The sequence below is a fragment of the Eucalyptus grandis genome, chromosome 2, assembly GCF_016545825.1.
Source record: "Eucalyptus grandis isolate ANBG69807.140 chromosome 2, ASM1654582v1, whole genome shotgun sequence".
Taxonomy (NCBI): domain Eukaryota; kingdom Viridiplantae; phylum Streptophyta; class Magnoliopsida; order Myrtales; family Myrtaceae; genus Eucalyptus; species Eucalyptus grandis.
In genome coordinates, this window is record NC_052613.1 from 1299394 (window position 1) to 1425047 (window position 125654).

The following is a 125654-nucleotide window of genomic DNA, read 5'->3' on the forward strand; positions in this document are numbered from 1 at the left end:
TAAAATATGTGGTGAATAGATTGGCCACATCTAGTATTCTCTATTAATATCTAGAATCTAAGAAGATATATTCTTTAGAAATATGTAGATAATAGATTGGCTAGCTTTCCCTAAAAATATAAATATTTAGGAGGTAATCATACCTCCTTGTTGGCTTATAAAGACGTGCATGATAACTATTCCGTTTTTCTATTTCTCTCTGTTTATCTATTCTCTAAAACAAATTTAAAACAGAAATTCGTTTGGTAATACTGTTTCGTTTTTTTTTACGGAACATAATTCTACTCTAGAAATAGATTTTGATCGAAATTAGAAGTTAATTTTTTTTTATAGAATAAAGTGAGAAATGAAAACTCTTCTCATTGTTCACTCTTCTTATCGCTGATCGCCCAACCATCGCCTAAGGTATGCTGGATGCTCGTCACCTGCTGCAGATTGCCACTCGCCCATGGGACGCAGGATGTTAGATGCTTGCCATCGATTGTCGGCAGTTGATCAGCAATCGTTGGCCGCCGTCCCTCGCTCGCCGCTGCCCACCCTCTTGCCATTGGCCTTCGGTTGCTAGACGTTGCCCGCCCGTTGGCCACCGGTTGTCGGACGTCACCCGCCTGGCTCTTGCCACCAATCGCCAGTTGCCGAACGCTAGACGTCGGCCTTTGGACGTCAATTGCCTGCCTATTGCCGGACGCTGGATGCTTCCTACCACCACTCGGGAGGGAGAAATTTTGTATTGTTATTAAACGAATTTTTATTTCAAGAAAAAAATTTTGTAAGGTTATTAAACACAGAATTTTGCTTAGAAACTTGTCCAAGAATTAGAAATAAAAAAATCAATTTCTAGTAAGAAATTAATTTTTGGAACATAATATTTATCACGCGCACCCTAAATAACCAAAAAATGCTCTTATTTGGGTGTGCTCTTAGCTTCTAAGGGCTTATTTGGTAACTATTATGTTTTCTAGATTAATTTTTGGGAAAAATATATATTTATTTTTTTGATTTTGTTCATTTTCTAAGCATTTGAAGGTGTTTGGTAATTACACAAAAATTTTATTCCAAGAATAGAAAAAATATAAATGCATTTAGTATGATACTCATTTTTTTTTTTTGTAATGTAGAATCTCTTTTAAGTTTTTAATAATTTTAGGAGATTTTTCTTTTTTTCTTGTTTCCTTCTCTTCTTCTTCATTCTTTAGCCAGTTGTTGGCCTCGGCGATGGCTAGCGACCAGCTTGACGAGAGTCTGTAACCTTGCCAGCCCTTGGCAAGATCAAACATCATTGGTGGCTGGGCGAGGCTCCGATGAGGTCGTTGGACCTTGTCTTTGGTTAGTCATCGGCCATCATCAAGCCTGGCGATCAGAGGAAGAAGTTGAAAAGAAAAGGAATAAAAAAGAAAGGAAAAAAATTGACTTGATTTTAGAATTGTTTTTGGGAACAAAGAATTAACTTTTTTCTATTTCTTGATTTAGTGGAACAAATCTATTTTCGGGAATAGAAAAAAATAGCTGATGTTACCAAACAGATTTTAGTTCTTTTAATGTTCCAAGTAATAAAATAGTAGAAATAGTTAAGAATTGGTTGATTACCACATAGGTCCTTTGGGAGTGTATAAGAATTTCTCCAAACTAATATTGTAGAAAGTGTCTCTAATAAAAGGAGTGGTTTTTTTTTTTAAATGAGCTTTGTGTCTTTTTCAACATAATCGCCTTAGAAAGGTATCGGATTGAGTTGAAATCGCCTAAAACACGCCAAGAAAAAGAAAGCCCGAAATGGATGATGAGGCGGCCTTTATGACAAAATGATGCCGCATCTTCAAAACGTTATCTCTCTCTATCATTCACTTTAAGTGGTCTCTTTCTAACGAGTGACGAATCAAGCGACTAGAGAGTTTCAAGTGTCAGAAATTAGGGGCAGAAATAGTTCGGTTTCGATTTTTCAAAAAAACCAAACCAATAAGGAAGTTTATTGAACTGAACCTAAATTTGATCTGAGTCGAAATTAAACAGAATCGAAATCTGGATTTGGTTTTGTTTTTCAGTTTTTAATTTAATTTTTTTGTTTTGTTTTCTTCCTTACATGCATTCCTTTCTATAAATTTTTTATTTTTTAAAATTAATTTTAAAATTAATTTTATTCTTTTTCTTTTCTTTCTTTTTTTCTTTCTTCTTCTTCATTGTCCAGCCGTCGACCGGACAATGAAGAAGAAGAAAAAAAAAAAAGAAAAAGAAAAAGAAAAAAAAACAATTTAAAAAAATATTTTAGGTTTTATCGGTTTGGTTCGGGTAACTAAACCGATAAAAATTGAACTGGTTAAAAAGTTTTGGTTTTTAATGAAAACCGAACCGAACTAAAAAAATCAAACTTTTTGGTTTGGATCGGTTCGATTTTCGGTTCGGTTCGGTTCGGTTTTTGACACTCCTTGGAAATGGCTCATTAGTGTAGTTCAATTGCGAAAGAGTTGCTGTTATTATCCTCTGTGTTGCTATTGTTATCTTGGGTTCCTTCGTTTTCTTCTTTGCGAGTGCTGGCTCAGAGACTCAGATTCAGAACATGCAGTTTATGTGTAGTGATTGACAAGTATTGATAGAGGCTCAAGAAGTGGAAGATATGAAATAGTTGTACCCAAAAAGAAAGCCAAACAACCGCACTCACCACCCGGTACTGTTTAACAAACCAAACTAAGTGCGCTAAATTCGATCTCTCCACCAAAAACCAGGCCAAGTGGTCAAAACAACCCTATCCTCCAAGAACCAAACCAAGTGTCTCAAACCCACAAATTCCACCAAGAAAAGCATTACGTCGGCCATTCTTGATAAGTCCGAGCTCAAGAAGTTCAATCCCACCTTGAAAATCAAAGGGCTAAACACGACCTCGAAAGTCTCCAGTTCCACCAATTTTGGGTTTGAAGAAGAAGGGAAATGGCTCGATTTGTCCCAAATTCAAATTTGGGACAAACAAGTTTAGCAAGGTTGTTTAGGGCATTTATGCTGACTTAGAGCACTGGCGAGCCACGTTAGTGGCAGATTTCTGACATCCCAACTAGGCAATGATACTTAAAAGATTGTTTTTTTAATTATCAAAGTGGCACTTCATCAAAAAGTTTTGATATTGAATTGAACAAGTTGCTAGAGTTAAGGCAACTCTAGTGTCTTTTTTTTCCCCCAAAAGTAGGCATATGTATTACATCCCCAATAACTGAACAACAATTATATGCTGAGCAGAAGCAGATAAAGCTTGAGCCTTGATAGTGTCATCATACAACTCCCATATCCATTTTAGATGATTAAATGGATAATTGCTAAAAACATGCCCAATAGGAAAATAAGATCTCATTATATGCTTTATCTTTACTTCGCCAACTTTGGTTTCAGATAAGCCAAAAAGTTGTTTGTCATTCGTCGTAATTAAGGACTTAAACTCACTGTCCTTTCAAGGTTCATTAAAGCCTCAAATCTTCCGGAAAAAGACATCCATGGCATTAAACAAGAGCTGGAATGACCAGCTTTTTGCTGCAAAATGTTGACCATGATACCAGAAATTTGCTTATGTGTAGATCTAGTCCTCCTTGGTGAAATAGAAGGAATAGACTTGGCTTCTTTTCCGAAGGATCAAACCAGAGTTGTATTTACTGAATCATCCATGACAGGGTCGTCAATCAATTCAGGCATATCAGCCAAATCCTCATTAAAGCATTGTTCTTTGCCGGAGCAGAAAATTTATTACCCATATCCAAATTCACCAGAGGTTGCTTCACCAGAGAATTATTGTCGACAGTATTTTCTTGAATTGAATCAGAAATCTCAGGGTCTTTATAAATTGTTGCTTACCCATAGGATTACTCTTTTCCTTGGAAATCCATTGTTTCACCAAAGGTTTCCTCAGACGACAAGAAGAAGCAACAAGACCAAGTTTACGGCAAGCAGAACTTGAAGTCGCGATCCAAATAGGCTTCATTGTAGCATTACTCCCTAACTCTGAATATCATATTGCCAAGGACGAAAAATAAGAGGGATATCTCTCTTCCCCATAAAGGATTCAAAGTTGCGAAGACAAACCAAAAGGAAGTTTTTTCCTAAGATTTGTCCAGTCAATGCAGAAGCCCATTTCTTTAAGCCCTCATCAACCATAGCTCAAGGTACACAAACCCTTCTACTTCCATTAATCGATTGTGGTCCATAGAATTTGATCAATTGATTAGGGTTATCCTCCTGAACAAGGATCTGCTTCCACAAACGAGAATCAGAAGTACCTTGTTGCACCCCCAAATCAATCGAATGAGGACTTTGCTTTTCATTCACAAAACTCAAAACTTTGCTTTTTGAGACAGAGAATGCCAAATCCCCATTATCTTGAAGGGATCTCCCAAGAAAATTAAATCATGCAGAAGAGATAGATTTCCATGCAATGCATTGTTAAGCTGAATGCAACAGCTTTTCTAAGGAGAACTCTCAGGATGACTTTCTCTCTCCTCAGCAAATGAGAGAGAAGCCATAAAAATGTGCCATATCTACACTTTCCTCTACTTCTTTTCCAACAAGAGACTGTCGTCTCCATGAATTTCATTGTGAACCTGCCGAAGTCAGAAGGGTGTCGGTAGTGGATCTATTTCCCAAGTATGCGATGTTCGTGCCCGCATATAAAGATTGTCCAATTGAGGAGGTGGCCAAGCTATTCATGAAGCACGTCATTAAGAATTGGGGAGTGTTGTGAATGGTCATGAATGATCGCGAGCCTCAATTCACAGGATGATTCTAGATCGAGCTCTTCAAGTTGCAAGGGTTGAACAGTAACTTTTCCATGAGTTTGCATTCCCAAACCGATGGTCAAATGGAGAGGGTGAATGCAACCATAGAGATATACCTCCAACACTATGTGAGCACCACCCAAGTGAATTGGTCAAGGCTGATCGACGTGGCTCAGTTCTTATATAATTCGCAATAGAATGAGTCCACAAACTATAGCTTGTTTGAGATTGTGATGAGGCAACAACTGCTCACTTCAAGTGCGGTTGCCTCGGGCTACCGAGGGAGTAGCTTACCAGTGTACAAGTTCGCAAAGGAATGGAGGAACCGGTGTACTTGGCGCGAGTGTGTCTACATAAGATCTTGAAGCGCATGAAGAAGTGGGCCGATAAGAAGTGATGGCATGTGGAGTTTCAAGTTGGGGGACCTACTGTTGGCCAAGTTGCACTTGGTCCTTCAGTAATGGAACATGCATAAGTGGTGCCCGTTGTGATTTCTCTTGGTTCGAGTCTTCCTCGTCTACATGGAAAGGTTTAAGCATACTCTCGTGGAACATTGGATGTACCATGAGCTTTGGCGGCAAATCCAGCTTGTATGCGACCTTCTCGACCCGTTGCAACTCTCGAAAGGGCGGAACAAGTCATATGGAAACAATATCGCACATCTAAGCGAGAGTACTTGGTCCGATGGTGAAGTCTTCCGAAGAGTGAAGCAAGTTAGGAACCGTTCAAGACTCTTCAGTAGTTCAAGAAGCACATTGACGTGTTCCATGCCAAAGACTCAATGAGGGCATCGCACATATAGGTGGGAGAGATTGACACGACCCGATAGATGCACATGATAAAGAGATTCCAAGTGCCGAGCCATGGTCCATGTGAGAACAAGCCCACAACTCATGAGCTACCGATCCATCCATGGGTGGGCGACCTTTCGATTCCCTTTGACGAACAACCCTTGGCTTCTTCAGGCCCTAGAAGCCTCTTGAGTATTTTATTGTATAGACTATGTAATGATTATGGGATTAAAACCCCACCAATAGATCGGATCGACGGTTGAGATTAGTTCCGCCCTTGTATAAATAGAGATCCTTCTCCCTCAATTGTACTATATTGTTAACAAGTTAATATACTTTTGTGCTTCATTCTCTATACACTTCTTGTGAGTCCAGTATGCGTGTGTGTAAAGCTGACTTGGGAAAAATCCTAAGGCTGCTCGATGCTAGGGAATGTGAGATTGATCGACCCATGACACAAGCATATTTTTTTCACAGGAAAAAAACTGCCAAAGTCAAATATTTCTTCAGTCTCTATCCATATAATATGTCCAAGAATAATTGATACCAGGCAAATTTGAAATCATATCTTTCTTCGAAGGTGGTAAGTAAAGAAAGTAAAGATTCGCGCGTTAAAATGAGCTTTATTTTGGGTTAGTTTTAGTCATCAATGCTGCTGAGCTGTGGAAGATCTATTGGTCCACACGAATATATTACCGTACCATGTGACTGTCCCAGATCTTTATTAATCTGTCTGAAGTAAAGACAAATAACTTGTCGCAAAAATAGTTCTTTATTGTTACTTCCCTGACTTGAGTGCACAAGTTGCTTAGCACAGCTGCCTTTGACAATTTAAAAGTTGTTTGGAGCATCTGGAAATTCATTGTGGTTCTTTAATGTTTTTGTGGAGCTAGATCGATTAATTTCCAAAAATTGCTTCAAAAGATGAACATCTTCATCAAATGATGTCTTTAAGTTGTCTGCACAATAAAAGTATAGTAAAGATACGGGTTGTCAAGCTATACAAACACTATCGTTCTAGTTTTGATTCTTAACTGAAACTGGAGCTCAAAACTACCAAATGACAGAAAACTTGTGCCGAAACCTTTTATCGCCTCTTTTCCTTGGTGGAAGTCCATGAAACCAAAATGATACAATGAAGTTCACTAAGAAAAATGAGTATATCACCCCAACAAAGAAAGCATCTATTTGTTACTAAGATCTTTGTTTTTCCCAAGTTTTTGAATAATTCAGGCTACAAGATCTAGGAACAGCAACTACCACAAACCTTACCAAAAAAAACAGCAACTACCACAAAGTCAAACAGGAAAACTTGTAGTGGGCATACAACACAAGAAACATGCCAAGACAGAAGAAAGTCTCCGTTATTACGGAGTGAATCAAGCAAACTTTTCTATTGGTAGCGTCGGAACATAGCGTCAACCACTCACGGGGGTTGCTATCAGGCAAAGAGGAGTCCTCTTGCGAGTCGTAAGGCCATAAGCTTCTTCCATGTTGACATCTTCGATACTCATCCCTTCAGGCAGTTTCCAATCAAACTGATGAAGAAGATTTGCCAATGCAAGCTCAACTATCACGACACCGAAGTTAATGCCAGGGCATCCCCGCCTGCCAGAACCAAATGGCAGAAACTCATAGTTCTGTCCCTTAAAATCGATGGAGCTGTTCAAGAACCTCTCGGGCCTGAACTCTTCTGGGTTTTCCCAAGATTTTGGGTCTGTGGAGATTGCTGTCACATTAATGAATACAGTAGTTCCTCTAGGAACTTCGTATCCCCTTATCTTGCAATCCTCAATCGTCTCTCTTGGTACTAAAAGAGGGAGCGGTGGATGGAGTCTTAATGCCTCTTTGATGACTGATCTAAGGTAGATGAGTCCTAGAAGGTCAGTCTCTTCAACCTGTGACTTTCCTTTTGCTGCTTCTCGAACCTCTTCTTGTGCTTTTCTCATCATAGCTGGATTGCGGACGAGTTCTGTCATTGTCCAGAGTAAAGTGGTTGCAGAGGTATCTGTTCCTGCATTGAACATGTCCTGAAACAAAATCCCAAGCAATTAGTCCCAATTTTTTATTTTTATTTATCTAGTTTGTAACAGAGTGATAAGAAAGTGAACAGAAGGAAATATATGCTGACTAAATGAGGCAAAGAGGAACATACAGTTAATACTCCTTTAATTTGCTCCCCAGTGAGGGCAATCATTTGATTTGGATCCCTTTGTAACCGAAGCAACACGTCAACAAGATCTTCATGATCGGGGTTAGGCCTTTCAGGGTCTTGGTGCTCCTCGATCACTTCATCGTACAACTTGTCTAACTCCCTGAAGTTCTTTTCGACCTTTGCCTTGAAGCCATTGAGCCAGTTAAACCAAGCTATCTGTGGAAACAGATCCGCAACACAAAAGCCCCCTAAAATGCTCTGTATTTCGTGGGCTGTCTCGTGAAATTTGCTCTTTCGACCACCACCTTCAGCCTGCCATTTCTTACCAAAAGTCACTCGGCACACAACATTGTTAGCCAATAAAAGTGCCATTTCACCAATATTGACGGGACCTGGAAAAGAAGTGATTGCGTCTAGCATAAGCTTAACCTCTTCCTTCCTCACAGATTCGAACAACTGGACTCTCTTACTGCTCAGGAGTTCTAGGATCACTAATTTCCTGAGCCCTCTCCAGTAATCGCCATAGGCAGCGAAACTTACATCAGAACAATTGTATGTCAACTTCTTCACTGCATAAAAGACAGGTCTGCCGGAGAAAGCGCGGTTGTGGGCCTTGAATACTTCTCTGGCGACATCTTCGGACGAGATGACTAATGTGGGAACAGACCCGAGCTGGAGTAACATGATCTGGCCATACTGTTTTGAGATGCGCGTGAGCGATCGGTGAGGCAAGGAGCCGAGCTGGTGCAAATTCCCGATGATCGGCAACTTCCTAGGACCAGGAGGGAGATTCCTAGATGCTCTTGTCTTCTTTTTCGTGTCAATCAAAAAGACTAGTAACAGCGGTATCACAAGAGCGCATATGAGGGCCACAACAAGCTGAACACCCATGGCGTGATCTCCTAGGAAAAAAATCATGAGTGATGAAACCAACGCGTGAAAAGGTTTCGTAGGAGGTCTGGTGCATGAGTGAGTCTAAAGTAGATGGAAGTGGGAGGTTTACATGAGCCAATGGGAAGGTTCGGGCGTGTCCTGTCCACCACTCTATTGTAATTACTGTAATGAAAGGACTTTTTTGTTAGATCGATATAACAAAATTCTAACACAATCAACTGAATCCATCTTCACTTAAAACTTAAATCAATGAATTATGCATTAATCATGATATATTTCGTACTCCACACTACATTACATCACATTTCATCATTGGATTTTTTCCACCTATAACACATTATATATACGCCTCTAACACTTATTGTGGAAGTATTTTATGGTACATAAATCATTAAACTAGCTTACCTAGAACAAGGAGATGGTGACATTGCCTATGCACATGAAGAATTAGTATAATATGGGGCCGTTTTTCAATCATGGTACTCACATGCAGATAAGTACGAAACGCATTGTTTAACTTTTATTGCATTAATGATCGATCATACCAACGCCTTTGTTGTAATTTATTGATGCCGAAGCTGATTGTGTCATAACCTAGCTCCATCCCCAAGGTCTTGAATGGGGTTATTTTCGTGACGTGGCTCATTGCTATCCCGATTCTTTTTATCTTATTATTATACACATGCAGCAACGTGAATAACCAACTCTCTGGATAAACAACAGTCAGAAGATTGGAATATATATCACACATAGTATACTAATTTATATTATAACAATACTTTTACAAGCCCTTTTTCTACGGGCCATATTTTCTTTTATATCATCAAGTTTCCACATAGGCTAGAGGAATTTCCTATCTTTCTAGCATGATTGTAGCTCCCAAAACTGACGTGGGACTTCATGCCTACAAGATTGAAAGATGAGGGAGTGAGTCTTGAGAATTCAATAAATAAAATTCCTAACCCTCTACTAGGAAAACATCTCATCATCAAAGCCTAACAAATACAACACTCGCAAATAGTGTTGATGGCAGATTAATAGCAAACTTATTGCTACATTTTGACTATATGCAGATGCCCATCACAACATGCTTCAACGCATGCTTACTTTCGGCTTAATAATGAACACATTAACATATCATGCTTATACATAACCGGCACTCATGCAAATTCATTTTTCATCGTACTAGCTCGACTAGGCCCTCTTGGCTCGATCGGGACTTCCAGCTTCTTGCTGGGTTTCTGACTCAACCAAGGTATCTCGGCTTGATCGAGGCTTCTTGGGGCTAGCTTCCCATGACTTTGAGTTCAAGACCCAAGCATCTTGGCTCAACCAGAGTATCCCGGCTCAATCGAGGCATCTTGTTCAATGAATGAGGCATTGCTGTTAGCACTATGTAGTGACAAATGCTTTTTCTTCTTTAAGTGTACACATATGTGGATCATACAAACTAGTTTTTATCTTTTCTTCTTAGCCAACTCATGCATGGCCTAAAGGCGTGCTCATTCGTTTGTGAATTCTTGTACTACACTAATAAATATGTCAGGAATGATATTTGGTCCCTAACTTGAATCAATCACTTAGCACCGGTCCTTGCACGGATAAGGCTTGGAAACGAGATGCCTCAATGCTGATCCAAGACCTTGAAGTTTGAGTACACCTTACTTTGATCCATAATTAGCATATGACTGAATCTTGGAACGATCCATGACCTATTCCTATCACTGGCGCACCATATTCACAACCATTTCTCATAGGTTGAAACCGGGATGTTACAGACCGGTTCCTAACAAATGAATCTAAGAGTGATAGAAAATGATAGAGATATAGATTAAGGAATGACAAAGAAGATGAGAGATTTGCATAATTGCATCCGAATGTCGATACCTACTTCGACGGATGAGCTAGTTTTAAATAATCCACTAATCAATTAGAGAATTACACGACTATAATCACTCATACACGCTAGAATTTTCCGATCGCTTGTAGAAGAAAGCACAAGAATCTGGGGAACCGTTAATGCTTGTGGGCCCTCTCCATCCCATTTGTCTTCAACGGCCGACAGCAAATATCTCACATATGAAGAACAAATCCCCCCTCGTGCGGCCATTTTTTTTTGTCGGTCTGCCAAACTTAAGCGAAACTCATGCGCAACTTGTGGGCGCCTGAGAAATTGAAGCACGCGGGCTGCTTTCTTTGGGTTTCTTCTCCACATGAAGATAGAATTAAGAAAAATTACACTAAAAATCTTAAAACCTGTCATAAAAATATAACTTAATTTTAAAACTTTCAAAACATGCAATTAAGTTCTAAACTTGTTATGAAAGTGCAATTGAGTCTTAAAACTTTCAAAAAATGCAATCAAGTCCTAAAATTTGTCAAATTAGTCTAATCAAGTCATTTCCTTGATTAAAATTTTTAAATGTTTTATGACTCGATTGTATTTTTGTGAAAAAATTTAAGATTTGATTGGACTTTTTGAAAGTTTTAGGACTAGATTACACTTTCATGAAAGTTTTAGGACTTGATTACATTTTTTGAAATTTTTAGAACTTAATTGCATTTTTATGACAAGTTTTAGAACTTCTTCTACACTTATCCTTAGAATTAATGTTGGAAGAGAAACAATATCTAGGGCCTCTCAAAAGTCCGACCTAGACTTCATTTATTTGCAAGCTTTAGATTGTGTTTATTTGACGGGCTCAAATTCTAAACATAATTTAACAATTCCCAATAAAATCTAATTAATGTGATGCCCCCAAACGTTATGCATGGTTCGATCATTTGTTTAAACTATTATTATTAAGCATGTGGAAGCACAAAATCATAATGTACGAGAAATGAAATTGGCAAATTCTAATAATTTACACATACAAATTTTCTCATTATCTACCCTCAACCAAGCATTAATACAAGTACCAAAAAGAACACAAAGCATTAACTTTGGGAAGATAGTCGGATTTTGTTGATGCTACCCATACTGTTGCATCCAAAAGCTTGCTTATACAAAATATTAGATTACGGATCAATAAATTTCGCCCATCATCTCAAAGGACGTCACACAAATTGTGAAAAACAGGATATTAATACATTCATTCATAGAGAATACATGATCTGGACTTCTTTATTAGAAAAGACGTGATCAGCAAACGCGATGCGTGCTCTAATGTATTAGTTAACATGATCAGTTTATGCCTAACAAACACATCAATGGCTACCGACTTGCAATTCAGTACAACAACATTATTAAATGATTTTGCCAACCTCAAAGTCATATCAAAATTGAGATCCTTGGAAATCAATTCTAAAGTGATTAACGAATGGATTTATCTAGCCTATTTACTTTGCACAACAAACACAAACAAAGGAGCCAATCTTGATCAAATTTGAAGCTTTATTCACATTGATATGATTCAATCATTTATCGAACAGATATAAAGCGTCTTGGCCAGGGCGTTTGAATAATGTATGTAAAGTAGGTGTGTGCAAAAGAACGGGACTCGCATGGACCGGAACCGCCCGAAACCGGTGGTTATTGAGGGAACCGGTCCGGTTCCTAGTTCCAATTTATGGGAACTAGGTAGTCCGGTTCCCGGTTCCATGGGCGGATTCGTCCATCCTCCCACCTGGACCGGACCATTTATATTAAAATAATATATTAATTTTTAATATTAAAAAAATGAAATTACAAATTAACAAACCCAAATCAAATAATTAAAAAATTAATTAAAGTGTGAAAAAAAGTCCAAAGCGCACCAAATGGACAAACCAAATGGAGAGGTGTTGAAGCTAAAAAGTCCAAAGTGCACCTTGACAAAATGTCGAGCAATTGGTGGGCAAAAAGCAAGCATGTAAAGAAGCAAGGCTGTAGGAGGAGGAGAAGGTGGGCAAAAAGCAAGCACGTGAAGAAGTAGGGCTGCAGGAGGAGGAGAAGGTGGGCAAAAAGCAAGCACGTGAAGAAGCAGGGCTGCAGGAGGAGGAGAAGAAGAATAGGTTAGGTGACGAAGAACCATCAATTTTGGTAAAAAACCAAAATTGTTTCCTGTCAAGATCGGAGCTTTCAAGAAAATGATATTATTATTATTGTGAGATTGGTTCTATGGATCCACCGAGGAACCGGACTAGACCGGCGATCCGGTTCCTGGGTGGATCCATGCAACTAATGAGTGGATCCGGTTTCAATTTTTTGGAACCGGTCCTTAACGGGCGGTTCCCGTTTCTAGGTTGGGAACCGCCCGCCTGGACCATGCACACCCCTAATGTAATGTAAATTTTCCAAAATTGGAGTAAATTTATAAACGATTTGGAATAAATTGGGAAATCTGTACCTTTTAATCTCTCTCTCTCTCTCAATTTCCAAGCAAAGAAACGAAAACCCTAAGCTGAGTAGAAAACTTGAAAGAGAGATGAGCGGCGATTTGGAAATATTAAGTGTAGTTGATAGTAGAGGCAACGGACGAGGCGACCACGTGGTTTGTCGGACGAGAGAGAGCAAATTCGTTATTGTGAAGGAAAAAAAAAAATACCCTTCAAAATATATCCCCAGCTTTATAAATGAATGCAAAAACTACACACATTTATGAGTAAATTGGAAAATATGTACCTTTCGAGGCAGAGGTGGCGACATGATAGAGAGTAGAGCGTCGTTGCATGAGTCGGAAGGGGAAGAGAAAGAGCAAAACGTTGTCCAAGAAGATTTTAGAGAGAGAGAGAGAGAGAGAGAGAGAGAGAGAGAGATGGAGAAGGAGAGATGAGCGATAATTTGCGATGATGGAGTAACAGAGATGGAGGCAGTGGTGGTGGCATGGTTCGTTGGACGAGTGAAGAGTGAAGAGAGAGAGAGAGAGAGAGACTGGGGGGGTGGAGAGAGATGCACGTGAGAATTTGAAATTCAGTAGGCCCGTGTGACACGTGTCACATAAGTAAGTGGACTAGTATTTTGTTGACACGGCATCATTGTGGTATGCAATATTTTCTCCTGTCCATGCCATGTTGATTTATGCGCTCCGAACCATCAAATGCATGAGCTTGTCATGTACGTGACTTGTCATGTACGTGACTTGTCATGTACGTGTGCTTAGTGCACTCACTCCACCATGCATCAAATGTAGTTCACCTAAACAAAAACCCATCATACCCGATTGCTCATCAAACTCGCCCCCACCCCACCATGCAAAACCCGTCATACTTGATTGCTCGTTACCCTCATTCATCATGCTTTGAATGTAGAAAGGTTTTTCACTTCAGTATAAAAAAAGATTTATCATAAGAATATCGCACAAAACAGCAAATCAAATCAATCACATATGCGAAAACAACACTGTATCTCGTGAGAAAATGCAAACTTTTAGGAGATTTTTGCAATGTGATTGTCTATAAACCGAGCTTATCTAAGATTTTTCCACTTCTGATGGTTGAGTGTTGGAAGATGACCAGGCGAGTTTTTTGAAGAAATGAAACTGCCCCTAATAATTGGCGGGCTTGCTAAAATGAGCCGAATCCGGGCCCACGACAGCACAAGAGCAAAACCTGACAGAACATGTTAGGCCCTGCATGGTAACACTTCTCATTTATGTTCCTGGAACAAAATTTTTGTTTTCTGTTCCCAGGGAACAAAAAAAGAACAAAATTTGCGTTTCTGTTCTTTTTTTGTTTTTTTGTTCCCCGACAAAATTGGAGCAAAAAAGAAACACAAAAAGTTGCTTCTCGTTCGAAACAATTTTAAAGAAACGCTTCTTCTCTCTCTTCTCTTTTCTTCTTCTTTTCTTCTTCTTTTTTTTCTTCTTTTTTCTTTGGCCGGTCGCCGGCCTCGGCCATGGCCGGTGACCGGCCGTCGAGGGCCGGCGATGCCGTCGAGGGTCGGCGACCTCGCCGGAGCGTCATCGGCCCCCGGCGAGGCCGAGCCTCGCCCGCGCCGGCGACACCGTCGAGGTCGGGCGACCTCGCCGGAGCGTCGCCGGCCCCGGCGAGGCCGAGCCTCGCCCCGCCGGCGAGCCTCGCCATGGCTAGGCGAGGCTGTCGGCCCGGTCGGCCGATCGCCGAGGCCGGTGACCGGCCGAAAAAAAAAAAATAAAAAGAAAGGAAAAATTGAAAAATAAAATAAAAATATTTAAAAAATTAAAAGAAATAAAAAAAAAATAAAATTTACCAAATGTGTTTCTATTCATTTTTTATTCCCGGAACAAACGTTACCAAATGCGTTCTTTTGTTCAAAAATTGTTCCTTGGAACAGAAACATTTTTTTTTATTTATTTCTGTTCCCCTGGAATAAAAAAAAGAACATAAACGTTACCATTCGCACCCTTAGCGACCTGACACAGCATTGTCTCCGAATGATGTGGATAAGCGATCAATTTGTCGAACAAATGATCAAGACAATACACAATTTAAGCATATTCCTACCTATTAGAAAGAAGACAATGGTGTTCATTTGACATGGAAAGCTACCTCCACAGTCACAGATATAATAAGATAAAAGCACTGAAAGCAAAAAGTAGATATCCATCCAAGCATATCTTGTGCACGACACAAACTACCGAAGTCAAATATTTCTTCAGTCTTTAACCGTATAATATGTCCAAGAATAGCTGATATGATGCAAATACGGAAGCATATCTTTCTTCAAAGGTGGTAAGCAAAGAAAGTAAAGCTTTGCGCTTTGAAATGAGCTTTGTTTTGGGTAATCATTAACAGTGATAAGCAGCAGAAGATCTATTGGTTCGAGCAAATATATATATATATATATATATATATATATATATATATATATATATATATATATATATATATATAACTGAACTATGTCATCGTCACCAATCTTTATTAATCTCTCTGACGTAAAGACCAAATAATCGGTAGCGAAAATAGTGCTTTGTTGTCCATTCCCGGGCTTGAGTAGACAAAGCATAGCTGCCTTTGACTATTTAAAAGGTGTTTTGGAGCATCTGGAAATTCATTGTGGTTCTTTAATTATCTTATGGAGCTAGATCGATTAGTTTCCTAGGATTGCTTCAAAAGATGAACATCTTCATCAAATGATGTCTTTTAGTTGTCTGTACAATAGAAGTCTGGTAAACATATGGGTTATCAAGCTATACAAAGACTAGCGTTCTAGTTTTGATGCCTAACTGAAACTAGAGCTCAAAACTACCACATGACATGAAACTTGTGCTGCAACTCTCTATTGCCTGTTTGCCACGGTGGAAGTCCTTAAACCGAAATGATTCAATGAAGTTCGCTAAGAAAAATGAATACACCACCCAAACAAAGAAAGCATCAATTTGTTACAAAGATCTTTGTTTTTCAAAAGTTTTTTGATTATTTCAGGTTACAAGATCTAGGAACAGCAATTGCCACAAAGTCCAACCGGAGAACTTGTGGTAGGATTACAACACAGTAAACATGCTGAAACAGAAGAAAGTCCATGTTTTTACAGAGTGAATCAGGCGTACTTTTCTATCAGTAGCATCCAAACGCAACGTCAACCAGTCACAGGGGTTGCTATCAGCCAAAGAGAAGTTCTCTTGAAAGTCGTGACGCCGTAAGCTTCTTCCATGTGAATATCTTCAACACTCATCCCTTCAGGCAGTTTCCAGTCGAACTGATGAAGGAGATTAGCCAATGCAAGCTTCACTATCATGATACCGAAGTTTATGCCAGGGCATCCCCGCCTGCCAGAACCAAATGGCAGAAACTCATAGTTCTGTCCATTGAAATCAATGGAGCTGCTCAAGAACCTCTTGGCCTAAACTCTTCTGGGTTTTCCCAACTTTTCGGGTCTGTTGATATTGCTGTCACATTGATGAATACAGTTGTTCCTCTAGGAATTTTGTATTCCCTCATCTAGCAATCCTCGACCGTTACTCTTGGAACTAGAAGAGGGAGTGGTGGATGGAGTCTTAATGCCACTTTGATGACTGATGTTAGGCAAGTGAGTCCTAGAAGGTCACTCTCTTCAACGTGTAACTTTCTTTTTGCTGCTTCTCGAACCTCTGCTTGTGCTTTTCTCATCATAGATGGATGGCGGGTGCGTTCTGTCATTGTCCAAACTAGAGTGGCTGCCGTGGAATCTTTACCTGCATTGAATGTGTCCTGAAATAAAATCCCAGGCACTTTGTCCCAATCTTTTTCTGTTTTGATCTAGTTTGTAACAGAGTGATAAGGAAGTGAACAGAAGGAAACATATGCTGGACAAATAGCGCAAAGAGGAACATACAGTTAATACACCTTTTATCTGTTCGCCTGTGAGGGCAATCATTTGATTTGGATCCTTTGCAACCGAAGCAACACGTCAACAAGATCTTCGTAATCGGATATAGGCTTCTAGGGTCTCAGTGCTCTTCAATTACTTCATTGTACAACTTGTCTAACTCACTGAAGTACTTTCCAAGAACAGTATGACAACAAATTAGGCAAGATATCATCTATGTCCATTTAATTTTGAAAAACAAATTGACGAATTGTATCTCAAGTATGAGATCGGATCGACCAATTTTTTATGAAATCGCGAATCATATCTCGGGCTTGAGATTAGACTGACGATTTTTTGTGCGATTGCGAGTAATTTTGGGCATGAAATTAGACTATCAATACGTTGAGAAATTAGAGGATAATCTCTAATTCAAAAGGCTTTTTGGGAATCTTTAGATAAGATAAATCATTCAAAGTTTTGAATTTGATCACAATATGGACGGATTAAGTAAGGAACTGACCAAAATAAATTTGGAAAACATCTCTACTTATTTTGCGGATGTCATTCGCGAATTCGGACTGGTTGGATGGTGGCATTGGCGATGGCTTATTGCTCCATGGTCTCGATGGAAACGGGTTAGAACGTCAATGGCGGTGGGCTCCGGAACTCGCTGGGATGCTGAGGAGCAATGGTGATCGTGGACGAAGAACCAGGCTAGTGTGGAAAATCTGCAGAAAATAATTAGATTACAGGGACAAGGCGCACGACATGACAGGTGCCGATGGAGGGGTGGAGGGGACGTGAGAGCAAAAACCAGCGGGAAGTGAAAAATGATCTCTCTGTACATTGCCGCCTGCCTCTCTAGTCTTCTCTGTTTTGTCTTGTGGCTTTCAAGAATTTTTGCTTCTGTTGCATTTGACCGTGAGTGGATGATTGACCAAATTGTCTAACTGCACTGACGAACAACACCACTGGATCACCATCTTCAATCTTCGAGGGCACTGCAATATTTATTTTTTCTGGCTCGCGCTCACGATTTCTCTGTTTCTTCTCGTGTCGCTCACGTATCACACCTCCAACAACCAAGACAACATGGAGTAATATCTAGCCACAGAACAACAGGATCACGGGACGGCAGGGAGAGGCAGCTCGTTGCCGTGAGGGATCTCGGTGAGATGAAGCAGCGACAAGCGACGGCGGCAAAGATTGATGACGCTGAAGACGTCGCAGGCTGGGAAGCTTGGCTGAACACCTTTTTCTCGCCCTTTCACTATCACTAGTGTGTCTCTCTATGTGCTGGCTGAATCGAATTTCGGCCCCAGAAGCGTCTATAGTGACCCTGCTTTAATAGTAGGGATGAGATGGCTTTTTTAAAAGGGAAAATAATAAATCTCTCTCCCCCCCCTTAGAATATATTATATTATGATCCTTTCGTATTCTTGTAGTTCTTTCTTCTGCTCAGCCAAATTCCACTTTCCTTTCTTAGATTAAACGTGCATGAAGATTACTTTTGCTTGCTTGTAGGCTTCCGATGGGATAAATATACTAGAAATGCCAAAAGTTATGTACGGCGCTTATTTTAGTGTCAAAAGTTTTCACCAGCTTATTATTTTTATTATTTTTATTTTTTTTCCAGCTTATTTAAGTGCTAAATAAGAGGAAAAATGATCATTTTAGTGTCAATAGTGAAAAATTCAAACCAAATTGATTACGTGTCATTTATAATTAAAATTATAATATGACTTGGCAAAATTTTTAAAAAGTTCAGTTCCATGTGGCATGTTTGGCATTGAAGTGATCGTTTTTAACGACGACTGACAGTAAAGTGATCACTTTAAATAAAATTTGGCACTCAAATGATCATTTTTAATTAAATTTGACACTTAAATGATCACTATTTACAACTTTTGGATGATATTGTTCAAGAGTTATATGCTGACTAGGCATGCCAGTGAGCCACATAGAACTAAGAAATTAATAAAATATAACCATGTCAGATTTTCAACAATTCGGACCGGAGCAAGCACTTAAATGGTCGTTTTATTTAAAAAGTAGGACTTAAGAGCTTGCACGGTAACATTTCTGTTTCTCCCAATTTCTATTCTTTTGTTCCTCAAAATAAAAAAAAGAACAGAAATTCATTTGGTAACGCCAATTTATTTTTCAATTCTCTAGAATAGAAAAGTAGCTAAGGAATAGATTTCAAACAGAAACAAGAAACAAAAAAGAAAGTAGCTTCTTATTCCCGGAAATAATTTCTAGAAATAAGCCATTTTTTTTAATTTTTAATTTTTCTTTTGTTCTTCTTCCTTGCTACGGCCATCGTCGACCGTCTCGCCAACCGTTGCCCACCTTTGGCGCCAGCGGCCACCGTTGACCAACCGTCGGCTACCCACCACTGCCGCCATCGACCGACCACCGGTGATCGTTGTTGTCGCCGCCGCCGCGACCACCGTGATTGTCGTCGCCGCTGCTGCCCGATCATCGGTTGTCGTTACCGTTGTCATCGCATAGCCATCGCCCATAGCCCAACAGCCATCACTACGGCTGATGATTGCCACCAACTGTTGTTGCCGTTGCCCAACCGTTGACAGCCTATCGCCGCATGTCACCGCACAACCATCGCCCGTCGTTGCACGATCGCCGCCCGTTGTGTGGCGGCGGGTGGCGATCGGCTGTCTGTGAGCAAGAAGAAAAAATGAATAAATACAAAAATTTATAAATCGTAGCAAACACATTTTTATTCTTTTTCTATTATGAGAATAAAAATTTTATGTAGTTATCAAATGCGTTATTTTACTTAGAAATTATTCTCCGGAGTAGAAATAGTGAAAAAAATTGTTCACCGGAGTAGAAGCATTACCACTTGTGTCCTAAGTGATTTGAAAGAAACTTTTTGTCACGACCCCGACTCTATCTCCAGGGTCACGAGCGACAAGAATTATTTTCGCGACGTCCCAAGCTCGTCGCCGTCCCAATTCTTTTTATCTTATTATCATGCACATGCAGAAACATGAATAAACAACTCCTTGGACAAACAACAGTTGGAAGACTGGGACATACATAAAAAATAACACTGATTAGTATTATAATAAGACTTTTACAAGCCCTTTCTCTATGGGCTCTCTTTTCTTTTTACATCACGATACAAGTTTTTCACATAGGCCAATGGAAATCCTATCTCTTTTAGCGTGACTACATCTTCCAAAATTGACGTGAGACTTCCACGCCTACAAGACCGAAAGATGAGGGGTGAGTTTTGGGGAAACTCAGTAAGTAAAATTCTTAGTTCTTTACTAGGAAAGCATCTCATCTCTAAAGTCTAACAAGTACAATACTTGCAAACGGTGTCAATGGCAGATTAATCGCAAGTTCATTGCCACCTCTTAACTATCTGTATGTGATTCACTTTCAACTTATCAAATAAGTTATTTCACCAACAAGCTTATCAACATCACCTAGTAACATATTCAATAAGTTCAATAACCGTATAAATAGTTCTTCTCATACTTTTAGAGGCTTCTAGCCACAGGCTGAGCATCCGGCCTCGGGCCAAGCATCCTATACTCTCAAGGGCTTCCCATACTTTCATGGGCTTCTTGGCTCAATCAGGGCATCCGGCCATCAAGTCGGGCATCCCATACTTTTATGGGCTTTCCATACTTTCAGGGGCTTCCTGGCTTAACTAGGGCATCCAGCCATCAAGCCAGGCATCCCATACTTTTAGGGGTTTCCTTGGCTCAACTAGGGCTTTTTGGCTTAACTAGGGCATCCGGCCATCACACTAGACATCCTATACTTTCAGAGGCTTCCTAGCTCAACCAAGGTATCATGTTCAATGAACGAGGCATCGCTACCAACATTGTGTGACAATGTGTGCTTTTTCCTCTTTAAGTGCACACATACGAGTGCATCACACAAGTCGGTTATTATCTTTTCTCTTAGCTGACACATGTATGGCCTAAAGGTGTGCTCATTCGTTCGTGTGCCATGAGTTCTTGCGCTGCACTATTTATGCCGATTCAAGGCCTTATGATTTGGACGGCGTTGCTTTGTGATGAACTCAATTCGAGCGAACCTTGGCTTCATTTCCGAACGTACATGACACAAGCATACGGCCAAACACAATTACAAGTAAAACCAAACAAAAAACATCACACACCACCCACGGCTTGACATGTGAGCACTTAACTAACCTCAATAATGAAATCTACCTTCCAATGGGAGAAAAAAAAAACCTTACTTACCTCAACAAAATTGAAAACCAACCTAGAGAAAGGAAAATGGCATGCAAGAAAGGAGGAGAAGGAAAAGTGAGCCAAAGGTCAGAGACAAGGGAGGGGGTTGTTCCTTATTTATAGGCCAAGCTTCATTTATGGCGCGTTTGATAACGATTCTATTCTTGGGAACAGATTCTGATTAGAAATAATTCTTTTTTATTCTATTCGCGGGAACAATTTCTAAGCATTTTAAGCCATTTGGTAACTGTCCAAAATTTTTGATTCTGGAATAGAATTGCGTTTGGTACCATGTTCATTGATTCTTCCAAATTAATTTCTTTTAATTTTTAAATAATTTTTTTACCTTTTTACTTTTTTTTTTTCCATTTTTTTCCATTTTTTTTTCCATTTTCTTTCTTCTTCTTCTTCTTGTGGTCGGTGACCTCACCGGAGTCTCGCCGGCCCTCGGTGGCTGAGCCTCTCCGAGGTGGGCAAGGCCCGCCACTGGCCACCCGGCGGGGTTGGGCGTCGCGAGGCTTGCCCAGCCTCACCGGTGGCCAAGCGGGCCTCGCCGGGGTTGGGTTAGGCTCGCCGGAACTCGCCCTAGCTTGGTGAGCCTTCGGCGAGCTCGCCAGACTGGTTGCCGGCGATCGGTGGTGGCGGGCGGCGGATGGTGGTGGATGGCGGTCGTGGGATGGCGGTCGATGAAGAAGAAGAAAAGAGAAGAAGAATAGTTGGTTTTGATTCTCATATTTGTTCTTGGAACAAGAATCAACTTTTTTTTTTTTTTTATTCTTGATTATACTCGAATTCTGTTCTTGGGAGTAAAATTTTATCAAACGTGATTCTGTTCCAAAACTACTCTCGAGAACAAAAAATCAAAATCAGGTACTATTTGGCACGTTACCAAACAGCCCCTTAATGGCCCTAACAAATGGTCTAATGAGCTTTCTTGGAGTGGCACGACTAGTTTGATGGTGTGGCATGCTAAGGTTCTAGGGGAATGATTAAGGACAAGGCATTCTTCTCATTGGTCCATTTGTACTAATGAGTCATCTAGTATTTATGAATTGGCTAACTTGCATTTCCAAGGCTCATATTAGGGTCATGATGACCTAAGTTTGTAGGGACACCTAAGATGTTGAGCCACCCTCTTTCATTAATGATTAGCTTCCAAGGAACACATGCTACTTATTCTCCAAACTACTTCTAATTTGTCCACCTAAGCTTATGAGTCACCCTTTCATTATTATTTAGCTAACTTAATCTAAAAGGGAAATTTTATGCAATGATGATCAAATCCTCAAATTACCACATAAACTAATGATTCATCATTTCATTTAATGCTTAAGATATGGCCATCATAAGTCTTGGATTTTTTGGCACATTTTTCATGGTTTTTCTTGCTCATGAAGCCAAACATTCTAGAATCTTCCACGGTATGGTTTATTTAAGCCAACTTGCTATCCAAGTTTCTTCTCTTTGACACACTAAGATCCAAAAGCATTTAATGCATTTCTATCTTCAAGCCAAGAAGTCTCTAGATTAGCTTGCTCCCCAAGTTGGGCGTGTAGCTATCTTCCCTTCCAAGTTGGGCGTGTGACCCTCTTATCCCGTGGTGAAAGATAGTTCGAGTAATTTCAGAAATCAGCATCGTTACCTTATTTAACAGGCTTGAAAATTATAAAATCTTGATATGTTGTAGAAAAGACCTCAAAAAATATTTTTTTGTGAAGGAAACTTAGCCAAATTTGTGCCGTGAAAAGAGCAACAATTCAATGAACACAACCCAAAAATTCGTCTGTCGAGCAGATTCAACGGTCAAAGAGAGAGACTCATTTCGAAATTCAAATCTTCACAAAACTCTTTAAAATTTTAAGATATGGTAGATATGGATGTCATTTTAAACTTTTGTGAAGAAAGTATATTTAAATTCGAAAGGGAAGATTTTATAAAAATTCGAGAAAGCAACTTGATTACCGTTTTCACTATACTGGACAAGTTCTGTATGATAATTGATTCGGCCTTTGTCCCAATCATTTTACCTTTGAAAAATATAAAATTTAAGTATGTTATATATTAAGATGTTTTGAACAACTTTCATGAGGAAATTTCTCCTCAAAGCACAAAGAGCTTTATAAAATTGGAAAGCAGGAAATGTCCAGCAGTTTCAAAAAACTGGGAAGTCAAAATCTATAAAACTCAAGGTGGCAAGTCTATGGGGAAGAGATGGCGCCCTACTTGGTTGGCAAGATCACTTGTCATCATTCATTTATGGCATAAGTCATCCCCTTTCATTAATTACTTGGGATATATAAGCATCCACACCCATCACACTCATTATCTCATTTAATGTATTTGACTATTGTTCTTTAAGAAGATTGCCCAATCTAGCTTAACCTCCTAGTTGGAAACCAAAATAAGGGTCACAATCGAGGATGCTATACTTTTAGTACTAAAATAAGAACCATACACAAGTTTTGGCATTTTTAATGTACTTACCCTGCTCCCAAAAATATATTGCCGGAATATATGCCCCTATGTGCATTGTTTCTTCTTATTTTCCAAATCTCTTTTTGCCTTCGCACGCTTGTATCTTTCCACATTGGATCGTGCAAGATGAATATTCTCCACTGATTTTATTTTTTAGACCAAATATCAGCCCACAGATTAAATCGAACATTGCCAAAAATTCAAGATCGTAATAGAATTTTCCCAAATTATGAATCTTGCAAAGATGAGCTCGCAATATCCTCTTCCTATGCTTGCCTTCACTAAGGATATATGAATAGATTGCATGAATATACGAAAAATCCCCCGTCATATCATCGAATATTAGAAGAATAATACGAATCTTTTCCGAAATATACCTATCTTCCAAATCGTAAAATTAAAGCTCATCCGTTGCCGGTCTAATGCAAACACAATAAAAAATAAATGTTCTTAAACTATATGCTATGCAGTTTAGTATTATTTTTGTTTAGGGGTTAATTTTAACCCCTAATTTTCTATACTATAAATGAATGACCGGGTCATTAAACTTTAGGTGTCCACAAACCCACATTAGGAAAACCCTCACAGAAAGGAGATGGAACCGAGAGATTTACCAGAGAGAATTGGAAGATCCGAACGTGTTCGCCATTTTCAGAAATAGAATAAGCCTGATACATTCATTTCGATCGCGGTTGAAAACTTCTCGACCGTTACGCACCTCTAACGCTTTCTGTGGAGTTATCACACGGTACGTGGATCCATTTAATTAGCTTGCCTACATCATGGAAGATGGTGACATTGGGATTTGAAGATGGCACCCAGTGAACAAATAAGCATGTTGACTAATTGGCTGTAAATCAAGTTAATCACACAGGAAGATAAGTACCCCTCGCATTGTTTAGTTGGAAACAATTTCTCAAGTGATGCTCCAAAGACCCCTTTTTTTTTTTTTTTTTTAAATTGCACTCCTGGTTGAAATACCTACGTCTCTGTTGTTATGTATTGACACGGAAGCCTGACCGGCTCTTTACATTTGAATCACGAGCAAGATAAATCAATGGAGGATTAAAATGAGGAATGATAAAGGATGCAAGAGATTTACGTGATTCGGTTCGAGTGGTGGTACCTGCGTCTATGGGAGAGAGTTAGTTGCAAATAATCTACTAATCAATTGAAAAATTACATGGTTATAATCCATACACTCTATGTTTTCTGTCCTAAAAGTTACACCTAATACCCTCATTGTTATCAGTACAAATCTAACCGATTTGCCAAAGAGGGAGTCCCTCTAGTTGGATAAGATAACAAAAGGGTCATAGGAGTCATGAGTATGTCTTTAAATTGCTTCGTTTGAACTCTGGGAGTCAAAATTCGGGAGTATTCCTATTTGGGTGGGGAATACAAATATTCACTAGGAACCCTGGGGGTGGGGGGTGTCAGTGGGGAAGACAAATATCCACCAAAGAGGGAGTCCTTTCTGGTTGGATAGGATAATGGAAGGACCATAGGACCACTCAGAAAACACGAAAGGGCCATATGAGAAAGTATAAGATAACAAAAGGGACCACGCACCACTCATAAGACACAATGATTTTGCTCTTTTATTTATTTATTTATTTTCTTTTACTTTGTTTGGCTTTTCTCTTCGTGTCTTCTCTTGTGAGAGTTGCTTCTCCTTTTATAACACTAAAGACTAAAAAATTATCGAAAAAGTATTAAACATATTATACTTTTACTAATTCAGTTCTAAATTTTTCAATTTTACCAATTAAATTCTAAAATTTTTTCACCTTTTGCCAATTGAATTTATCTGGCTAATTTTGATTGAAAATCATAGATATGAATGTTGATCGTCCTACCCGACACCTTGATGCCACGACGGACGTGACGCAAAAATTTTAATAATATTTTAATATTTTTGAAATTGTTGTTATTTTGAATTTTTTTTTATTTTCTTTTTGTTGACGCCTAAATTTTATAATTTTATTTAAGACTTAATCGCGTAAAAAATTAGGGATTAATTTTCAAACCCTAACAAAAAAAAAAAAAGAAAACAACAATTTTCACTAAATTGCATCGCATTTTAGCATTAGGAATATTTGCATCACTAATGATAATTTTTATTTTTTCCAAAAAGTTTGCTATCAAAAGGAAAAGAAAAAAAAAAAAAGAAAAACAGAAAAAAATTATTATTATTGAAAATTATGATCATAAAAGAAAAGAAAAAAAAGAAGAAAATCGAATGGGGCCGGTCCACCTCTCTTCTTCCTTTTATTCTTCTTTTTCTGTGCAGATTGGCCCAGCTCCTTTCATTTCGGCCCAGCCCACGCGTGAAACTTCTTCCTCCCTCGTCACCCTCGCGCTGGTTTGGCTTTTGCAGAAAAAAGACGTACAAACCAAGGCAGGCAGATGATCGCGAGGGCAAATGACAGCGCGATCCCAGGGCCGGAGATCAAGCGGCCGCGACAGGCTGGCGATGGCAGAAGTCATGCGCGCCTGTCGTTGGCCGGGCTTAAAGGAAAGAGAGCAAAGAGAAGAGGGGGTCTCAGTTGTTTTGTTTGGGGCCGAGAGAGAGTAATAGAGAAAAGGAGAGGGCGAGCTGAAGGGAGAGAGGGAGCTCGAAGGGCAGCTTTTCCGTGGCCATTCGTCCGCCAGAGAGCCGCCGTCCGCCGCAGTGCTCCCCTCCGAATCAGGTAGGTCATTCCCGAGTACATCTGCCCTTTTTTTGGCGGGGCGTCGGGCCGGAGCTCGTGGTCGACCAGTTCGCACGAGCTTCGGTCTCGGTCCTCGCCTGAAATTCCGTCGTGCTCGTGTTCATTCCTCACACAGCGTATGTGGGCTTATTGTAGTGCTTTATGCCAATATTTGTTTGTGTTTGGTGTTATGGCCGAGACTTGTTATTTTTGTTCAAACTCAAGTTAAATGCTGATAAACTTGTCCCTGAGCCAATCTGGAATAGTGCTTGTGTATCGCGTGATGATCTTGGCCTGAACCCGAGCCCCAAATGAGCCTATGCTTACTCCTTTAGTTAGTGCGTCTTATGTGTTCGATGAAATGCCTTAATAAAAAACCGAAGAGCAGCGTATGTTTTAACGCAAGACCAACTCGTTTTTGCTCCCATGCCTGCTGAGTCCTGCTTGTTTTGCTCTATTTATGGTGTTTTTGTAGTGTTCGTGGGAAATATTCATACGTATTCGAGTCGATGAGGTTTTTTTTTTGCACTGAAAAATGGGTTAGTGGTCACCGGAATAGGTGGCCAACAGTGGTCATCGTCGATCGGAACGAATGACCGGCGCCAAATGGTAGCTTGGCAATCCCCCAAACACTGGTGAGGGTTCGCGTGGTGTTGATTTTACTTCGGTTAGGATGGCGCAAAATGAGGAAGAAGCGTCGGGGAAGAGAAGACGCACGAAGGAGAAGGCACGTGAAGAAGAACGCCAAAGGGCAAATGAAAAAATTAGAAAGTTAAAGAAAAATTTAAAAAAAGAAGAAGAAGAGGAAAACCCAAACAAAAAAGAGGAAGAAAGGACAGTAGATGGGAGTGTTCGGGAGAAAATATTCAGTAATTTGTGACCAACACGTCATCAGCTTGCATGGCATGCGTGAGTCTAGTTGGCTCGATTGAATATTCGACATGTGTTTCTGATATGGAATATTTGGAAAATGAAAAGTTAAAATAGAAAGTGTGCTTTTTTTCTCTCCCCACTGGCAAACGACCGACAAAAGCGACTATTAATGTTTGTCTCCCGCTTAAATCTCTCTCTCATCTTTTCAATTTTCAAGGCTTCTTTACCAGCGCACTCTCTCTCCCCTCTTCTTTCCAAATAGGGGTGATCGGTTCCCGGTTCGGTCCGGTTCCAAGGTGGAACTGGGAATCGGATCGAGAGAATCGGTTCCCAATTTTGGGAACCGTGGACCGGACCGTTTGGTCCTAGGACCGGAACCGGACCGGACCATCGGTTCCGGTCCGGTCCAACATAATCGACACTTTCTTTTTCACTAAAGAACGGCAATTTATTAAAGAATGATCATGCTTCGGACCGATCAATCCAATTTGGTTCATGGGCAATCTAATAAAACTACTCACACATGTTTTTACATGCAAAATATTCAAATTTCACTTGTGTGAATATCAATCATAGTTTATGTGTTTCACGTTTAATTTTAAGCATAAAAGCCATGAACAACGTGATTAAAGGTTGTGCTTGGCTTAGATTTTATAGACAATCTTTATAAAACTAACAAGTAAGTTTTCTTTATAAATAAAGAGTAACAACAAGAGCAATTTCAATTGCAATAAGTTTCATATATAATATTCATATATTATATGTGTTTATATGTTATATTTATATAAATTATATATAAAAATTTGTTCCGTCCGATCGGTCCGGTCGGTCCTGTTCCCATCTTGGAACCGGGAACCGGACCAACCAGCCGCCGGTTCCAAGATTAGGAACCGGGAACTGCATCGGGACCGTGGGAACCGCCCAAAACCGGCGGGTCCGGTTCGGTCCCGGTTCGGCGGTTTCCGTTGCACACTCCTATTTCCAAGGGCTTCATATGCTCTCTCTCTCTCCATAGAAAATATTAGCTGGTTTCTCACTCGATCAACAAAAAAGACGAGTTTTTTCTCCGTCCATCTTCTCCATCTTCTCCGAAAAGTGAACGTTGAAGCGATTTCCACCAACGCAGATCAAGCAATAGGCGAAACCTTGGAGTCTCGGATGACCAAGGCGTGGAGCGATTTCCATCATACACAAGGCTTCCATTCTCTCTTCCTCGAGGCCATTTCTCTATCCCTCACTCACCTCAAGCCCTCCCCTCCTCTTTCTTGGCCATCGTCCTCGTCGCGTTTCCATCTCTGGCTTCAGAAACCGCCATCGTCCTCGTCGCGTTTCCATCTTGGGTACGTCGTCAACCATTTTGAAGCATAACAGGCCCGCAAGGCTGGATATGCAAGGGTGGCTTTGACTTTCAGGGTTCCGGTGACAGCCACGAGGGATTTTGTGGCGGAAGAGAGAGAGGAGTGATTTTTCTTTATATCCTTTGCATTTTCTGTTTATTTCTTGGCTTAAGTGGATGAGCTCACTTGAGATGTTATTTTATTGAAGTAGTTCGATTGATTTGATTAGAAAAGGAGATTCTGATCTGCCGCCGTTTACGAAGTCCTCTTTTTTGTGTGGTGTATATGGTCCTTCTCACGGATCTATGTTGGTATGTTGGGAATGCTCTTTCTTTTTACGTTATTTCTTGCTTATAGCATCGGGAAATGTTGATCGTTGGAGTATTGGGTCATCTAGCTAAACTCCATAACCCATTTATCAATCTTTCAATTTGAAGGCACTTCTTTTGCTAAAGCACTTTCAAGTAAAAATGAAAGGGACGATTTTGCCTTGATTTAACTCTATAAACATGAGACTTGCTATGACTTGATTCCAATAAAAAAACATGAGAAACGTTTGAGAGAGAGAGAGAGGGAGCCAGTCCTTTGCAATGGCACCTCAAACTAGCATGACGTTGAATAGCGATGTAAATCATCAAAACCATCCATGTTCTTGATATCCAGATCTCGCTCTTAATATCCAGATGTTGCAACTTATTTGTCGCAAACTCTAGGACAAGAAGGGAAGCTATTGTATGATTATATTGAATGAATGAACAAAGACACGCATAACAGCATTTTCACAGCCCTGACAATGGTGAAATTAGAAGGGGCAATTACTTCGTGTTTAAAGCTGGAGATTGTTTATTTGTAGAGCTGGCATTGCAGAGGCTCACATTTGATCATAGGCCTTGTAGGGAAGATGAAAAGGAATGCATCGAGGCACCACAACATTCTATTCATTGTTTACATGTACAAACATATTGCGTTGCATGTTTACACAGCATAAGCCGCTCGTGATTTTGGGCTAGTTGCAGGCGGCGGTAGGTTGAGCGGCCATTAATTGCTCCTCTCTCTCTCTCGTTGCATAGGTCTTTTCACGTTTGAACATGGATCTCTTTGTCTTCCTTCTCGGTCCTCACTCACCTCAAGCCCTCACGCCCTCGCCCTCGCCCTCTTGCTCTCGCACTCCTTCCATTTCGACTTCGTTTGTCGCCGTTGTCGCCTTTCGGGCTTTGATGATAGAAACCATGAGTGGCTCGGTTTTGATTTTGGGTTAGGCACGTTGTCACCAAAGCGGAAGAAATTTGTAGCTACTGGGTCACGAGCCCTCTCGGCCCTCACACGCCGCTCGCTTTGTTTGTTGCCATCATTGCCTTTCTGGTTTCGGCGATATAATATGCAAGTGGGTCAGTTTCATTTTCGGGCTCGGCCGCGTTGGCACCAATTTCAAGTGCTGGGTCCCAAGCCCTCTTCGCCTTCACATGTCGCTCGCTTCGTTTGTCGGGGTTGTTGCTTTTCTGGCTCGAGCAATAGAAACCGTGAGTGGGTCATTCTTGATTTCGAGCTCAGGCACGACGCCATCGATTTTGAAGCCAAAGCAAAAGAAGCTTGCGACTGCTGGGTCTCGAGCCTCTCTGCCTTCACAGGTGGCTCGCGTGTCTTCACTAGACAGATTAGCATATTTCCTTGCCATCGCTATTGGATTCTCTCCCACAAAAGATAAGAATCGCCGTGCTACTCCTGTTCACTTAAGGATGAAACCTGTGAAGTATGGAGGCAGTCCCAAGAGATTAGCGTGAGCGTGGGTGGGAGAGAGGAGTGAGCTAACGAATCGTAGCCGCCGATGAGACTCTAGAGGTGATGGTGGAGGCGAAGGGCGCTCGGGATCCAGCAGCTGTGATCTAGCATGGCGAGGCGGAGGCAGTCGGGTGTGCCAGAGAAGGAGAGAGAAGGTATTTGCGTTTTCTCTTGTCAACTTGAGGAAGGAGAAGGCAAAAAGTGCTTGAAAATTTAAACAAATAGAGGTTTTTAAGCAGCAACAACATTAATTAATGCTTCTGATGAGTCTCTTTTTAGCCGCAGCAAAGGAGAGAGAAAAAGAAATCCTTCAACTTTTGAGTCCAAGGACACATGTTGACCTGTTAGTGGAGCCACCTAGAATTGCGCGCACCACGTAGGACGCTGACGTGGTGATTGACAACCACCGAATATTTTCTCAGTGTTTGGTGAAAAAGGCCAGAAGGGAGGAGAGAAAGAATAAAAAAATAAAGAAAAAGAAAAACCAAAAAAAAAAGAAGAGAGAAAAGAAGATAAAAGTGGCTTTGAGAAGGAGGAATCGAAGGGGGAGTGCAGCAGAAAAAGACAAAATAGGGATAAGACAAAAAGAGAAAAAAGAAAAAAAGAAAAAATATATATATTTAAAAGAAAACTAAAAAAAAAAAAAATCTTTTTTTTATCTAACGTGAGTTGGACCTGGCGCTCGGATCGGATCAGCGGGTCGGATCGGTCCTATCTGGTCTAAACCCTTTTTCGAATAAAATAATATTAAATACTAAAAATGTATCAATTTTTTTTAAAATAAAAAAATTAAAAAAATCGAAAATAATAAAAATTCAAAAAAATTTCTGTAAATTCAAGAGCTTTTAGAGAACATTAAAACTTACAGAAAATATTGAAAATTCGAATTTTTAAAATAATAATAATTAAGAAAATTTTTAAAAAATTGAAAAATTAGAAAATTAAAAAAAAAATGTTAGAAAATTCAAAATTTCATTTGAACAATTTTAAAAACAAACTTCCTAAGCTATTTTCTTAAAAATGGAGGTTTCTTAACTCTAAAGCGTGCTAAAAAATTGAGTAAGCTCATATGGCTCTACCTTAGGGCTTTAATTGTCTTCAAGACAATTATTCTTGTTTGCATGCTTTTGCTGTTTTGATCCCTTTAGTCCAGTTAAGATTAGCATTTATCTTTTCCTTAATGTTAAATATTTGCTCTCTCATGCAATTTATTTAAACGCTTTCCTTAGCTGCTAATTGTTATTTTAATGATTGCGTATTCGCATGATCACCTCGCGTGTTAGTGGATTAGTCTAAAATTAATCCAAATTGCTTGACAAAATTTCTTTCTAAAATGAACAAGATTAGGTATTTAAAGGGCACTCATTAGTTAATTAGTGTAATCAAATCCCTGACCTTAGATTCTTTAGTTGCGTAGAAAGTAAGGTACACTCTCATATCTCTCTTGGTTTATAGCCGACTCTAATAGGCTAGTGGTGACTCATTATTACAAAATTCTTATGAATATTTCAATATCACACAAGGTATGGGCTTGAGAGGGCTCGTGTTTATTCATGGACCGTAGGCCCGATCTTTAGGCAATACCCCTAAACCTATTTGCTCCCCTCGAAGGATAGGTAGCGACACCTTTGTTTTCTTTTTTTTTGCTTTTTTTTTTCCATGTTGGTGACAATCACCGACAGCCCTTGCCAGTCATGAAGGCCTTGCCCATGGTTGGTGAGGCCACAATGGCCTCACTTATGGCCTTCGCACCCTCATCGGATCTAGTTGAGGGCCTTTGTCGACCCCATCAGTTGCAGGCTAGGGCATGAAGGCCCTTGTTGGATTTGTGGCCTTGCTAGCATGGGTGAGGCGGTCCTTGCCCAGGTCTGGTGAGGGCCTTTGAGCCCTCGCCCATAACCTACGAGGGTTGCCGGTGGCTCTCACTGGCATAGAAAAAAATCAAAGCAAAAGGAAAATAAAAATAGAAATATAATAAAAAATTTGAAAAAATATTATTAAAAATTGTTAACATTAGCATTGAAAATGTCACATAGGATAGCCTGTGTTTACATTATAGATTTTTGAACAAAATTGATTGGATAGACTTAATTGACGAAACATGAAAATGTTTAGGATTCAATTGATAAAATTAAAATACTTAGAACTGAAATGGTAAAAATGCAATAACTTTAGAATTTTTTGACTAATTTTTTTCGAGAGACAAGATGTCTCCATTATTGCTTGTTCAAGGTCTACTGCGCGTGAAGGGAATTGAAGTCTCCGCTGCCTCTAGTAAAAAATATACCATTCCATTTGTCTTCAATAGCAAACAACAAATCTCTCACATGATCTGCGGCTGAAAAATAAATCTCTTCGCTGCGGCCAAACTTAAATGAAACCCATGTGCAGCTTGAGAGATTCAAAGAAATTAAGCGTGCTGCTTTCTTCCACGCATGAAGATAGAATTAACGTTGGAAGAAAAACAATATCTAAGACCTTACAAAAGTCCAACTTAGACTTCATTTATTCACAAGCTTTGGACCATGTTTATATGACAGATTCAAACTCGAGACATAATTTAATAATTTTCTATTTTGACTTGACTTCATAGTGTTCATTATCCATGCCGGCTATACCAATGCCCCAATGGGCATTCACTCTCTACATATGCCAATTAAACCCCATCGAAGCTCGAGCTTTGCCAAAAGAAGGGGTTCATCATCATGTCTATTAGGTTCTCCACTATTGCAATTTTCTTCATAAAAACCTTGCCCCTTGCTATGACATCTTAGACAAAATGGTCACTAATGTTGATATGTTTTGTTTGCTCGTGATAAATCATATTATAAGTTACATATATTGCACCTTGGTTGTCACAGTGTATAATGATGCTTTTCTACTCCAATCAAAGGTCTGAGAGAAAACCATATGCCTCCTTTGCTATAAAGTCATTGCTATGTACTCTACCTCAATCAAAGACAATGCAACATCTTTTTGAGAGGAGGCTTTCCAAAACTCATTGCACCACCTATCGGCGTAAACATATGCCCCGCTAAAGATGTGTGGTCATCAAGTTATTGACATGATTTGAATTCACATAACCTATGGTCTCGCTGCCATTATCGACCTTATGATACACTATATTAATGTTTGTTATCCCCTTTAAATATCTAGAATTTGCTTCACAACTTCCTAATAAAATCTTGCTTTGGCACTTCATGTAACGCTAACAACTCTCACAGCTTGTGAAATGTCAAAACTATGCAGACCATAGCATTCATTATACTACCCATCACACTAGTATATAGAACATGTGAGATATGCTCATAGTCCTCATCCTCTTCTTTGCAGAGACAAATTATCATAAGGTTTAAAGTGCTTGGTTAGATGTGTACTTATAGATATTGTCGACTATACACTAGAACATGAAATGATCTTCTTAGCTTATTTCTATTAAGATTGACAACAAAGAGAAATATTGACATGATCTTTGACAAAACTACTATGCTTCGAAAGGAGAATCTTGAGAGTCAACTAGTAGAACAAATAGATTATGATGTTTGCTGAGGAAAATTCCCTACATAATTTTGAAGATTGATAAAACTTTTCTTAATTGTCTTTTCATTCTGATGACAAGTTTTTTCTAGTGGAAACTCTGAGTGTATCATAAAATGTTACTTATTAGACTCAAGATCATAGTAAAGATCTTATCCTTAATATTCAATCTCAACAGAATAAGGATATTGCTCCGACTATGAATCCTTGTGCTAACAGCTAGAAGATTGGTTTGGATTCCTTGCCTTATATAACGCGCGGACCCCTGGAGTGCCATAACTTAGCACAAAGGGACACTTAAGTACTATAAGTTATGAAAGTGATGCTTAAGTGCCAAAATCGGAGAGAAATTGATCACTTAAGTGCTACTTCGGTCAAAATCTAGCCAAAATGCTGACATGTCAATTTTTCGGCGAAGCGAGTGTAAAATGGTGTTGTTTTGGTGCTGACGTGGTAAAAAATTTAATATATATAAAGGGAGGTGGCTGTAGGGATGAGCCCTTAGTTGCCGCTGCCTCCCCGCCTCTGCTGGGAAGGGCTGATGATGGAGGGGGGAGGGTTGGCCGGGGTTGCCAGGCCCTAGCCAAGGGCCAGTGACCCCGAACGACCCTCCCCCTTCCATCGCCGACCCTCCTCGGTGACGGCGGGGAGGTAGTTGTAGTAGTTGAGGGTTGAGCCCTGAGTCTTGAGCCGTTCCCCCCCTCCCTTTTAATAATTTTTTTTTAGTTTTTTAATTTTTTTTTTTTCAAATTTTTCTAATTTCGGAAACAATTTCTGTGTTTTTTGAAAGTGCTTGGTAATTGTCCAAAATTTTTATTTCCGGATAGATATGCATTTGGTAGGATTCTTAATTTTTTGTTTATTTTAAAATTTAAATATTTTTATTATATTTTTATTGTGTTTTTCTTTTTTCTTTTTCCCTTTCTCTTCTTCCTCCTTCTTTGAGGTCGGTTGCCGGCCACTATCCAATGAGCTTGTAGGAGGCTCGCCTAGCCATTGGCAAGGCTAGGCCTTGCCCAGCTCGACCTCGCCAAATCTAGCGACGCTAAGCCTCGCGGTGGCCTGGCAAGGCCTGGGTGAGGTTGAGCTCGACTAGCCAAGGTGAGGCTGAGCCGCCAGTCAGAGGTTGACCTTGCCTATATTTGGCGAGGTTGAGTTTGTCTAGCCAAGGTGAGGTCGAGCCTTAATAGTTGGAGGTCGATGTCGCCCAGCCACTGGTGAGGCTCGGGTTGACGAGCCTCGCTGTGGCTGGGCATTGCTGGGAGCTGGTGACGCTCCAACGAGGTCATCGGTCCTCATTTGGCCAGTTGCCAGCCATGGCCGAGGTCGGCGATTGGCCAAAAGGAAGAAGAAGAAAAGCAAAGAGAAGAAGAGGAAAGAGAAAAAAAAAGATGAGAGAAAAAAATTAGACTTGATTTTAGGAATTGTTCCCAGAAATAAGAAGTAATCTTATTCTATTTCTTAATTCTGTTTCAAATATATTTTCGAGAAAAAAAATGAATTTTTGTTCTTGAGAATAAAAAATTTATCAAATGAATATTTGTTCTTTTTTTTGTTCTCGGGAACAAAAGAATACCAAACAGGCCTTTAGCGACTCGGCATGGCATTGTCCTTGAATGATGCGGATAAGCGATCTATTTTTCGAACAAATGATTAAGATAATACACATTTTCAGCATATTCCTACCTATAAGAAAGAAGTCAATGGCGTTCATTTGACATGGAAAGCAACATCCACAATTATGATAATAAAATTAAAGCACTAAAAACAAAAAGTAGATATCCATCCAAGCATATCTTGTGCACATGACACAAACTACCAACGTCAAATCTTTCTTCAGTCTTTATCCATATAATATGTCCACGAATAGCAGATCAGGCAAATACGGAAGCATATCTTTCTTCAAATGTGGTAAGAAAGTGAAGATTCGCGCTTCGAAATGAGCTTTATTTTGGGTTAGTTTAATCGTCAACGGTGGTGAGCAGCAGAAGATCTATTGGTTCACACAAATATATAACTGAACCATGTCACCGTCACCAATCTTTATTGATCTTTCTGACGTGGAGACCAAATAATCGGTAGCGAAAATAGTTCTTTGTTGTCCTTTCCCGGGCTTGAGCAGACAAAGCATAGCTGCCATTCACTATTTAAAATGTGTTTTGGAGCATCTGGAAATTCATAGTGGTTCTTTAATTTTCTTGTGGAGGTTGATCGATTAGTTTCCTGGGGTTGCTTCAAAAGATAAACATCTTCATCAAACGATGTCTTTTAGTTGTCTGTACAATGGAAGTCTGGTAAACATATGGGTTCTGAAGCTATACAAACATTAGCGTTCTAGTTTTGATTCCTAACTGAAACTAGAGCTCAAAACTACCACATGACATGAAACTTGTGCTGCAACTCTCCATTGCCTGTTTGCCATGGTGGAAGTCCATGAAACCGAAATGATTCAATGAAGTTCACCAAGAAAAATGAATATACCACCCAAACAAAGAAAGCATCAATTTGTTACGAAGATCTTTGTTTTTCAAAAGTTTTTGATTATTTCAGATTACAAGATCTAGGAACAGCAATTGCCACAAAGTGCAACCGGAAATCTTGTGGTAGGATTACAACACAATAAACATGGCGAAGCAGAAGAAAGTCCGTGTTTTTACAGAGTGAATCAGACGTACTTGTCTATCAGTAGCATCCAAACGCAACGTCAACCAGTCGCGGGGGTTGCTATCAGGCAAAGAGGAGTTCTCTTGAAAGTCGTGAGGCCGCAAGCTTCTTCCATGTCAATATCTTCAACACTCATCCCTTCAGGCTGTTTCCAATTGAACCGATGAAGGAGATTAGCCAATGCAAGCTCAACTATCACCACACCGAAGTTTATGCCGGGGCATCCCCGCCTACCAGAACCAAATGGCAGAAACTCGTAGTTCTGTCCATTGAAATCGATGGAGCTGCTCAAGAACCTCTCAGGCCTGAACTCTTCTGGGTTTTCCCAACTTTTTGGGTCTGTGGATATTGCTGTCAAATTGATGAATACAGTTGTTCCTCTAGGAATTTCGTATCCCTTTATCTTGCAGTCCTCAATCGTCGCTCTTGGAATAAGAAGAGGGAGTGGTGGATGGAGTCTTAATGCCTCTTTGATGACTGATGTTAGGTAAGTGAGTCCTAGAAGGTCACTCTCTTCAACCTGTAACTTCCCTTTTGCTGCTTCTCGAACCTCTTCTTGTGCTTTTCTCATCATAGATGGATGACGGGCGAGTTCTGTCATTGTCCAAACTAGAGTGGCTGCTGCGGAATCTGTACCTGCATTGAACGTGTCCTGAAATAAAATCCCAGGCAATTAGTCCCAATCGCTTTCTGTTTTGATCTAGTTTGTAACAGAGTGATAAGAAGTGAACAGAAGGAAACATATGCTGGACAAATAGGGCAAAGAGGAACATACTGTTAATACGCCTTTTATCTGTTCGCCTGTGAGGGTAATCATTTGATTTGGATCCCTTTGCAACCGAAGCAACACGTCAACAAGATCTTCGTGATCGGGTTTAGGCCTTTTAGGGTCTTGGTGCTCCTCAATCACTTCATTGTACAACTTGTCTAACTCACTGAAGCTCTTTTCAACCTTTGCCTTGAACCCATTGAGCCTGTTAAACCAAGCTATCTGCGGAAACAGATCTGCAACACAAAAGCCCCCTTGCAACGCTCTGTGTTTCACGAAGCATCTCGTGAAATTTGCTCTTTACACTGCCGCCTTCAGCCTGCCATTTCTTACCAAAAGTCACTTGGCACACGATGTTGTTAGCCAATAGAAGTGCCAATTCACCAATGTTGACGGGACCTGGAAACGAAGTGATTGCGTCAAGCATGAGCTTAACCTCTTCCTTCCTCACAGATTCAAACAACCGGACCCTCTTACTGCTCAGGAGTTCTAGGATCACTATTTTCCTGAGCTCTCTCCAGGAATCGCCGTAGGTGCCAAAACTCACATCAGAACAATTGTATGTTAACTTCTTCACCGCATAAAAGGTGGGTCTGCCGGAGAAAGCACGGTCATGGGCCTTGAATACTTCTCTGGCGACTTCTTCGGATGAGATGACTAAAGTGGGAATAGAGCCAAGCTGCAGAAACATGATCTGGCCATACCGTTTTGAGAGTTGAGCAAGCGAACGGTGAGGCAAGGAGCCGAGCTGGTGCAAATTCCCGATGATCGGCAACTTCCTAGGGCCGGGAGGGAGATTCCTAGATGCTTTTCTCTTCTTCTTAGTATCAATCAATAAGACTAGTGACAGAGGTACCGCAAGAGCGCATATGAGGGCCACAACAAGTTGAAGAAAACTCATGGCGTGAAATCCTTGCAAAAAATTATGAGCGATGAAACCAACGTATGAAGAGGTTTATCATAAGAGGTCCGGTGATTAATAAGTCATAAGGAGATGGAAGTGAGAGATTTACCAGAGAGAATCGGAAGATCCGGACGTGTCCGCTACTCTAAGATATAGAATAAGCCTGATACATTCATTTCGATCGCGGTTGAAAACTTCTCGACCGCGATGCACCTCTAACACTTTCTGTGGAGTTATTACACGGTACGTGGGTCCATTTAACTAGCTTGCCTACATCATGGAAGATGGTGACATTGGGGTTTGAAGATGGCAACCGGTGAACAGAAAAAGCTTGTTGATTAATTGGCCGTAAATGAACTTAATCACACAGAAAGATAAGGACCCCTCGCATTGTTTAATTGGAAACAATTTCTCAAGTGAAGTTCCAAACACGCCTTCCTTTTCTTATTGCATTCCTGGTTGATATAGCTATGACTCTGTTGTTATGTTTTGACACGGAAGCCTGGCCGGCTCTTTACAATTGAATCATGAGCGAGAGAAATTGACAGAGGATTAAAATGAGGAGTGTAAAGGACGCAACAAATTTACGTGATTCGGTCCAAGTGTCGGTATCTGCATCCACAAGAGAGAGTTAGCTGCAAATAATTCACTAATCAATAAGAATTACATGGCTATAATTCATACACTTGAGTGTTTTCTGTCCTGAAAGTTTCACCTACTACCCTCTTTGTTATTAGGAAAAATCTCACCAATAAGCCAAAGAGGGAATCCCTTTTGGTTGGATAAGATGACAGAAGGACCACAGGAGACATGAGTATGTCTTTAGACTGTTTTGCATGAACTTTGGGACATAAAATTTGGGTTATTCCTACTTAAGTGGGGAAGAAAAATATTTATCCAGGAACTGGAAGGAGGTGTCGGTGGGGAAGAGAGATATTCACAAGAGGGAGGCCTTTCCGGTTGGATAAGATAACAGAAGGACCATTGGGCCACTCAAAAAATACACAAGGACCATATGACAAAGCATAGACAACAAAAGAACCATGCGTCACTCAAAAAACACAATGATTTTGCTCTTTTTTTTTTTTCTTTTACTTTGTTTGGCTTTTCTCTTCGTGTCTTCTCATGTGGGAATTACTTCTCCTTTTATAATGCTAAAGGTAGGAAAATTGTCCAAAAAATCCTAAATGTATTGCACTTTTACCACTTTAATCCCAAAATTTTCAATTTTGTCAATTAAATTCTAAACCTTTTCATTTTTTGTCAATTGAGTCCATTCGGCTAATTTTAGCTGAAAATCGTAAATGTGAACGTTGGTTGTCTTACGTGACACAATTGATGCTAACGATAACAAATTCTAATAATATTTTAATATTTTTGGAATATTTTCATTTTCCTTTGGTTTTTGCTTTTTTTTTCCTCGGCCAGGCTCACTGACAACCCTTGCGGGTCGCAAAGGCCTTGCTCATGGCTGGTGAGGCTATTGGGCCTTCGCGGCCTCACTAGTTGCAGGCCAAGGTGTGAAGGCCCTCATTGGATCTGGTTGAGGGCATTCACGGGCCCACCGGCATGGGCAAGGTGATCCTCACCTAGATCTAGTGAGGGCCTTCAAGCCTTTGTGGCCTCACTGTTGGCAAGTCAGGATGCGAAGGCCCTCATTGGATCTGGTTGAGGGCCTTCACGGACCTACCGGCATGGGCGAGGTGATCCTCCCCATATCAGGCGAGGGCCTTCAAGCCTTCATGGTCTCACCAGGTGCATGCCAAAGGGCAAAGGCCCTCATTGGATCGGGTTGAGCCTTTGAGCCCTAGCCTGCAGCCTATGAGGGTTGCTGATGACCCCATTAGCACGAAAAAAAAAAAAAAAAAAAAAAAAAAAGGAAAAGAAAATAAAATTAAAATAAAAATTTCAAAAATATTATTAAAAATTATTAATGTTAGCGTCGGACATATCACATAGGGTAATTGGCATCTACATTAGAGATTTTTGAACAAAATTGACTAGATAGACTCAATTGGCAAAAAATGAAAAGATTTAGACTTAATTAGTAAAATTGAAATGTTTAGAATTGAAATGGTAAAAATGTAATAAATTTATGATTTTTTGAATAATGTTTTCAAGAGATAAGGCGTCTCCATTATTGCTTGTCAAAGTCCACTGCGCATAAGGGAATTGAAGTCTTCGCTGCTTCTAGTAAAAAATATACCATCCTATTGCAAACAACAAATCTCTCGCGTGATTTGCGGCTGAAGAACAAATCTCTCCCCTGCGGCCAAACTTGAACGAAACCCATGTGCAGCTTGTGAGATTCAAACAAATTAAGACAAGCATGCTGCTTTCTTTCGCTTCTTTCTTCCACGCATGAAGATAGAATTAACGTTGGAAGAAAAACAATATCTAAGACCTCACAAAAGTTCGACTTATATTCCATATATTCACGAGCTTTGGACCATGTTTATACGATGGGTTTAAATTGGAGATTTAATTTAACAATTCTTCATCTTGATTCGACTTCATAGTCAAGTCATTTCATTATCCATGCCAGATATCCCAATGCCTCAACAGGCATTCACTCTCTACGTAAGCCAATTAAACACCATCAAAGCTCGAGCTTCGCCAAAAGAATGGTTGCGCTTTGATGCCGAAACATGAATTGTCAGATTGGATATCATAGGATAGCCCGGTTATAAGCTTCATATTTGAAATGGGGTTATACGCGTGTGCATGTACGTGCTGATCTCAGAAGCTAGCTAGTCCTTGACTTAAACTGCTTGAAATTATGTACTTGCAGACCAAGTACATGACATATTCTTAACTATAGAACAATAGATCACAGATAGCATGCTTCTGTAACAAGCAAAGGGTGATTGATTACTAAGTCGGAAAGATTTCTAGCCAGCTAGTTTGCTTGTCTCTGCCATCATCTAGGAGAAGCGGGGTTTGACTGCAACCATGAGGTTGGCAATTCTGTGCATTGTGATTGCAAAAACTTCAGTCATATCCAAATCCTTAGGCTGGATCCCATCAGGAAGCTCCCAGTTGAAACTGTGAAGAAGTTGAGCTAAAGCAAGCTCAACACTGGCATTTCCAAATGCAATCACTGGGCAGCTCCTTCTACCTGCACCGAAGGGTATCAGCTCAAAATCCTGCCCTTTGAAGTCAAAGTCGCTATTTTCATTGAGAAATCTTTCTGGTTGAAACGATTCTGGATCGACCCAGGATTCTGGGTCCCACCCAATCGACCAAGCATTGACAAAGAAACGGGTTTTGCTGGGATGGAGTACCCATCAATAGTTATGTCCTCCATAGATTCTCTGGGGACTAACACTGGAGCAGGAGGGTACAACCGGAATATCTCATTAATGACGGCCTTCAAGTATTGCAGTTGAGGTAGGTCAGTTTCTTGCACGAATTTTCTCTCTCCAACGACACTTCGTACTTCAGCTTGTGCTCTTTCCGTGGCTTTTTGATTGATGACAAGCTCTGTCATTCCCCAATCAAGGGTTATGAACGTTGCATCAGTTCCTGCTGCAAACATATCCTGCAAAATCCATACGCTACGTATGAAAGGTCTCTTCTTTCTAAGGCATCTGCATGGCTATACGAGTGTATTGATGTTATAAAATACCGAACAAGAGGGAAGAATGATTCACAAACCAGGATGATGGCTTTAACATTGTCCCTGGTCAGAGGCATATCACCATAACCGTTCTTCAGTATATCAAGTAGAACATCCACGAGATACTTGTGCAACTCCGTAGCTTTGTTTTCTTTTCGATGGTCTCTCAGTATCTCGTCAAAAAGGTTATCAAAGCGCTGAAATGTGTGCTGAAGTCTGGACTTCATCCCGGTCAGGCTGTGGATGAATTCCATGGAAGGAAAGAAATCTCCTATGCTGAATCCTCCGAGAAACTCCTGATACTCTCCTCCAGCATCTTTTGAAACCCATGCCTGTCGTAGTCCCCTCCTCCTGAAAAATCCCTCCGGAAAGCTACCCGACAGAGAACATCATTTGCATAGAAACCAAGCAGTTTAGTTAGATTTGTGGCGCCTGGAAAAAACTGTAATATGGTCAACTAACCGAGCAACTTCTTCTACCCTGACATGACTGTATGACTGAACCCGTTTTGCGCTAAGCAGTTCAAGTATGCAAATTCTTCTTATATGCCTCCAATAAGCACCATAGGGGGAGAAGACCACGTCAGTGCAATCATAGAACAAGTGTTTGGCGGAGAAGATCTGAGGACGGCTCAAAAGTGCGAGGTCGTGGGTTGTCATTACCTCCTTCGCCATTCTAGCTGAGGAAACAACTACGGTTGGCATTTCACCAAGCTGTAAGAAGATGATTGGGCCGTATGTTCTCACAAGGTGGTGGAGGGATATGTGTGGCAATTTGCCTAGCTGATGGAGATTTCTGAGGATCGGTAACTTGGGAGGGCTTGGTGGGAGGTTGTACTTTCTTTTCCTACGCTTGTTCTTTAAGAGAACTACAATTACAGCTGCTACTACCAAGGTTGAGAGAAACAGATGCTGAAGGAGAGCCACTTTCATTTCACGAGAAATTTGCACAGTATGTGATGTTGCAACTGTGGTCTTATTTGATCTGTATACAGTCTCTTCCTATACAAGGGACTTGTAGAAACTATCTCAGTGTGCTGAAAAATCTTTCGGTTTAGTCAATATAAGTCGAGTTAGCAGATGTCACCCTTTCTTTTGGTACTTCTGTGATAGGTTCCTCATGGTTCAAGACATCAGCCCTAGTTGCAAGTTGGCGTGTGTTCCTTCATCTTATCCCCTTAGCATTGCCTCAGGATAATCATCTTTGGTGGGGTTATGATAGTATACTACCAGGATAGGGGTAAAAATAGCAGGAAATACGAATGCTGTCGTGACACAAGTTGCCCAACTATCTAGTGATCGCTCAGTTACTGGTCTTGGAATTGTTTGGACTGTTGTGTGGACAACTGGTTTGTGGTCCTCCTTTTCTAGATCGATACGTAGTCCACAGTCAGGCCAATCATCGGAAGCCCCATGCCTTTGGAAAAATCTCATTGGTCTTGGAATTGTCATAGTTTAGAAAATTCCCTTATGATAGAGATCTGCCAAGAAATTAGGTCATTCAAAGACTTTTCTTGATGTGTCATGTGATGGAAATGAAAATGCTAGTACTAATACCTAGAATGGGGTGAATAGGTGTTTAAAATAAACCTTGACAAATAAAAGCGGAATAAAATAAGTTGTGAGCAAAATTTGAAAAATGATCAGAGTCTGATTACACGAGCTACCAAACTTCTCGTGAAAATTCAGAATTAGGTAATAGATGGAATAGATTTTTGCGAAACTTAAGACGTTACAACGAATAAAGCTAAAAAGAGTAGAGGGAAGAGAAAATTGCATACGAAATTTATAGTGGTTTGGCTTAGATCAAGCTTAAGTCCATTTTTCCATGCTGGCAACCTTCTGGCTGAACTTCACTAAAGTATCAACAGAGAAGTACAATATTTTGAGTGCAAACACTTAGTGCAAGATTTCTTTTTCCCACACTAAGTCACTCTTCTTATGATTTTATTTCTTGAATACAATTTGTAAGAGCTGTCATTAAAGAACAAGTGGTTGGAAATACCTCGGACTTTGAAATTTCAATTTTCACGCTCTATCTCAAATAAACTGAATGACTACCTTAAATACTCTTCCACGCCTTACTAGCTGTTGGCATTCTCTAGAGGAATTTCTTCCAATCAATTCGTTAGACATAATCGATTAAGGAAATTTTGTAACTGTTTGAAGATTGAGATGAAAATCCAGACGGAATTCGAGGATTCCTCCTCGGGGCAAATACTTTTATGCATACCTCTTCCGGTTGATCTACACCATACTCCATTGATTCTTGTTGCCCATATAATCAGAATCTAGGTTTTCATAAGTAGATGTTTGCCAAAAAGAAACTTGTCTTTAGGATTAATTTCATCAATTCGTGATTGATTCCATCAATGTATTTATAAAAGATAAGTGAGATTCTTCGCTAGAAAGTCAGATATTAAGGAATAAATCTCTATTATGTTCATATTAAATCCTTATTGCAAGATCAATAAATCTGAGTCTGATTATATCTTCATTTTGGACTTGGTTTTGGTCCGTATTGTTTTAGAGTGTGAAAGACTTCTGGAATTAATAGACTTTGACAAGAGTTTGTGATATGTCTTCAGAAGTCTACGTTTTTTTAGAATAAGAACAAGAAAAAAAACAAGAAAGTTTTGTCAACTTCAAAACCTGGTAGGAGTTTTCTGAACAATCTCCTCATTTTTTATGATGACAAAACTTTCATGTAGATTTAAGCATAATATGAAGGTTATCTTGCGAAACAACACTTTAGCAACACATGATAATCAATAGAGATAACAGATAGTAAGCACAATAAAGTCTACATTCACAAAACACACCAATCAAAAGTTTGCATAAAATAAACCACACCAGCATAGAAAAACTCAGTTAGCACCAACTAAAGCTTCAAATTTGCAAAACTCTATCCTTTTTTGTCAACAACAAAAAGCGAAAATCAAACAATCACAAAGAAAATAAGAAAAAAGAGTTTGGTTCTAAAAGAATCAGGGTTGCCTAGGAACACGAACAAGTTGGAAATCTTCCAAAGTTTGTACGGTCTCCTCAAGCTTAGTTAAGCACTGATGGAAGACAGTCTCAACTTTCGCTAAATTCTGAGATGCCTGCTGATTCATGGTCTGAACTTTATTATCAAGAGACAGTACCTTTCCGGTAAGAGAGTTTGAGGCAGCATGCAACTTCTGGATTTCAACTTCTATTCCATATTGCTATGCCTTAATCTCTAAAAGGAACTCCACTATTCGAGGATAGTTTGATTATGGTTCAGTTTGGGCACTAGCTTCAGCAAAATGTACTAGTGGAGTATCTAGAGGTGAAGGAACATTGACCTAAACATGTAAAATTTATTGCTCCCCCTGAACATTAGCTTCTTTGTCTTGACCCTAAGGAGAAACTTCAGGGAAATGAGATGCATAAATATCTTCGACATTTGGAGGAGGTCGATTGATGCCATCACTAGCAGTTGGTTCAACAATCTAGTCATTCAAAGGAGTTTTCTCATCTACTCTCCCTGTCACAATGCCTTCAGTTTGTGGAAGAACTCTTTCTCCTTCCTACACTCCTTCTCTTCTAGCATTGGTTTGTTGACCAATTCCCTTCTCTCCAACATCTCCTACATCAACTTCCCTAGTATTTTCTCCTTCCTTGTTAGAATGCTCATGTCCCTTGTTCATATTGGCATCTCTCTCTTCATCATCTAAGTCATCCTCCTCACTCTCTTTTACTCTAGTTTCTTCTTCTTCACTTTCTTCTTCCGGTTCTTTCTCGCTCTCATCCTCTTCTTCTTCCTTAGAATCGGCTATGCCACCAAGAGGATCATGCATGACAACGTTATCACAGTATCAGAGATAGTCTCATCTTCATCATCTTTCTCTTCTTCGTCTTGTAGAAGAAGAACATGTCATTTTCTCTTTGAAGTTCGTGAGACAACGCTTTTCCCTTTGCGTTTCTTCTCAACCAAAGATCCTAACTTAGCTTTGCTAGCAGATTCTTTCTTCAAAAGTTTCAAGGCTCCAAATAGATCTTTTAATCTCATTTTGAGATCATTTTAAGTCCAATTTGCATGGGAATGATGGTTCTTGAGCAAAAATTGGAAGGCGATTGAATCTGGAAGTGTTAGAAAAGTCTAGTTACCAATGATGTATATGGAAGTTGTCCTTTTCCCTTCATGACAATTTTGTACATGTGCAGTAAGATTGTGGGAGGGAGTGAGAAAGCAACACCATTACAGATGGCCCACATCATTTTTACCTCAAATCTAGAAATATCAATTTTGGAAGCAGCCTTGGGTCTCATGCAGTTGATGATGATCTTGTTGAGTAAAATATTAGAAGCAAACATTCTAGAGTAAGTAATGCTTCCCCTAGGAATCTTGTCATTCACCAAAAACTTGGTGACCTCTTCATTGGTCACATTGATGGGCAAGAATCCACTCTTTTCTACTCCTAGAATATTAGCCAACAAATTAACATCAATATCAAACACTTTATCACTCACAGTAAATTAAACATAAATGGGATCCAAAACAAATAGGTTGAAATAAAAGTAAGCAGTCAATTCGGGATAAGCATCAGATGACTCCACATAGAACCTTTCCATCTGAAGCTTGGAAAATTTTTCTCACAAATTCACCTTGATGGAATCAAGGAAATCAAAATATACGGTTCAAGGGTTGATGACTCTTCTGTTTAGCATCTGTGAGTAGACTTTCTTATGGTCCTTTGACCAAAACAACTTCCCTTTTGTTCCAGCGACTTCTACAGCAACACCCATTTTGGGTTGGAAATTTTAAACACCTCTCATCATCATCTTCCTTTTTGCTTTTAGTTTGACCCTTTGTGCCAAAGCGAGGATTAGTGGGAAAGTTTGAAAATTCATTTTCTGCTCTTCCAGCTTCGACCAGCCCTAAGTTTTCCATAGCTCTCAAGAACAAGGTTTTGTTCCCATAGCCATTTTCTTTCAATAATGAGCTTATGAAATCCATGGGACTTCCTCCCTTTTTCAAAAACTCATAATGTTTGTGAAGTACCTCGGCATTTTTACCAAAATAGGTGTCGCTTCCTAAGTAATCTCTTTTTCCACTGATTGCCGATTTGTGCTTCAAGGCGATTCATCCTTGGTGAGATCAAAGTGCGTTGGACCTTCAGGGACAAACCAAGGCCTGCGACTAGCAATGCAAGACGATTTCCTTTGATAAGACATCGAAATGGACCTGGAGGATTTTGATGACATGTTCATGAGTGATCGAGTGAGAAATTTTACAAAGAATGTGAGAGAAGCGAGAGTTTGAGAGAAATATTAAGGTTTGCAGAGAGTCAAATTATCGGGGGTAAATGGTCAAAGATTTTATTTAAAGAAAATGAACCTAGGCAATCGAACATGCACAAAAAAACACTTTCGTTTTAAAAAAATTAAAAAGTAACTATCAATAATTTTTGAAATAATAATTCCGAAAAATCAGTAGAGATATAACAATTTCCAAAAATATAAAAAGCAAGTAATAAGTCGAGAATAATCATACCTATTCAAGAAGGAAAGAAACTTACGTGCCAAAATTTGAAATATGACTACCTAAGTCTGGAAGGCTTTCGGAAGGATGTTTCTACTATAGGTTGAACTGATGAGTTTGCTCGTCCATAGACTTTAACCAGATGCAAAACTAGTATTCAGCTTTTCACGAATGAACTCGAATAATCTGTTATCCAGTGGCTTAATGAAGATATATACTAGTTGATGCTTCGAATCAATGAATTGAACATTGATTTCGCCATTTTGTACATGGTCTCTTATGAAATAATGGCGAATTTCAATATGCCTTGCTCTTGATTGCATTTGTGTTGTCACATCTGATTTCAGTGCAATGTTCTTATATTCAAAAATCCTTTAGTTGTTGTCTGATCCAAAGAATTTGTAAACAACAACTTTCAAGAGCAACATATTCCGCTTCTGCCGTTGAGTGTCACAGTACTCTGCTTCTTTGAAAACTAGGACGCTAACATTTGTCCCAAGAGTTGGCACATTTTTTAAGTACTTTTTCTGTCAACTTTATAACTAGCTAGATCAGCATCTAAGTATCCAAGTAATGTAAAGTCTCATCTTTTTGGATACCACGGACCTAATTTTGAATTCGTTGCAATATATTTGATAATACGTTTAATAGTACTGAGATGAGATTCTCTAAGATCGGCTTGCAATCTAGCACACATACACACACTGAATAATATGTCATGTTAAGAAGCAATAAGGTAGAGAAGAGAACCAATAATGCTTTTGTATGTGTTTTGGTCAACTTTCTTTCCATCTTCATCCTTGTCAAGTTTGGAAGAACTTGGCATGGGAGTCTCGGTCTTCTTGCAATTTTCCATCCCAAACTTCTTGATAACATCTTTGGCATATTTTTCTTGATAGATGAAAGTTCATTTCTTTGATTGTCTGACTTATAGACCCAGAAAGAATGTTAACTCACCCATCATGCTCATTTTGAATTTTTCCTACATAAACTTTGAAAATTTCTTGCATAGACTTTTGTTAGAAGACCCAAAGATTATATCATTTACATATATTTGAACAAGTAAAAGTTTTTTTCTTCCCTTTTGATAAACAAAGTTGTGTTGACCATTCATTTTTTGAAACCATTGCTTACTAGAAACTTAGTCAGTCTCTCATACCAAGCTCAAGGTGTGTGTTTTAGACCATATAAAGCCTTCTTCTATTTGTAGACGAAGTCTGGTTTTCTGAGATATTCAAATCCCGGTGGTTGTTCCATATAGACTTCTTCTTGTATGAACCCATTTAGGAATGCACTCTTGACATCCATCTTGAATAACCTGAAATTATGAAAACATGCATATGCAAGCAATAGTCTTATGGCTTTTAACCTTGCTGCAGGTGCATATGCTATTCCTTCTTTTTGTGTATAACATTTTGCAACAAGCCTTGCTTTGTTCCTTGTTACTTTACCCTTTTCATCAATCTTGTTTCTAAACACCCACTTTGTTCTAATCACAGATTTTCCTTTTGATTTTGGAACTAACTCCTAAACATCATTAATTTTGAATTGTCTGAGTTTTCCCTGCATTGCTTCCATCAGGCTTTCATCAGATAAAGTTTCTTATACTCCCTTTAATTCTATTTCAAAAATAAGAGTTAGGGCACTTGTGTCTCCTTTTACTTTGGATTTGGTGCAAATCGCTTCTTTTATATTGCCAATAATGAGCTTTTTAGGATGGCTTGATTTGTACTACCAGTTACTGTTAGATTTGTCACTTTCTGCAAGGGTTTTCTAAACGTCAGTTTTCTTTGATTCTTCTGACTTTTCTTCTACCTGACTTTGATCACCAGAAGATTGAGGTTCCTTGGGGGAATCATACTTTATTAAGTTTGAAACTAGTTTAGACTCTTCAAGTTGAGTCTCATCTTGTTGGTTCTGAACACCTTCTTGAAATTTGACATTTATGTATTCTTCGACAGTCTATGTATTCTTGTTGAAGACCCTATAAGCTTTGTTTGAAGTAGAGTAGCCAAGAAATATACCTTCATCCAATTTTTCTTCAAATTTCCCAGGCCAATCATTTTCATTCTTCAAATGGAAGTACGGACACTGGAGTGCCAAAACTTGGCACGAGCGGACACTTAAGTGCCAAAATTTAGGAAAGTGACAATTAAGTGCCAAAATCAGAGTAAAATAGATTAGTTAAGTGCCAACGGCGAGAAAATCTGGCCAAATTGCATATGTGGCATTTTCCAACGACATGCTTTACCGACGTGGCAAATATTAAAAAAAAAAAAAACACACTTGGACAAGGAAAACAACGTCTCCCCATCCACTTTGGCTTGGCCAAGCTAAACGATGTTGTTTTTCATTAGTGCTAAATGACGTCGTTTAGCTTATTTTGGGTTTAACTAGTCGTCACTTGCGTTCACACCAGATCTGACATCCTCTCCATCGCCGTTTATAGGTCGTCGTTCGTAGGTCATCGCTCATCATTGTCGCTTGCCGTCGTCGCTTGCTTAGGTTTGTTCTCTTCTTCCTCTCCCCTGTGGTGAAATTAGGGTCCAACTCGTTTATTAGGGCTCCAACTTGAAATTTGGGGGTCAGCTGGGAAATGTAAGGCTTGGATGGTATTGATGTGAGATTTAGGGCTCATATGTGGTGCTAGAACCTTATTGGGGTTCGGATTGACAGTTTAGGGCTCGGCCTCGAAATTTAGGGCTTGACGGGGAAAAATTAGGGCTTAGATGTTGTGCTAGGTACTGTGGTGTGTGATTTAGGGCTCGAATGTGGAATTGTGATGTGCGAAAGTAATTTTTAGGGGTTAGATGTGAAATGTGATGTGCAATGGTGATTGTTAGGGTTCTCAGTAGTGTCGTGGGGATTTCTGGGCATTTTTTTTTTTAAATTTAAGTGTTGAAATTGGTGTCGTGAGGACCCATGCTTATATGGGAGACCTCTCAATATTTTAAGAGAATGCGACATAATCAAAGTAGCTGTCGGGTGGGGACCTCTATTTGTCTTGAGGGCATCTTTCCGATTAAAGTAGCTGTCATCTGACTTATGCATATTTTCCCTCTTTCTTCTTTTCTTTAATAAAGTCTATGAGAGTGTAGGGACCCCCACATGCAATTGTTATTGTCCTTTGTGAATGTGGTCCCAAAAGTTAATTGTATTTTTTTCCTCTTTGATTACAAAAATGGCTTATGATAAGGACTATGTTGCTGTCATCGTTTACTATGGTGGGGATTTTGCGATTGGGGGAGGATGAGTGGGAGTATGAGGGGAGGAATGATGGTACTATCTTTGTAGATATAAAGAAGACATCTTATATTGGATTTATTAGGGATATAGTGACATATTTGCCTTGTAAAGTACAAAAGTTGTTGTATTGTGCTCCTAGGAAAGGCTTGAAAGATGGTTTGAGAACTTTGGAAGATGATAATGGTTTTAGGGATGTCCCATGGTTGGGAAGGCCACAATGGCCTCACTAAGGGCCTTTGTGCCCTCATCGGATCTAGTTGAGGGCCTTTGTCAACCCCATTAGTTGCAGGCTAGGGCATGAAGGCCCTCATTGGATTCGTGGCCTTGCTAGCATGGGCAAGGCGGTCCTCGCCCAGGTTTGGTGACGGCCTTCGAGCCCTCGCTTGCAATCTACGAGGGTTGCCAATGGCTCTCACTAGCATAGAAAAAAAAATCAAAGCAAAAAGGAAAATAAAATAGAAATATAATAAAAAAATTGAAAAATATTATTAAAAATTGTTAACATTGGCGTTGGAAAGGTCACATAGGATAGCGTGCGTCTACATTAGAGATTTTTGAACAAAACTGATCGGATAGACCTAATTGGCAAAAAAAGAAAATGTTTTAAATTCAATTGACAAAATTGAAATACTTAGAACTGAAATGGTAAAAATGCAATAACTTTAGAACTTTTTGACTAATTTTTTTTTTTTCGAGAGACAAGATTTCTCCATCATTGCTTGTTCAAAGTCTACTACGTGTGAAGGGAATTGAAGTCTTTGCTGCCTCTAGTAAAAAATATACCATTTCACTTGTCTCCAATAGCAAACAACAAATCTCTCACATGATTTGCGGCTGAAGAACAAATCTCTTCGCTGCGGCCAAACTTAAATGAAACCCATGCGCAGCTTGAGAGATTCAAAGAAATTACGCTTGCTGCTTTCTTTCACGCATGAAGATAGAATTAACGTTGGAAGAAAAACAATATCTAAGACCTTACAAAAGTCCAACTTAGACTTCATTTATTCACAAGCTTTGGACCATGTTTATATGACAGATTCAAACTTGAGACATAATTTAACAATTTTCTATCTAGACTTGACTTCATAATTAAGTTATAGTGTTCATTATTCATGCCATCTATCCCAATGCCCCGATGGGATTCACTCTCTAGATATGCCAATTAAACTCCATTGAAGCTCGAGCTTCACCAAAAGAAGGGGTTCATCATCATGTCTATCGCGTTTTCCACTATTGCAATTTTCTTCATAAAAACCTTGCCCATTGCTTTGACATCTTAGACGAAGTGGTCCCTAATGTTGATATGTTTTGTTTGCTCGTGATAAATCGGATTATAAATTACATATATTGCGCCTTGGTTGTCACAGTGTATAATGATGCTTTTCTACTCCAATCAAAGGTCTGAGAGAAAACCATATGCCTCATTCGCTATAAAGTCATTGGCATGTACTCTAACCTCAATCAAAGACAATGCAACATCTTTTTGAGAGGAGGCTTTCCAAAACTCATTGCACCACCTATCGGCGTAAACATATGCCCCGCTAAAGATGAGCGGTCATCAAGTAATTGACATGATCTGAATTCACATAACCTATGGTCTCACTGCCATTATCGACTTTACGATACATTCTATTAGTGTTTGTTGTCCCTTTTAAATATCTAGAATCTACTTCACAACTTCCTAATAAAATCTTGCTTTGGCGCTTCATGTAACACCAACAACTCTCACAGCTTGTGAAATGTCGAAACTATGTAGACCATAGCGTTCACTATACTACCCATCACACTAGTATATAAAACATGGGAGATATGCTTGTAGTCCTCATCCTCTTCTTTGCAGAGACAAATTATCAGAAGGTTTAAAGTGCTTGGTTAGATGTGTACTTACAGATTTTGCCGACTATACGCTAGAACATGAAATGATCTTCTTAGCTTATTTCTATTAAGATTGACAACAAAGAGAAATATTGACATGATCTTTGACAAAACTACTATGCTTTGAAAGAAGAATTTCGAGAGTCAACTAGTAGAACAAATAGATCATGATGTCTGCTGAGGAAAATTCCCTACATAATTTTGAATATTGACAAAATTTTTCTTAATTGTCCTTTCATTTTGATGACAAGTTTTTTCAAGTGGAAACTTTGATGTGTATCATTAAATGTTACCTATCAAACTCAAGATCATAGTAAAGATCTTATCCTTAATATTCAATCTCAACGGAATAAGGATATTGATCCGACTATGAATCCTTGTGCTAATAGCTGGAAGATTGGTGTGGATTCCTTGCCTTATATATATATTGATTGTTTGAAAGGAAAATATTGAATACAATCTTACTTATTTGGAACATCTCAATCTATCAATTGAACAATCAATTGAGGATGGAATGCTTTTCAAAAGGAAGGGCTCACCCAAAGCATTAATGTAATTACAGAATGGACACCGTTTTATCTTGGTAGCCATCGATTATTTTATCAAGTGGATTGAAGCCAATTCTTATGCCCATGTTACTACAAAGAGTGTGGCAAAATTCATCCGTCGTGATATCATTGCTCGATACGGAGTTCCTAAAGCGATCATCACTGATAATGGATCAAATTTGAACAATAAAATAGTGGATGAATTAGTTGATAAGTTTCATATTCGTCACTTGAATTCTTCTCCTTACCGCTTATAAATGAATGGAGTTGTGGAAGCGGCAAATAAGAACATCAAGAAGATTTTAGCTAAGATTGCTGAAAATTATTGTGATTGGTATGATCGGTTGCTATATGCTTTGATGGCCTATCGAACTTCTATTCACACTTCAACTAGGGCAACACCATTCTCTTTGGCATATGGAATGGAAGTCGTGTTACCCGTGAAAGTGGAGATTCCCTCAATGAGGGTACTTTTCAAGTCAAGCTCTTCGAGGCTAAATGGGTTCAACAAAGGTGCTACCTGGTGGAGCACTGATTCTTGTAGAAATGGATGGTCAAGAATTGCCAAGACCTGTAAACTCTGATGCTGTCAAGAAGTATTATTCATAAATAAAGTAAAAGGCCTCTGAGCTACTTTCGGATTAAATCCGAGCCACTTTAGGAAATTTGCACCATGCATCCCATGCATACATGTCGCATTTGCATGTTTGCTCATTATTCAGGCATCAAAAGATCTTCAAGGAAGACTTCACCTATCCATGGGAGATCAACATCAAGAGAACCAACCCCAAAAAAGCGACCACTTTCTTTAGATTTGAGAAGTGGCCTTGTTCTTTAGAACACTCAAAGAAATAGTCAGAACTTTAGAAGTGAATGCCTTTTTTGTTGAATAAAACTAATTTCTGTTTAAACTTTTTCAACCTTGTTTCCAAAATCTTCCCCAAAAGAGTCAATGGAACATATCTTTTGAAAAAAAATTCCATGCATTTTTATTCCCCATGGAGTGGAATTTAACCAATTGATGTTTTCAAAAGCTTGAAAAAGATGATTAAATATGCCAAATGGTAGAGCCTAAGACGATGAGAAGCAAACCTTTGACCAAACACGTCCTTATACACTCCTAGAGAGAGTTGAGTAAAAAGAACCATATCTTAGGGCATATGATTCATTTGTAGTGATTACATGGATTGAAATGATGAAGACATTTTTTTTATCGATCTCAAACACTATTAATATCCCTCGCTAACAACTTTGGGCCAAATAGGGAGAATTTTCAAAACAATCCTGTCAAGAACAATCCCACATTAGGGCAAAATAGGAGGTCTTGGTTGAAATTATGGGGCAAAAGATTGAGAAAGGTTTTATTGCCTTTACATGCATCAATTTTCTTGTGTTAGCTTTAGGTGATTTTTTGCGGAAGTTTGAAGCATTTAGAAGTGACGAAGAGCATTTCATTCACTACCCAAACATGATTACTCATTGCTTAGCCAATTTGAGCTTTATGCGCTTCTTTTGAAATCCTAGGTGATGATTATCTCCTCACATTGGGGCAAGGCATGTGATTTACCAACAAAAATGAAGAATGTTGGTCACATTTATAAGATCATTTGAGAGTTCTAGATACTCGAAAGAAAGTGAAAATCAAGGGCATGAAAAAGTGGTGTGCCTGGTAAAAGTAAGGTCAATGCTCATAAAAAAGAAAAAAAAAGATCAATGGTTGTGCAAAAAACTATTCATCAGAAAAAACAAGAAATGCTTTGCAAAGTGCAAATATTACATGCAATGTCACGAGAGGAAAGAGATTAACGCTCTCATGTTTCAAAACAAAATAGTCAAAAGGACTCTTGAGATATTTTGAATTTTAGGAGTCATGACCTTCAAAAGTTGTGTGATGGTAATAATGCCAAGATAATCACTCACTTTTAAACCCTTGATACTCAAAAAATTTCAAGCCTTTCAAGTCTCACCCGAACCAATATTACAATCCTTATCTGAAGTCTCTTCCGATTGGGATGGTTCGAGTCGAAATGAGAATTTCACATAGGAGCTACTGCTAGAAGGAGTGAAAGGAATCCTATCTTATCTTATCTTCGAGATTCTTGATTTGTAAACCCGATAAAAATATTGATCAAATATTCTTTTCTTGGCCTCAAAGTGCATAATCTTTATGGAAGCCCATTACCAAGCCATCATTATGGTCCCTTCAAAGATCCTTTGATCAACGAATTTGTATTCACTATGAACATTTCCAAAAACCTTAAGACCTACGTTATGTGGGACCCCTCTAGTGAGAATTGAACAGCTTTCCCACATCAATAGTCAGGGGTAAAAGCCTTTTTAAGAGCTAGTGTGAAAGACCTTTTTGATTAGGTTATGTTCAGTTTGGCATATTTGATTTAACTCTTAGATGGTTAATCAAATTTCATTTTGTTAAAATCCCCTCTGAAGGAATTTGATGATTAGTATTATTTACCAAGACATGTTTGAATGATTTTGCAAGATTAACTTTGCATTCTTGAAATCTTTTTCTCAAAATATATGTTCCCTAATGGATCGGTTTTTGATCAGCCTAAACTATAGCCCTTTTGTCTTAGGTTTTTTATTATCCTAAACCATAATCCCGTCCCTTAGGTTCCAAGTAAATCTTAAATCTCATCCCTTAGGTTCCTAGTAAGCCTTAAACTTTGTCCCTTAGGTTCTTGATAAACCTTAAACCTTGTTTTAGATTCCTGATAAATCTTAAATCTCGTCCGTTAGATTCCTAGTAAACCTTAAATCTCGTCTCATAGGTTCTTGGTAAACCTTAAATCTCGTCCTTTAGGTTCTTGGTAAACCTTAAATCTCGTCCCCTAGGTTCTAGATTATCCTCATAAACCTGGACATTAGGTTTTAGGTTATCTTATAAATCTTGCCTTCAGGTTCTAGGTTATCTTTAAACCTTGTCCTTAGATTTTAGGTCATTCTTAAACCTTGTTCTTAGGTTAGTGGTTATCTTTAAACGATTCACTTTTCGTAAAGACTTCATTCCTTCATTCCATTCAACGAGAGGGATGGAGAAAGAACCACGAGTTCGAACACCTTAATGAGTGAAGGTAAGTATTCAGGTATGTCCCTAAATCTAAAAATAATTTCTAATTAACACATGATTCCACTCAAATCTCTTTTTAGGTTTCTCTTATTTCACTAAAAACTAAGCCATATGTCATGTGATTTAATTAAATGGCCTAACTCTAATGAAAGGCAACAATCAATATGCAACTATTTACTCGACCTGCAAAATAATTAAGTAGGCCTATCATGCAATTTCTACAAGACGTGCAAGTATCAAATTACATAACCTAATTCTATATTAATGCACATGAAATTTTTTATATTTTTCATCAAAATTTGTAATTGAAAATAACTAAAAATCAAAATCTACCTAAAGTGGGACATTATGTATTTTAAGTTAGGAAATAAACTAACTAAAATCCTATCTTAACCTAGAAACTTATCTCAAAAAGTAATTCAATGCAAAGGTGTTATTTAATATAAATATTATCTAAACATGCATCCTAATTTAATTAAAAGGTAGTTAAACTATTCTATCATGCAAATCTATCTAAGAAAATCAATTCTAACCCACATAATATGCAATGCAATTTTTTGAATTTTTGGGATAAGGAAAAGAACAAATAAAGCAAGAAAATCACATAGATTACGAAATACCATCACATCGCCAAATATGTCATCCATAGTTCAAATTTGAAAACAATAACTAATCATCATTCTGTAGATAAAATTGATAAATTGATCTTATGCCTTAAAAATTAAAATACCGTGCAATTAATTATTCCATCTAAAATCTTATAAATCGGTTGTAGATTAAGAAATAAATCTTAATTGAGGATCCTATTACTCAAATTCAAGAATTTGATAATAATCTCAATCAAATTGAATCATAGAATATTCAAATTGATATCAAATGAGATAATCACCTAATTCAAATTATTGAGCGGGCAAGCTTCCAAATTGGAAGCTGCAAACAGCGAGCTCGGATGATGATGGGCGATGGTGTACGGCGGCGGTGATGTTCGTGGGAGTGGCACGGCACGGCTTGGCACGGTGGGCTTGAGCTTGGACAGTAGCAAGCGAAGTTGGGGCGCCGTGGGGTAGCTTAGTGATGAGGATGTCGTGGCTAGGGAACTTTGACAGCGGGACTCCTCGGTGTCCGGCTCGGCAAGGCTTGCTCACGATGGGTGGCTCCTTGGTGGCTGCTCGCAACCTTGAAGTAGTAAAGTAGAGGCGTCAGGATGTGCAAAACCAAACGAAACCCGATGTGGCATCCTAAAAATTCAAAGTCAAGCTATAAGGTGTGTTAAAGCCTCTAATTAGGTAATGAAATTACCTATGTTTTATGCTTTAGCCATTAGTCTCTTTTTAAGATTAGGTGATTTGTGCTTGTGTTTATGAGATTTTAAATTTGATAGATTAATGATAATAATCTATGCTTGGCCATGCATCTTATAAATTAAATTCCTATAAATAAAATGTCACCAGACTTTGGCCATGTGGAATTTAAAATTTAAAATTTATAGAAGAAATTATGAAAAGGGGAAAATTTAAATTTTATTAGGATGGGCCTTAGGTCCATTGGCCTAAGCTTTAGTGGGCCAAGCTAGTCGGCCCAATAGGAGCCCATGGTGGGGCTGTCGACCGGCCCATTGAGGCCCAAGGAGGTGTGGCCGTTGGCCACAAAAGGAGGCCCAAAAGGAAGGCCCAAGCCCAAGTCCATGCATGAGTTTTGACAAGTGGCAAGAAGGGTGGCATGCATTGGCCAATTGAAAGGCAAACCAATGATTACTAATGATTAGGAAATGGGGGAATAAAAGGGAAGAGGAGAGAGAGAGAGTGGCCGGTTGCTTGTTCGCCCAAAGAGAGAGAGAGATTGTGCGAGAGAGAGGGAGAGAGTGGCTGAGAGAGGAGAAGCCGAGAGGAGGGAGTTGCTGTCGCTCGCCATCCGTCTGCCGTGTGCCGCCGTGATCGCCGCCGTGTGCCGTCGTCCGTCCGGTCTAGAGGCAAGTTGGAGTCCTCTAGCTGCTCTTGCATGTGTGTGTGTTACATGTATGTCAAATTTTGGGTGATTAGGAGAGGAAAACCGAAGCTTGGATGGCTTGTTCTTGAGTGGTGTTGCTGTTTTCGCTTGAACAGTTTGAGTCAGAATGTTGTGTAAGCTTGCATGCATGTTTAGAGTCCGATTTTGGCTTCGATCTATTCATGAAAGTTGTAGCTAACATCTTAAACTACAACATAATAAAATTTGGTGGAAAATGATGGAGATTTGAGGGGTTAAACTCTCATCCTATAGAGACTTCAGATCTGGAAAATTTCATTGACCTTTTGATGGATTTGTGGTTGCATGTTGAGTTTTGCTAATAATCTCTCTTCTATTTCTTCATGAAAGTTGTAGGGGATATCTTAAACTACAACATAATTAATTTTGAAGTGAAATGAACAAGTATAACCTAGTAAATCGACTAGATCTTGAAGACGGTAATTCTGGAGATGTATTACAGGATACCCGAGACTTCATGGACCTAAATGTCGACTATACTCTGGATATTTGACTTGGATCTCTTCACAAAACTTTTAGAGAACATTTCTATGTATAACATATCAAAATTTCAGAGGAAATGAAGAAGAATAGGTAGGTGAAAACTCAGTATTTCGGAGAAGCATGTACTGGACGTTTCGGTGTTGGATCCAGAAGATTCGTGAGACTGTAGAAAATAATCTGAAAAGAATCTGACTTGGAAGTCTGCATGAAAAATGTACTATAATGTCTTGTCTATAACTCGGTAAAATTTCGTAATTTTTGGAGGTTGTATGGATATTTAAATTAATTTCTTCGGAAACTGTGCATACTGATTTCATCCGAAAAACATATGCTGTTTTGTGTGATTTATGGAATTATGTGAAATTTTATTTGGCCATGTATTTTACATGAAATCATCATCCTATTGTCTTGTTTATCACTTGCCTTAATTTTATGATTTTTGAGATTATATAAATAATTAAATTTAATATTTTTGAAAATGGCACAAGCTGGAATTTAAATAAAAAAAAAAAAAAGGGGCATGATAAATGGATTATTTTAATTGGCATAAATTCCATGAATTTTATTTTATAAATAATTGCACCATGTAGTATGTGTGATGAGGTCTTGATGTATGCATTGAGATGCATGTGTAAATTCAAATGCTGAACATAATTGTTGATTTCCAATACATCATATGCCATGCTAAATTAAGACTGAAATTGGTGAACATGAATAATGTTAAATGAGGAGATAGTTGTGGTGGATGATGATGCCCGGAATGTATAGAGATACATTGCCGGATGACCCTGGGAGATTCAGGATGCTCGGAAAGTTGGGGGTGCCGGAAGCCCTGTCAGAGGTCTTTACTCGAGGGGAATGCCTCGCGATGCTAGGATTGGATTGTGGGATGCCCGGCCAGGGAGTGTAAATGTCGGAAGCCTTGTCGGAGGTTTTTGCCCGAGGGGAATGTCTCGTGATGCCAGTTGGGATGCGAGATGCCCAGAATGTGGGGGGCCGGATGCCCGGTGGCCTGGAATGGCTGAATGCCGGAGGTTTTTCTCGCATGGGATGCGAGTGTATAATATGAGATGAAATTGATGATCCGAGGAAGGATGATATGGTGATCAAATTGAAAGTTAAAAGTGGAAATTAAACCATGATGGTGATGATATATGATATGGCATGATGATGATGATGATGATGATGATATATGACATGGCATGATGATATGCATGATGATGATGATGATATATGATAAGGCATGATGACATATGTGTAATATAATAATGTCATGATGACGACTATATGAGTATGACATGATGATACACATGTATGTGTTATGATTATAATGATGATGCATGATAGTATGCGCATGGCTTCAAGGTAAGTAATGCCTGAAATGCATGTATGACTTGTATGATGCATTGAGTGGTTATTGGACTTCCTTTACTTGCTGAGTGGTTGTACTCATCCCTTTTGGGGACCAACGTTTCAAATTAGCAGCATGCCGCTCCCTGCCATCACACGGGGTGTATTTTACGGTCTACCATCTGATGTCGAGGTTGAGTGCGAGGAGTTCGGCTGTCCTTCTGCGCCTGGATTAACGTATATACGAGTGCGCTGTTTTGTCATGTACGACATAAGCATAGCTAGGGGCTCGATTGTTCAGGAGTTCGTCTCCGTCCACGTTCGTCGCGACGGGGTGATGAGAGGGATGTTGCCACCGCCACCGCCTGATACACCGGATTGGGTGTGAGGCCTGTGTGTGGCGAGTAGGAGCTGGATCTTTTTGTGATAGTTAGCTGACACTGATGATGGGGGTTGTGCACATGAGATGTAAAGGGTCGAGGGTTCTTTTTGGGGTTTTAGGTCGGACTTGGCTGAGTCCTGGCTTTTCCTTTTGATGTATCAAAAAGAAGTCCCATCTTGAAAATATATGTAAATAAAGTGTCATGGCTTGTCTATAAAATCATGATGATTAGTGGTGTGTATTTGTATCATGGTTGGTAGGGGGAGAGATGGTCCCAAAGAAGTCTCATCTTGAAAATATATGTAAATAAAGTGTCATGGGTTGTCTATAAAATCATGATGATTAGTGATGTGTATTTGTATCATGGTTGGTAGGAAGAGAGATTGTGATGTTTTAATTTGCTTCCGCTAATGAGTCGTGCTGGGACCGTTTTAGAAAAAAAAAAATGTGTCTATGAATGAGTCTGGGGACTGTTTTAGAAAAAAATGTGTCTATGAATTACGACGCTTCTTCTAAGAAGAAAGATAAAGGTGTAACATTGGCGCTTGTGGCGACCTACGAATGGTTCGGGGTGCCACACCCGAGCTGCGTTTGATGTTCAGTAAACCCGTAAAAAGAAAAGGAACAATTTGCTACGCATTGCTACGAAGCTTGCAGGTGCAGCACAAATCTCCATGGAAAGTCTTCCCGGGCTGCTGATGATGGCGCGAAGGAGAGGAGAAAATAAGGTGCAGGAGCGGCAACGAAATCACAATGAGCGATTCTTTAATGAGCAAACCCCTTTTTGTCTTTTTCTTGCCACCCTTCTCTCTCTTTTCGTCTTTCTTTCTTCCTTGGCCTTCCTATGTGCAGATCGTGGAAACCCAGCAAACAAGACTTGAAGGACGGCTTGAGGGCGTGGCCTTGCAAATTTGATGAGCGATCACCAGGAAGAGAAAGATCGTGAACTCAAGCATGCATCTGTCGTCTTGCGAAGGCCTTCTTCCTTCTTTCACGCTTTTTATCTTTCTCACGCGTTTGTCTCTTTACGTGTTTGTGAGATTCCGATTTTGCCGACCAAAAGAGAGTCCCTTTCCCTCGTCTGCAAATGTCCCTTTTATAGGGAGAGGGTTCGAACTATCAAGGAAAGAAAACAGATTTCGTTTCCTCTTCTGGACACTTGGAATCTTCCTTAACTGAACACTATTTCTTGTCTTAATAGGAAAATATATACACTCAATATATGACCCACGCTGACCAAACCTCTTTTTTGTATCATTTCTTTGTATAGAGATATCGGAAGATATGACATTGCAGACCTTCCTTCGTCATGAACAATAAATATTGTCAAAAGAATAGATTGCTGGAATAATGAGATTCAAATATATGTCCCTTGCGAGATATTACCCTTTCGTCCAAATCCTTTCTTGCCCTCGTGCTGGCCAAATATATGGTAATGATATGTAAGATATATTGTTCAAGATCAAATTTGCTCCGTGCGTGATATTACGTCTTACCAAATACTTCTTGCCCAAGCACATGCTTCCTAAAAGCCGATTTCCTTGTCAAGTGGATTTTTCAAAATACTCATCGCTGCTACCAATTTTCGACCACTTAAAAGATAATGGCCCAATTTGATTGATTTTTTACTTTACGGGTTTAGCCCAATTAATCTTATTAAGCTCAAAACTCTCATGTATCAGTCCATCCACTGCGGTCCAATATAAATGCAAACTATAAACTATATAATAAATGCTTCTAAAGCTATATGCTATGTAATTTAATTTTAACCTTTTTATTTAGAGGTTAAAAATTAATCCATAATATTCCATGCAATTAATAACTAATTGGGTCGCCAAAAGTTACGTGTCAATGCATGCCAACCTCAAAGTCGTATCAAAACTGAGATCTTAGGAAATCAATTCTGAAGTGAATAACGAATGGATTTATCTAGCCTATTTACTTTGCACAATGAACTCATCGAACAAAGGAACTAATCTTGATCATACCTGAAGCTTTATTCATTAAAGCATTTTATCGAACAAGAAGTATGAATAAAGAATGTAAAGTAGTGACTTAAAAAATTGGAGTAAATTTATAAAAGATTTGGAATAGATTGGAAAACTTGTACCTTTTGAGCTCTTTCCAATTTTATTTTTTATTTTTAAATTTCTGAGCAAAGAAACGAAAACCCTAAGCTAAGTAGAAAACTTGAGAGAGAGATGAGCGGCGATTTGGAAATATTAAATGGTGGTGATAGCAGAGGCAACGAACGAGACGGCCACGTGGTTTGTCTGACGAGAGAGAGAGCAAATTCGTTAAAGTGAAGAAAAACAAAATACTCTTCAAAATGCCCTTAAAAATATATCCCCAACTTTATAAATGAAAGCAAAAAACTACACACATTTTGGAGTAAATTGGAAAATATGCACCTTTTGAGGCGAAGGTGGCGACATGGTAGAGAGTAGAGCATCGTTGCGTGAGTCGGGAAGGGAAGAGAGAGAGAGCAGAACGTCATCGAAGAAGGTTTTAGAGATAGAAAGATGGAGGAGAGATGAGCGATGATTTGGCGACAAATGGAGGTAACAGAGGCAGAGGTGATGGTGGTGGCATGGTTGGTAGGACAAGTGAAAGAGTGGAGAGAGAGAGAGAGAGAGAGTGTGGAGGTGGAGAGAGATGCACGTGAGAGTTTGAAATTTAGTGGGCCCAAATGTTGAGAGTGTGTAGTAAAAGCCCGTACCTTCATCATTAGCCCAAATCTGAGCTTATTAATATATTCAGTTAGACCTCACTCAAAAATTTAAGCCAATGAGTTATAGGCCATCTATGATGTATTAACTACTTCATATCATATCAATACTTCGATATGAGACTTTTTTTTAACACAACTCACTCACATGTTCATCCTAATAATCTCTCCCTCACGTGTGAGCTCAATGTTAGGCCCACTCCTTGTTAATTCAAGTATCTTTCTGCACCAACTTATGGGCCGGCATCGTTACACCACAACACTCACCTGCCTAGGAACTATAATCGTCGGCTTTGATACCAATTGTTAGGAGTGTGCAACAGAAGCCTGATGCCTTCATTAGGGGAGATCACCAAGAGGGAGCCCAAATCCTAACCTGTAAATATATTTAGTTGTACTTACCTTCACTCAAAAGCTTAAGCTAATTAGTTATATGCCAACTAAGATATATTAACTACTTCATACCACATCAATTTTTTTGATTTGAGACTTTTCAATACAATTCACTTACATGTGCATCCTAACATGACATGGCTCGCATGGTGAGTGAACTAGTATTTTGCTGACATGACATCATTGTAATATGCAATATTTTCTCTTGTCCATGCCATGTTGAGATATACACTTTGAGCCATCAAATACATGGGCTCTGCACATGACTTGTCATTACGGGTGCTTAGTGCACTCACTCCACCATGCAACAAATGTAGTTCACCTAAACAACAGCCCATCATATCTGATTGCTCATTAAACTCGCCCCACCATGCAAAACCTGTCATATCTAATTGCTCATTACCCTCATTTACCATACATTAAATGATAGGTTTTTCACTTTAGTATAAAAAAAAAGATTTACCACAAGAATATGGCACAAAACAATAAATCAAGTCAATCACATATGCAAAAACAACATTGTATTTCATGAGAAAATGAAAACTTTTCAGAGATTTTTGCAATGTGATTGTCCATAAACCGAGCTTATCTAAGATTTTTCCACTTCTGATGGTTAACTGTTAGAAGATGACTTGGACAAGTTTTTTTTGAAGAAATGAAACTACCACTAATAATTGGCGGGCTTGCTAAAATGAGCCGAATCAGGGCTGATGATAGCACAACTTAACAAAATATGTTAGGGCACATTTGGTAATCATTATGTTCCTAATAACAATTTTTGCTCAGAAATGATTTTTCTTGATTCTATTATCGGGAACAATTTCTGAGTTTTTGAAAATGCTTGGTAATTGTCCAAATTTTTATTCCCGAGATAGAAATGCGTTTGGTAGAATTTTTAAATTTTTTTTCTTTTCTTTTAAATTTTTAAATACCTTTTATTATATTTTTCTTATGTTTTTCTTTTTCTTTTTCCCCTTCTCTTCTTCCTACTTCTTTGAGGCCGGTTGCTAGCCACTAGCTAGTGAGCTTGTAGGAGACTCGCTTGGCCATTGGCAAGGTTGGGCCTTGACCTGTTCGACCTCGCCAAATCCAGCGAGACTGAGCCTCGCGGTGGCCTAGCAAGGCCTGGGTGAGGTTGACCTTGACTAGCCTATTTGGTGAGGTTGGGCTTGTCCAACCAAGGTGAGGTCGAGCCTCACTAGTCGGAGGTCAATGTCGCCATGGCATCTGAAATTTTATAACGAACCTTAGATATATGATGGTCCACGACTAAGTGACGAGATTGTCGTTGGATTATGACATTTGGCTCATATCATCGTTGGATTGATGAGTCACATATGGAACAAGAAAAGAATTTGAGTCATGAAGGAGTAAATTTGATAAATTGTTAAACCATGAAACCATATGGCCGAAAATGCCCCAGAAATGTACAAGATTAATGATCAAATTGTGAGAAATTGAGCCATTAATCGCGGGCCCAAAACAGCTCAAAACAGCCCCATATTAGTCGACACTTAAGTCAATTAATGGAGGAGGGATTGACCAAGAGGCCTCCACCGTTGGACACCTCATAGCATGCAGGAGGACAGGGGGCCAACGAAGCTGCTTGGGAAGGCCACGTCTACAACCAGCTGCCTCTCGACCGAACATCCACCAAATAACCTGCATGCAGCAATTAGTTTAATTAACAATTTTAGTAGGCAAAGTGCTCGTGTGATTGAGAGAGAGGAGAGAGAGGAACCGAGCGAATTAACCAGCGAGCGAGAGAGTTCGAGCGAGCGATCTGCGAGAGAGGGCAGCGAAGGAAGAGGGAAAGGAGACCGCCCTCCGTCCGTGCTCGTGTGAGCTGCTGCCGTCGCGTCTTCGCCGCCATTGAGCCACGTTCGAAGACCCACGAGCTTCCCGTTTGGTTTGTCGATTGAGCTTAGGAGTGAGACAAGTGGAAGTTCATTAATCTATGTCTTTGCATGCTGCAATTATCTGTTGAAATGCTGGTAGATGTGAGAAAATGCAGCATTGGAAACTGCATGTGGATTTTTGGATGATTGAGATGAAGCTGGATTAAGAGATTGAGTAAAAACAAAGTTTGTTTTGTGTAGTTTCAGTTATTGGCTGAAATAAGAATTGAAAGGTCTAACTAAAGTGGATTCTTGAAGTGAAGTAGTTATAATATAGTGCAATAGAGTTGTAAGTGTTTGGTTATGGACGTTGGATGCTGGGATTCAAAGAGTAGGAGTAGTTCTCTTTAGGATAGTAAACTGTTTTTGCAGAAGACAGTATGACCTTTAGTGATTTCATGATTTTTATGTAATTATTTAGCCAAAATTTGACTTTGAATCCTTAATAAAAGTTGTAGGGAACATCTTCAGGAACAACATATCAAAAATTTAGAATAAATGAACAAAGTAAGACCACCAAAACGATTTTTCTATGAAATGCTAAAGCTGGAAGTTATTACAGAATGTTAGCAAGGAATACAGAAATTACAGCTCTTGATACATAAGGAATTTGACTTGGTGTTCTTCATGAAACTTCTTCCTTTAGTCTTATTGATAACATGTCAAAATTTCATAATTTTCTGAGTTCATTTAGGGGTTATTCCAAAATTTTTATTAAAACTGTGCATTTTGGTTTTTTAAGCTGTTTTATTCCGAATTTGCTCAACTTGTTTCAAAAGGTGAATGCATCTTGAGTTGTTATTGGACGTGATGGATTTTGGCATTCGGCATATCATTCAACACCAAAGATTTCAATGAAACTCATGTGATTTCCAATGTCATAGCATCGAACATGTTTTTGGAAATTAAGATGTTAATTGTTGCCGTTGGACCTCGGGTCAATGATGCCCCGGGAGTCGGGATGCCCAAAGGTTCGAATGAGTCGATGCCCTTTGGATGCCTGGTTGTATTATGAATACATGCCGAAAGCTTTTCCCCGGGAGTGTCGGGATGCCCGGTTGTATTATAATACATGCCCGGAGGGTGAGGGGTTGTATTGTGATGTATGCCCGGAGGTTAGGGGTAACCATGTCTATGGTCCCTAGTGATTCCTTGTGATGCTAAGTGGGGTGCGAGATGCCTAGAGGTTCGAACGAGTCGATGCTCTTTGGATGCCTGGTTGTATTTTGAATACATGCCCGGAGGCTTTCGCGATGCCAAGGTTGGGTGCGGAATCCCAGAAGGATGCAAACATTGGTCCTTTGGGGGGATAAAACCGTTTGAATGATTAACTCTGATGATTATATTAAGTGTAAGTGTGGTATGGTTATGAGACTAAATTGTATGGCATGGAATGGGACGTGTCATTAAAATTTGGCCCTATAATCGAGACTCATGTAACTGGACATGATGTATTTTGATCCTTTAAACTGCATTTGCCATTGCATTGAAGAATTTCCTGATTTTGATGCATACTTATTCCTGGATTACTTGTTTTTGTCTATCTTGCATGAATCTGGATATTGATGGTATTGCGTGATATAGCTTAATGAATCTTTTACTACTGAGTGGTTGTATTCACCCTGTTTGGGAACTAACATTTCATACTTAGATAACATGCCTCTGCTGTCACCGCCACCAACAAATGGACCGAGTGGTTGGGTATGACCGTGAGGAGGAGGACAACAAAGGAAGGAACTTTTGGACGCTGACACTGATTGATGGACTTTAAGTATATGACTGTTGGAAAAGATGTCGGTTATCTTTTGATATGAAGTCGGGTATAGAAAACCACGGCATTTTTGATGTACCAACTAAGATGTCCATCAAGTTTATGTAAATAAAGGTGTTCGGCTTTAACTTATAAAAGTTTTAGTTGGTGTGCATCATTTTAATTTGTGAAAGGGAAGTTGATGGATGTCCTTCTGCCATATTTCTGTGCAGGGACCTATGGAAAAGATATAAACCCCCAAGATTTATAGACTTATTATAACTCTTTGGTATTGGAGTAATCGACTTTCAAGACAAAGTGAAAGGAAGGTATCTATGGTGACCCTAACGGATCGGGGGCCGTTAGGGTGCCATAGTCGCCCAGCCACTGGTGAGGCTTGGGTCGACGAGCCTCCTTGTGGTTGGTTATGCCTAGGAGCTGGCAACGCTCTAGCGAGGTCATCGGTCCTCATTTGGCTGGTTGCCGGCCATGGCCGAGGTCGGTGATTGGCCAAAAGGAAGAAGAAGAAAAGCAAAGAGAAAAAGAGGAAAGAGAAAAGATAAGATAAGAGAAAAAAATTAGACTTGATTTTTGGAATTGTTCCAATAAGAAGTAATCTTTTTCTATTTCATAATTCTGTTTCAAATCTTTTTCAAAAAAAAAAAAAAAAAAATGGATTTTTGTTCCCCAGAATAAAAAATTTACCAAATGAATATTCGTTCTTTTTTTGTTCTTGGTATAAAAAAGAATAGAATCGGTTATTCTTGGGAGTGTTACCAAACAGGCCTTTAGCGACTCGGCATGGCATTGTCCTTGAATAATGCGGATACGCGATCTATTTTCAAACAAATGATCAAGATTATACACATTTTCAGCATATTCCTACCTACAAGAAAGAAGTCAATGGTGTTCATTTGACATGGAAAGCAACATCCACAATCATGATAATAAAATAAAAGCACTAAAAACAAAAAGTAGATATCCATCCAAGCATATCTTGTGCACATGACACAAACTACCAACGTCAAATATTTCTTCAGTCTTTATCCATATAATATGTCCACGAATAGCTGATCAGGCAAATACGGAAGCATATCTTTCTTCAAAGGTGGTAAGAAAGTAAAGATTCGCGCTTTCAAATGAGCTTTATTTTGGATTAGTTTAATCGTCAACGGTGGTGAGCAGCAGATCTATTGGTTCACACAAATATATAACTGAACCATGTCACCGTCACCAATCTTTATTGATCTTTCTGACGTGGAGACCAAAAAATCGGTAGCGAAAATAGTTCTTTGTTGTCCTTTCCCGGTGGCTTGAGCAGACAAAGCATAGCTGCCATTCACTATTTAAAATGTGTTTTGGAGCATCTGGAAATTCATAGTGGTTCTTTAATTTTCTTGTGGAGCTTGATCGATTAGTTTCCTGGGGTTGCTTCAAAAGATAAACATCTTCATCAAACGATGTCTTTTAGTTGTCTGTACAATGGAAGTCTGGTAAACATATGGGTTCTGAAGCTATACAAACATTAGCGTTCTAGTTTTGATTCCTAACTGAAACTAGAGCTCAAAACTACCACATGACATGAAACTTGTGCTGCAACTCTCCATTGCCTGTTTGCCATGGTGGAAGTCCATGAAACCGAAATGATTCAATGAAGTTCACCAAGAAAAATGAATATACCACCCAAACAAAGAAAGCATCAATTTGTTACAAAGATCTTTGTTTTTCAAAAGTTTTTGATTATTTCAGTTTACAAGATCTAGGAACAGCAATTGCCACGAAGTCCAACCGGAAATCTTGTGGTAGGATTACAACACAATAAACATGGCGAAGCAGAAGAAAGTCCGTATTTTTACAGAGTGAATCAGACGTACTTGTCTATCAGTAGCATCCAAACGCAACGTCAACCAGTCACGGGGGTTGCTATCAGGCAAAGAGGAGTTCTCTTGAAAGTCGTGAGGCCGTAAGCTTCTTCCATGTCAATATCTTCAACACTCATTCCTTCAGGCTGTTTCCAATTGAACCGATGAAGGAGATTAGCCAATGCAAGCTCAACTATCACCACACCAAAGTTTATGCCGGGGCATCCCCGCCTGCCAGAACCAAATGGCAGAAACTCATAGTTCTGTCCATTGAAATCGATGGAGCTGCTCAAGAACCTCTCAGGCCTGAACTCTTCTGGGTTTTCCCAACTTTTTGGGTCTGTGGATATTGCTGTCAAATTGATGAATACAGTTGTTCCTCTAGGAATTTCGTATCCCTTTATCTTGCAATCCTCAATTGTCGCTCTTGGAATAAGAAGAGGGAGTGGTGGATGGAGTCTTAATGCCTCTTTGATGACTGATGTTAGGTAAGTGAGTCCTAGAAGGTCACTCTCTTCAACCTGTAACTTCCCTTTTGCTGCTTCTCGAACCTCTTCTTGTGCTTTTCTCATCATAGATGGATGGCGGGCAAGTTCTGTCATTGTCCAAACTAGAGTGGCTGCTGCAGAATCTGAACCTGCATTGAACGTGTCCTGAAATAAAATCCCAGACAATTAGTCCCAATCGCTTTCTGTTTTGATCGAGTTTGTAACAGAGTGATAAGAAGTGAACAGAAGGAAACATATGCTGGACAAATAGGGCAAAGAGGAACATACTGTTAATACGCCTTTTATCTGTTCGCCTGAGAGGGTAATCATTCGATTTGGATCCCTTTGCAACCGAAGCAACACGTCAACAAGATCTTCGTGATCGGGTTTAGGCCTTTTAGGGTCTCGGTGCTCCTCAATCACTTCATTGTACAACTTGTCTAACTCACTGAAGCTCTTTTCAACCTTCGCCTTGAATCCATTGAGCCTGTTAAACCAAGCTATCTGCGGAAACAGATCTGCAACACAAAAACCCCCTGCAACGCTCTGTGTTTCACGAAGCGTCTCGTGAAATTTGCTCTTTACACCTCCACCTTCAGCCTGCCATTTCTTACCAAAAGTCACTCGGCACACGATGTTGTTGGCCAATAGAAGTGCCAATTCACCAATGTTGACGGGACCTGGAGAAGAAGTGATTGCGTCAAGCATGAGCTTAACCTCTTCCTTCCTCACAGATTCAAACAACTGGACTCTCTTACTGCTCAGGAGTTCTAGGATCACTATTTTCCTGAGCTCTCTCCAGGAATCGCCATAGGCGCCAAAACTCACATCAGAACAATTGTATGTTAACTTCTTCACCGCATAAAAGGCGGGTCTGCCAGAGAAAGTGCGGTCATGGGCCTTGAATACTTCTCTGGCGACTTCTTCGGATGAGATGACTAAAGTGGGAATAGAGCCGAGCTGCAGAAACATGATCTGGCCATACCGTTTTGAGAGTTGAGCAAGCGAACGGTGAGGCAAGGAGCCGAGCTGGTGCAAATTCCCGATGATCGGCAACTTCCTAGGGCCGGGAGGGAGATTCCTAGATGCTTTTCTCTTCTTCTTAGTATCAAACAATAAGACTAGTGACAGAGGTACCGCAAGAGCGCATATGAGGGCCACAAGAAGTTGAAGAAAACTCATGGCGTGAAATCCTTGCAAAAAATTATGAGCGATGAAACCAACGTATGAAGAGGTTTCTCATAAGAGGTCCGGTGATTACTAAGTCATAAGGAGATGGAAGTGGGAGATTTACCAGAGAGAATCGGAAGATCCGGACGTGTCCGCCATTCTAAGATATAGAATAAGCCTGATACATTCATTTCGATCGCGGTTGAAAACTTCTCGACCGCGATGCACCTCTTAACGCTTTCTGGGGAGTTATTACACGGTACGTGGGTCCATTTAACTAGCTTGCCTACATCATGGAAGATGGTGACATTGGGGTTTGAAGATTGCAACCGGTGAATAGAAAAAGATTGTTGACTAATTGGCCGTAAATAAACTTAATCACACAGAAAGATAAGTACCCCTCGCATTGTTTAATTGGAAACAATTTCTCAAGTGAAGTTCCAAACACGCCTTCCTTTTTTTATTGCATTCCCTGGTTGATATAGCTATGACTCTGTTGTTATGTTTTGACACGGAAGCCTGGCCGGCTCTTTACAATTGAATCATGAGCGAGAGAAATTGATAGAGGATTAAAATGAGGAGTTATAAAGGATGCAACAGATTTAAGTGATTCGGTCCTAGTGTCGGTATCTGCATCCACATGAAAGAGTTAGCTGCAAATAATTCACTAATCAATCGAAGAATTACATGGCTATAATCCATACACTCAGTGTTTTCTGTCCTGAAAGTTTCACCTAATACCCTCTTTATTATTAGGAAAAATCTCACCAATAAGCCAAAGAGAGAATCCCTTCTGGTTGGATAAGATAACAGAAGGACCATAGGAGACATGAGTATGTCTTTAGACTGTTTTGTATGAACTTTGGGACATAAAATTTGGGGTATTCCTACTTAAGTGGGGAAGAAAAATATTTACCCAGGAACCGGAAGGAGGTGTCGGTGGGGAAGAGAAATATTCACTAGAGGGAGTCCTTTCCGGTTGGATAAGATAACAGAAGGACCATTGGGCCACTCAAAAAATACACAAGGACCATATGCCAAAGCATAGACAACAAAAGAACCATGCGTCACTCAAAAAACACAATGATTTTGCTTTTTTTTTTTTTTTACTTTGTTTGGCTTTTCTCTTCGTGTCTTCTCATGTGTGAATTACTTCTCCTTTTATAATGCTAAAGGCAGGAAAATTGTCCAAAAAATCCTAAATGTATTGCACTTTTACCATTTTAATCCTAAATTTTTCAATTTTGTCAATTAAATTCTAAACCTTTTCATTTTTTGCCAATTGAGTCCATTCGGCTTATTTTAGCTGAAAATCGTAAATGTGAACATTGATTGTTTTACATGACACAGTTTTACGTGACACAGTTGAAGCTAACAATCACAAATTCTAATTATATTTTAATATTTTTGGAATATTTTCATTTTCCTTTGTTTTTTTCTTTGCTTTTTGCTTGTTTTTTCCCCCTTGGCGAGGCTCACTGACAACCTTTGCTGGTTGCAAAGGCCTTGCCCATGGCTGATGAGGCCACTAGGCCTTCGCGGTCTCACTAGTTGTAGGCCAAGGTGTGAAGGCCCTCATTGGATCTGGTTGAGGTCATTCACGGCCCCACCAGCATGGGCAAGGTGATCCTCACCTACATCTGGTGAGGGCCTTCAAGCCTTTATGGCCTCACTATTTGCAAGCCAGGATGTGAAGGCCCTCATTGGATCTGGTTGAGGGCCTTCGCAGCCCTACCGAGCATGGGCGAGGTGATCCTCACCCATATCAGGCGAGGGCCTTCAAGCCTTCGTGGTCTCAACGGGTGCATGCTCATTGGATCGGGTTGAGCCTTTGAGCCATAGCCCGTAGCCTATGAGGTTGCCGATGACCCTCATCAACACGAAAAAAGAAAAAAGAAAGAAAAAGGAAAAGAAAAATAAAATTATAATAAAAAATTTCAAAAATATTATTAAAAATTATCAACGTTAGCGTCGAACATGTCACATAGGATAGTTGGCATCTACACTAGAGATTTTTGAACAAAATTGACCGGATATACTCAATTGGTAAAAAATGAAAAGATTTAGGACTTAATTGGTAAAATTGAAATGTTTAGAATTGAAATGGTAAAAATGTAATAAATTTATGATTTTTTGAATAATATTTTCAAGTGATAAAGCGTCTCCATTATTGCTTGTCAAAGTCCACTGCACATGAAGGGAATTGAAGTCTTCGCTGCCTCTAGTAAAAAATATGCCATCCCATTGCAAACAACAAATCTCTCGCGTGACTTGCGGCTGAAGAACAAATCTCTCCCCTGCGGCCAAACTTGAACGAAACCCATGTGCAGCTTGTGAGATTCAAACAAATTAAGACAAGCGTGCTGCTTTCTTTCGCTTCTTTCTTCCACGCATGAAGATAGAATTAACGTTGGAAGAAAAACAATATCTAAGACCTCACAAAAGTTCAACTTAGATTGCATATATTCACGAGCTTTGGACCATGTTTATACAATGGGTTTAAATTCGAGATATAATTTAACAATTATTCATCTTGACTCGACTTCGTATTCAAGTCATTTCATTATCCATGCCAGATATCCCAATGCCTCAATGGGCATTCACTCTCTATGTAAGCCAATTAAACACCATCAAAGCTCGAGCTTCACCAAAAGAATGGGTTTGTAATCATGTCTATCGGGTTCTCCGCTATTGCAATTTTCTTCATAAGAACCTTGCCCTTGCTATGACATCTTATACGAAATGGTCCTTAAAGTCAATACATTTGGTTTGCTCATGATAAATCATATTATAAGTTACATAGATTGCACCTTAGTTGTCATAGTGTATAATGATGCTTTTCTGCTCCAATCTAAGGTCCGAGAGAAAACCCCTTAACCATATGCCTCCTTTGCTATATAGGTTATTAACATGTATACTACCTCAGTCAAAGACAATGCAACATCTTTTTGTAAGGATGCTCTCCAAAACTCATTGCACCACCTATCGGCATAAACATGTGCTACTAAAGATGTGTGGTCATCAAGTCACTGACATGGTTTGAATCCATATAACCCATGGTCTCATTGCCATTATCGACCTTACAATACACTATACTAACGTTTGTTGTCTCCTTTATATATCTAAAATCCACTTCACAACTTCAAAATAAAATCTTACTTTGGTGCTTCATGTGACGCTAACGACTCTCGCAGCTTGTGAAATATTGAGCCTATGCATACCATGGCATTCATTATACTACCCATCACACTAGAATAAGTAACATGAGAGATATGCTCATAGTCCTGCTCCCCTTCCTCGGTTTGTAGTGATAAATTATTAGAAGGTTTAAAGTGCTTGGTTAAATGGGAACTTATAGATATTGCTGACTATATGCTAAAACATGCCATGATCTTTTGAGCTTATTTATTTTAAGATAGAAAAGAAAATTATTGACATGATCTTCAACAAAGTTGCTATCCTTTGAAAGGAGAATCTTGAGACTCAATTGGTAAAACAAATAGATTATGATGTCAATAGTGAGATGTAGCTTCAAGTGGAACCTTAAAGGTAACAAAGGTTGAGATTGCAGATAAAACAATAGTTCCTAGGACCAATGTTGGAAGAGCAATATGGTCAGTCCATGTTGACTCGAGTAGAATGGAAATTTCCAAGGAGCAGGAGCCTCCTAGGACGTGGAGGAGATTCTTGGCTGGTTCGGGTTGTCCTATCTTCCCATGACCTATCCAAATCGGCCCTAAAAGAGGCATGAGAAGAGTGCATATTAGGTTCATGATGAGATCAGGCCCCATTGTGCGATCTCGCTGGAAAAAGAGAGAAGTAGAGAATCATATATACGAACAGGTTCTTGACAAGAGCACTTTGTCATTGTATGATGAAATGGAGAAAAGGAAACTTTGGAATTAAACTAATGGAACATCTCCAGAATGAACCAGAGCACAAAGGCCAGAAAAAAGGTGCCAGAATGAATTGCAGGTTTGTGATTATAGAGCACTTGTGCTCGTTCTGCTTAGAGTCTGTACATGCAATGTTGAGTCATATGATCTGAACCATCAAATGTGTGGGCTCTGCACTCACCCCACCATGCAACAAATGGAGTTCACCTAAACAAATCTCATCATATTTGACTTTCATCACACTCACCCAATGAAGCAAAAGTCGTCATCTGTGATTGCTCATTACCCTCATCCATCATGCATTGTATGTAGATATGTTTTTCACTTCAGTATTTAAAAAAGAAAAAAGAAAAAAAAGGAAGACTTTTCATAAGAAGATATTGCACAAAACTGTAAATCAAGTCAATCACATATGTGAAAACAACACTTAATCTCACGAGAAAAATGCAAACTTTTTGGAGATTTTTGCAATGTGATTGTCCATAAACCGAGCTTATCTAAGATTAATCCACTTCAATTGGTTGAGTGGTGGAAAGGTGACCAGGTGAGTTTCATGAAGAACTGACATTGGCCCAAATGATCGGCGGGCTTGCTGGAATGAGCTGAACTTGGGCCGGCGACAGCACAGGAACAAAAACCTGACAAAGCACGTTCGCAACCCGACACGGCATTCTCCCCGAATGATGATGCGAATAAGAAAATGTCATCATTCGCTTCTCTCAAGCAAACAAAGACAAAGGGCCTGTTGGTTCAATTTTGGAGAAATGCCCTTAGAAAAATGCAAATACCTTTGAGATAAATGGTTTTTGAAATGCTAGATTGTTTAGTAAATTATAACTGAAAAGTGCTTTAGAGAAATGTAAGATTATTTGGTAAACATATATTTGAAAAGCTCTTTAGTGTGACCAAATTAATTTTTTTAGTTTTAGTATTTTTAAAATTGCAAAAAAAGAAACAATAACTATATAACATTTTTACATTTTCATGTTGAAGAGTAATGTAAAAGATATATATTAGTAAATTTATTTAAAAATTATATTAAAAGAATTTGATTATAGATTAGATACAAAACTTCAACTTTTGGCCTAAGGTTCTTTTAGGTTTGTTTTCAACTTTCAATAATTTTTTTAATTATTGTAGTATTAATCATCTTCCTTAATTAATGATTATTTTAGTGTATTGATAAAAAGTTAGGCTAAAGATAAAAATGACAAGAAAAAGGTGAACACAACATTTACAAAGGGTTAAAAAATAAAAATAAATCTAATGAAACTTCGTTGCCGATCAATGGCGATTGGAGTATTGGGAAGATGATCGGTTTAAAAATAAGAAGAAAAATGAAGATTTAACGGATGCATAATAGAATGAATAGTAAATTGGAAATGCTTTTCGAAAGCCTACCTGTTTTGGGCTTTCAGCATTTCAAAGGAGTATTTAGCCAATGATACTTCCAAACATTAAATCAATCACCTAAATTTTTTTCAAGGGTCTTTCGGGACTAAAAGCGCTTGAGAATGCTGAACCAAATGGGCAAAGTCGAAGGAAGCAAATCTTCGTACCACAGAGATGAAAAGCGAAGGAGAGCATTTCAACGTTCCGTTGCCTTACATACAATGGAAGCTCTGGGGCTTCCCTCCCGCGGCCCTCTCACGATTTCGCAGTCCGCCACTTCCCGCAGAGTGCGAACCGCGAGGAGCTCGCGGACGAAGACGCACTCACGGGGCTTTATGGAGCTCCCTCCTCTTGGATTGATATCGTCTTTGGCAATTCGCCATAAAGTTCAGTAATTTGCTCATCCTTCTCGTTTGCGCGAAACTGGGTCCATTTGCTTTTCATAGTTCTTGTCATTTTTCGTTGGTGGGTCGAAGTGTTAAGCTCTTCTGATGGCATTCGTCTTGTTCTTGCTTTCGTTTCTTTAATGTGAATGCTTAACTTGACTTTGTGCCTATGTTCTTGCTTGTTTCGACTCTCTTATTCCTTTTTCTCGGTCTGTGTTTTTGATCCCAGAAGCGGAGTGTTATCAGAATGATAGCTGACACGGATGACTATGACTTGAGGCAAATGATGGATAAGGCTGCTGCCCGAAAGAGATGGGATTCTCTGGTACTTACACATGTATCCACTGGAAATTGCTAAGTTCTGCAACTTTTGGACATTGGAGTTTGCAGCGTGTTTCATATTCCGAGAGTCGAATAGCTGCTTTTAGTCCAGTCTAGTTACATCTAGAGACAATTCACGGGGAGGATGAGAATTGAACTGGCTGTTTTAAAATCTAACTGCTTTTAGGGCCTCTTGTTGTAGTTGTTTTACTTGATGCCATATGAATGCCGTTTCCTGTTTCATTTTCTAAATATGGAATGGGATAATCTCAAGCCCCTAGATTGTGAACCAAAAACTGATTTTTAGGCTATTCATGTCTGTGCAAGCATTATGAATTAGACATTCATTAACATGTGTTTCTGGTTCAAAAGTCAAACCTTTTCGATCATAATCAGTACTTTAGGGCCAAGTCAGCACTCTTATTATATCATCACATTTGTCTTATGCTGAACGAGACACTGTATATCACATGATACGCAGCCATCACTTCCTCAGCTGCGGTAGGTAACTTTCAGAATATGTGCCTCAGGCTCTGCTTTTTCTGGAATCTTTACAGATTAGGGAACAAAAAGTTAAATGTCTAATCCCAAGGGAAGCTGGATATGCAATACAACTCTTAGATAAGACCCTATTAGATGTTCACTCTTCTGTGGAAAGCAGCAAGGCAAGTGCTTGTTTGTTCAGTTTTTTCCTACCAAATTCTGTGTTGAGCCCTGAAATGAACTCCACCTTAGGAGAATTTTATGCAAGCTGGTAAATGGGCATTGTTCCTCAGTCAACTCTTGCTAAACGTCAAATTTGCATTACGTTTTTTTGCCAAATAAAATGCTTTTACATTGTCATCTCGTGGATTGTACCATATTAAATTGCATTTTACTATTTCTGACGATTGTCTCCTGCTGTGGGATTTGGCATGTCGTTTGCCACCTGACTTGTGGCTGTATTCTTTACTGTCAACGGAGGTTTTTTATTTTTATTTTTATTTTGTGAAGAAAAGAATCTGTTTTCTTATCTCTCATAGAGTGATTACAATGAGTATAAATACATGAACAGAGAATCTAAATTAGGTAAGAAACCTATATAGATAAAGATCCTAAGTTGCCTCTAATATCTATCAATATCTAATTTACAGCAATCAGAATAAAAAACAAATCACATAATATCACGTAATATAATCACGTAATATAATCAGGAGAAATTCTAGAAGATTTCCTAATACATTCCAACACTCCCCTCAAGCTGGCTTGAAGATGTCTTCCATAGACAGCTTGTTCACTAGACGAATGAATTGCCTTCTATGTAATCCCTTGGTCAGAATGTCAGCAGTCTGATCATCACTTGAAATATACGGCATACAAATTAGTCCGCTATCAAGTTTTTCTTTGATGAAGTGTTTATCAACTTCCACATGCTTTGTCCGTTCATGTAACACGGGATTATGAGCAATTGCGATTGCTGCCTTATTGTCGCAATATACTTTCATTGGTATGGAACTTGGAATTTGTAGTTCATCTAAGATACCTTTAATCCACATAACTTCGCATACACCATGTGCTACTGATCGAAATTCAGCTTCAGCACTACTTCTTGCCACCACACTCTGCTTTTTTACTCTTCCAAGTGACTAAATTACCACCAACAAACGTGCAGTAGCCTGAAGTAGATCTCCTATCCATAGTACTTCCAGCCCAATCTGCATCAGTGAACACCTCAATTTCCAGATGTCCATGTTTTCAAACATTAGACCCTTACCAGGACTTCCCTTCAAGTAGCGTAAAATTCTATATACCGCTTCAAAATGCCTTGGCCCCGGTGAGTGCATGAACCGACTCACCATACTTACAGCAAACGATATATCAGGTCGAGTATGAGATAAGTAAATAAGTCGACCAACAAGCCTTTGATACCTTTCTCGGTCTATTACTTCTTCAGCCTTGGCAAGTTCAAGCTTCATATTTGGTTCCACGGGGTCTCTGCTGCTTTACATCCTAATAGACCTGTCTCTTTAAGCAGATCAAGAACATATTTGCGTTGGTTTATAAAAATGCCCTTTTGGATCTCGCAAATTCTATTCCAAGAAAATATTTCAAGGCACCCAAATCCTTAACTTCAAACTCCTCAGCCAACTTCCCTTGCAAGCTTTTCAACTCAACTTTGTCATCACCGGTTAATATTATATCATCAACATAGACGATTAGAATTGCACGCTTACCTTCCTTTGAGTGTTTATAGAATAGAGTGTGGTCTCCTTGACTTTGGTGATAGCCAAATCTTTTAACCACCTTCCCGAATCGTTCAAACCACGCTCTTGGAGATTGTTTAAGTCCATACAACGACTTTTTAATCTGCAAACTTTGCCTTCAGTTTCTGCAAAACCTGGTGGTAAACTCATAAACACTTCTTCCTCCAAGTCACCATTCAAGAATGCATTCTTCACGTCTAACTGATGTAAGGGCCAATCAAATGTAGCAGCCAAAGATAGTAAAATTCGAACAGAATTTATCTTGGCAACTGGGGCAAAAGTCTCCGATAGTCTACTCCATAAGTCCGAGTGAACCCCTTTGCCACTAACCTTGCTTTATACCGCTCAACACTCCCATCGGGTTTACATTTTACAGTAAATACCCATTTACAGCCAACGATCTTTTTTCTTCTGGTGTATCAACCAACTCCCATGTGCCATTCTTCTTAAGTGCAAGCATTTCATCCTCAACAGCCATCTTCCACTTTGGATCCTTCAAAGCTTCATGGATATTTCTAGGAATAGATATGTGAGACAGATTTGACACAAATGCTCTATGATGATGAGATAACTTTTGGAATGACACATGTTTTGATATAGGATGCTTAGTACATGATCTAACTCCTTTTCTAAGAGCTATAGGCATATCAAGATTAGAAGCATTAGTATCAGAATTTAAGATAGGAATGGAGGGAAAAAGAGTACTACTAGGATCACCCGATGACGAAGGCAAGAGATCATCTCTCGGGGTTGTAGACGGATGAGGCTCCCAGGACAAAGTTCTGATCTGCAATATTTTGAAGAGTTTTCCTTCTAGTATAAACCTCGAAGCTCGGGCTTGTTGATCACATTGTGATCTTGAACTTTTCTCCCCTATCTTTGACACATCAAGATTTGGCAGAGGTGTTTTCGAAGATTCAAACAAAGGATTAGGAAGGACAGGAGAGTTAATCTCTTCACTAACTTCGCCATTCTCCCCAAGAGATTTGTTAGAAAAAAACGGTTGTGACTCGATAAATGTTACATCCATAGTGATATGAGTTTTACCAGTATGTGGATTGTAACACTTGTAACCTCTTTGATTAGGTGCATACCCTATAAACACACACTTTTCAGCCCGAGGATCTAATTTAGATCGACACTTTGAATTGGGAGATGGACAAATGTAGTGCAACCAAACACCCTTAGAGGAATATCAGAAAAATACGAGCTGTGGGGTACACTTTTTGAAACAATTTAAGGGAGTAGTGTAATTTAATACCCGAGTAGGCAACCTATTAATTAGATAAGATGCTGTTAGCACAGCTTCCCCCATAAATATTTAGGTACATGCATTGAAAAACAGAGGGCACGCGATACTTCAAGGAGATGGCGATTTTGCGTTCAGCAATGCCATTCTGTTGGGGTGTAGTTCGGCAAGTTGACTGGTGAATGATGCCTTTTCTGTCAAAAACTCCCCAAAAATTGGTTATAATATTCAGTACCATTATCAGTACGAAGAATACTAATAGTAGTACGGAATTGAGTCATAACCATTTGATAAAATTTTTTGAACAATGACTCAACTTCAGATTTGGCGCTCATCAAGTATGTCCAACATAAACGGGTATGATCATCTATAAAAGTAACAAACCATCGTTTTCCGGTTTTTGTTGACATGGGTGAAGGACCCCAAACATCACTATGGATTAAGTAAAAAGGAGATGATGCACGATACTGTTTTGGATTATAATGAGTACGATGACTTTTAGAAAAAAGACAATTGTCACAATGTAGTGAAGAAACATCCACATCTTTGAACAAATGAGAAAACAAATGTTTCAAATATCTAAAGCTAGGATGGCCTAATCTATGATGCCAAACCATTATTTGTTCTTGAACAGGGAAAGAACTGAAAGTTCCATACGCCCGAGCTTTTTATTAGAGACAAACTCTTCAAAATAGTAAAGACCATCCCTCATCCTAGCATTGCCAATCGTCTTCCCCGAGATCTGATCCTGAAACTCACAATGGGAAGCAAAAAAGACAACACGGCAATTAGACTCTTTAGAAAGTTTACTAACAGACAAGAGGCTGCAGGCTAACTTAGGAACATGCAGTACATTATGAAGTTTAATAGACTCAGAAAGTGGAACTAATCCTTTGCCTGCAATAGATGAAAAACTCCCATCGGCAATCCGAATTTTTGGTTGCCGGGACAAGGAATATAGGATTTGAACAAATATGGAAGATTAGTCATATGATCGGATGCCCCTGAATCAATGATCCAAGGTACAGATTGTGAACAACAAGAGAGGGCATTTAGATTTCTACCTTGGTGGGCAATCGAAGCAGTAGGATTACCCGATACGGACCCGACTGAAGTAGTTGCGAGAAGATGGTTTAGTTGTTCTTTGCTGAAAGAGAATGCAAAGTGGCCTCATTAGCTGTAGGAGGCATACGCTGAGAAGACTTATTATCACGGCTAAATGAAGTTGGTCTCCTTGCTTCACTAGTTGTAGAAGCTGGACGGCCATGAATCCTCCAACGTCTCCCGTGTATGACGGGGTTTGTTGCAAAATCACACCAAATACGAGGTTTCCCATCTGATCTTCGCAAGTTAATGGGGATCTTGCTTATATTTGCCTCGGAAACTATTGTTGTAGGAACATGGCCCTTCTTGTCTTCAAATATAGTTAATGCTGAACCTTCCAATGATCCATCCTTTCCGCCGGTAGCTGACTTGCCCAGCATTATTCCCCGTCTACTTTCTTCTCTCCGAACCTCTGAGAAGACCTCTCCAATAGGTGGAAGAGGCTGCTTCCCAAGTATTCTGCCCGTACTTCATCAAACTCATCTCTAAGCCCTGCTAGGAAAGCATAAATACGTTACGCTTCTACAATTTTCCTGTATCGATTACCATCTTCAATACACATCCACTCATGATCATTGAATACATCCAATTCCTGCCACAAACGTTTCAAGGAGTGAAAGTATTTTGTGACAGTTTCCTCTCCTTGTCGCATCTTCCCTAGCTTCAAGGTTAACTCGTAGATTTGAGATTGATTACCCAAATCTGAATACATCTCACACACCGCATCCCGAGTTCCTTTGCGGTATAATAGCCCAGATAATTTGCACCAATATCTTCTTCCATGGAATTGGTCAGCCACGTCATAATCGCTGAATTCTCTGCATCCTGCACAGCCCAAGTGGGGTCATCTGTCGCTGGTTCTGCATTATCTCCAGTCAGATAGCCACTTTTTCCTCTACCCCGTATATACATTCGAACGGATTGAGACCACCGAAAAAATTATCACCATTCAGCTTTATGGAAGTGATCTGAATGGGATGAGCTTCGGTGGATTTTGTAAGAAGTGATGGAGGGTTAGATTGGGTGGTTGATGATTCGTCCGACATAGTGATCGAACGAAAGAAAAAAAAAAAAAAAATTACTCGAGGTGAATAGATGAAGGACCTTTGGGCTCGATACCATGAAGAAAAGAATCTGTTTTCTTATCTCTCATAGAGTGATTACAATGAGTATAAATACATGAACAGAGAATCTAAATTAGGTAAGAAACCTATATAGATAAAGATCCTAAGTTGCCTCTAATATCTATCAATATCTAATTTACAGCAATCAGAATAAAAACAAATCACATAATATCACGTAATATAATCACGTAATATAATCAGGGAGAAATTCTAGAAGATTTCCTAATACATTCCAACATTTTGTATGTTGAGGTTGTCTTATTAATTGTTCTTCCTTATCAAAGATTGAACCATTCTTGTTATTTTGTTTCTTTGCTGCTTAAGGCTTGGGTCAAAGGATCAACTTGGATTCCCATATTTGATGACAATAGTGGATTTGATCCTGGGACTCTTTCTAGGAAGATGATAAACTTTGTGATGGGTACTGTCTTTTGCTTTACTTGCTTCTTCGAGAGGTGACTGTCTTTGGCAAAACCACCATTTTCACTTATGATCTAGCACTTGTACATTCGAAGAAATCCTACTTGGGATATTAAAATGTGCTGAGATTAGTCTTCTTTCGACCATATGATCTGCTCGAAATGAAAGATATTGATATTGCTGGACTTTGATGCTTTAGGCATGATTGGTGCTTACAGGTTGTGATGTCATGTAACTTAGAGAGAATGGCCATTGGCAGTGATGACCAATTTCTCCATGTATTTGTAGGTGGTTGGTGGAGTGGTGCTCCTACATTGTCCTATAACAAGTTCGTTCTGAAAATACATGCTGTCGTTCTTTTTCCCTAGTTACATGCAACGGTATATAGATTATTTACTCTTCAACAGGCAGTTCTTATCGAATATTGAGGAAAAATTCCCAAAAGACTTGGATCTTATTGTTGCATGCCAGAAAGGTTTGAGGTAAGAATTTTTGCTCAAAATTGTCCAATCCAATGCTGACTACTTGGGTGGCTTTGTTTTCTTATTAAGTTGCTCACATGCCTTTGTTGAAGAAACCGATTTTACTTGATTTCGTTATCCCCTATGCAAAATGAATGCCGCTTTGCTCTAGAATGATCAACTGTCCATCATGTGCTTGTAGCTTTTCTCATGAGAAGCTGACCTCTTGAGTGATGTGGCAAAGTTGGAACCATTTTGTTTTCTGGCAGAGCAGTGAAAGTATTGGACAATTAAATAAGAAGCCTTCCAGTTGAAACCCGTGCAGTTGCTTTAGCAGCAGAAGCATGGTCATAACATGCATCTAAGCGAACCATAGTTTCCCAATCTCGGAATTGTAACAATGAAGGGCTAGTAGAAAATAATGTGTTTGCATCGTTAATGCAAGTGCAAGGATATTCAGGCTAGGATCTTTGTTGGCACACATTTGTTCTCAGATGTGGGCTTGCTTTTATGTCTATTGACAATTAATCAAACTATGGTTTATCGTCATTTCTTTTCATTTTCTCTTCTTTTTCCCAGATCATTAGCTGCTTGTGAGCTCCTATACAATGCTGGGTATAGAAATCTTTTCTGGGTTCAAGGTGGCCTAGAGGCTTCTGAAGAAGAGGTAGGCATCTTCTATGATTCTTAAACCATGATTAGAGATGATAAGCTAGTTATGATGGTGGGTGCGACCATTTTTTGAGCAGGATCTCCCCAGAGAGGGCCCCAGCCTCTTAAATTTGCTGGAATTGGTGGTGTTTCAGAATTTCTGGGGTAAATATCTCATTATTTGAGCCTTTTCTTTAGATGCGCATAACTGTTCTGTAGTTTCTACTTTATTTTCTAATTTTCTTGACAATCACAACCAGAGTACAGAAAGATATGCATTCAGAGACTCTGTCTGCGCATTCTTTTATGCTTTCTAGAACTTACAATATGCTATGCAATGGTAGAAGATTGGTCGAGAACGTCCAGAGTTTGAAATTTGCAGATACAGATAATTATAGATCATGTGGCTGGATGGTGGAAAACATCATGAGGTTGTGCATTAATTCAGGTCGAGTTGACCTGATCTATATGAGCACGAACAGTTGACTGGGTGTGGTTGTGAGTGGCTGTTCAGTATTAGGATAAATATAAAGCCAAATGACAAAATAAATCCCAACATTTTCAAAGATTTTTGATCTTATCCCAACATTTCTGAGAAAGAATTTTTAGAAAGAATCCTTCCCAAATTCCATTTTTTCTTTTGGTGTTATTCCCCTCCTCCCCCCCCGCTTTTCTTTTCATGTCTCTGTCTCGACGTTGTAAATTGGAAAATGTTTATGGAACTTATATCAACGTTTTTTTAACTTACTATGAATTTCTCAATTATTCCACACTTGTAAGTTAGCAAATAGATTTCTTTGGATGGGTTTTTATTGACTTTGTGATACATTTGATGGTCAATATCTTTTTTAATATGACAAGTTTCAAGATGAAGTAAACTATTTTTTTATTTTTTTCCTTTTCTTGTTAAATTATCCCGGGCAAGTATGGTTATCATTAAGTAAAATACAAAAGAACTTGGCAGCAGACTTTTCTTTTACTAAACTGGACATTCTTATAGTTTTCCGCTTTTACCCATTCTTAGTTGGACTGACCAACAAAGAGCAGCAGCTGCCAAAGAGGGTTGGGCTTATCGATTAGTATTTTCTGCTCGTCTGGTAATTCTTCTATTTGATAGATTTGTGAAAAGTCCCCTTACAGTCTATTATGAGTCTCACATTGGCTTGATAGATTAATTTCTTGTTGTTGGCCTAAAAGGACTAATTTCTGGTTGCTACATTCTGGTATACATTGGGCTCTTTCTCGTTGCGGATGCCTTGTTCCTTGGTGTGCAACAACTGGGTCGTTATCTTCAGGAGCTAAGAACCCACTGATAATAATTGCCAAGTTACTGATGAAGTACCTTCAGACCTCAGTTTTGGACCATGAGACAAAGACCTTGAGTTTTCCTAGCATAATGGTGGAAGTAGCTCATAGGATGAAAATAAAGTCCCTTCGCTTTTCTTATGTAATCCTTTGCATCTATGAAAGGGATTGCAGTTTGTAGCTGTCAATTTAGGCTTTGTTTTGGCTAGTTGAGTGGCTGTTAGACTAGCTGGATTGTAAACTATCTGAGCACTTTTGGTGAGAGAAGCAGCATTTCATCAAAGAAATTTTGTTGAGCTCTTGCTGAGTCGGACATTGGTCCCATAATTTGTGTGTAACTGGTGTGGGACAATTGTGCCTGCAATGACTAATGCGGCAATGCCTTTACGTTTTGTTTTCTCATTTATTTTAATGCTTTATCTACCCTTTTCTTTGTCCATTGCCACAGTTTTCACATAACATCATCTCAAGTAGTAAAGGGAGCTCTTATTTGGCATTTAGTTGCATGAGCAGTTTTTTAGTTGGGACAACATTGTTCTAAGTGAGGCATATTCTCATAAAACCCATTATTTTGAGAATAACATCAAGAGTGTTCTGTGTTCTGCATCGTTTACAACCCACTTGACAGGGCTAGATCTGATTTATAGGTTTTACTTCTAGGCTGCTCATTGGTTTACATGTTTTAGAGAAAGGGTGTTGGTAGCAAGAATAAGGTTGGTAATACTGTGCATTTTGTTGCCAAAGCATGTCTGGTTGTGCTTTGATGCTGAAACATGAATCATCAGACTGGATATCATAGGAGAGCCCGGTTATAAGCTTCATATTTGAAATGGGGTTATATGCGTGTGCATGTACGTACTGATCTCAGAAGCTAGCTAGTCCTTGACTTAAATTGCTTGAAATTATGTATTTGCAGACCGAGTACATGACATATTCTTAACTACAGAACAATAGATCACAGATAGCATGCTTCTGTAACAAGCAAAGGGTGATTGATTACTAAGTCGGAAAGATTTCTAGCCAGCTAGTTTGCTTGTCTCTGCCATCGTCTAGGAGAAGCGGGGTTTGGCTGCAACCATAAGGTTGGCAATTCTGTGCATTGTGATTGCAAAAACTTCAGTCATATCCAAATCCTTAGGCTGGATCCCATCAGGAAGCTCCCAATTGAAACTGTGAAGAAGTTGAGCTAAAGCAAGCTCAACACTGGCATTTCCAAATGCAATCACTGGGCAGCTCCTTCTACCTGCACCGAAGGGTATCAGCTCAAAATCCTGCCCTTTGAAGTCAATGTCACTATTTTCATTGAGAAATCTTTCTGGTCAAAACGATTCTGGATCGACGCAGGATTCTGGGTTCCACCCAATTGACCAAGCATTGACAAAGAAACGGGTTTTGCTGGGATGGAGTACCCATCAATAGTTATGTCCTCCATAGATTCTCTGGGGCCTAACACTGGAGCAGGAGTGTGCAACCGGAATATCTCCTTAATGACAGCCTTCAAGTATTGCAGTTGAGGTAGGTCAGTTTCTTGCACGAATTTTCTCTCTCCAACGACGCTTTGTACTTCAGCTTGTTCTCTTTCCGTGGCTTTTTGATTGATGACAAGCTCTGTCATTCCCCGATCAAGGGTTATGAACGTTGTATCAGTTCCTGCTGCAAACATATCCTGCAAAATCCATATGCTACGTATGAGAGGTTTCTTCTTGCTAGGGGATCTGCATGGCTATACAAGTATATTGATGTTATAAAATACTGAACCAGAGGGAAGGATGATTCACGAACCAGGATGATGGCTTTAACATTGTCCCTGGTGAGAGGCATATCACCATAACCAGTCTTCAGTACATCAAGTAAAACATCCACAAGATACTTGTGCGACTCCGTAGCTTTGTTTTCTTTTTGATGATCTCTCAGTATCTCGTTGAAAAGGTTATCAAAGCGCTAAAATGTGCGCTGAAGTCTGGACTTCATCCCGGTCAGGCTGTGGATGAATTCCATGGAAGGAAAGAAATCTCCTATGCTGAATCCTCGGAGCAACTCCTGATACTCCTCCAGCATCTTTTGAAATCCATGCCTGTCGTAGTCCCTCCTCCTGAAAAATCCCTCCCGAAAGCTACCCGACAGAGAACATCATTTGCATAGAAACCAAGCAGTTTAGTTAGATTTGTGGCGCCTGGAAAAGACTGTAATACGGTCAACTAACTGAGCAACTTCTTCTACCCTGACATGACTGTATGACTGAACCCGTTTTGCACTAAGCAGTTCAAGTATGCAATTTCTTCTTATATGCCTCCAATAAGGACCATAGGGGGAGAAGACCACGTCAGTGCAATCATAGAACAAGTGTTTGGCGGAGAAGATCTGAGGACGGCTCGAAAGTGCGAGGTCGTGGGTTGTCATTACCTCCTTCGCCATTCTAGCTGAGGAAACAACTACGGTTGGGATTTCACCAAGCTGTAAGAAGATGATTGGGCCGTATGTTCTCGCAAGGTGGTGGAGGGATATGTATGGCAATTGCCTAGCTGATGGATTTCTGAGGATCGGTAACTTGGGAGGGCTTGGTGGGAGGTTGTACTTGCTTTTCCTAGGCTTGTTCTTTAAGAGAACTACAATTACAGCTGCTACTACCAAGATTGAGAGAAACAGATGCTGAAGGAGAGCCATTTTCATTTCACGAGAAACTTGCACAGTATGTGATGTTGCAACTGTGGTCTTATTTGATCTGTATACAGTCTCTTCCTATACAAGGGACTTGTAAAAACTATCTCAGTTTGCTGAAAAATCTTTCGGTTTAGTCAATATAAGTCGAGTTAGCAGATGTCACCCTCTCTTTTGGTACTTCTGTGATAGGTTCGTCATGGTTCAAGACATCAGCCCTAGTTGCAAGTTGGCGTGTGTTCCTTCATCTTATCCCCTTAGCATTACCTCAGGATAATCATCTTTGGTGGGGTTAGATAGTATACTACCAGGATAGGGGTAAAAATAGCAGGAAATACGAATGCTGTCGTGACACAAGTTGCCCAACTATCTAGTGATCGCTCAGTTACTGGTCTTGGAATTGTTTGGACAACTGGTTTGTGGTCCTCCTTTTCTAGATCGATACGTAGTCCACAGTCAGGTCAATCATCGGAAGCCCCATGCCTTTGGAAAAATCTCATCAGTCTTGGAATTGTCATAGTTTAGAAAATTCCCTTTTGATAGAGATCTGCCAAGAAATTAGGTCCTTCAAAGACTTTTCTTGATGTGTCATGTGATGGAAATGAAAACACTCGTACTAACACCTAGAAGGGGTAGTGAATAGGTGTTTAAAATAAATCTTGACAAATAAATGCGGAATAAAATAAGTTGTGAGCAAAGTTTGAAAAATGATCAGAGTCTGATTACACGAGCTAACTTCTCGTGGAAATTCAGAATTAGGTAATAGGTGGAATAGATTTTTGCGAAACTTAAGACGTCACAATGAATAAAGCTGAAAAGAGTTGAGGGAAGAGAAAATTACATATGAGATTTATAGTGGTTTGGCTTAGATCAAGCTTAAGTCCACTTTTCTATGTTGGTAGCCTTCTGGCTGAACTTCACTAAAGTATCAATAGAGAAGTATAATATTTTGAGTGCAAACACTCAGTGCAAGATTTCATTTTCCCACACTAAGTCACTCTTCTTATGATTTTATTTCTTGAATACAATTTGTAAGAGCTGTCATTAAAGAGCAAGTGGTTGGAAATACTTCAGACTTTGAAATTTCAATTTTCATGCTCTATCTCAAATAGACTGAATGACTACCTTAAATACTCTTCCACGCCTTACTAGCTGTTGGCATTCTCTAGAGACATTTTTTTCAATCAATCCATTGGATAGAATCGATTAAGGAAATCTTGTAACCGTTTGAAAATTGATATGAAAATCCATTGATTTTGGTTGTCCATACAATCAGAATCTATGTTTCTATAAGTAGATGTTTTCCAAAAAGGAACTTGTCTTCAGGATTAATTTCATCAATTCGTGATTGATTCCATTAATGTATTTATAAAAGATAAGTAAGATTTTTCGCTTGAAAGCCAGATATTAAAGAATAAATCTCTTTATGTTCATATTGAATCCTTATTGCAAGATCAATAAATTTGAGCACTTTTGGACTTGGTTTTAGTCTGGATTGCATCAGAGTGTGAAAAACTTCTAGAATGAATAGACTTTGACAAGAGTTTGTGATATGTCTTCAGAAGTCTACATTTTTTAAGAATAAGAACAAGAACAAAAACAAGAAAGTTTTGTCAACTTCAAAACCTGGTAGGAGTTTTCTGAACAATCTCCTCATTTTTTATGGTGACAAAATTTTCATTCAGATTTAAGCATAATATGAAGGTTATCCTGCAAAACAACAGTTTAACAGCACATGATAATCGATAGAGATAATAGATAGTAATCACAATAAAGTCTACATTCACAAAACACGCCAATCAAAAGTCTCCATAAAATAAATCATACCAGCATGGAAAAACTCAGTCGGCACCAACAAAAGCTTCAAATTTGCAAAACTCTACCCCTTTTTGTCAACAACAAAATGAGAAAATCAAACAAGCACAAAGAAAATAAGAAAAAGAGTTTGGTTCTAAAAGAATAGGGGTTGCCTAGGAACACAAACAAGTTGGAAATCCTCCAAAGTCTGCATGGTCTCCTCAAGCTTAGTTAAGCACTAATGAAAGACAATCTCAACTTTCGCTAAATTTTGAGATGCTTGCTGATTCATGGTCTGAACTTTATTATCAAGAGATTGTACCTTTTCGGTAAGAGAGTTTGAGGTAGTACCAAGAGCAGCATGCAACTTTTGGATTTCAACTTCCATTCCATATGGGAGAAGTACACTATCAGTGCCATAATTTGTGTATGGCGCTCACTTTGATGCCAAAAGTTTTTATCGGATCACTTAACTGCCAAATGGGAGGAAAACGATCACTTTGGTGTCACTGGTGACAGATTCCGGCTAAAATGATTATGTGGCTTTTATATTTTTAAAACAAAAATTGAGAAGCCTTTTAAACGACGTTGTTTTCCATCTTCCTTAAGAAAAAAACATCGTTTTGCCGTCCTACATGGATGGCCTCACAAAAACGACGCTGCACAGCTCATTTGGGGATTTTTTTTTTTCATTTGGGGATTGAAATTATGGTTTTTTTGTCTGCCGTCGCTCGGCCACCATCGCTTGGCCGCCGTCCCTTGGCCACCATCGCTTGGGTGCCGTCCCTTGGCCACTGTTGCTCAGCCGCCGTCCCTTGACCTCCATCGTAGTTGCTTGCCACAGCAAGACAAAAGAAAAAGAACGAATAGCAAATCTTGAGGGAGGGGGAGGTGTTGACGGTGAGGGCGGAGGAGGGGATGGCAGGGCCACGGTCACCGCCGTCGTCGCAATTGGCTTCATTGACGACCTCCATGGCATTCTAGATCTTCGCGGCTACCATTGGTCAGATCGCTTGTGCTTCTGGAGATTCTTCAAGCTCATGCTTCCTCTGCGCCCGGCGATATTCCGTGGGAAAAGGCAGTGGTGGGGTTGAGATTCAGGGATTTGAAAGGTCGACAAGGTGATTGAAAATGGGGGAAAAAGTACTGGGGGAGGGCGGAGGTGAGTGCGTGGTTTTTTTTTCGGAAAACTACTGGTGTTGTGCTGGTGCGCTGCTGGTGTTGCTGGTGTTGTTCTTCGGCGCTGCTGGTGTTGCTGGTGTTGTTCTTCGGCACTGCTGGTGTTCCTAGTGCTGTTCTTCGGGGAAGAAGACGACGTCTTCTCTCTCTCAATTTGGGGATTTATGGTTTTGAATTTGGGGGAAAAATACAAAACTGTGTCGTTTTGTTGTTTAAATGCTGACTATACTCTCGGCGAGCCACATCAACTTAAAAAATTTAAAAAAGTGTCACGTCGAATTTCTGGCCAACCAGATAGGAGTTGGCACAAAAATGAGTGTTTTTCAAATTTTTTGGTACCAAAGTGAGTGCCGTACACAAGTTATGGCACTAATAATGGACTTCTCCCATTCCATATTGTTATGCCTTAATCTCCAAAAGGAACTCCACTATTCGAGGATAGTTTGATTATGGTTCAGTTTGGGCACTAGCTTCAACAAGCTGTACTAATGGAGTATCCAAAGGTGAAGGAACATTGACCTAAACATGTAAAATTTATTGCTCCCCCTGAACATTAGCTTCTTTGTCTTGACCCTCAGGAGAAACTTCAGGGAAATGAGATGCATAAATATCTTCGACATTTGGAGGAGATCGACTGATGCCATCACTAGCAGTTGGTTCAACAATCTAGTCATTAAAAGGAGTTTTCTCATCTACTCTCCCTGTCATAGTGCCTTCAGTCTGTGGAAGAACTCCTTCTCCTTCCCGCAGCCCTTCTCTTTTAGCATTGGTTTGTTGACCAATTCCCTTCTCTAGCATCTCCTACATCAACTTCCCTTGTATTTTCTCATTCCTTGTTAGAATGCTCCTATCCCTTGTTCATATTGGCATCTCTCTCTTCATCATCCGAGTCATCCTCCTCACTCTCTTTTACTCTAGTTTCTTCTTCTTCACTTTCCTTTTCCGGTTCTTTCTCACTCTCATCCTCTTCTTCTTCCTTAGAATCGGCTATTCCACCAAGAGGATCACGCATGACAACATTTACCACAAAGATCGTAGACGGTCTCATCTTTATCATCTTTCTCTTCTTCGTCTTGTAGAAGAAGAACATGTCATTTTCTCTTTGGAGTTCGTGAGACAACGCTCTTCCCTTTGCGTTTCTTCTTAGTTGGAGATCCTAACTTAGCTTTGCTAGCAGATTCTTTCTTCAAAAGTTTCGAGTCTCCAAATAGATCTTTTAATCTCATTTTTGAGATCATTTTAAGTCCAATTTGCATGGGAATGATGGTTCTTGAGCAAAAATTGGATGGCGGTTGAATATGGAAGTATTAGAAAAGTCTAGTTACCAATGTTGTATATGGAAGTTGTCATTTTCCCTTTATGACAGTTTTGTACATGTGCAGTAAGATTGTGGGAGGGAGTGAGAAAGCAACACCATTATAGATGGTCCACATCATTTTTATCTCAAATCTAAAAACATCAGTTTTGGAAGCAGCCTTGGGTCTCATGCAGTTGATGATGATCTTGTGGAGTAAAATATTGGGAGTAAACATCGTCTCATTCAGTTGATGATGATCTTGTGGAGTAAAATATTAGAAGTAAACATCCTAGAGTAAGTAATGCTTCCCCTAGGAATCTTGTCCTTCACTAGAAACTTGGTGACCTCTTTGTTCTTTTTTTTTTTTTTTTTTTTTGTGGGTAAAAGGTAATCATATTAAGCTAATAAATATTTACAACAAAAACAGCACAAAAACATACACTCATAATGAATAGAGGCATAATGAGTGGAAGGATGCTAACGCAAGAAGAAAAGGGAAGCCAACAAGGCACAAAACACGGTTAAGCCACTCAACTACGGCCACATCCAATAGATGGACCAAACAAAAGAAGGGGACTAGTTGGCCAAACAATGGCAACCCAAGCTAAAACCAAACAAAACGTCATCGCCCAAACGGAAAGGACGAGACAATCGGCAGGAATCAAGACCAGCACCGAAACAACAAGCATAGCAGCGGACCCTCCCGCACCACCACTCCAATCTGGAAATATTACGGATGCGCTGGAGTAGAAGAGAAGATGCAAGGGTCTATCCCCCAGCTACGTTGAAGTCTCTTGTTTCTTGGATTATCTTTAACATTCGAGAATGCTAAAGCCTTATCCTTAACCACTTTAATAAGGTGGTTCTTCACGGTCGGAAGCGTGAAGGTATAGTTCCTAAAGAGAATCTCATTTCTATATTTCCAAATAAGGTGGCAAAGAGCCCTAAAAGAGAACCTAGCGATAGAGTGATAAAAGCCTTTACCGGATAGGAACTTAATAGCCCAGCAAAGGTTGTCATCCCAAGTTCCATTCCTCCAAGGGAGGTTGCATTTGGCAGCCCAAGAGAAGGCACAACTAGCCGTAATGCTACAATAAAAAACAGATGACCAATAGAATCCAGAGTTACTTTGCAAAAAGGGCACACCGCATCTCCAATCCTGCCATGCGATAAGAATAAGGCCTACATAGGAAGACGGTTCTTGATTATAAGCCAAATAATGAACTGATATCTTGGAGCTATATCATTGTTCTAGATCAATGAATCCCAATTGACCCGAGGCTTCTTTTTCCTGATGAGGTGCCAAGCCGAAGCAACCGAGTATAAATCAGACGTGTTTCCTTGCCAAGTAAGACGATCCAGAGCCTACACTAGAAAGGGAAGGGGATGTTCCCAAGACTGTAAAGCTTCTCCCATGGTCTGACCAGCAGGCGAAAAAAGATCAACCACCGTCGCATGCCTAGGAAGACCAGATTTGTAAATGAAAGAGTAAGAAAACATCAAGTTGAAGGGGCCTCTCGGGTGCTAGTGGTCGAACCAAAAGGAAATAGAGTAGCCATCTCCTAACTTCCATAGAAAAGATAACAAAAAATTAGTCCTAAGGTGGAGGATTCACTTCCATGCCCAAGAGCAGTATGTGGGTTGTTTAATCACCCAAAAACTCTTCCTTTTAAGGAAGGTCTAGTGGATCCACCTATAAAGGTTCCTTATCCGTAAACAGAATCCATATGTGTTTTAGCATCGCTGCCTTGTTACAATCCTTCAGATTGCGGATGCCTAGCCCTCCTTCTTCCTTTGGAAGGCAAACATCATCCCATGATACCTTGGCACCACCCCTCCCTAGGCCAGGGCCCTTCTAGAGAAACTATCTCAATATCTCTGTTCAATACGATCAAACACTCAAAACAGAGATGATAAAGACACTAGCCTAGTAAGCTTGTATTGCATGAAGAACTGACCTTATAAGCTGGAGACGTCCAACAAAAGAAAGGAAACGCTGAGTCCAGGACTAGACCCTTGTAGTTATGTGATCTACAAGAGCAATGCAATCCGCCTTGCCGAGCTGGCAGGAGATAATAGGAACTCCAAGATACCGCACCGGCAAAGACCCCTCCTGAAAACCAAACACGAGGAGAATCTCTCTGCGCAAATCTACCGATCCTCCAGCAAGAAATATCTCACTCTTATTAGAATTAGGCTTGAGTCCACTCCAAGAAGAGAAAGTATCCAAACCCTCCTTTAAGAGTGAGATGGAAACCAAGTCAACTCCGCAAAACAGAAAGACGTCATCCGCAAAGAAGAGATGTGAAAGACTCAAAGCCTTGCATCTCCAAAAGAACTTGAAACCTGGTTGGCTAGAGCGGACACTAATGATCCCGGAAAAACCTCCATGATTAAGGTAAAAAGGTAAGGAGAGATCGGATCCCCTTGGCGAAGGCCTCGGCCACGAGGGAAGAAATCATGAAGTACTCCATTCAACGAAATAGAAAACTTAGAAGTGTGAACACATACCATAATGATCCGAACAAAATGATCCGAGAAGCCAAAGTCATGAAGAACTAGCTCCAGAAAATCCCAATCTACTGTGTTGTAAGCGTTCTAAAAGTCCACCTTGATCACACACTTAGAAACATAAGGATCAAGATGGAAGCCGGCAAATAACTCCTGGACAATAAGAATGTTGTCTCTAATTCTCCTACCTTTGACGAAGACATTTTGATAAGGGCTGATGATATCATTAAGGACTGCAGCCAGTCGATTAGCCAAAAGTTTTGTAATGCATTTGTGAATAGTATTACAATAGGCAATAGACCTGTAATCATTAACAGATGTAGCATTATGAACTCTTGGGATCATTACTAGGATGATATTGTTGATTTCCTTGAGAAGTCCCCCCGTTATAAGAAAATCCTTAATCGCTTCAATGACCAAAGGTCCAACTATCTCTCAATTATGCTTGAAGAACTCGACACCAAAACCGTATGGTCTTGGAGCCTTCTCTCGAGCATGAGAGAACATAGTATCCTGAATCTCCGAATCAGAGAGAGGACGAGATAGAGAACTGACCTATTCCTTAGTGAGAGGGCATCGTATAACCTGCCGAAGATCCATGAATGAGGGGTTGGAGGACAGGGGGCATGGTGCCAAAAGCTCTTGGAAATGAGAAACGAAGGTATGGTGACATCTTCGTTGGTCAAATTGATGGGCAAGAATCCACTCATTTCTACTCCTAGAATATCAGCCAACAAATTAATATCAATATCATACACTTTATCATTCACAGTAAATTGAACATGAATGGGATCCAAAACAGACAGGTTGGAATAAAAGTAAGCAGTCAATTTGGGATAAGCATCAGATGACTCCACATAGAACCTTTCCATCTGAAGCATAGAAAATTTTTCTCGCAAATTCACCTTGATGGAATCTAGGAGATCAAAATATACGGTTCAAGGGTTGATAACTCTTCTGTTTAGCATCTGTGAGTAGACTTTCTTATGGTCCTTTGACCAAAACAACTTCCCTTTTGTTCTAGTGATCTCTACAGCAACACCCATTTTGGGTTGGAAATTTTAAACACCCTCTCATCATCATCTTCCTTTTTTGCTTTTAGTTTGACCTTTTGTGCCAAAGCGAGGATTGTTGAGAAAGTTTGAAAATTCATTTTTTGCTCTTCTAGCCTCTACCAGCCCTAAGTTTTCCATAGCTCTCAAGAACAAGGTTTCGTTCCCATAATTATTTTCTTTCAATAACGAACTTATGAAATCCATGAGACTTCCTCCCTTTTTCAAAAACTCATAATGTTTGAGAAGTACCTCGGCATTCTTACCAAAATAGGTGTCGCTTCCTAAGTAATCTCTTTTTCCACTGATTGTCGATTCGTGCTTCGAGGCGATTCATTCTCGGTGAGATCAAAATGCGTTGGACCTTCAGGGACAAACCAAGGCCTACGACTAGCAATGCGAGAGGATTTCCTTTGATAAGACATTGAAACGAACTTGGAGGATTTTGATGACATGTTCATGAGTGATCGAGTGAGAAATTTTACAAAGAATGTGAGAGAAGCGAGAGTTTGAGAGAAAGATTAAGGTTTGCAAAGAGTCAAATTATTGGGGGAAAATGGTTAAAGATTTTATTTAAAGAAAATGAACCAAGGCAATCAAACATGCACCCAAAAAAAAAAAAATTCCGTTTTTAAAAATTAAAAAGTAACTATCAATAATTTTTGAAATATTAATTCCAAAAAATCAGTAGAGATATAACAATTTCCAAAATTATAAAAAACAAGTAATAAGTCAAGAATAATCATACCTGTTCAAGAAGGAAATAAACTTACGTGCCAAAATTTGAAATATAACTACCTAAGTCTGGAAGGCTTTCAGAAGGATGTTTCTACTATAAGTTGAACTAATGAGTTTGCTCGTCTATAGACTTTAACTAGATGCAAAACTAATATTCAGCTTTTCACAAATGAACTCGAATAATCCGTTATCCAGTGGCTTAATGAAGATATCTACCAGTTGATGCTTCGAATCAATGAATTGAACATTGATTTTGCCATTTTGTACATGGTCTCTTATGAAATGATGGCGAATTTCAATATGTTTTGCTCTTGAATGGAGAATAGGATTTTTGATGAGGTTGATTGCACTTGTGTTGTCACATCTGATTTTAGTGCAATGTTCTTCTATTCAAAAGTCCTTTAGTTGTTGCCTGATCCAAAGAATTTGTGAACAACAACTTCCAAGAGCAATATATTCCGCTTCTGCCATTGAGAGTGCCACAGTACTTTGGTTATTTGAAAACCAGGACACTAACATTTGTCCCAAGAGTTGGCATGTTTTTTAAGTACTTTTCTTGTCAACTTTATAACTAGATAGATCAGTATATGAGTATTCAAGTAATGTAAAGTCTCATCTTTTTAGATACCATAGACCTAACTTTGAATTTGTTGCAATATATTTGATAATACGTTTAACAGTACTGAGATGAGATTCTCTAGGATCGGCTTGCAATCTAGCACACATACACACACTGAATAATATATCGTGTCGAGAAGCAATAAGGTAGAGAAGAGAACCAATCATGCTTTTGTATGTCTTTTGGTCAACTTTCTTTCCATCTTCATCCTTGTCAAGTTTGGAAGAACTTGGCATAGGAGTCTTGGTCTTCTTGCAATTTTCCATCCCAAACTTCTTGATAACATCTTTGGTATATTTTTCTTGATAGATGAAAGTTCATTTCTTTGATTGTCTGATTTATAGACCCAGAAAGAATGTTAACTCACCCATCATGCTCATTTCGAATTTTTCCTGCATAAATTTTGAAAATTTCTTGCATAGACTTTTGTTAGAAGACCCAAAGATTATATCATCTACATATATTTGAACAAGTAGAAAGTTTTTTCTTCCCTTTTGATAAACAAAGTTGTGTTGACCATTCATTTTTTGAAACCATTGCTTACTAGAAACTTACTCAGTCTCTCATACCAAGCCTGAGGTGCGTGTTTCGGACCATATAAAGCATTCTTCCGTTTGTAGACAAAGTCTGGTTTTCTAGGATCTTTAAATCCAGGTGGTTATTCCATATAAACTTCTTCTTGTATGAACCCATTTAGGAATGAACTCTTGACATCCATCTAGAATAACCTGAACTTATGGAAACATGCATATGCAAGCAAGAGTCTTATGGCTTTTAACCTTGGCAGGTGCATATGTCTCATCATAGTCTATTTCTTTTTTTTTTCTTTTTTTATGTATAACATTTTGCAACAAGCCTTGCTTTGTTCCTTGTTACTTTACCCTTTTCATCAATCTTGTTTCTGAACACCCACATTGTTCCAATCACAGATTTTCCTTTTGGTTTTGGAACTAACTCCTAAACATCATTAATTTTGAATTATTTGAGTTCTTCCTGCATTGCTTCCATCAGGCTTTCATCATATAAAGTTTCTTCTACTCCCTTTAGTTCTATTTCAAAAATAAGAGTTAGGGCACTTGTGTCTCCTTTTACTTTGGATTTGGTACAAATTGCTTATTCTATATTGCCAATAATGAGCTATTTAGGATGGCTTGATTTGTACTTCCAGTTACTGTTAGATTTGTCACTTTCTATAAGGGTTTTCTAAACGTTAGTTTTCTTTGATTCTTCTGACTTTTCTTCTACCTGACTTTGATCACTAGAAGATTGAGGTTCCTTGGGGGAATCAGACTTTATTAAGTCTAAAACTAGTTTAGACTCTTCAAGTTGAGTTTCATCTTGTTGGTTCTGAACACTTTCTTGAAATTTGACATTTATGTATTCTTTGATAGTTTGTGTAGTCTTGTTGAAGACCCTGTAAGCTTTGTTTGAAGTAGAGTAGCCAAGAAATATTCATTCATCCAATCTTTCGTCAATTTCCCAAGCCGATCATTTTCATTCTTTAAAATGAAACACTTGCAACCAAACACATGAAAATAAGATATATTTGGCTTTTTTCCTTTGTAAATTTCATATGGAGTTTTCTTTGGGATGGATTTTAAGAATACTCTGTTAATTATATAATAGGCAACTAAAACTACCTCTACCCAAAAACGAGAAGAGACTCTATTTTCAATTAGCAAAGTTCTGGCCATCTCCTGTAACGAGCTATTTTTATTTTATTTTATTTCTACAACTCCATTTTTTTTTTCTGGGGCGTATGAAGAGGGGAAAACGTATTGTAGACCATTCTCATCACAAAAATTTGCAAAGTCTTGATTTTCAAATTCTCCTCCATGATCAGTCTTTATGCTTGAAATGTCATAACTTTTTTCATTATGAACCTTCTTAGCAAACTTTGAAGAATATGCGAAGGTTTTTGTTTTATTGCCAAGAAAAAAACCCACATGAATCTTAAATAATCATCCACAACTACCAAATAGTATCTCTTACCACCAACGCTTTGTGTTCTGGTTGGTAAAAAAAGATCTATGTGAAGAAGCCGCAAGACGCGATTAACGAAAACTTGATTTATAGGTTTAAATGAGCTTCTGACCTGTATTCCCAAGATACATGGAGTACTCAACTCAGACTTCTGGTACACCATTCTGGGAAGACCACGAACTAGCTTCATAGATGATAGTTTAGCAATTTGTTTCATACTCACATGACCAAACTTGCTATACTAGAGATATGATTCATCTTGAATTGAGATAAGTCATTGAGAGTTCTCTGGACTTATGTCTAGAAGATAAATATTGCCATGTCTTTGCTCGGTGAACATTTGATAAAAGTCTTGACTAACTTCAGAACAAACATCTTTTTGGAAATTGATTCTGAATCCTATATCACATAGCTAGTTTATGTTTAGAAGATTGTAATTCAAACATTTTACAATAGAAACATTGTTGATAATCAAACTTCCAATTCTCATGGTTCCATATCCAATAATTTTTCCTTTGTTGTTCCCACCAAACGAAACATTTCCTCCTTTTTGTTTTTCTAGTTTTACGAAATTGCTTGAATCTCCAGTCATATGTCTAGAATAGTCATTGTCCAAGTACCATTTGTTTTTTCTTTTAACAGTAATCTGCAATAAAAAGGAAATCTCAAACTTTCTTTGGTACCAAAATTTTCTTGAGTCTTGGCAAGTTAGTTTTAAAGACAACTTTTGCCCAATCAATTTTAACAAGTCTCCAAACTTTAGGACATTCATTCTCAAAATGTTCTAGGATGTTACACTTAGAACATTTAAGAGCACTTTGGCCAATAGGTTTTACAAAAACTTTTTGAAAATGATTTTTGTAAGAAAATTTTTGAGATCTTTGTCTAAAGTCCTTTAAGCTAAATTGCTTTGTATTTTCCCGATGAGCTTTCAAAATACTGAACCAAACACACCCTAAGTCTCTTATTGACTTTAGGAAAATTGATCAAAAGAGTACTTTCTTTATTCATACACAAAAGTGATTTGTTGTAATAGGGTATTTGGGATGAAAGAATTTTCTCTAAAGTTTTTGATCCTTAAGAGAACCTTGTAGAAATATCTAAAATCTCATTTTCAAACATTCATTTTCTTTTGAAAGAGAATCAATATTTTCTTTCAAATCATTAAAATCATTTTTTAGATTCTCAAAATTTTCTCTCCAAGAATTATCCCGTTGCTTGAGTTTTGATTTAATTTGGAGATCTTGTTAAGAGAAGATTTGAGGTTTAAGCAAAGTTTATCTATATACTTAGAAACTTTAATAGGAATTTCTGAATGACTTATCTCGATTTCCTTATCGATTCGAGTTTGTGTTAGAGTCTAACTTTGATGTTGAGTCGATTCGAGTGAGCCATCGACGATACTTGCAAACTTTTCTTCACTTTCCTCACATTCTGTGTCACTTCAGGTTTTTGCTTTTAGAGCTTTCTTGTATTTCTCATACTTTCCTTTCTTCATTTTCAATAGGGACAATTAGGCTTGATGTGTCCATTTTTCTTACACTCAAAGCATATCACATCCTTGCTAGTTTTAGAATCTTCCATCGATCTTTTCTAGAAATTTTGCTTGCTTTACTTTTTTCAGTTCAATCTTCTTCTTATCGTATTTAGTTTCTTGAATTTCTTTATCATGAGAGCCAACTTCTTGTCATCCATATCATCATTTGTATCCGTATCATCAGAATCAACATTAGACTTAAGCGCAATTGACTTCTAACGTTTTGGATCCTCTTCATCATTGATCCATTCCACTTCATGCAATTGAAAAGTGCCTATTAGCTCGTCAATAGAAAGAGGAATGATTCTTTGTGTCTCTCAAATTGATGTTTTCACATGGTTCCAGTCCTTTGAAAGTCCTTGCAGAAGTTTGTTAACCTTCATTAGTATTGCTCTGCCCCTCCACGAGTCTTGGTGCTAAATAACTAGCCATAGAAGATCTTTAGCTCAGAAGTATAAATACTTCAATAGAAGAGCATAGGGCTTTGATACCAATTGACAACGCTAAAACTAACACTTAGAGGGGATGAATAAGTGTTTAAAATAAACATTGAAAAATAAATGCGGAATAAAATAAATTGCGAACAAAGTTTGAAAAATGATTAGAGTATGATTAAACGAGCTACTAGACTTCTCGTGAAAATTCATAATTAGATAGGAGATGGAATAGAATTTTGCGAAACTTAAGACGTTGCAACGAATAAAGCTGAAAAGAATTAAGGGAAGAGAAAATTGTACACAAAATTTATAGTGGTTCGGCTTAGATCAAGCTTACGTCCACTCTCTCACGCTAGCAGCCTTCTGGCTGAAATTCACTAAAGTATCAATAGAGAAGTACAATATTTCGAGTACAAACACTCATTGGAAGATTTCTTTTTCCCACGCTAAGTCACTCTTCTTGTTATTTTCTCTTTTGAATACAATTTGTAAGAGCTATTGTTGAAGAACAAGTGGTTGGAAATACTTTAGACTTTGGAATTTCAATTTTCACTCTCTATCTTAAATAGACCGAATGGCCTCCTTAAATACTCCTCCACGCCTTACTAACTGTTAGCATTCTCTAAAGGAATTTCTTCCAATCAATTCGTTGGACATAATCGTTTAAGGATATCTTGTAGACGTTTGAAGATTGAGATGGAAATCCGTTGATTCTGGTCATCTATACAATCAGAATCTAGGTTTCTATAAGTCAATACTTCCCAAAAAGGAACTTGTCTTCAGTATTGATTTCATCAAGTCGTGATTGATTCCATTAATGTATTTATAAAAGGTTGTTGACACCTAAATTCTGGCTAGGTATTTTAAATTAAATTGTATAAGAAAATTAGGGACCTATTCGGCCCCACAAAAATGATTTTTGCATAAATTAAAGCTTAGCTTTTATTTGCGTCCATTAATCTTTATTTTCCTTTTTTAACTTATATTTCACTTTTTTTGGATGATAATAAATAGAGTAAGCAGCCTGTCGGGGGCTTAGGGCCTGGCTTTTTCTTTCCCAGGCCCGACCCCTCCTTTTTCCTCATTGTCTTCTTCTTCACCTTGTCTTTTTCCTCATCTCTGCAGCACGCACAGAGGAGGCGGACGCGCACAGGAGGAGACGACGACGTATGGCGCAAGTAGTGGGGATGCGCCATCAATGCCAAGTAGGCCTTCGTGGAAGGGGAAGGATTGACGCCAGTTCAGCCGGCAAAGGAAAGTCGGTTGGCGCACCAAAGACTATCAGCCTAGCCTCCATCGACCGGACCCCCCTCACCTACAAATATGGCATCGAGGGAAGGCCAAAGTCATGACGCAGAGGGAGATCAAAAGCATGTGAGATTCGAAAGCTTCCCATGAGAGACTTTAAGGGAGGCTCAAACGCTTGTAAGCCGAGATTTGAGAGTTCGTGGGCGGAAGAGACTGTGGCGAGTGAACCCGAGAGAGAGGGAGTAGGTTAGATCCGGGGAGCCCGGGTGGAGAAGGGTCTCGGGCTGTGTGCGCACTCGATTGTCGGTCTTCCAGCGATGCCCTTGGGCCGAGCAGGTAAAGCCTGGCGACACCCTTGCCCCGTTCTTAACCGTTGTAGGAAGTAGGGGTGAGCGTGGTTCCCGGGTAGAACCGAGAACCGGGAACCGAACTCGGGTTCCTTACCGGTTCCCGGTTCTAAGAAGACCGGTTCTGGTTCCTACCGGAACCGGAACCGGTTAAATTTACAATTTGAAAAAAAAAAAAACTCTAAAGTACCCCACGATTTCCCCTTTCCCTTTCTTTCTCTCTCTGTCTTTTCTCCCCTTTTTCCTCTCTTCATGTCACTTCCTACTCCCCCACTCCCACCCACTTTTCTTTTCTTCTCTCTCTCTTTCTCTCCCCCTCTCTCGGACGGAACCCCCTTCTTCTTCCTTCTTCCCGCTGGCTGTTGCTTCACCCACCACCACACCGCCACCCCACGCCCTACTCACCACCACCTCTTGGCCACCGAACCACCACCACCCACCGCTCGTCCGACGAGCCGTCTCGCCGTTGAGCCCGACGAGCTGTTGCGCCGTCCGCACTGCCGCTCACCGCTGAGAGCCACCTCCCTTGACACCGCTGCTGGACGCCGTCACCCCTCGCTCACCTCGCCGCTTAGCCGCTTGCCGTCGACGCCGCCGTTAGATGTCGCTCGTCCCCGCGATGGAGGCTTCTCGCTCACCCAGCCGCCCCGACGCTGCTCGCCGCTCGCCCAACCGCCCTGACGCTACTTGCTCACCACTCGCCCGGTCGCCTCGGGCCGTTCGCCGCTCGCTTAGTCGCCCGACGCCGCTCGCCCAGCCGCCTAATGAGCCTTAACTCCACACCCCTTCGCCTCCGCCTCCACCTCCACCTCCAACTCAGTCGCACCCCTACTCTCTCTCTCCTTCCGCCTGTCTGGTCGGGGGCGACGCGGGACGCCCTTGGAGACTCCGGCAGGGGCCTACCGGCTAATCGACGACGAGATGGTAGGGTTGGATTTATCTCGGTTTATTTGGATTTTTAGCTTGCAAAATGTTTTTGTAGGACGTATGACAGTTGAATTTAACTTAAGTCATTTAACTCGACCATGTTATGTTCATTTTAGTGACAAGTGGACCGTATTTTTCTCATTGAGCCTTCCGTATGTAGACTTGGGATTTGTTAAAATAGCATGCTACTGAAGTGAGAGAAGCTGAGTCCAAGTTGTTCTTGTCTATTATGTTTATGCAATTTCAAGGGAGTATGGCATTAATGTAACTTTAGTCTTTTACCTTTTGATTCTATTGTAAGCTTCTATTTCATTTCACAAATCCCAGCAAATGGAGCTGGTTTGATTGAGTATATATGCCATCCTTTCGGTCCCGTATACTTGTCATTGCATGAGCATGACAACACAGCTCGATGTTGTAGTTGCGAGCATTTGGAGGTAGTGGTCTAGGCTAGCACAAGTAAATGCAATGCCATGCTTTGTTCCCACAATCTTGCGGATTGTATATTTTAAATGCATTGAATCAGCTGTACTCATTTTTTTGTTTTTCTTTCTTTTGATATTTATTTTACCTACTGACAAATCGTGGAACACAACATACATATCTTTGGGAGATGGACGAAGTTTATGCCTCGAGTGCATGGAATCTGCTATCATGGACACTAGTGACTGTCAACCACTTTATCATGCGATCAGAGACTAATATGAAGGAATGAACATGAAATTGGATCAGCAAATTCCAATGCTTTTGGTTGAAAGACAAGCACTTAATGAGGCTATTGTTGGAGAAAAAAAATGTACGACATGGTATGAGGTTTGGGTTTTCTTTCAAAGTTGGCGCGCCATTCCTGATGCTAGTTTTTCTGCAGGGCCACCATCACATGCCTGAGACAAGAGGTTTATGTCTTTCCGAGGAGCAAACGTGTCCAAAGTGTATGATATTGGACATCTACTGATTTTGCTTTCGGAAATCCAGAGTAAATCCTTGAGCAAGATTCACCTGTTCAATTTTACACTCGTTTCATTGCTTTTGTATTCAGGTTCACCTGACTTGGAGGCCACAAGCTTGTTGGAATGAAAACTCAACCCCAGAAATTGACAAGGAAATGCGAAGTTACAGCCATTCTTGTTCTTTATGGTCTACCGAGGTAAGTGTGACTGAAAAGCTCTTGTTTCACAAAGTAATGAATATATTTATTAAGTACACAATAGCTCTTCATATACATGTTTTAAAAATTTGTAGGTTAGAAAGACTTCTTGAGGATGAGTTGACAAACAACTGCATATTTGACGGGTCTTCCTAAGTAGATGATCTGAACTTTTCCAATGCATAGTTGTTAGGAAGTCCCATTGAGCTGTGACAGAGAGACTTTCCCAACATAGAGCTTCAGAAAAATGGTCTGATGCTAATGAAACTTCTTGTATAGTTCAATGGATGCTTATACTTCATTTCTGAGTGATGGCATTATGGGTCCTGTTATGGAGAAGTACGTCTTGGAAGTGAAAGTGTTGTGATAAGTTGGCGTAGCTATTTCTCGAGATAAGTATTGTGAAAGTTTTGCTTAACTAAAGATGAAAAAAAAAAAAAAAACCTGTAAGAACCTGGAACCGACCCTGGAACCTGTAATAGGGTAGGTTCCAAGTTCCAAAAAATTAGGAACCTGTACCCGATGGTAGGTTCCAGGTTCCAGGCAGAACCTGTAAGGAACCTGGAACCGCTCACCCCTAGTAAGAAGGGGTCTTCGAAAGCCATTGGTTTCATTGTTATGTGGGTCTGTGGGCAGCGGCAATTGCCAAATGGAGGCTGAGCCTTATGCTCGAAGCGACTGGGACAGGACCGAGCACGCTTTTGGCCGCACTAAGGCGTTGCTTGCCTTAGTCTCCGTCGCGGCGAGGCGAGGCGAGCGGGCATGATGGACAAAGTAGCTATGAGCGAGAGGAAGAGGAATCCGGGAGGCGAGTGGTGTCTCGATCGACAATGAGCTAGCCCGGCGGAGGGTTGGTCCTTGGCCTGGGCTGGCCACGGTGGCGCTGGAGGAATCACGTGACTGGGGATGAACGCCACTTGTTGCTGCCGTCGAAGGGGCAACGGCATTCGCAGGAGCCGGATCTGGTGCGAGTCGCTCCAAGCTAGGGCTTCGTTTGTCCGGGTCAGGAACCATGTCAAATGAGGGCCCCGATCGGGTAGGGTTTTGCCCATTCGAAACGGGTCAGGCGTGTGGGTCTTAACCGGGTGGGGTTTTGATTGGTTTGGGCCAACCGAGCTCGGTTGCACGTGGGATGGTCTCGCGTGGGCCTAGGGATAGGTAGCCCTTTTTGTTTTTTAATTTTGTGGGCTTTGATTAAAAAAAGAAAAAAAGAAAGAGAGGAATTCTAGGTCGGGTTCACCCCTCGGCCCATCTCGGGTTGGCGGTCGGACATTCGGGCCGGAGGTCAACGAAGCGAGTTGGTCCCAACCTAGGGATCCAACCCGGGTCGTTTTATTATATTATAATAATAAAAATAATATTTTAATATTTTAAAATAATAAAATAATAAATAAATATAATTTATTTTTCAAAAAATCATACAAGCCTAAAAATATTCTATGTTTTTCCAAAAATAGAAAAAGCCAAAAAATAATTTATATTTTCAAAAAAAGATAAAAAAAATTGAAAAAAAAATGCTTTTTATGTCCAAAAAAATGTTTTTCCTTCATAAATGCATGAAAAATCCTTTGAAAATCCAAAAAGCCTTAAGGTTTAAACAAGATTAGGTACTGAAAATATATTAGTGATTAACTAGTATAATCAAGTCATTGATTCTAGTTTCTATGGTTGCGCATAAGCGAATATTTCTCCTAATATTTCATTTGGGTTTCTAATCGATCTACCCCAAATTGATTAGTGGCAACTCCTTTAGGTTAAAAAATCAAAACTTTTTAGTCATGAATTGGTGGGTTTGGGAGAACCTGGGTTAAATTTAATAAACTTAGCCAAGCCATTAGTCTCTGCCAGCGCATATAATCGGGCGTCGAAAAAAAGAGGTCGCGACAAAGGTAAGTGAGATTTTTTGCTAGAAAGTCAGATATTAAGGAATAAATCTCTATTATGTTCATACTGAATCCTTATCACAAGATTAATAAATTTGAGTCTGATTATATCTTCATTTTGAACTTGGTTTTAGTTCGGATCACGTCAGAGTGGGAAAGACTTCTTGAATGAATAGACTTTGACAAGAGTTTGCGATATATCTTTATAAGTCTACTATTCTTTAGAATAAGAATAAGAACAAAAACAAGAAAGTTTTATTAACTTCAAAACCTGGTAGGTGTTTTCTCAACAGGAAACCTAGCAGATGGCCTATTTTTGCAAGATTATTCTTAAGTTGCTTATTTGGAGTGGCGTGAACACATTCTTGTGATACAGTCTCCCTTTTGTATGGTATTCTACTGTATTTAAAGAGGAAGTATGTTATGGTTTTGGTTTTTCTGGAGAATTTGACAGCAACTATATTGATGAAAGTGGGTTGAAATTCCACGTAATCCAATTATGCAAAATGCGAAAAGTGCGTTTGGAAACTTGTTGATTTTTGGATCTCTGGTACCAATCCTGGATTGTGGAATCGTAATTTTGATATCATCGTTAGTTTGTAGTTTGATGTGCGAGTGTGAATGTCTGTGGGATATATTTGGTAGAGGAATAAGAAGGGGACAAGGTATATAAATTTAAGATTTTATGGGACAAGGATAGTTTGTCTAGTTTAACAAAATAGCTGTCCAGGTGAAGAAGTAATGATGGAGCAGCAAGTTTACTTTATGCTCAGCTTCCCACACGGTGGAGGATTACTCGCCACCTACCTCCACGATCAATCCAATCTCCATTCATAGAGCACTTCCCCCGCCTTAGATTGTTTACCACAATTCCTAACTGCCATGAAATATGGAGGAAAATTACTAAAAAGGTCTTATATTTATTACACTTGTATTAATTTAGTCATACACATCTCAATTTGACCAACTTAGATATAAACCTTTTGTTGTCAATACAGTCATAAACTTTTCAATTGTGCTAATTTAATTATAAACATTTCAACGATTTGTAAATTTAATCATTTCTACCAATTTTGATCGAATAAACGTTGACTTGAGAGTCTAGTTAGCGCTAGACCTCTCACATGGCATGGCCCACGTTAATAAACGTAGACAATTTTTGGTAGTTTTGTAAACTTTTCTCTGAACTTTTTATTCTTTATCCTTTTCTTTTCTCTTCCAATTCCTGGTCACTAAGGTCGCAGAAGTTGCTGGCCATAGGAGTAGGCCGATGGGGGCAAGGGACGCCCTTGTCGGTTAAGAATTAAAAAAAAAAAATCAGAAAAGTTTTTAAAAAAGTGCAAAGAATTTTTCACATAAGCATAAACCATGCCACGTGTGATGAGCGTTGACCATACTTTCACGTTAGCTTTTTTCTTGTCAAGATTGATCGAAAATGCTAAATTGACATAATTGAAAATGTTCAAGACTCAATTGATAAATCGCCAAATGATTTAGGATTAAATTGGCATCATTGAAAAAATTTAGGATTGAATTGACACATATGCAATATGTTTAAGACTTTTTTAGGAATTACCCCCAAATTAAACTAGAACCATAAACTTTAACTTCCTCCTAAGACTAGATTTCTACATGCTACCCTATTCTAGAAGTTGGATTACAAATTCCAACAAAACCTAACATTCCTATTGTTGAGAAAGCTCCCATCAAGTTTTGAAGTTGACAAAAATTTCAGTCTCTTATTCTTACTTTTACTTTGAGGAGTATTAGACTTTTGTGATATATCGTGGAATGCTGTCATAAGTCTTTCCCACTCTGATGAAGATATAGACTGAACTCAAGTCAAGAATGTAGATATAATCAGACTCAGGATTATTGATCGTTCAACGAGGATTCAGTATGTGCAAGATTTATTCTTAATATCTAGCTTTTTGGCGAAGAATCTCACTTACCATTTTTCTAAATATATTGATGAAATCAATCACAAATCGGTAAAATCAATTTTGAAGACAAGTTCCTTTTTGGGAAACATCTATTTATGGAAATCTAGATTTTGATTATATGGGCGACGATGATCATCATATTTTCATCTCAATCTTCAAACGGCTATAAGATTTTTTTAATTGATTTTGTCCAACAGGTTGATTGGAAGAAATTCCTTTGGAAAGTGCCAACGGATAGGAAGGCATGGAGGAGTATTTAAGAAGGTCATTCGATCCTTTGAGAGTGTGTGTAAGAATTGAAATTCCAAAGTTTGAAGCCTTTCCAATTGCTTGTTCTTCATCAATAGTGCTTACAATTGTACTCAAGAGAGAAAAACACTAAATGAGTGACTTAGTAAGAGAAAAAGAAACTATTCACTGAGTAATTGTACTCAAATCGTTGTAATTCTCTGTTGATTCCTTAGTGAAATTCAGCCAGAAGGCTACCAATGTGAGAGAGTGGACGTAAGCTTGATTTAAGCCAAATCACTATAAATCTTGTGTCTAATTTTCTTTCCCTTAACTGTTTTGATTTGTTTGTTGCAATATATTTTGAGTTCAACTAATTTTCAAAACATCTTATTTGAGCCTGAATTTATATTAGAAGTTTGGTGTCAATCAGACTTTGTTTGAAGAAAATAACTTTTATTGTCTTTATTAGCTTAATATATTTTTACACCTATTCACTCCCCTCTAGGTGGTAATACTAGCACTTTCACCTAACCATAGGTCTCTTTTGCCTAACAATCCAGTCCTAAGAAGTTAAAGCTAATTTGCCGTTCTATCTCGTGGTTGGACTTCTCTTGATCACGTTGTCGACTTTAAGGCTCCGTTCGTTTCGCAGAAAATAATTTCCGGGAAAATATTTTCTGAAATTTCCGGTGTTCGGATGGCGGAAAACACACGGTCAACGGAAAATATTTTCCGGTCAACAGAAAATTCCTCTTGAATGAGTGGAAAATGTTTTCCTCTTTTGAAAAGAGGAAAACATTTTCCGCAGCTCTCACATGAGCTCTGGTGCTCCCGCTGCTCTTTCCTCCCTTCATGTTCTCGTTCTCTCTCTCTCTCTCTTTCTTGCTCTCCCTGCAGAGGAGGCTTTGACGACGTCCTTCCCGGGATCAGCCTCCGCCCTCCCCGGCCGCTCCTCCGCTCCTGCCGGCCTGCTCCAGCCGGGAAGCCACCGTCGCGGTCCGCTTCCCCCGGTGGCTCGAAGCCGCTCGGGAGGATCCAGCTCAAGAGGGAGCACCGCGGAGGCGCCGGGAGGCTCGTGGGGAGCCCGCCGTCCAAGCCGGCCACTCGTCGTGCGGCCACGAGCCGTGAGCTCGTCGGATCTGGCGGCGGAGCTCGCGGCTCGCCGGATCTAACGGCAGAGCTCGGGCTCCCGATCCGGGCGAGCTCGAGCTCGTCGCCGATCCGGCGCACTCGGGTGTGATCGGCCGAGCCTCGAGCTCGTCGGATCTGGCGGCGCGGCTCGCGGCTCGCCGGATCCGGCGACAGAGCTCGAGTCACCAGATCCGACGAGCTCGGGTGAGATCGGCCGAGCTCGATCTCACCCGAGCTCGCCGGATCTGGCCATCGGGTCTTGGTCGGTCGCTGGGAGGAAGGAGGTGGCGGCGGTGGAAGGAGGAGGAAGGAGGCCACGGCAGACGACGCCGCTCGGGAGGAATCGGGAGGAAGAAGGAGACGGAAGGAGGAAGGAAAAAAATAAAAATAAATAAATAATAAAAATTTCTATTTTAAAAATATAAATAATTAAAAAAATCATTTAAAAAATATATAAAATTTAATTTTTGATAATTTTTTCCAGGAAAATGTTTGAGCTAACGAACAGTGGAAAATATTTTCCACTCAAATTTTAGATGTTGGCCGAACACTGGAAAATAGAGTCATTTTCCTGGAAAATGACTTCCAGAAAATGTTTTCCGGAAACATGATATTTTCCATGAAACGAACGGAACCTAAAATAAAAAAAGAAAAAGAAAAACTTACAAACAATAGCTGTCCACATAAATTTGGTCGGCCATTCAAAATATCGATCCATCAAATCTACTCGAGTGAAATCGACTAGGGTGAGTTCAAATCCCGTGCTCATGCTTGGCTAACTGTCGCGGAATAAGAAAAAGTAGCTGAGGGCATCATTTTCCTCTGCAATCAGTTCAGAATAGTGTCTCAGTACCTTCCTCAGGTAGCACCCGTTCTTCTGTGAGATGTCACAAGGACACACGGCATATAGGACCTGATTAAATGAAAACAAAGGAGCTTTGATGGAGTAATAATAAAGTGAGCGACCACCTGAAGGTGAATAGGAAGAGGGATAAAAGAAACAAGGTGAATGTGAATGGCATTAAAGTGGCATCAGGAGAAAAATGGCCAGAAAGAAAAAGAGAGAAGAAAAAAAGGAAAATGGAAAAAGATATGGATGATCCATATATGTCACGACTACACTCGGTATAATTATGTTGTTTAAACTATGGTTCTTCTTTCAAAATCGTCGGGGCCTCCTACAGTCTTCTAGAGACCAAACTCCCATAACTTGTCGTAACCACGAGTATGTCATAACCCTTACAATCGTCATACAAAAGCTAAGTTGTAGAAGCCACCAAGTCGCGGTCGCGGCCCCGGGGGGGCCGCGGAGGATCTCTCATATATGATTTACTTATTTGACTTAATGAAAAGTCACATACACTATTTATGGAACATAGAAAGACACTTCAAATCCCAAACTACCTTATTTAACACCACCTTATTTTATTTTTGGTCGAAATAACACCCCCTTATTAACTAGTGGTAATTAAGTCCACTAGCTAATGCTTCAACACCGAGAATACATCGACTGTTCATGACTTAAACTAATAGTACCTGCCTAGCGATGCAGACCAAGCACATATAGCATATGCTTAATTCTTTAACGATAGATAGCATCTAGCTTCATTTCCTTTCGGAGCTTCCATAACAAGCAAAAGCTTAGATATTATTAAACCAAGACGAAGAGGAGATTTTCAGCGAGCTTGTTTGTTGTTCATCTTTGTCTAGGAGAAGCAGGGTTTGGCGACGACAACAAGGTTTTCGATCCTATGCATTGTGATGCCAAAAGCTTCTTCCATATCCAAATCTTTTGGGTGGACACCAGGAGGAAGTTGCCAATCGAAACTGTGAAGAAGTTGAGCTAAAGCAATCTCTACACTGGCATTTCCAAATGTAATACCTGGGCAGCTTCTTCGGCCTGCGCCAAATGGTATCAGCTCAAAGTCCTGTCCCTTGAAGTCGATGGTGCTATCCAAAAACCTTTCTGGTAGAAATACTTCAGGATCAACCCAGGATTGCGGATCACGCCCTATTGACCAAGCATTAACAAAGAAACGCGTTTTTGCCGGAATGCAGTATCCATCAATTATTACTTCCTCCATGGATTCTCTTGGGACTAACACAGGAGCAGGAGGATGCAGTCGGAATACCTCCTTGATGATAGCCTTCAAGTATGGTAATTGAGGTAGGTCAGTCTCTTGCACGTATTGTCTCTCTCCCACGACGCTTCGTAGTTCGGCTTGTGCTCTTTCGATGGCTTTTGGGTTCATGACAAGCTCTGTCATTGCCCAGTCAAGAGTGATGAATGTTGTATCTGTTCCTGCTGCAAAAAATCCTGCAACATGGATGGGCTACATGTTAGAAATATTTTCACGCATGTCAGGTATGCTTTGCTGTGCAATCTTTATGGCATATTGAAGATGATCACGGGAAGGTGCTCGGGCGAGTCAAGCTCAACTGCACTCATAGCAAAAGAAGACCGCACGTACAATTCTTTAGGCCAGACATCGCTTGGCTTGGGTTGAGTTGAACCTTCTATTAAATAGTTACATGATCTCGTCTATTCTCTAAAGCTGAAAAATGTTCTTCACACCCATTTGGCGTGGCCTCTCAACCCCATACTCTTGTCTATTCTCCGAAGCTATGTTTGGTAGCAAGATAAAATACGGGATAGGATAAATTATCTTATCTTGTATTTGGTTCCTCTCTGTTAAAAAGTAATCCATTTTTGAAAAGCTCTAGACTATTCATGCTTAATGGAGAAAGAAAAAGGTTGGCGGCAACAAAGTAAGTACACGAGCATGCAAGAAAATGCAAGAAGACTCCCAAATCTTGAAGAACCTTCTGGTATGACTGGGCAGCAGACCACGTGGGCAGCAAATAGACAAAAGAAAAAGTAAACAAGTCAACAAAAGTTGAGGAGTTGCAGAATAGAAAAATACAGAAAAATGGAGAAGCAACTAGAAGTCCTCAAGTCGGTTGTGTAAGGCGGTGGCACGCCTATAAATAGGAGTCGTGGGGTCTATTCTAGGCTGTAGAAAAACTACAAACACTCCTTCCTTTGTAATAAACACTTTCATAATAAAAGTTTTTTTTACCCATTCTCCCCTTGCATTGTAGTCCACTTTTATTCATGCATACACACTTGCACATGCATGCTTCCGCAAAAACATCCAACAGTGGTATCAGAGCCACATCTTTGGTTGGTATTGGGTGTTTGTCCTACCTACCCACTCCTAAAACTACCCCTTCCAAATACCCACTAACTAAACCAATGGCCAACTCTACCTCATCCTCATTTCCCATCCCCATTTTTTGTGGGAACAACTATGACTTTTGGAGCATAAAAATGACTACATTCTTGATGGCCCAAGACTTATGGGACATCGTGGAAAGAGGTTGCGAGATTCCGCCAGAAGGTGCAAGTGTTTCGAAAGATCAACTACAAAAGGATGCAAGAGCGCTATACTTTATCCAGCAAGCACTCTCGGAAACCATATTTCCGAGAATAATTGGAGCAAGGACTGCAAAAGGGGCTTGGGATATACTACGAGAAGAATTTCAAGGATCGGAAAAGGTACGCACTATTCACCTTCAAACTTTGAGAAGAGATTTTGAGAATTCTAAAATAAACAATTATGAGACCGTAAAAGAATATTGTGGAAAATTAAAGGAACTAGTTAATCAAATGAGAGCCTATGGAGATGGGATAACTAATCAAAGGGTTGTTGAGAAAATATTGGTATCACTTACCAAAAAATACAACTACATAGTTACAACTATAGAAGGAACTAAGGACTTGACAACCCTATCAATGAGTGAATTAATTGGCTCTCTAGAAGCACATGAGAAAAGACTAATGGCACAAGATGAAGATTTAGTTGAAAGTGCCTTTCCGTCTAAAGTAAATATACGGTCTCATCAATCTAAAAATGGTGGAAGGAAGCTCATGGAAAAATAAAAGAAGGAGGAGAAATTAAAAAAAAAAAAAAAGAAGGGAAAATTATCCACCTTGTGGTATTTGCAAGAAAACAAATCATTTGGAGAAGGATTGTTGGTTTAAAAAAAAAAAAAATGCCGCTTTTGTAAGAGATATGGCCATGTATAAAAATATTGTCGCTCAAAAACAAATAATCGAGCAAACTATGTAGAAAAAAAAAGAAAGTGAAGAGAATACATTCTACGCAGGCCAAGCGGCAAATGACAATAAAAGTGAAACATGGTACATCGATAGTGGGTGTAGCAATCACATGACCGGGGACGAATCTATATTCACTGATATTGATAAGTCAGTGAAATCTCAAGTAAAGTTGGACAATGATGCATTAGTAGATGTCAAAGGAAAAGGCACCATCGCCGTGGAAACGAATAAAGGCCCAAAATATATACATAATGTATATCTAGTCCCTCGTCTTGCACAAAATCTCTTAAGTGTGGGCCAAATGATACAAAGTGGGTATTCTCTATACTTTAATAGAGATGCTTACATTATCTATGATAAATATAAAAATGTCATTGCCTCTGTTAAAATGAAAAATAACAATTTTCCAATTCAATGGAAATATGCCAAAGATATAACCATGAAAGCTCAACTTGATGATTCATGGCTATGGCATCGAAGGTTTGGCCACTTCAACTTTGCTGGGCTAAAACTCTCCATCAGAAAAATATGATGAGAGATTTTCCAGCCATTACAGAAATTTCAGATATTTGTAAAGGCTGTCTTTTTGAAAAACAACAGAGACAGTCCTTCCCATCTGGAGGTGCATGGAAAGCTAAGAAGCCATTAGAACTTGTCCACACAAACGTGTGCGGTCCGTTGAGGACACCTACACCCAGTCAATATAAATATTTCATCCTATTCATTGATGATTACACAAGAATGAAGTGGGTATACTTTCTTCAAGAAAGATCTGAGGTTTTCTCTATCTTCAGAAAATTCAAGAACCACGTCGAGAATCAAAGTGGCCAAAGAATCAAAGTTCTAAGGAGTGACAGAGGCACATAATACAATTCAAAGGAGTTAAATAAATTTTGTGAAGATGAAGGAGTCCATCATCAACTAACTGTTGGCTACACTCTAGAACAAAATGGAGTAGCTAAAAGAAAAAATAGAATTGTCATGGAGATGGCAAGGTCTATGCTAAAGGAGAAAGGCCTTCCCAACATTTTTTGGGCAAAAGCAGTTTATACTGCAGTATACCTATTAAACAGGTGTCCAACTAAAGTTGTTCAAAATAAAACACCAGTCGAAGCATGGAGTGGACGAAAGCCTTTAGCAAAGCATCTCAAAGTGTTTGGATACATTTGCTACATCCACATCCTTGCTCAGAAAAGGAGTAAGCTAGATGAAAAGACAGAAAAATGAATATTCCTTGGCTACAGTGACCAATCAAAAGGCTATCGGATTTACAACCTAAGAACTAAAAAGCTAATAATTAGTTGAGATGTCGAGTTCGACGAACAAGCATCCAAAGATGAATTTTTGATAAAAGCCATAGAGGAAGAGATCAAGATGATCGAGAAAAATGAAACTTGGGAGCTTGTTGATCGACTTGAAGACAAAGAGATCATTAGCGTCAAGTGGGTCTACAAGACGAAGCTCAATGCAGATGGATCAATCCAAAAGTATAAAGCAAGGCTTGTGACGAAAGGATACTTGCAACAACCAGGTATCGACTATACCGAAACTTTTGCTCTAGTCGCTCGCCTTGATACTATTCTTTGCTCTAGTCGCTCGCCTTGATACTATTCGAGCACTCATAGCCCTAGCAGCACAAAAAGAATGGAAGATTTATCAACTAGATGTGAAGTCGGCATTCTTAAATGGATATCTTCAAGAAGAAATATACATAGAACAACCACAAGGCTTTATCCTCAAAGGCCAAGAAGAAAAAGTTCTCAAACTCAAGAAAGCCTTGTATGGGTTAAAGCAAGCACCACGAGCGTGGTATAGTAGAATCGATGAGTACTTCATCAAGCAATGATTCGGGAGGAGTATGAGTGAGCCGACACTCTACATCAAGACCCAAGGTAAGTCCGACACTCTCATTGTCTCTCTATATGTAGATGATCTCATATGTACGGGAAACAATGAGACAATGATTCGAGAATTTAAAAAAGAAATGATGAAGACCTTTGAAATGACGGACTTGGGCTTGATGAACTATTTCCTCGATATTGAAGTCAATCAAGATGAAGGAATTTTCATCTCGCAAAAGAAATATGCAGAAAAGCTCCTTGAAAAATTCAATATGAGTAATTGCAAAACAGTGGCAACACCACTTGTGATGAATGAGAAACTATTGAAAAAAGATGGAGCTGGAAAAGCTGACGCTTCACTCTACAGAAGCCTAATTGGGAGTCTACTATATCTTACTGCTACACGGCCAGATATTATGTACGTGACAAGTTTACTATCGCGGTTTATGTAGAGTCCAAGCCAAATTCATTTTGGAGCAGCCACGAGAATTCTAAGATACTTACGAGGTACCATTGATTATGGTATTTGGTACCAACCTAGTGCAACAGCTAAACTGATCGGTTACACTGATAGTGATTGGGCATGATCATCTAATGACAGGAGGAGCACCACTGGTTATGCATTCACATTAGGTTATGGAATATTTTCATGGATATCTAAAAAACAAGACTCATTGGCACAATCCACTGCAGAAGCAGAATATGTTGCGGCTGTTACAACTACTAGTCATGCAATATGGCTTTGAAGAATTTTAGAAGACATAGGAGAACCACAAATGGAATTAACGCCAATATTTTGTGACAACAAGTCCGCGATTGCAATATCAAAAAATCTAGTCTTTCATGGAAGAACGAAACATATTGATATAAAGTATCACTTCATTTGTGAAGTGCAAAACAAAGGATAGATCAAATTGAAGTATTGTAAGACTGAAGACCAAATTGTGGACATATTCACTAAAGCACTACCAACAACAAAATTCGAGACATTGAGAAGCATGTTCAGAGTATCACAAAAATGGATCAAGGAGGAGTGTTAAAAAGTTATCAATTTTTGGAAAGCTCTAGACTATTCATGCTTAATGGAGAAAGAAAAAAGTTGGTGGCAACAAAGTAAGTACACGAGCATGCAAGAAAATGCAAGAAGACTCTCAAATATTGAAGAACCTTCTGGTACGAGTGGGCAGCAGGCCACGTGGGCAACAAATAGGCAAAATAAAAAGTAAACAAGTCAACAAAAGCTAAGGAGTTGCGGAATAGAAAAATACAAAAAAATGGAGAAGCAACTAGAAGTCCTCAAGTCGGTTGTGTAAGGCGGTGACACGCCTATAAATAGGAGTTGTGGGGTCTGTTCTAGGCTGTAGAAAAACTACAAACACTCCTTCCTTTGTAATAAAAACTTTCATAATAATTTTTTTTTTAATCCATTCTCCCCTTGCATTGTAGTCCCACTTTTATTCACACATACACACTTGCACACGCATGCTTCTGAAAAACATCCAACACTCTCTAAAGTTGAATAAAGTTCAAAATAAAAAAGATATGATCCAGATAAAAATATCTTATAAGAGATGTGAGATAAATGCAGATGTGATTTCTAATACTCATTAGATAAAAGTTATTTTTCTCGAATAACAAATACCTTAAATTAATAAAACTTAGATCATAATTAAATAAATAATATTGAAGTTCTAATGTAAAAAGAAAAGTCAAAATAACAACAAATTTTGATTTTGTTTATTCCTAATTTTAATTATATATTTGAATTTCTTTTTTATCACATAATATATATTCTATATATATTTAGCTTTATATTTGTTACATACTTTAGGTATATTAGTCTAGTTCACATTAAATAAAATTTTAATTAAGAATGATGGAAGGGAAAATAGAAATAAAAATAAAAGAAATAAAAAAAGAGAGGGAAAATAATAGATAAGAAGTAAATAAAAATGAAGAAGGCAAGAGTACGAGAAATTTTTATTATCTCCATATGTGCATTTTTTGGTTCCTTTACGCTAACATACCTTTAATACTAAACAATTGAATGATGGGATGTGAAAATAATTTTGTTTTATTACTGCGTACCACTAAATAATGGATATTTTATAACAAAATTCGTGAATTTCATATCCGGTCTTATCCATTCTTGTTTTGATTAGCAATCTAGACGAACTCAATCTAAAAACTTAAATGGAATGTTAAGCTAGAGGGGAGAATGATTCACTGACCAGGATGAGGGCTTTAACATTGGCTCTTGTAAGGGGCATGTCACCGTAACCATTCTTCTCGATATCGATCAAAACATCCACTAGATCTTTCTGCGCCTCCGTAGTTCTGCTTTCATTTGAATGTTCTCTCAGTATCTGGTCAAAAAGATTATCGAAGCGCTTGAAAGTGTGTTGAAGTCTAGATTTCATCCCGGTCAGGCTATGAATGAATTCCATGGAAGGAAAGAAATCTCCTATGCTGAATCCCCCAAGCAGCTCCTGATACTCCTCCAGCATCTTTTGAAATCCATGCTTATCATAATCCCCTCCTGCTGAAAAGTCCCTCCCAAAAGCAGTCCGGCATAGAACGTCATTTGCATATAAACCGAGCAGTTTGGAAAGATTTGTGGTGCCTGGAAAAGACTCTGCAATCCGATGAATTAAACGAGCAACTTCTTCCTCCCTGGCATGACTAAATGACTGAACCCGTTTTGCGGTAAGCACTTGGAGCATGCAGATTTTCCTTATGTGCCTCCAATAAGCGCCATAGGGAGAGAAGCCCATGTCTGTGCAGTCATAAAACAAGTGCTTGGCAGAGAAGATCTGAGGGCGGTTCGCGAGCACTAGGTCATGGGTTTTCATCACCTCCTTGGCCATTGCGGCTGAAGAAATGACTATGGTCGGGACTTCGCCGAGCTGCAAGGACATGATTGGCCCGTACTTTCTCGCAAGGCGATGGAGAGATATGTGTGGCGATTGGCCAAGCTGGTGAAGATTGCCGATGATAGGCAACTTAGGAGGGCTCGGTGGGAGGTTGCTCTTTCTTTTCCTAGACTTGCTCATCAAGAGAACTATCAGCAAAGCTGCTACGACCAAGCATGTTGGGAGAAACAGTTGCTGAAGGAGAGCCATTGCAAAATGTGTGATATTGCTAAACTGTACTTCTTATTTGATTCCTACACGGTTTTTATAGACGGATGTCACTGAATCCATCTGATTTGCTGGTCTTTTCGCTTTTTTAATTGTCGTCAATGTCAGTCATTTTAAAAAGAATTGTACACATTTTTTTGTAAATATATGATCCATTCGGCCAGGACAAAGACAATTCACTTGCAAATTTGGTGTCCCGGGGTCGAATTTTAAATGCTTTTCTGACTAATCATTGGGGATGCCCCAGTTATCAAGAGATAATCTTGCTTGAGCAAGTCGCTGCTTGATAGATATCTGCTAAACAATAATCACGTTGTTAGATCTTTCTTTAATGTTTTAAGTGATTGAGGTAATCAAAAGGACGAATGATGAATCTATTTTTTTTTTGCCTGTTTAATGTTTTAATATCCTTCTCGCCTGCTTGACGACTAATAATGCTAGGAAATAAGCTGATTCGCCCTTCAATCTTGAGTACCCCTCCAATGTGAAAAATCACTAGATGTTGGACTCTATTGACTATCTTAACAATTTTGTCGTAAAGAACAAAGAGAAAATCTGATTCTCCAACGTCATCCACATGAATATGGTCATTGTCCGTCCAAGATTACTCTCAGCTGGATCGACAGGGCTGTACTAAAATCTCTTGTTTTTGCTCATACATGTGTTGGCCTGTCCTGTAGGACAAATACCATATGCCCGTTTCCACAAAGAGATCACCACCTTCCTCTAGCATAAAATGTAAGCAATAACATAATTCTATAATGCGGAAAATACGAAATATAGAATCATTGATCTTCATGATTCTCACGATAAGAGGATGGAGACAGACTTTTATCCATAGCGATTCCCTTGAAGATAATTGTCGCGGAAAACCAAAAAAATGAAGAAATATGATTTTTCTCCCTTAACTCACTTTTTCCTTAACATATCCTGTCTGATGGAGGATGTATTACAACGTTCTTTTCACATCGTGGGTGGAGAAAGGACCAGACTCTTTTATATATATACACACACATTATCAAGAGATGCCTTCTATCAAAGTGCCCATTAACTTTCATGAGACCCGCACAAGAACGCCGCAGTGGCATTGTAGTGCAGAACCTCCTCCCGCCTACCTAACTTCTTAGAAAGATCTGATAGATAGCAGCTACCTAAGGCGCTTTTAAGCCCTTCAATAATCATGGACTTTCATCTAATAAGTCCTAGTACTATGTTCTCCAAGCTTGACTAATAGAATAGGCAAGCCTTTTAGAGAACAGTAGAATGTTAGGTTAGCTCTGCCTTTAAGTGATACAGGGCCAAGGGGTGACCGATCCGGTTAGTCAAAAAATAGGTTAAAGAGCCCACCCCATGACACATACCTTCTCGACTATCGCTTCCCTTAGCTCCTCCATGATGGAAGAGCCGCTTTCTTCGGCGATGAATTTTAGCCATATGACCCACTAGAAGTGCCTCCCACTGTTCACGAGGCTATCCCTTGTGTCGATTGAGTATCCTCATGCTTTGAGGTTGACTTTTCCAAATACATGATTCGAAGAATTGGAATCCCGCAGGAGATGCGAATTTCAAAGATTTTCTAATATAAAGAATTTTCAAAGATTTTCAATTCTTTTTAGATTGTAAATTTTCAAAGATTTTTTTTTTTTTAAATCTTAAATCTTAGGTTGCACCATATATACGATAGGATATCTTTACAATCCGAGAATATTTGGAGGATTTCAAATCCTTCTTTATCCAATCCTATCAGAATATCAATTTTGACGACCAAATGCAATTTAAAGGTTTAGTTTTAAATTAGCATAATTGAAAGGTTTATGATTTAAATTGGTAAATCGCTAAATGGTATAAGACTAAATTGGCAAAATTGAAAAATTTCGAACTAAATTGGCACAAATACAATAAATTTAAGACATTTTTAGAATTTCTCTCAAAATAAACCAAATCCATAAACTTTAACTACCTAATGAGCCAAGATTTTTTATTAGATACATCTAGAGTTCTCTAGTATTAAGGGGATATTTCTACATGCTACCCTATCCTATTCTAGAATTTGGATCACAAAACAAAACCTAACGTTCCTAACCATAGGTCTCCTTTGTCCAACTATCAAATCCCAAGAAGTCAAGCTGATTTACCTTTCTTTCTTGTCTTTGGACTTCTTGTAATCACATTGTCGACTTTAGCCATAAAAAAAAGCGTAAGACAATAGCTATCCACATAAATTTGGTTGATCATACAAAATATCGATCCATCAAATTTACTCTAGTGCAAGCCAACTAGATCACATGCATGTCATGTGGTTAGTATTGTTACATCCTCGATCATTGATAGGCATAGGCGTAAAAATCCAACGGTCGACAATAAGGTAGGGGATTGTCACTTGTCCACTAATTGAAATTCGATGATGGGGAGTTGGTGGCCACCTAAATGGATTATGGCGGTATAATTTTAGATGAAAGTACTTATAATATTACAAAAGAACACCGGAATAATAGGCACTAAGGATGCGCATTGTTAAGAAGTAGTTACTATTTGAAGACCCAATCGTGGAACGGCCACAAATAACAGGCACTAAGGATGCACATTGTTAAGAAGTAGTTACTATTTGAAGACCCAATCATGGAATGGCCATCGATAACTATGATATTTTTGGAACACGATAGAAGCAATTATGAAGACCATGGGTAAAGTGATTTGCAAAGACAAACGGACATGAACAAGGTTAGAAACGGGAGTTACTGAAGAATGCACAACTACCCAGTGGTTACCAAGTTCCTCTCTAAATACCACCAGTTGTCCAGCAAATAGCGCACCCCATGACACATACCTTCTCCACTATCGCCTCCCTTAGCTCCTCCATGATGGAAGAGCCGCTTTCTTCGGCAATGAAGTTTAGCCATATGACCCACAAGAAGTGCCTCCCACTCCCACTGTTCATGAGACTATCCCAGAAAAACGTAAACTCGTGTCGATTGAGTCCTTATGCTTTGAGGCTGACTTTTCCAGATACGTGATCTGAATGGTTTGAATCCCGTAGGAGATGGTAATTTCAAAGATTTTCTAATATAAATAATTTTCAAAGATTTTCAATTCTTTTTTAGATTGTAAATTTTCAAAGTTTTTTTTTTAAATCTTAAATCTTAAGTTGCACCATATATATGATAGGATATCTTTACAATCTGATAATATTTGGAGGATTTCAAATCCTTCTTTATCCAATCCTATCCAAATATGAATTTGGATGACCAAACGCAATCTAAAGGTTTTGTTTTAAATTAGCATACTTGAAAGGTTTAGGACTTAAATTGGTAAATCGCTAAATGGTATAAGACTAAATTGGAAAAATTGAAAAATTTCGAACTAAATTGGCACAAATACAATAAATTTAAGACATTTTTTAGAATTTCTCTCAAAATAAACCAAATCCATAAACTTTAACTACCTAATGAGACAAGATTTTTTATCAGATACATCTAGAGTTCTCTAGTATTAAGGAGATATTTCTACATGCTACCCTATCCTATTCTAGAATTTGGATCACAAATTCTAACAAAACCTAACGTTCCTAACCATAGGTCTCCTTTGTCCAACTATCCAATCCCAAGAAGTCAAGCTGGTTTACCTTTCTTTCTTGTCTTTGGACTTCTTGTAATCACATTGTCGACTTTAGCCATAAAAAAAAAAAAAAAAAAAGCTGAAGACAATAGCTATCCACATAAATTTGGTTGATCATACAAAATATCGATCCATCAAATTTACTCTAGTGTGAGCCAACTGGATCGCATGCATGTCATGTGGTTAGTATTGTTACATCCTCGATCATTGATAGGCATAGGCGTAAAAATCCAACGGTCGACAATAAGGTAGGGAATTGTCACTTGTCCACTAATTGAAATTCGATGATGGGTAGTTGGTGGCCACCTAAATGGATTATGGCGGTATAATTTTAGATGAAAGTACTTATAATATTACAAAAGAACACTGGAATAATAGGCACTAAGGATGCGCATTGTTAAGAAGTAGTTACTATTTGAAGACCCAATCGTGGAACGGGCACGAATAATAGGCACTAAGGATGCACATTGTTAAGAAGTAGTTACTATTTGAAGACCCAATCATGGAATGGCCATCGATAACTGTAATATTTCTAGAACATGATAGAAGCAATTATGAAGACCATGGGTAAAGTGATTTGCAAAGACAAACGGATATGAACAAGGTTAGAAATGGGAGTTACTGAAGAATGCACAACTACCCAGTGGTTACCAAGTTCCTCTCTAAATACCACCAGTTGTCCAGCAAAGAGCCCACCCCATGATACATACCTTCTCCACTATCGCCTCCCTTAGCTCCTCCATGATGGAAGAGCCGCTTTCTTCGGCAATGAAGTTTAGCCATATGACCCACAAGAAGTGCCTCCCACTCCCACTGTTCATGAGACTATCCCAGAAAAACGTAAACTCGTGTCGATTGAGTCCTTATGCTTTGAGGCTGACTTTTCCAGATACGTGATCCGAATGGTTTGAATCCCGTAGGAGATGGTAATTTCAAAGATTTTCTAATATAAATAATTTTCAAAGATTTTCAATTCTTTTTTAGATTGTAAATTTTCAAAGTTTTTTTTTTTTTTAAATCTTAAATCTTAAGTTGCACCATATATATGATAGGATATCTTTACAATATGATAATATTTGGAGGATTTTAAATCCTTCTTTATCCAATCCTATCCAAATATGAATTTGGATGACCAAACGCAATCTAAAGGTTTTGTTTTAAATTAGCATACTTGAAAGGTTTAGGACTTAAATTGGTAAATCGCTAAATGGTATAAAACTAAATTGGAAAAATTGATATATTTCAAACTAAATTGGTACAAATACAATAAATTTACGACATTTTTTAGAATTTCTCTCAAAATAAACCAAATCCATAAACTTTAACTACCTAATGAGACAAGATTTTTTTATCAGATACATCTAGAGTTCTCTAGTATTAAGGAGATATTTTCTACATGCTACCCTATCCTATTCTAGAATTTGGATCACAAATTCTAACAAAACCTAACGTTCCTAACCATAGGTGTTGACACCTAAATTTTTGGGGTTAATTTTTGCTAAATAATATAAAAAAAAAATCAAATCACATGGCATATAGTTTAGGCAAGTTTTATATTCCGTTAAGATTTTAGGTAATATACACTCGGATGTGTTTTTGCGCAAAAAAGGAATTTTTTGATCGAATATGCAAAAAATATTGCGCGGGTGAAATAATATATTCGATCAAATTTTACGCGAGCAAAATTGGTAGTAAAATATACCACGAATATATAATTTTTTGGGGTATAAAAGGAGTTGCGTACGGTCGAAATTTAGGGGTTCTTTTCCGTTGCGGGTTCTTTTCCGTTGGGGTAAAAAAAAGAACACAAAAAGCAAAAAGGTCAAAAGTGAGTGACGTGAGAGAGAGAAATAGTAAAAAGAAGGGTGAAACCCTAATCGGCTACTGTTCATCTTCCCCGAAGAGCAGCCGGGCGCCGCTGCTGCTCACCGCCGCCGGCCTCCGTCCGCGAGCGCCTCCGTGCCCGATCCCGCTCGAAGCCGCGACGCCGCCCCTCGTCCGAGCTGCCCTCTTCCGCCGTCGCAGCCGCCGGTCTCCGTCCGCACGACCCGCGCCGCCCGACGCGAGCCCCGCTTTGCCCCGCCCGTCCTGCATCCGCTCGTGGAGCCACCGCCGCAGATCCGTGGTCCGGACGTCGGGATCTCTCCGCCCGCAGGTCCGAAGCCCCGGCGCTCTTGTCCCGACACCGCCGTGCCGCCCCGATCGCCGATTGACGGAGCCTGCGCCACGATCCGACGTTGCAGACGCCCGCGACGCCCGCGACGCCCGCTCTCGGTGCCGTGACGCCACCGCGCCGATCCCCGAAGCCCCTGTTGCTGTGCCGCCGTCGCGCCGCTCCCGGTGCCCTCGCCGGAGCCCTAGCCGGAGATTTCCCTTCGCTGGACCCACCAGCTTTACTTTTCTCTTTTTCTTTTTCAGGAAAAAAAAAAAAAAAAAAAAGAAGAAGAAAAGCAAAAGAAAATTTAGGTATTTTCTTTATCTTATTTTTGCTTTATTATTTTTATTTTTATTTTATCTTTTTAGTGTAATTATCCTCTTATGTGAAATTGATAATTCCATGATATAAAATTGCCTTGAAATTAGTGATTGTCGGTCCGATTTTCGCGCCCGAAATCCGACTCGCAATTACTTAAAAAATTGCCAATCCGATCTCCCGCCCGAGATCCGATTCGTGATTTATATGAAATTGGCCAACCCGATCTCATGCGCGAGATACGGTTCGTCAATTTTGGGTATCAATATTGCTTGATTTGTTGTGGTATTACTTAGGTTAGTTTTCTTAAAAAACAAAAATAAAAAATGTAGTTTTAGGGTTTGCATTCATAATAGGAATTTTATTTCGAATTTTCAAAAATAAAAAAATCAAATCAATTAATTTAGGTTGCTAGTTTTCTTTAAAACTTGGATTGCATGTTTAATTATTTGGCAACGATTAATTTCGAAATTTAAAAAAAAAGGGGAAAAAGGGAAAAAATAAAAAAGTCATTATGCATATGTCGTGTAAAATTAGGACATTTTTGCACGTCATAGCATATTAGGGTAAAATTGCATTTAGTTTAATTTTAGATGTTTTTCTTAATTTACCATAAGTTTAGGTATTTTATTAAATAGATTGCATTTTAGGATTATCTAGGTTAAGATAATATTTTAGTTTTAAATTAGGATTTGGCTCAACCTAATTCCTAATATAAATTAAATAGGATCTTAATCTAATTAGGAAATTTTCACATTTCACCTAATTTCGAATTTCATGAAAAATA

General features: G+C 39.2%; 6 protein-coding genes, 1 long non-coding RNA gene and 1 pseudogene across 9 annotated transcripts; 2 read left to right on the forward strand and 6 right to left on the reverse strand.

Annotated features, from left to right (window-relative positions):
* Positions 1-6664: 6664 nt before the first annotated feature.
* Positions 6665-8679, reverse strand: LOC104417408 (cytochrome P450 71A9). Its single transcript, XM_010028695.3, has 2 exons — positions 7692-8679; positions 6665-7566 (listed from the first exon to the last, which is right to left on the reverse strand). The coding sequence occupies exons 1-2, from the start codon at positions 8607-8609 to the stop codon at positions 6955-6957; spliced, it is 1530 nt and encodes a 509-aa protein (XP_010026997.2). The 5' UTR covers positions 8610-8679; the 3' UTR covers positions 6665-6954.
* Positions 8680-15879: 7200 nt separating this feature from the next.
* On the reverse strand, positions 15880-18081 carry LOC120290974. 2 transcript variants are annotated; one of them, XR_005548785.1, is made up of 2 exons: positions 17324-18081; positions 15880-16958 (listed from the first exon to the last, which is right to left on the reverse strand). It is a non-coding gene; the product is annotated as an uncharacterized LOC120290974 (long non-coding RNA). The 2 variants fall into 2 exon arrangements; XR_005548786.1 differs by having other exon boundaries at positions 15880-16966.
* A 7766-nt stretch (positions 18082-25847) lies between these two features.
* Positions 25848-30173, forward strand: LOC108956654. The gene is made up of 3 exons (XM_018866396.2): positions 25848-26182; positions 28182-28395; positions 30021-30173. Exons 1-3 carry the CDS (start codon positions 25899-25901, stop codon positions 30171-30173), a joined length of 651 nt encoding a protein of 216 aa, XP_018721941.2. The 5' UTR covers positions 25848-25898.
* A 6043-nt stretch (positions 30174-36216) lies between these two features.
* LOC104417429 lies at positions 36217-38281 on the reverse strand (annotated as a pseudogene).
* A 2501-nt stretch (positions 38282-40782) lies between these two features.
* Positions 40783-42720, reverse strand: LOC104434237 (cytochrome P450 71AP13). Its single transcript, XM_039307830.1, has 2 exons — positions 41703-42720; positions 40783-41586 (listed from the first exon to the last, which is right to left on the reverse strand). The coding sequence occupies exons 1-2, from the start codon at positions 41916-41918 to the stop codon at positions 41179-41181; spliced, it is 624 nt and encodes a 207-aa protein (XP_039163764.1). The 5' UTR covers positions 41919-42720; the 3' UTR covers positions 40783-41178.
* A 25906-nt stretch (positions 42721-68626) lies between these two features.
* On the reverse strand, positions 68627-70688 carry LOC104417440 (cytochrome P450 71A9-like). The gene is made up of 3 exons (XM_010028720.3): positions 70583-70688; positions 69577-70481; positions 68627-69453 (listed from the first exon to the last, which is right to left on the reverse strand). Exons 1-3 carry the CDS (start codon positions 70647-70649, stop codon positions 68842-68844), a joined length of 1584 nt encoding a protein of 527 aa, XP_010027022.2. The 5' UTR covers positions 70650-70688; the 3' UTR covers positions 68627-68841.
* A 5207-nt stretch (positions 70689-75895) lies between these two features.
* On the forward strand, positions 75896-85758 carry LOC104417498 (rhodanese-like domain-containing protein 11, chloroplastic). 2 transcript variants are annotated; one of them, XM_039305822.1, is made up of 10 exons: positions 75896-76132; positions 76362-76457; positions 77011-77118; positions 82498-82594; positions 82882-82921; positions 83001-83075; positions 83634-83721; positions 83804-83870; positions 84730-84802; positions 84903-85139. In XM_039305822.1, exons 1-9 carry the CDS (start codon positions 75968-75970, stop codon positions 84783-84785), a joined length of 792 nt encoding a protein of 263 aa, XP_039161756.1. In that variant the 5' UTR covers positions 75896-75967; the 3' UTR covers positions 84786-84802; positions 84903-85139. The 2 variants fall into 2 exon arrangements, with proteins under 2 accessions (XP_039161756.1, XP_039161755.1); XM_039305821.1 differs by lacking the exon at positions 84730-84802 and having other exon boundaries at positions 85001-85758.
* Positions 85759-111076: 25318 nt separating this feature from the next.
* Positions 111077-118785, reverse strand: LOC120290184 (cytochrome P450 71AP13-like). The gene is made up of 2 exons (XM_039305932.1): positions 117871-118785; positions 111077-112008 (listed from the first exon to the last, which is right to left on the reverse strand). Exons 1-2 carry the CDS (start codon positions 118759-118761, stop codon positions 111382-111384), a joined length of 1518 nt encoding a protein of 505 aa, XP_039161866.1. The 5' UTR covers positions 118762-118785; the 3' UTR covers positions 111077-111381.
* Positions 118786-125654: the final 6869 nt, after the last annotated feature.

Bases quoted from the DNA above. Each gene is read 5' to 3' on its own strand.
- LOC104417408 (XM_010028695.3), bottom strand. From the start codon at position 8,609: ATGATTTTTTTCCTAGGAGATCACGCCATGGGTGTTCAGCTTGTTGTG. The intron at 7,567-7,691 runs GTATGTTCCTCT...ATTTTGTTTCAG, and splicing joins AAATTAAAGGAGTATTAACT to GACATGTTCAATGCAGGAAC.
- LOC108956654 (XM_018866396.2), top strand. From the start codon at position 25,899: ATGATCGCGAGGGCAAATGACAGCGCGATCCCAGGGCCGGAGATCAAG. The intron at 26,183-28,181 runs GTAGGTCATTCC...CCACCAACGCAG, and splicing joins AGTGCTCCCCTCCGAATCAG to ATCAAGCAATAGGCGAAACC. The intron at 28,396-30,020 runs GTACGTCGTCAA...CTGCCTTCACAG, and splicing joins TCGTCGCGTTTCCATCTTGG to GTGGCTCGCGTGTCTTCACT.
- LOC104434237 (XM_039307830.1), bottom strand. From the start codon at position 41,918: ATGGAATTCATCCACAGCCTGACCGGGATGAAGTCCAGACTTCAGCAC. The intron at 41,587-41,702 runs GTTTGTGAATCA...TGGATTTTGCAG, and splicing joins ATGTTAAAGCCATCATCCTG to GATATGTTTGCAGCAGGAAC.
- LOC104417440 (XM_010028720.3), bottom strand. From the start codon at position 70,649: ATGAATGTATCAGGCTTATTCTATATCTTAGAATGGCGGACACGTCCG. The intron at 70,482-70,582 runs GTAAATCTCCCA...ATTTTTTGCAAG, and splicing joins GGATCTTCCGATTCTCTCTG to GATTTCACGCCATGAGTTTT. The intron at 69,454-69,576 runs GTATGTTCCTCT...ATTTTATTTCAG, and splicing joins AGATAAAAGGCGTATTAACA to GACACGTTCAATGCAGGTTC.
- LOC104417498 (XM_039305821.1), top strand. From the start codon at position 75,968: ATGGAAGCTCTGGGGCTTCCCTCCCGCGGCCCTCTCACGATTTCGCAG. The intron at 76,133-76,361 runs GTTCAGTAATTT...TTTTGATCCCAG, and splicing joins CTTTGGCAATTCGCCATAAA to AAGCGGAGTGTTATCAGAAT. The intron at 76,458-77,010 runs GTACTTACACAT...GAATCTTTACAG, and splicing joins GAAAGAGATGGGATTCTCTG to ATTAGGGAACAAAAAGTTAA.
- LOC120290184 (XM_039305932.1), bottom strand. From the start codon at position 118,761: ATGGCTCTCCTTCAGCAACTGTTTCTCCCAACATGCTTGGTCGTAGCA. The intron at 112,009-117,870 runs GTCAGTGAATCA...TCTAACATGTAG, and splicing joins ATGTTAAAGCCCTCATCCTG to CCCATCCATGTTGCAGGATT.